This window comes from Rattus rattus, chromosome 3, assembly GCF_011064425.1.
Source record: "Rattus rattus isolate New Zealand chromosome 3, Rrattus_CSIRO_v1, whole genome shotgun sequence".
Classification (NCBI taxonomy): Eukaryota; Metazoa; Chordata; class Mammalia; order Rodentia; family Muridae; genus Rattus; species Rattus rattus.
This window is the reverse complement of record NC_046156.1, coordinates 168889007-169018400: the sequence shown is the minus strand read 5'-3', so window position 1 is coordinate 169018400 and position 129394 is coordinate 168889007. Positions and strand designations below refer to the sequence as shown.

At 41.6% G+C, this 129394-nt stretch overlaps 1 protein-coding gene, 1 long non-coding RNA gene and 1 pseudogene across 7 annotated transcripts; 1 reads left to right on the top strand and 2 right to left on the bottom strand.

Annotated features, from left to right (window-relative positions):
* Positions 1 to 12753: 12753 nt before the first annotated feature.
* LOC116895610 lies at positions 12754 to 29365 on the bottom strand. The gene is made up of 3 exons (XR_004387294.1): positions 29111 to 29365; positions 13129 to 13640; positions 12754 to 12886 (listed from the first exon to the last, which is right to left on the bottom strand). It is a non-coding gene; the product is annotated as an uncharacterized LOC116895610 (long non-coding RNA).
* A 15122-nt stretch (positions 29366 to 44487) lies between these two features.
* Positions 44488 to 106954, top strand: Zfr (zinc finger RNA binding protein). Of its 6 annotated transcripts, XM_032898764.1 has the most exons (21): positions 44627 to 44761; positions 45051 to 45150; positions 63410 to 63433; positions 64561 to 64843; positions 65662 to 65806; positions 68499 to 68717; positions 73223 to 73470; positions 76417 to 76608; positions 77059 to 77350; positions 79565 to 79761; positions 80184 to 80303; positions 82265 to 82410; positions 85770 to 85932; positions 86838 to 87043; positions 88296 to 88446; positions 92542 to 92683; positions 97109 to 97206; positions 98052 to 98147; positions 102646 to 102757; positions 102869 to 102966; positions 105461 to 106954. In XM_032898764.1, exons 1-21 carry the CDS (start codon positions 44725 to 44727, stop codon positions 105638 to 105640), a joined length of 3249 nt encoding a protein of 1082 aa, XP_032754655.1. In that variant the 5' UTR covers positions 44627 to 44724; the 3' UTR covers positions 105641 to 106954. The 6 variants fall into 6 exon arrangements, 5 of the variants coding, with proteins under 5 accessions (XP_032754657.1, XP_032754660.1, XP_032754655.1 ...); XM_032898766.1 differs by lacking the exon at positions 63410 to 63433 and having other exon boundaries at positions 44488 to 44761; XR_004387399.1 differs by lacking the exon at positions 97109 to 97206.
* On the bottom strand, positions 84420 to 84516 carry LOC116897458 (annotated as a pseudogene).
* Positions 106955 to 129394: the final 22440 nt, after the last annotated feature.

The window sequence follows — 129394 nt, the reverse complement described above, 5'->3', positions numbered from 1 at the left end:
TTGTGTGTATAAGTATGTAGATGTGTTTAGGTTTGGCTTTCCAGACAAGGTATTACTATAAAGCCCTGGATGATTTCAGCTTAAGATCTTCCTGCTGTAGCTTCCCGAGTGCTGGGATTGAAAGTGGACATCTCTAGCTCTGAGGGTTTTTTTTTTTTATTAACTGCAATTATTTACTTATTTGGGGGAAGGAGATCTGTGCACTCCACTGAGCACTCGTAGGGCTCAGAGAACAACTTTACTTTTTAAACTTTTTATTGGTTCTTTGTGAATTTCCCATCATGTACCCCGATCCCAATCATCTCCCCCTCCCCTCGTACCTACCCTCCACCCTTGCAAAGTACCTCTACAACAGAGAAAAGACCATCTCATTGTGGAAGCTGTAGGGAGTCATAGTATGTCCCACAGTATATCCTTTTGTCTACACATCTTTGCTTGCAACTGTGCATTGCAATGACTTGTTGGTCTGGTATGAGGCTCTGGCTTCTGCTACTGTATCAATACTAGAACCTCGTTGGGACTCCTCTCAAATATCCTGTTACTGCTCTGTGTCATGGAGATTATATTCTTTTGGGTCTGTGGGGCCTATAGGATCTGTAGGAACCCTTCATGCACTTCAGCAGTTCATGCATGGGGTAGATGTGGGAATGGGCCAATTCAAAGCCCTGGATCTGTACTTCAGAGGTATCTGAGCTGGTCAGCCTGCCTTTCCTGTCCTTGCACCTTGGGGTTCTCTAACCAGCAAACTCCTCACCCCCCACTGGGGCCAGTTCTACCCTGCTCCCCAGTATTGGAGCCAATGAGGAACAGGAACAGGTCTCCCACTCTCATGACCCTGGGACCAACTCTCTCGCAGGCTGCAGGGATGATGGAGGGAAGGAGGGCGTGTCCCCCTCCTCCACGCCACGCACAGCAGACAAGAAGTGGGGCTGGCTCTCCCAGTGCTGCAGCTGGTGAGACAGAAAACAATGTCTAAGGATGAGCTAGCGCCTTCTACCGTGTGGTACCTGGGGGTCAAACTCAGACCATCCATCCATCCATAAGGCTTGGTGGCAAGTACCACTGTGGAACCGTTGTCCTAGTTAGGGCTTCTATTGCCATGATAAAGCCCCATGACCAAAAGCAACTAGGGGAGAAAGGAGTGTAATTCTCAAGTCCACTCCATCACTGAGGTACACAAGCAAGACCTGAGGCAGCAGCCATGGAGTTCTGCGTACTGGCTTGCTCCTTGTGGCTTGAGCATCCAGCTTTCTCATATAACCCAGGACCACCAGGGCCATGGTTGACATCACATGCAGTGAGCTGTGCCCTTCCAAGTCAATCATTAATCAAGAAATTTGCCTATAGGACAATCTTACAGAGCCATTTTCTTTTTTACTTTTCTCTTTTTTTCGGAGCAGGGGACCGAACCCAGGACCTTGCCCTTGATCAAACCTACGCAAAGAACTACCGGCTGTTGCAGGATATTTGGTCACACTGTGAACCCCGAGATTGTGTTGTTTACTGGGAAAAAAACATTTCTAGCTGTGGTGTGGCTCAGCCCTAGCACACACCTTTAGTCCCTCCGGCTGGAGTGCAGACGTGCCCTTAGTACATACCATTAATCCCAAACAATGAAGGTAAACTTAGTTTGTAGAAGGGAGCACCAATGTTTGAAAGTGACTCTAATTGAGACAAAGTGACGAGTCAGAGAAATGACAATGACAAATAGGACATGCCCAACTCTCAGGAGAAGAGAGAGAGGCAAGGGGAGCGGCTTAAGAGAGCAGTGCAGAGGAAGGAGGGAGCTTTACCTGGACAGTTATAGAGAGACAGGTTGCAGAGAAAGAGCAAGCTAGACACAGGTGAAGACAGAACGAGCCAGGGAATGAGTAGGATGCAGACGGTTAGAACAGACTGCTGGAGTTAGGTTTTGCAGCAAAGGAGAGCAACTCAGAGTCTGAGAGACTCTGCAAGTCTCAGAGGCTGAAAATACCCTAAGCCTAGATAAGATTGTACAGGGGCTAGAAGCTTCCAGCACTAGGCCTAGGTTAGCAGATGGAGGCAGTAAACCTCTGAGATGAGAATAAAAGATACTGTTGCAGCATGCAAGGAAGGAATGCTGACAGCCAAAGAAACAGTCGTCTCCAGGGAAGAGCACGCCAACTGGCTATCCCATACCAAGTGGTCAGCCCTGAAAAACATACATATATGTAACGCAATACAGACTGAGCAAGTTATATTTAGGAGTGTGTGTGTGTATGTATGTGCATGTGTGTAAAACAGCAATAAATGAAAAAAGAATGAAGAGAATAGGGTGAGGGAGGGCTGGAGGGAGGGGAAGAAGGAAGAAACTAATATAATCATTCCATAATCTCAAAAGATAAAGTAATTTTAAAAAATCCCTCTACCCAAGTGTGTCTAGGTGTGTGTCATGGTCACAAAAACCAGCTGGCACAGCGGTCTCACTCTTTGTGCTGCTTCTTATGAGACATTTCTTTCCTTCCATAAACCTCCAGTCTCACTGCATTCTCTTCCTCCACCCTCACTCACGCTACCTTTCCTAGCTTCTGTGCCACAGGTGTTAGTGGCCAACGGGAACCCCCGTGTGAGTCTGCTCTCTAGTCTAACAAGTGCCTGAGAAAAACCAGTGTGCAGAGAGAAAAGGGTTATCCTGGTTTACAATTTTGTAAACACCATTCTATGATCTGTACCAAGGCACCATAACACGGCAGGAGACTGTGCCTGGCAGTTAGCCTCAGAGTCACAAGCCAGCTACGGTGAGGCAGAAAAGCAAGAGGCAGACCATGGTACCAAAATCTCATTCAAGGGGACGCTCCCCAAAGACCTAAACATCTGCCAATAGACCCCACCTCTCAAAGTTTCTATCAAAGCTGCCAAGCTGGTGACCAAGCCTTTAACAGGAGGACTTCTGGGGACATCTAGGTGACAACACTAACTAATTGCTCAGGGAATTGTTCACGCCTATTTGTGACATAAGGCGTTTGTGAAGGAACCAGGAAACCAGCCTGGGACTAGGAAACCAGTGGGGTAGAATCTTCTAATGATTGCCTGGCTATTAACACTGCACTCCATTTAACGTGCCTTACAGGATTCCGAGCCACATTGCAGACATCTCAGACTTACTTATTACAACTTCCAGCAGATGGTGTCTTGTTCTAATATATTAGTATGCAAATGGCAGTTTTTTAACAGATGGAATCAAAGTGCTTTGGGCAGATTTAGGTATAATTTTCTACTTTTTTTCCCCAGCATTGCAGATCAAATTCAGGCCTTTGTATGCCAGGTCAGCACTCTATCGCTGAGCTCCACTGAGGCTTAAGTGCCCCTTTATGATTAATACAATCACGTTGTACACGACAGCAGCAGCCAGGCCAGCATGCATAAAGCGGCAGAAACTCTACCACAGCTGTTCTAGAAAAACAAAGCCCTCCACCTTAAAAGATGTCTCTTCATCTGAGTGTGACTTCACTGGGATTAATATTAGTTGAAACACCCTCCAAGTCACAAAATCACTAGGAAATACACCTCTGGCTGTGGCTATGAGTATGTGCCCAGAGAAGAACACCTTGCTTATCTTTCTGTTGCTGTGATAAAATATTCTGACAGAAGTGACTTGGGAAAGAGGGGTTTTCTTTGGCACAAAGTTCAAAGTTATAATGCATCGTTGTGGAGAAATCACAGCATCGGGAGCTGGAAACAACTGGTTACATGGCATCCAAGAAGCAGAGAACAACGAACACTGGTTCTCAGCTCCTTTTCTCCTTGCCATGCAGTGCAGATCCCAAGCCAGGGGATGGTTCCGCCCAGAGTAGACAAGTCTTGCCATCTCAGTTAACCCAATCAAGATAGTTCTCAAAGGCATGACCAACAGCCCATCTCCCAGGTGATTCTAGGTCTGAGCAAACTATCAGTTGAGACTAACCATCACAGGAGGCAGGATACATACACAGATGTGAGCAGTATCATCATCCCATGGTTCCCAGAATTAACAAAAAGGAAGTCGTGAGCTGACCCCTGGTGTCATTGGCCTTCCACTCTATATTTCTGCCTTGTGCTAACAACACTCCAAGCAATAGAAGTAGCCGACCACAAAACTGAAACCTCTGAAATCAAGAGCCAAATATTCCTTCTTTAAGTTGTTATCCACAGTATTCTGTCACTGTGGTGACAAACTGATTAGCATGATTGCTAGTGTGAAATATTAAGAGTGGGCCCTGTAGAGAGGTCATTGGTCACTAGTACTCTGTCTTTATGAAATGGGCTGGCCGGTTCATAAAATTGATGGTTTGCTGGATTCATGGGTTATTTCAAGTGTGGCTTTGGTATAAGAAGGGAGCTCTCAGTGGCTTGCTAGCTCCATCTTCTATAAGCTGGTTCACCTTGGGGTTCAGAAGAACATTCCTGCCAGCCACCGCATTTTGAACTTTCCAGCCTTCAGAACAATGAGTCACACAAACCTCTATTTTTCATTAGTTATTGCCTGTGGCATTCAGTTATAGCAACATAAAACACAATATGGCAACAATCCTATGCCAAATGTTAACCACAAAGGAATCTAGCCAGAGGCTGCTGCCTGGCCCCGGTGTGCAGGAATTCATGGAAGGATTCTCTGAGAGCCAATCCACAAGGGTGACCTGGAGATTTATATCACGTCTCTGCTTTCCTGTGCTCCTGAAATTAAAAATCCTTTGATCTTCAGACAGCTCTGCAGTCCCTGTGGTGAAAATCTGGTATAGCAAGCAGGAGATAATTCTGGAATCAGCAAAAATGTGTGCATGTGTGAGTGTGCATGTATGCTGTATTCGTGAGTGTGCATGTGATGTTTGTGTGCATGTGTGCTATATGTACACATGTGTGAGCATGTGTGTTGCTGTGTGTGAGTGTATGTGTGCTGTGCATGTGTGTGTGTGTGTCTCTGTGTGTGTGTGCGTGCTGTGTTGTGATATTTTGTTGTATGACAGGTTGTCATGTAGCTCACACTGACCTAAAACTCAGTAGCAACATGGATGACTTAGAGCCCCTGATCCTCCCACCTCTACCTCCCAAGAACCGTGGGATAATGATACTCCAGGCATGCGCCACTCCCACACCAACAAAAAGTTCCTTTTTATGATTCATTATGCTTTGCAATTTACCAGGGTGCTGTGTTATATTTACAATGCCACTAAGCAGCTCATAAAGTTCTCCCTGTGTTAGTTCAGCTATACTGACGTGCGCATGGGGCTTTGCTGGGAAATCGGAGCACACACATTAATAATTAGCACCTTCGACACCTGATACTCCATCCAGACAACAGTAAAGGAAGGCGAGAGGGAAAAAGTATTAACAGCTAAGGAACTTCAGAGGCTAAAGATGTGGTACCTTTAGAAACATAGAAAGTGTCTGGGTCAGAGGGAAAACAACAGCCCTGCAGTCCTGTCCAGTGGTCGAGCTGCCCCTAAACAGCGGTGAGGTCTCCTGACCTGCAGGTTCTATCCACTCAGAGCCCTGCAGGCCACATAACCCCAGGTTCCCATCAGTTCCCTTACCTCTCAACTCTCAAGGGTGTGGCAAGAGCTGGTCAGGTCCGGATGAATCACTTTGGAATACTGAGTGTGAAACCCCCCAGCCAATGAAAGAGCCACTAACAAGCCTGTGTCTCCTTTGCCCCAGAGGAATTCTCCATCTACATCAGAGAGGTCAGACAACACAGCTGTCCTCAGATCTACTGGGGTCAATACTTCGAACTTCCAAAGTCATTTATGATAACTCTGAGAAGAGAATCTGTGGGAAAATGTGGGAGACCGTCAAACAATGGCCTCTGGACATCCCTAAGGACGACCAAGGCAGAAAGTGAGATGGAAGCATTAGGAGTTTGGGGATCGGGGCTGGGGACTTAGCTCAGTGGTAGAGCGCTTACCTAGGAAGCGCAAGGCCCTGGGTTCGGTCCCCAGCTCCGAAAAAAAAAGAACCAAAAAAAAAGAGTTTGGGGATGTTGGGTTAGTTTTGTTATTTGGAAAGGGGGCATGTCTCAACACTGCTCCAAGCCTCAGTGTAGAAGTGAGGAGTCACATGGAACCTCCCTGACCCCCCGCCTCTCAGGACCACTTAGGGGTGTGGTAGGAGAGTCGACACTGAAGACAGCAGTGTCAGACCCTGTTTCTCTTATTCAGACTTGTAACCTAACCTAACCCTATTGATTCGAAATTTGCACACGCTCTTGAATTAACCCTTTCCACTCTGGTCCATTATTTCCAGCTGGGGCTGCATTTTTGACAGGCCATGGTCAGAATCAGTGTAAGCCCAATACCATCTGTTTTCCTAATGACTAGATTAACTTAGGGGTAACAAGAGGCAGGAAACAATACAATTGGAGCTAGGGACGTACGGAACCACCTGGAAGCTAATTCCTACTGAGAGATTGAAAACCTGTCTTACACCTTGTCATGTGGCGTGACGTCATCTAGGGGTCGATCCAGGAACAGGACTGTTTCAAGTTGAAAACTGGAGGGTGAGCTCTGAGGCACATTGGAAGAATGTCAGTCTTCTTGCATCTTGAGTGTCAGGAATGAGAGAGAGAGAGAGAGAGAGAGAGAGAGAGAGAGAGAGAGAGAGAGAGAGAGAGAGAGGAACTAAATCTATGAAAGATAGAAGCATAAAGAACAATAATTCATGATGGAGACCTACTGCTAAGACTGAGGGATCTTTTAAGCCACCTGTAAGATATCCCAAATACTCCAGAGCAGGGAGCCAGCCAGCGCCAGAGAGTACAAGATGTAGAGTGGCACAGGACACATGCATAGAACAGTCTCACACCTTGTTCACGCCTTGCTGTTGATCTCGTGAAATTGTTTCTGCACAGAGCCCCACCATCTTCATTTTGTGCCGAGTTGTGTGAATTATGCAGCTGGTCCTGGTAAAAGCGTCTGTGGAACTCAGAGCACGGAAGTTCTGAGCACTTAGTTCATGCTTCACTTTAAGGTAAGTGACGTCTTTCTTTTAAAAAGGATTATCTCTATTTTATGCTCTGAGCATCTGGTTTGCACGTATGGATGTGCACCATGTGTATGACTTGTGCCCTCTGAGTTTCAAAGACCTATGGATAGCTGCATCTACTACGTGGATGCTGAGAACAGAGTCTGAGTTCTCTGCAAGGACAGTAAGAGCTCTTCACTGCACAGCCATCTCTCCAGACCCCAACTCCTTTCTTTTTTTTTTTTTTTTTTTTTTTTTTGGTTTTTTTTTTGGAGCTGGGGACCAAACCCAGGGCCTTTCGCTTGCTAGGCAAGCACTCTACCATTGAGCTAAATCCCCAACCCCCCAACTCCTTTCTTAAATGATGCTTTCCCTCACCTCAAATTATTCACACTTAGGACAGAATTAGAGAGATGTCCAGTTAGACCTGAGTGCCTGAGCCACGTGCAGAGAGAGAGAGAGAGAGAGAGATGTGTGTGTGTGTGTGTGTGTGTGTGTGTGTACATTCTTCCCTCATATAACACATCCCAGACACAGTTTCCCCTTGTCCTCTCCTCCTAGACCCTTCCCCCACCTCCCTTCTACCCCAGATCCACTGTTCTTCCATTTCCCTTCAAAATACAGCAGGCCTCCCAGAGACTTCAGCCAAATATGGCGTATTGAGTTACAATAAGACTATACACTTACTTCATATCAAGACTGTTGAGGCAACCAGTAGAAGGAAAAGTGTCCCAAAAACAGTCTAGAGTCAGAGACAATCCCCGCTCCCAATATTAGGAGTCCCACAAGAACACCAAGCTAAACAACCTTAACTTGTATACAGAGGGCCAGACCCACACAGGCTCCCTGGTTGTTAGTTCAATGTCTGTGAGCCCCTATGGGCCCTGGTGAGCTGATTCTATGGGTCATATTCTTGTGCTATCCGTGTGCCCTCTGGCTCCTACGATCCCTCCTCTCCCTCTCCCATGAGATTCCCCAAGCTCTGTCTCGAGTTTGGCAGTGGCTCTCTGCATCTGCTCCCGTCAGTTGCTGGATGGAGCCTCTCTGATGAGGATTATGCTCTACGAGTATAGCAGATATCATTAGGAATCATTTCATTGACTTCTTTTTCCAATCGTGTTTAGCTCTAGCCCAGGTCTCTGGGCTAATCATCCTTTGCTTCCTGGCCCTCCAGGCAGTGTCAAGGGTGGGCTCCCTCTCGTGGCATAGGTCTCAGGATGGACCAGTCATTGGTTGTCCACTCCCACAAGTTCTGTGCCACCTTTACCCCAGCACATCTTGCAGGCGGGACAAGTCGTAGGCCAAAGATTTTGTGGCTGGGTTAGTGTCCCAATCTCTCCTTGATTCTTACCACAGACACTACTGCTTCCCAGATAGAGCGTTGCTGGCCCCAGCTGCCTTCTCTGTGGCCTTCGGATGGAGCAATGGGGAAGTTCTGGAGAGCGAGTGCCTCCAGAAGCAAACCACTCTGGGGATGAATAAGTGGGCAGGGCCCTGAGGCTCTTTAGATAATTCTGAACCATGTTCTCCGTTATTCTCAACACTCCCTCCCAAGAGCTCCAGCTCACAGAGGAGACTTGATCTCACCAAGGGCTTTGCTGAGTTCCTTAGTTTCCTCATCTCCATTCTCCTGGGAGAGTGGTTTGATTTGTGAATATACCCCTTGCATTCAAATCCTCACTTGGGGCTGCTTCCTGGGGAACCTAAGCAGCTACAGTAAGCCATGTCCTAACATCTAGGGCAGGCAGGAGGAGCCTTTCACCACAGTGTCCCAGCCAAGAGTGTCTGAGGGTTGGAGAGAAATTATCTTCCCTCCCCCATAGCTGATAGAGCGTTCCAAGTTAGACTCACATCTACTTTCTCTCCGTCTGTGCCAGCAAACAAAGACTGCCAAGAAGTTAAGAGCATATCTGCCCTCCTCCCTGAGGGGTCATAGGTCAAGCAGCTCTGCAGCTACAGATCCAGGCCCCTAGTCAGAATGCCCACTGAGGGTATTCTGAGCTTCGTTTGTTAGAGTAGAGGTAAGCGTCCTTCCACCTGGCAGATGGTAGCCAAGGGTTGAAGATGAGAACCCACCTCCCTCAAAACAGTAAAGACTGTGGAGCTAGGGACAAAAAGAAGCAAGTGCCGGAGGAGGAAAAAAAAGAAAGTCTTTACTCGCCTGAAACGAGATGGACTCTTTCCCAACAGAGTCAACTGGCCCGAACCCTTGAGGGCTCCCTGAGCCTGAGCCAACCAAAGAGTGAGCATGGGCTGAACCTAAGCCCTGAGCATTTATGTGCAGCTTGGTCTTCATGCAGGTCCCCAACAGCTAGAGCAGGGCTGTCCCTAAATCTGTTGCCTGCCTGCGGATCCTATTCCTCTAACTGGGCTGCCATGTCTGGCCTTAGTAGGAGAGGATGCACCTGGTCTTGCAGTGACTTGATTTGCCAGGGTGGGGAGAAACGGGGTACTCCCTTCTCAAAGGAGAAAAGGGGGGTGGGAGATGTCTGTGTGAGGGAGTGACTGGAAGGAGGGAGAAGCTGTGATCAGGATATAAAGGAAATTAATTAATTAATGGGAAAAACAAAGTTGGACTTCTTCCCCCTCTTCCTCTTCTTCTTCGAGACAATCCCACTATGTAACCTTTTCTGGCCTGGAATTTGCTATGTAGACCAGGCAGACCTCAAACTCATGGAGATCTTCCTGCCTCTGCCTTTAGAGTGCTGAGATTAAAAGTATATGCTCCCATGCCAAGTAGGATGTAGACCTTTAATGACGGTTGACCTCATCCGCCAGCACGGGTATCAGAGGAAATTGAAAACAAATCCGAACCCTTTAGTTTTTCCTCCATCTATTTATCCTCACAATTCCCACCTTTCCAAGTCTAGAACTGCTTTTCTTTCTCTTGCACTTCTCTAAAGACTTCTTTGTTGTTGTTGACGACGCTAGACAAGCCAGAGTTCGAAGCTACCACCTCTTTCACCTAGGTTCTCTCACGTCATAGAGACCTTATGCATAAACACACTTGCTTGTATTTCTCTGGTTAATCTGTCTTGCATCACAGGGCTCCAACAGTGAACATGTACAAGTTGAGACTTTTAAGTCCTCCCCAGAAGTGGATGTGGCCCTCCAAACATCACTCCACTAGGCGTGACCTCCACTCTCCCAGGTCTCCTCATCCTCCAAAGTGACTGCTCATTCTCCACTTACCTCACTCATGTCCCAGACAGCAGGGAAGGGGAAGCAAAAGAGAGGGGACCACTCATGAGACCCCTTAATGGTTATTGTATATGTCTAGTGAGTCTATAATAATGGCCAGGCTCTGCTCTTACAGCTCTATCGAAGAGGGAAGAGAAGGAGGGTAGGAGGAAGGAAGGAAGGCTTCTGCATGGAAGTCTGGGAAGTGTAATGGTTACTCTGAACATGTACCCAAATTTAAATGCCATTCTACTTCTATAGAAGAAGAGAACAACATGGAGGAGCAGCTAATGGTCCTTCCCACCCGAGCCTCCAAGAGTTCCCTGTGCTCTAGTATGACCCAGGAAAAGCAGAATAATTCTTCTTGCCCTGGAGAGGGTCTGATGTGACTGTGAGAACTCCTGGTCCTTGGGACGCACTGTAAGTGGGGATGTGGGAGGCAGGCAGGTCACTGAGGCTGCACGGCTGTCTCTTCGAGGATGCCAACCTGAATGGAGGGCAAACGAGGTCCAGATGCCCTCCATGATCCTCACAAAGGGAACCCGGGGTGGGGGGAAACGGTCTGAACTGGCATAGAGCATGTTCCTGCCACCCCAGTGAGATGAGGATGCGACAGCCATTGAGGGCTGTCACCAAATGTTCTACTGCCCTGCTTTGTGTTTTCCTGCCCCACCCCCGGAAGTACAAGTGTCTGTGCGATATGTTTTGCCAGTTACGTGTAAGCGAAACTGACATGCATCCTGTGTAGGCTGAACAGGGGAGCCTGTGCTGGTCAGTTTTACCTCTTATTTTGGCTGAGCTACAGTATCCCATTTCTGATCAAACCGTGTAGATGCTTCAGCGAATTCACGTTAGATGCATCTGATATTTAGATCAGGAGGCTTCAAATAAAACGTTACCCTCCAAAATGCGGGTAGGTTCGCCTGATCCATTGACGATTGTAAGGGATGAGCGTCAAGGTCCCCCTAAGACAGAAATCCTGCCTCCAGACTCAAGCCGTAATGTTAGTTCTTCTCCGGTCTCCAGCCTCCTTGCCTTGCCTACGCTGTAGATTCCATATCTGTCAACCCCCACAAATGTGTGGGCCAGAGAAATTTTTGGTTCCGCCTTCTTCTCTATTTCTTCTTTTTTCCCAAACACACACAAACACCCCTACTGCCCACTGGTTCTGCTTCTCTGGAGAGCCCTACACAGAACCTACAGGCTGTTGATCATGTTTTCCTTTCCTGCCCTTGGAAACGTGTGGAGGTCGATCTCTTAATCCTAGATCCTTGAGAGACTACAACAAGTAGAGTCCAAGCAAGTGAGGCAAGAGAGCAGAGTAGAGAGTGGGGTGCATTAGCATCTGAGAGAAGCCAGTGGGAAGGGAGGAGGACTGGAACCCTGCTACCCTGCCTAGCGTCACGCCCATAGGTAACAGAATTTGCACAGAACATGATCCAGCTATGCAAACAACCTAAAGAGGCCTCCGTCCTTTGTGTGCCAGATGCCTACTTTTTCTCCAAGTTCCCTCCCCTGCTTCTCACAGAGCACTCCCTTGCTTCCTTTGTTTTTGTTTGTTTTATTTTGTTTATGAGACAAGGTCTCACTGTAACCCCAACTGGCCTGGAACTCACTATATAGACCAGGTTTGCCTCAAACTGATAGAAATCTACCTTTCTCTCCTTCCAGGGTCCTGTACCACCATGTCTGGCCAAGTGTGTTCGTTCTTACGAACTCTCTCTCTCCTGCTATTACTATCTACAAGCTCCTTCCTGGTTCCTTGGCCTAGGACACAAGAATCTGGACATTCCTTCAGTTGCCCAGCAAACCTTATATTCGGTGATAACGCCAGCTCCTTTGTGTTAAGCCACTGAGTTGGGGTAGGGTCTATTGTCCCACAATGTAGTCTAGCTGGCCAGAGACACAAAAGAGAAATCAGGATCCATTCAGGAACAACGCTCCCTGTCTTCTGTTCTGGAGTCTGAAAATTAAGACTCATTCCTTTTCTAGAATTCACTACTTCTTATTTCTGCAGGCCAGTGTCATGTCAGGTGTTTAAAGTCTCCTGAGACCAGAATTAGCTCTTCAACTTTGCACTCCTTCAAGTATCCCAGGAGTTAATGTTCTAGTCTCCTTCTCTCATCTGCTCCAGCTTTAAAAGTTCTAAAATCACCTCTTCCTGCCAGCTGTGCTGGTGCTCTCCGGGAATCCCAGCACTTGGGAGTCAGAAGTAGGTGAGTTCAAAGCTAACCAGGCTTCCTCAGCAGGTTCGGGTCAGCCAGCCAAGGATAAGCAGTGAGCCCCTATCAGAAAACAAAAGAGCGAAAGAAAAGAAACTCAAAAATGACCTCTTCCTCTCAACTTATGAAAATATTTCTTAGAGTGAGAGAAATCAAAACTTTATCAAAAGAAATAATAGGGGTTGGGGATTTATCTCAGTGGTAGAGCGCTCGCCTAGCAAGCGCAAGGCCCTGGGTTCAGTCCCCAGCTCCAAAAAAAGAAAAAAGAAAAAAAAAAAAGAAATAATAAACAAAGTCCTGTAATTCTCAATAAAAGCTTCATTTCCCCCCCACCAGGGCATTTGCATTTGAAAGAAAATTAAAAAACAAAACAAAATCTGACACAAGGGAAGCTGTAGGTGGGGAACAACCAGAAGGGGAAATTAGGGAAAATGCTTGCCTGCGATCTGAAAGATATTCTGGAGCAAGGGTGGTTTCCACAGGTGCTTGCAGATACAACCAGCATCCCTGGGTTTCTGGAAGCTTCTCTGTGGCACAGAGCAGAGACCACTCAGAGTCCCTCACAGAGGCACCAGTTACCCTTCTAAAGGCTCCTTATGCTGTTCACACTCTCGCTTCCAGCATCTCGCCTCCTCCTAAGCCCCTCAGGTTGGGATTCTGGTCACTTAGCTTTCACAGGGTAGCTTCCCTGAGATGTGTTCTTTGAAGCCCTATGCAAAAGTATCACCCTGAATCACATCTCCGCTCTCACGCACCCCAGGAGGTTTACCTCTTATTCCACAGGTCATGTTTATCCATAAGACATGTGAGGACTCCGTTCAAAATGCAAGCGGAGCAAGATTGGAAGTCCAGATGTTCACACTGGGATGCAGTCCAGAAAGCTCTATTTTTACATGCTCTTCTCCAGGTGGCTCAGTGCAGGCTGGAGGGAGACTATATTTGCAGAAATCGTGCCCCAGAGAGATGTAGGGTGGGGGTTATTAGCTCAGCCTCCTTTCCCTCTTGGCTTCCTCAGCTCTTTTTCCCAGTCAGCTCTGACTTCATTTGTTACTGATGTAGCCAGGCCATCTGCTCTCAACTTTAAAACAAAACAAACAAAAGCAACAAATGCAAGACGAGCCTTGCTTCTAGGAATTTCGGTGCCATTTGTGGTTCTCTTTCTGTGCGCAAACGGATCTGTCCTTCTCTGTGAGGACATCTTTAATGGCAAAGTGGAGAATGACTTGTGAATCCCTCTCACACTCGGTTTTTGCAGGCTTTGCATTGGACCAGTGATGGGGCCTGAAAGTAAATGCAAAAGAAAGCATCAGAAACCTGCTCAAAAGAGTCAAACGAAAACATCAATAACCAAGAATAAGCACATCTGTTTAATATCCTGTCTTTATAACAGTGGCCATGGCAGCATCCAAAATCAGACAGGACACATCCCACTCGGCCAATCAAAGGGTTAATTCCTATGGCCCATAAAAAGAGACTGCACAACCACATCTTCCAGCCTCACACACCTGGAAAACATTCTCTCAACCTGACTCCAGCACAGCCGTCTTTGACCAAAATCCATGCACCCCCTGGTGGTCGGGAGGTAAACTACAGTTTACAATAGGAGAATCGGAAGGTTTTTCTAGTTTTGTATTTCATGTCTCTTCTAGTCAACATCCACACGGAACTTTTCCCTGGAACAGCTTTGCAGGAACAGCCTCCTCAGACCGTATTGAGACAACTTTAAAGGTAAGATGCCACAGTTCTTACAGGCAATGGATGGTCACCTCCAGGGACAAGCCTCGGTGACAGATTACCCAATCCCAAGTGGTCAACCCTAAATGTGCATACACACAGGCAACACTCAATGAATCCACCAGGTGGCATTTGCATTTATGCACCTACGTGTTTGTGTGTGTGTGTGTGTGTGTGTGTGTGCACGCACGAGCGTGCACATGTGCGCGCGCGCGTATGAATAATTAAAGAAGAGGTCACGGATTTGAAAGGGAGTGGGGTGGAGCATAGGAGGAATTGGGGTAGAAATAATGTTAGTACAAAAATAGCAACATATCTGCTTCCTCTAAAACAAATGACCTGCTCTCTGGTTACTAATAACCTGGTAGATATGGAGATTAAAAAATGTAAAAGGAGAAATTATCCAAGTGCTGTGGGGGGGGGGAAAAACCTCTAAGCTACTCATAGCTGTCTCAAGATATTTACTACTTTTATATTTTATTTATTACTTTATGTGTATGTGCACATACACACATGTTAGTGCACTGGGTAGTGGTCAGAGGAAAATCAGTTAGATTTTCCTACAGAGATGTAGGGACTGGATTCCTGAGCACTCTAACTGCCTCCTACATATCCGTTACCTTCACTCAGAGAGTGTGAGAGTTCCTTTCCTTCTGTTGTAGTCCCCTTTCCTCTGAAGTGTATCCGTTTGTTTGTATTCTATTAATCCAGTGGTTCTCAATGTAGGTTTCCACCCCTTTAAGGTGAACAACACTTTCACTGGGGTTACCTAATACCATTGGAAAACGCAGATATTCACATTATGATTCATAGCAGTAGTAAAATTACAGTTATGAAGTAGTAACAAAATTCATTTTACAGTTGTGGGTCACCACAACATGAGGAACTGAGGAACTGGATTAAAGGCCGCAGCCTCAGGAAGGTCGAGAGCCTCTGGTTTGAATGAACGCTTAATTTTTCCTTTTTCCATTTGCCTCCTTCCTTCAACTACTTAAATCTCCAATTTGTCTGACCTGCTCTCTCTTCTAACCCCACTAAATTGTCGTCTAGTACCTTTCTGCGTCCATTTGTTGGACCGTTGGTTTTCTGAGACAAGGTCTCTCTCTATATACTCCTAAGTATCTTGGAGCTCTCTATGTAGCCCAAGCTGGTCTCAGATTTATAGACATCCCCCTGCCTCTGCCTCCTGAGTGCTAGCATTAAAAGTACCACACCTGGCTTGCATGCATTTCTAAACTCTTTTACCAAAAAGACAGAGACCCTGTGCCCCCTTCATATAGAGGGGGAGCGGGGAAGAGAAAACATTAAAGGTAAACCACACGAATGAGAAAAATCACAATACAACAAGGCCAAGATCTATCAATTATTTTCCCAATACTGTTTTTCAGACGAGTTTATATAACATATTATCCTTGCATCAGACACATTATGTAGTCAGAGATAACCTTGAACTTCTGATAGAGTCTCTTGCCTTCATCTCCTGAATCCTATAATTCTAAGCATGCCCTGTCATTCACAATTTTACTCAGCCTAGTGCTTGCCCTCAACCAACTGAATTGTACCCCAGCCTAGGCAAGGATTTTCTATTTTTAAATTCTCATTCTTACATCTATTTACACCACAATAATTTATTTACTTAATGTACACACACACACACACACACACACACACACACACACACACACACACAATGCGGCTCACTCCAGGAATTCAGAGAATAATTTCCAAAAGTCAGTTCTCTCCTTTCACCATGTGATCCTGGGAAACTGAACTCAGGTAGTCAGAGGCGGCGGCAGGCAGGTGGCCCCACTGAGCCACCTTGCCGGCCCCTGTCAAGCATTCTCAATAGGTAGCCTACACTACGGCTTGACCCCGGTTCAAATGTGTTCCTTCTATGGTCGTGCCTCAGTTTCGTGTAGTGGAGGTGTGATGTCCGTTTGCCGACGCTGAGAGATGGTAGAGGGGGTGGAGCTCCCGTTAAGGGGTGGAGCCTATCGGAAAGAAACTGAGTCATTTGGGGCATCGACTTCGGAAAGGCTTAATCTGTTCTCTTGGTATCTTAGGTAGCTCTCTCATAATGAATTGTTTATGAGCAGAACAGGACTGGCCCCTGATCCCCACTGCCACACCACCTCTGTGGCTCTGGCTCCCTGTGATTTCTTCTCCATACATTAATGCAGCTGTGATGACATCTACCAGGAGGATCTCACCAGAACCAAACAAATGTCAGCAGTACTCGCTTAAAGCTCCAGAGTTATGGGTAAATAAGTCCTTTTTTTTTCTTTATAAAGTATCTAGTCTCTAGTACTTTGATACAGCAACAGAAAATAGACTAATTCAACACCTACCCACAGAAGGTTCATTTATTGATAATGTTGTTTATTTGAAAATTCTTTCAGAAAACTCAGAACTCCCTCATTTTATGTCTTGATCTCTCGGACAAAATAGAGGATTTTGTTATAAAAACAAATGTTAGCTGGAATGTGGCTTGGTGGTAAAGTGTTTGCATAGCATGTATAAAGTCCTGGATTTTATCTCCAGTGTTGAAAAGAAAAAAAAAAAAAGTCTAGTTCTGAAGGGGGAAAGTGTGTGGTAGTAAAAAGTATTCGGTGAGCAGTACAGAAAAGACAAGAAAGACTCGATTAATTTGCAGGCTAAACTCAAAGCTTCCTGGAGGAGATGGCATTCCAGGGAGACCCAACTGTTCCAGGAAGACAGAAGAAAGTCATTCAAGACCTGAAAATCAAACACAGGTCAAAGAAAACGTGAGTCACTGAAGCAAGCCCAGGACTGGAGGGTGAGCAGATGGTGGAGGCCCAGCATTAGCTCAGTCGTCTGAGCGCGTCTCCACCAGGAGCAACAGTGAGGACCAAGGGAAGGCAGGTTTCCAGGAAGCAGGAGCAATATCTAATGAATGCTGGCAGTGAACAGGCTTTTCCTGGGTGTCTCTGCTGCGCCTCAGCCCTGCAAAGACCTGAGCACAGGATGGAAAATGTCCTTGAGGCAGGCGTGGTGTGCACGCCTGTAATCCCAGAACTTTGCAGCAGGGGACAGGATCAAGGACTTTCTCTGCTACGTAGCAGGTTTGAGGTTTGCTTGGGCTATGTCAGACAGCATCTCAGAAGGAAGGAAGGAAGGAAGGAAAGAAGGAAGGAAGGAAGGAAGGAAGGAAGGAAGGAAGGGAAAAGAAAAGGAGAGAGAGAAAGAAGGAAGTTAGGAAAGAAGGAGAAAAGAAAAGAGAAACAAACCCAAAGAAAACATAAGAGTCTATATGATAGGACAGAGCACTAAGTAGCCAGTAACACTGGAGAAAGTGAGATTTAGAAGTTTGAAGAGATGGTCCAGTGGCTTAAAGTGTTTGCTCTGTAATCATGAGGACCATAGTACCGATGCCAGCACACAGATATGGTTCCACAAATACCTGTAACCTCTGGACTGAGGCAGATGAGGGGAGGAGTGGTGGCTAGAGTTTGCTGGCTACAGACCTAGCCAAAAAGCAAGAGCTCTTGCTTCAGTGAGAGGCCCCGCCTCAAAGGAATAAGGCAGAGAGATAAAAAGAGGCCCTGTATCATTCTGGCCTCCATGAATACACAGGTACATCTACCCACACATGTGCATGTATGTACAACACACACAGGCACACACATGTGAGCACACACACACAGAGAGAGAGAGAGAGAGAGAGAGAGAGAGAGAGAGAGAGAGAGAGAGAGAAAGAGAGATCTGAGATTGAATCCCCAGCACCCACACTTTCTTTTAAAGCCAGGCCTGGCTGTGCTGTCTACAACTTCACCCCTAGGAGTTAGAGTCTGGACAGCTGGCTGGGTGGCCAGTTCAGTAAGGGACTCTGTCTTGGGAAACAAGACAGAGGATGACAGAGAGAAAAACCTGATCCCCTGTGGCCTCTGTGGGCACACACCATGGGTCACATGCACCACACATACCAAGTAAATGAATGATAAACTATGAAAAAGGAGAAAGCTGGAGCCAGGAATGAGAGTGACACGTTCATCTCAGCACTCAAGAGTCAGGGTTTCCATGAGTTCCAGGCCAGCCTAGGCTACAATATGCTGTCAAACATAACAAAATTTAATACTGGTTGGGTGGATCAGAAATGAACCAAAAATAAAATACAGTGACTTCAAGAAACAAGAGTGTCTCAAATGCTAACCCCTCAAAGAGGAGACCATTTTCTTCTATGTCTATTAATGTATGACTCTCTCTCACCTCTTAATGAAGTTATGATTTCCAGGTAGTGGGCATGGAATGACGACCTTGCTCGCCTGCTTTTTCTTTTTTGAATCGGATTTCACGGTGTAGCTATGCTGGCCTTTAATCTAAGCGGCAGGGGTGCCAGCTTGAACCACTACACTGGCTGAGTGAGCCACTCCCTAACTGGACTGGAGACAAGAGCTTTTTCTGCCTATCTTCCTCTCTTGTTTGCCACAGTCTTGGTCTCTGGTAACCACAAATTTTCTATATTACTACACATTGTGTGCTTAGAAACATTGTGAGGCAGCAGTTGGGACATCAGGGCGGTGATGGAGACAAGGTTGCATGGTAACATCATGGAGAGTTCTGTTCTGAGACTTCAATTCAAGGAAGCCAGAGTCTTGCAGGAGAGAATTTCAGGGCAAGTCGTCAGAAAGAAACCCACTTAGGAAAACAACACCCTGCACCCAGTGTGGGTGTGGGCTTCTCCAGAAAGTCAGTCATGGCTTAGGGTCCTCCGATAGCCACATCTTGAAGAGGTACTAAGGGACACACATGAGATCACGGCAGGTCCCTGAGGTGCACTGTATATGATTACAGCTGACAAGGTAAAACCATAGACCACGAAGACTTTACAATGGACTCAAAATATTTTCCCCCATAATCAAAGTTTTTAGTCTCCTTGTGGAGTTTCCAGAAGATTGCAGGTTTATGTCTGAGAAAAGAGCAAAATTACACTCAAAGATCATATACACGTAGGCCTTCACCGTGCCGATTGCTGTGTTTGAAATAGCTCTAAAGCGGATGTTGTCTCCGTGTAGGCTATCACAGCAAGTTTTGTTCATTGTGATGGAATTCCTGACTCTCGGCTGGAGAGAAACTTGAACGAGATTTTGCAGCAAAGGGCTCCTTCCTCCATTCCCCTTAATTTTCTGTCTGTCTGCCTGTCTGTCTTTTCTCAGTCATCAGAGGGAGAACGGGAGAAGCTGCTCTGAGTCCAGAGGTCAGAGAGCCTGAGGAACAATGAACTGAGATGTGCAGCGGGGAGAAGATGGCTTCTCAAGTAGAGCAAGCACAGCCCCTCCCCTGCATCTTTGTTCTCCTTAGGCATTCAGGGGTGGGAAAAGTGAATAATGCCCCTCACTCTTGAGAAGGCCGCCTGCCTTCCTCAGTTTACCAATCCAAACACTAACTTAAAAAATACTTTGGGGGCTGGAGAGGTGGCTCAGAGGTTAAGGGCACTGACCGCTCTTCCAGAGGCCCTGAGTTCAATCCCATCAACCACGTGGTGACTCACAACCATCTGTAATGGGATCTGGTGCTCTCTTCTGGTCTGAAGGTATACGTGCAGGCAGAATGCTGTATACATAATAATAGCCTTTAAAACAAACAAACAAACAAAAACCCTCACTGTGTCATCCAGAAAGACCCTTGGGCTTTTGCATAATCTCACTGCAATGACCACCGCCATCTCTAGAGTCTTCCAGGATAATGCCCCAATCTGCTAACAATCACTCTCCTCCTCCTGAACCCCAGCTTCTGCCAACACCAGCCCACCTTCCTGCCAAGATGGCGCTTGACTATTTTCCATACTTCACGTGACTGGGTGCATATATTTGTCCCTTGTGTCTGGCTCCTTTCCCCCAGGTTAATTTCATCCAGACTTGTCCTCCTTTCTAAAGCAATAAAACTCTATCATGACTTTCTTCAAAATCTAGCCCAGAGCCAGGCCCATAATCCCAGTCAGTAGGAAGGCTGATGGCTGGAAGATCGAAAGTTCAAGGCCACACAGGATATTACCAGGGAAATTGGCATTCCCTCTTTGGGTTCTTAGTTTGTCTTAATTGGGGTTTTATACCTGTGATGAAGCACCATGACCACAGTAACTCTTATAAAGGAAAACATTTGATTGGGGCTGGCTTACAGTTTAGTCAGTTGTTGTCATGGAGGGAGAGACAAGGCAGCGTGCAGGCAGACAAGTCAGAGAAGGCACTGAAAGTTCTACTATACCTTGGTCTGCAAGCAGCAGAAGGAGACTATGAGACACACTGGGCATAGCTTGAGCATAGGAGACCTCAAAGACCACCCCCACAGTGACACACTTTCCTCCAACAAGGCCACACCCATTCCAACAAGGCCACACCTCCTAATAGGCCACTCCCTATGAGCCGACCATTCACACACATGAGTCTGTGAAGGCCATGCTTATTCAAACCAGTCTAATCTAATAATAAACTAATAATAATAAATCTATTAATAATGAATTTAGAAACAGACTTGGAATGAGGACAGTTCTAATGATTTAAGAGAAAAACAAGCCAGGCAACTTGTAAATCTCAGCAGTTCCCAGAAGGAAGAAGGTGGAAAAAAGGAGAAAAAGAAAGCCATGCCTTTAAGAAAATAGACAGGTTCAGTAATGGAGCCAGCAAGCAGCTACTTGGCAGACAAGCAGCTACGTGGCAGAAAGAGAGAAGTTTCAGAAGGAAAAAAGAGTGGAAAAGCCAGAATATCCAGAAGAGCAAACCCAGGTTTTGCTTAGTATCTGGGAGAAAAGAGAAGAGATGGTAGAAAAAGGGAAAGTTTCTGAGCAGCTCAGCGAGTGGGCAAGCTCTTGTCTTAAATGACTGGAGAGTAGGATTACTAGTAAGTTTACTATCTCATTAAAGGGATGGTTACTCTACCCATCTCCTTACCATGGCCTTAGGTGAACCAGCTTTCTTAAACAGTGGTCTCCTGGATGGATGAGTGACTGGTCCAACTGGATTAACTCTTCAGGAGACAATATTCTAATCCCAACCGAACTGTATGCAGTTCCCACAAAGGCCAGAAGAGGGCACTAGGCTCATTCTCACCCCCCAGGTTGTATGGTTGCTAGTGACCATGGGGGTGTTGGACCTGGATCCTCTGGAAGAGCAGAAATGCTTTCTGTTGTTGTTGTTGTTGTTGTTGTTGTTGTTGTTCTTGTTCTTGTTCTTGTTCTTGTTCTTGTTCTTGTTCTTGTTCTTGTTGTTTTTGTTGTTCTTGTTCTTGTTCTTATTGTTCTTGTTGTTCTTGTTCTTGTTCTTGTTGTTGATGATGATGATATAAAGGGCCTTTATTTTTTAATGGATATTTTCTTTATTTACATTTCAAATGTTATCCCCTTTCCTGGTTCCCCTCCACAAACTCCCTATCCCATCCCCCTCCCCCTGCTTCTATGAGGGTGCTCCCCCACCCACCAATTCCCTCCCCTCTCCCAGCCCTGGCCTTCCACTACACTGGGGCATCTAGCCTTCACAGGACCAAGGACCTCTCCTCCCATTGATGCCAGACAATGCCATCCTCTGCTACATATGCTGCTGGAGCCATGGGTCCCTCCATGTGTGCTCTTTGGTTGGTGTTTTAGTCCCTGGGCGCTCTGATAGGTCTGGTTAGTTGATATTGTTGTTCTTCCTATGGGTTGCAAACCCCTTCAGTTCTTTCAGTCCTTTCTCTAACTCCTCCATTGGGGACCTCATTCTCAATCCAATGGTTGGCTGTGAGCATCCACTCTGTATTTGTCAGGCTCTGGCAGAGCCTCTCAGGTGACAGCTCTGTCAGGCTCCTGTCAGCGAGCACCTCTTGTCATCAGCAATAGTGACTGGGTTTGGTGTCTGTATATGGGCTGAATCCCCTGGTGGGGCAGTCTCTGGGTGCTGAGCCATCTCTCTAGCCCCAAGATTCCATTTTCTTGACCTTTCATGGGCCTAACAGAACCCTGACAGCTGTCCTCTGTTGTACAGGGCTATCAGGAGTGGGATCATCAAAACAAAACTCCTTCATTTTTTGGTTTTGTTTTTTAAATTTTTTAAATGGTTAAAATAAACAATTTTGATACTTGAAGGAGCACATTCTCTTTCAATTTTTTTATTTATTACATTCCAAATGTTGCCCCCCTCCTGGTCCCCCTTCCCTCAGTTCTTCACCCCATTCCCCCTCCGCTTTGCCTCTGAAAGGGTGCTCCCCACCACCCCTGGGCATCCCTGTTCCCTGGGCCCTCAAGTTTCTACAGGATTAGGTGCATCCTTTCCAACTGAGGCCAGACAAGGCAGTCCTCTGCTGTATATGTGCTGGGTGTCTTGGACCAGCCTGCGTATGCTCTTTGGTCAGTGGCTTAGTTGGTCTTCCTATGGGGTTGCCATCCCCTTCAGTTGAAGGAACACATTCTTAATAGCTAGAAACATCAATTATGTCCAGTGTTGATTTCCCCTACAGTATCAGGGAAAGTATTGAAATGTTTCTTACATATGAAAATAAATCACTACAGAAACAAGAGCCAAGCTTGCAAATGAAGAAAAGTGTGCTCCTCAGTTTTCTTTAACAAAAAACACCTTCAGCTGGGGGCTGCAGAAGGAGGGGTTTATTTAACTCTGAGTCTGGAAGGCTGACCAGCCAACAGCATAGCGCTGGCTTTGTAAGGGCGCCTCTGGACGCACATCGTGGTGGGTGTCTGCGTGATAAGATGAGAACACAGAGACGTGGGTGCAGGGCCGGGCTTTTTCTTTCATAGCAATCCTTTCTCAATAAAACTAGGTCCTAGAAAAATGGCACCGGTTTTTGACGGGCAGTGACTGCCTACCATGCTCAGAAAGATCCTACTGTCTTTGACGCTGCTGCTTTGGGGCCAGCTTCCACACACAGGGGGAATCTTGGGGGACACACTGAAATCCACATCCAGACCAGAACAAGGAAATGTCTTTGTCTGTAGCTTTATGAAAACCTGAAGTGTGAATATGCTTTCTCTTCTCAAGCCGAGCCCGGTCGTGTGATTTCCCCACATCAGTGTGTAGCTCTCTGGTTAGGTTAAAGCTCCTGGCTCCAGGCTCTATGTGCTCAGACCCTCCACCCTGCTTTCTGTAATTTCCTGAGACTTAAAATCAGCCTGGAGGTAAAAATCAAGGAGGTTCAAAGTTTAGGCTGGAGGGTAAAAATCAAGAGTGTGTATCAAAGCGACAGTAATAAAGGAATATCTTGAGCTCCCAGCCCTCGCAGTTCAGCCGCTCTTCCTCAATCAGGACGTCTCCATGGCAACTCACTTGTGCCTCTGAACAGTCATGAGGCGCATTGGATTACTGCTCTGCTTTGCTTAGTCCCTCCTCGCAATTGAATCAAGTATCACGGCCGTTGCCATGGGATGCTTCAGGATCTCTCTGGGGCAGGCAGAGACATTCATGATCCATTGACACTGGGCGTGGCTGCGCAATGTTTGTCAGTTGAATGGGAATAGATGCGGGTGTTTTTGAGGTGTTTGTATGGCTTGGCTGACAGCCTTGACATGGGAGATCTGTGTGGCAGCCTTGAACTGGACCCACAGCCCGGAACAGCGCCATGACAACAGATTTGAGCACTTACAGGTGGGACACATGTGCTATTAATGTCGGGAGCCCCTGAATGTTGGTGGCTTTGTCCACGGGCTCATTATGATGAAATCTGACAGTTCCAGCCCCCTCCTACGACTCATCCCAGTATTTATCATGATGTTCCCATGACATTTCAACAGTCACTCCCCAACAGACCTGCACCAAGGCTCCGGTTGCACAGGGGTACATCTGCATCCTGTGACTAATCCCATCTTCCCCGGAACACCGCCCCCACCTCTGCAGTCAGAGGCCAGGTGCCTTGGCTGCTGCTTCACTCAAATGCCTTTCGCCAAGTAAACCCTGTGAGACCACAGTGGGGCCACTCTGCTATGGCCTACTCTTCAGATGACTGACTTATAATTATAATTAGTAGTAATAAATTATTAATAATAAAAATATAATAATTGTTGTCATTCCTGTTATTACAATATAGAACTCTTGTCCCTAGGGGATTGTCTTAGTTAGGGTTTTACTGCTGTGAACACCATGACCAAGGCAACTCTTGTAAGGATGACATTTAATCGGGGCTGGCTTACAGGCTCAGGGGTTTAGTCCATCATCATCAACATGGTAGCATGACAGCGTCAGCATGGCGCAGGAGGAGCTGAGAGTTCAACATCTTGTTCTAAAGGCAAACAGGAGAAGACTGGCTTCTAGAATGAGGGTCTTGTTTTTTTTTTTTTTTTTTTAGAATGAGGGTCTTAAAGCCCACCCTAACAGTGACGCACTTCCCCCAATAAGGCCACACCTACTCCAACAAGCCCCCTTAACAGGGCCACCCCCTGGCAAAGCACATATAAACCTTCAAAGAAGGCAAAGGGACACCACCTGAGGCATCACGCAGCCTCTGTAAGGAGGAAGGGGAAGGATGCACAAAACAAAGACATCATTTTAAGTACAATTTTAAAAGATTTATTTATTATGTAGAAGTACACTGTAGCTGTCTTCAGACACACCGGAAGATGACATCAGATCCCATTACAGATGTTGTGAGCCACCATGTGGTTGCTGGGACTTGAACTCAGCACCTCTGGAAAGGCAGTCAGTGCTCCTAACCACTGAGCCATCTCTCCAGCACTTAAGGACAATTTTTTAAAACAGGCTAAATGATTGGAAGACATGGGATTCTTTACAATGCAGATAGAAAGAAGATACCTTTGAGAATCCAAGTTCCATCCCCAAGACCCACACAGTGGAAGGAGAAAACCCATTTTGCTCAAGCTGTCCTCTCATGAGTGCACATGCAGGAACACACACACACCCATACCACACCCACACATACACACTCGCACATACACATGCACATACATGCTAATAAATGTAATTCCAATCTACCCTGTGGTTTAATACACACAGAGATCACACACACACACACACACACACACACACACACACACACACACATATGAGTCACAATCTAAGATACATACATCTACTACACAATGCTTAAATCGGCAGAAAGACTATTTGGCCTAGGACACTCTGAACTCCTGTCCTTTGCTTCTGTTGTTGCTGTTGTGTTACTGTTGCTGCTGCTGCTCTTGTTGTGGTTGTTGTTGTCCAGTTTTTTGAGATAGCGTCTCAAAGTAGCCTTCAACTCAGCCCAATCTCCCTGGCCCAGCCTCCTAAGTGCATGGAGCGCCAGACCAGGATTCTCTTCTCGTTCTTCTTCTTCTTCTTCTTCTTTTTTTTTTTTTTTTTTGGACATTTTATTTATTTACATTTCAAATGTTTTCCTCTTTCCCGGTTTCCCCTCTGGAAACCCCCTATCCCATCCCCTACCCCTGCTTCCCCACTCAACCACTCCCCACCCAACCCCCACTCTCTCCTCCCTGCCCTGGCATTCTCCTACACTGGGGCATTGAGTCTTCACAGGACCAAGGGCCTCTCCTCCCATTGCTGCTAGAGAAGGCCATTCTCTGCTACATATGCACCTGGAGCCATGGGTCCCTCCATGTGTATTCTGTGGTTGGTGGTTTAGTCCCTGGGAGCTCTGAGGGTTCTGGTTGGTTGATATACTTGTTCTTCCTGTGGGGTTGCAAACCCCTTCAGCTCCTTCAGTCCTTTCTCTCTCTCCTCCATTGGGGACCCTGTGCTTAGTCCAGTGGTTGGCTGTGAGCATCCACCTCTGTATTTGTCAGGCTCTGGCAAAGCCTCTCAGGTTTTCACTCTTTATAAAGAGCATAATGAATTATGTTCTCTGCACCTCTGTTCATACCTCTGTTCATGGAGGTAGAGGCCTCAAGGGTCTGGGTGGCCTTCTAACTCGTGTGCAGGCCTGGGTGCCCCTGGCTCGTGTCTGCAGCAGGAAGAGGCTCAGCTGAGGCTGTAGCTCTGAATCCAAAAGAAGCAGCCAAACCCTGGCTGGGCCGCAGCCAGCAGGCCAGAGGAAGCTGACAATTTACTTAGTGCTGTGCATGATTTCCCACACACTCTGTGGCCAATGGTGCCAATTATGTTGAGTGGGAAGAGGAAAATGAGGACGAATATTTCATAGCATCTGAAATTTTCAGCCATCTTTTCAGTGAGGATTTAAGCTCTAAAATAACCCTTTCACTGTTGCTAAGGCAGAAATCATCACCAGGAATCTAATTGTACTGAGTGTATTAGACTTCATGTGTATGCAGGTCTCTCTCTGCAAGCCCAGTGCAACCTCCAGCATGTGACCCTGTATCTCAGCCTCCAGCATGTGACCCTGTATCTCAGCCTCCAGCATGTGACCCTGTATCTCAGCCTCCAGCATGTGACCCTGTATCTCAGCCTCCAGCATGTGACCCTGTATCTCAGCCTCCAGCATGTGACCCTGTATCTCAGCCTCCGGCCTCCCGAGTGCGGGGTACAAGCTTGCGCCACTGCCTCGCTAAATCTCTACCTCCCTCCACCTCATCCTCTCTTTTGTTTCTCTCTCCTCTGTTTTTCTTCCTCAGAGACAGGGTCTCCTGTGTCCCAGGGTGACCTCTAACTCTCTATGAAGCCAAGGATGACTTTGAACTTCTGATCCTCCTGCCTCCACTCCCAGGTGCTGGCCTTACCAAGATGGTGGGACTACACCACTCTGCCTGCTTTATATGGTGCTGATAATCAAACCCAGGATTCATACATGCTGAGCTATCAACTGAACTACATCCCAACCCTACCTCCAGTTATAAAACGTGCAGTTCATCTAGTACAAAAAAAGAAAAAAGGGTAAAAAGATGGCTCGTGGTCAGTGGCTAAAAGCATTTGCTACTTTTTCAGAGGACCCAAGTTTTGCTCTCAGCACACACATTAGGCAGCTCCCAACCACCTTTAACTCCAGTTCCAGTGGACCTGACACCCTCTCCTGGTCTCTGTGGGCAACTGCATGCACATGGCACACAAACATGCACCCAGTACACACACAGGCACACATCCACATGAAGTAAATAAGTGGGTGGATGCAGGCTAGCCTGCGTAGCTCTGCTCTCATACACAGTTCCATGTGTTACACAGTGGTTACACAGATCCATGTCAAGGTTGCTCCGTGACCGTGAGCAAGTAGACAGGGAGGAAGCAGAGGGCTCCAGCTGCCTGTCCCCTAATTGAATTCCGTTCTGAAGCTACTGACCTGGAGACAGCGCCAGATCTCACAGGTTCCAAGGCTGTACGCCGTTCCACTTCAGATCCCAGTTGTAGTTTTACCTGTGCTTCTGAACAACCAACTAAAAATAGGTCCCACAGCCCCTCCCGGAGTTCAGTTGTTTGCTTGGGTGGCTCATGGAACTCAGATGAACACTTAATTATAGAACAGGTGTATTGTACAGGCAGCTGCAAAGGATACAGCTGAGGCTGGTGGGACAGCTTAGTGAGTAATCGCTCCTGTCACCACACCTGACAACGCCCAGGACCCACATGGTGGGAGGACAGATCCTGAACGTTGGCCTCTGGCTTCTACATACACGTTATGGCATACATGTGCCAATACATATATGCATTGCCTTAGTTACTTTTCTATTGTTGTCGCAAAAGAGCATAACCAGGGCAACTTGGAAAAGAAAGCATCTAATTGAGGGCTTGCTTTACAGTTTCAGAGTCAGTCCATGACCGTTACAGTGGTGAGCACAGTGGCAGGCAGACAGGCATGGTGCTGGAACAGTAGCTGGGAGCTTACATCTTATCCAAAGACAGAGGGAGAGTGAGACGGGGTCCTGCACGGGCTTTTGAAACCTCAAAGCCCACCCATGGTGACACACATCCTCCTACAAGACCATACCTCCCAAGCCTTCCCAAACAATTCTATTAATTGGTGAACAAAGATTCAAACATATGAGACTATGGTAGACACTTGCATTCTAACCAACACACATGCTGACATACAAAATACATAAAAGTATAATTTTAAAAATTAACTGATATAAAAGGTGAGCTCTGGGATGAGAGGCAGAGGGAGCTTCCACACTCTTGCTGATTCAAGCAGCCGTGAAATCTGTCCCATGTAATCCGGATGCCAAAGGGAACTTAGGTAAAGGAAAATTTGCCATTCTCTATACCCTGTGTAAAACCTTAGCAGGGCTGGAGAGATGGCTCAGTGGTTAAGAGCACTGACTGCTCTACATGGGGTCCTGAGTTCAAATCCCAGCAACCACATGGTGGCTCACAACCATCTGTAATGGGATCTGATGCCCTCTTCTGGTGTGTCTGAAGACAGCGACGGTGTACTCATATACATAAAATAAAACAATCTTTAAGGAAAAAAACTTCTTAGCAAAGGATCAGATACTGATTTCAGTTCCTAGCTCTTTAACTCATTAATTATGTGAGCCTGGCAATGTCACTTAACTTCCCTGCTCGGTTTCTCAACAAAGCCCAGGGGCGACAGCAGTACCGTGCATGAAGCTCCAGATTCACTTCCCAGCACCAAAATAGTATCAGCAACCCCTACCTCGCAGGCTGTAAGAAACTGAACACAGCTAGAACCTCAGTGGGCTCCAGCATACAAACACTGAGTGCTTTCACAGTTTTAACACGACCCTAAGGAAATGTCGTGATGTGTTGGCACGAGATCCTCCTGCTGAACTCTTTCTGTGGCTCCTGCAGACCACCTCACCATTTCAGGAAATCGCATCATCCCTGTCCTAGTTGGCCAGTCCCTGGTCCAGGCCAGTGAGCCTGTTGTATGCCTGGAGAAGCTTACGAAAGGCACGAGCTCTGCTGTGGACAGTCTCTTCCACAGAGAATGTCCACCAAATGCTAGTATACAGGAAGACCTGTGACTTCACTAGGAAGGTTTTCCCCTCCTGACTTTTCTTTGTTCTTCAACTAAGGCAGGATATTGATTTTTAATTATAAAATTACACTTTTATTTATTTAGGTTTGTGGTGAAAGCAGGTGAACTGCTTTTCATGCAACTATGATTAATGTCTCCCAAGATGCAGTGCAGAGAAAGAGTAAGGTTTGCTTTGAGCTCACCATGTCAGGGCATCCAGTCCATCGAAGCAGCAAAGATGTGGTAGCAGGTAGTTCCATGGTGAAGGCTGCAAGAACAGAGGGTTGGGACTCCTCCAAGCTCAGCAGAACAGAAAGCAAAGAAGCCGAGCTGAATTATAAACCTCAAACCTTCTTCTGCCACAGTAATCCATTTCTTCTAGCTAGGCCCCACCTCCATAACAGGCACAACCTCCCAAAACACACCACGGGAGACCAGAATGGCCTCTACTGCTAATATTCACCTCCTACCCCACCCCCGTCTTCCAAGTATTGACTAAATTTTTATTTTAAAAAAGGCAAAATGAGGGGTTGGGGATTTAGCTCAGTGGTAGAGCGCTTGCCTAGGAAGCGCAAGGCCCCTGGGTTCGGGTCCCCAGCTCAAAAAAAAGAACCAAAAAAAAAAAAAAAAAAAAAAAAAAAAAAAAAAAAGGCAAAATGAGAAGCCAGTAAGCTGACTCAGAGGGTAACAGTGCTTGCCCAGCAAGCCTGAGCACCTGAGGTCTATCCCAGCCCCCATGGTAGAAGGAGAAAACCAACGCCAGAGAGCTGTCCTGATCCCCACATGCACACCATGGCACATGCATGACTGAATGTGCGTGCACACACACACACACACACACACACACACACACACACACACACACACACACACGAAAACAATTGGATGATGAATTGGATGAACAATTGGAAGCTGATCATGGTGGTGCACATCTGCAAAGCCAGTCCTGGGAGGTGGGGGGCAGGAGGATCAGGAGCACTAGGGGTTCGGATCAACTGGACCTACACAGTGAGACTTGAAGGAAAGAGGGAAGGGAGGCAGAGGAGAAGGGAGGGAGGGAGACAAAAGGAAAACTTTATCCACATGAGAAAGGGGGTCAGGCAGAATGTGAGAGGACCAGAGAGGGTAATAGAGGAGTATACTAAAGATACATTATAGACATGAATAACCATGTCATAATGAAACCCATTAGTATGTATAACTAACATACCTAATAACAGTTACACATGCACTGTGTAAAATTATAACTCAGAAGAGAATCAGATGTTTTAAAAATTTGTTATAATAAAAAAAAAAAGACATAGAACTGAGTTTAGTGGGTCATGCCTATAATCCCAGGATTTGGAAGCAGAGACAGGAGGATCAGGAGTTGAAAGCCATCCTTGGCTCTATAGTCAGTTCAAGGCCAGCCTGGGCTATATGAGCCTCTGTCTCAAAAAACAAACAAAAAAAAGTGAAGCAAAACAGATTTAAGGGGGTTGGGGATTTAGCTCAGTGGTAGAGCGCTTGCCTAGCAACCGCAAGGCCCTGGGTTCGGTCCCCAGCTCCAAAAAAAAAGAAAAAAAAAAAACAGATTTAAGACTGATAAAGAACCATTGTTCTGTGGAACAATTAATATTAATTATTCTTTAACAAAGTAACCCTTATGTTAAAGTAAAGGTGCAGTCAAGGATATATCAATCATGAATTAATTTAATGACTTTCTATGGAGTACACTTTTATAAATTAAAATTTTATGTTACCCATGCCCTTAATGAACTCTAAAACATTACTCAGTCCTTTCCCAATCACTTTGCACCAACTAGTTAGACTTACAACAGGGTCGGATGTTACTCATCTTTCAAACTTGATGCAAACAACAATGTAGACTGTGTACCTGTTTGGAGGTTAAAGTTACATCTCCAAGAGTCATCCACAGGGCCGTAGATCCTTCATTCGTGTTGCCAGTGGTTCTGCTGTATGAAGAGAACTTATTTGACCATTTGACTACTAGTGAACACTCGAGTAGTGTCCAACCGGGGACTGATTTGAATGGTTGTTTCTGTGGACACTCTTGGGTATATCCGTTAGTAAGTATATAAACATATTCCTGAAATATGTCTGGGCCACATGCATCACTGAACTTTAGTGAATGGATTCCAAGAAGTAGTTCTCCAAGACGAACGGAACACCTGGCATCTCCAGCAGGTTCCTGGCAGTTTTACTTGTTGCACACTCTCTTGTTTCAATATTGCATTGTTTTCTTCTAACCCCAGATCACCGAGAATGTCATCTATAGGAGTGTGAGACTTTGCTACACAAAACTAGCAGAATGCTACCGTGGCCATGCTAACATTCATGTCCCTTCTGAATGCATTCAGGGCCCAGCACCACTTAGGCGGGCAGTTGGATACACTCGGGGTGGGCCCTGCTTAGGGCCACCACTGGTAAATCTTACAAGACAGGCCACAGAGGCTCTCAGCCAAGCACAGGAGGCAGTTCTAGACCTCTTCCCACTCCATCTTGTGAAATGGATGGCTTGCTTCAGCCTCCTCCAGGTGGAGGAAGGGATTGCTCAGAGGCTCCTGGCCTCCAGCCCAGCTACTGCTGGAGTAGGAGGAGTCTGGGAAGGCAGAGGAAGGAGAAACAAGGGGGCTGCTTGACAGTTAGAAAGCAGACTTCAAGGTAGGTGGGAATGAGGAAAGCCAAGGTACAAATGACTGTATTTCAAAGATAGATGCAAATCAGTGTAGCAGAACTAAGTTTTAAATTGAAAGATTAATTTGTTATGTAGTGACAACTTTTTATAGCTACCACAAGAGCAAGTAATGAAAAAAGTACGGTCTCTCTTGCCTCTCAGATTCACCGACCTCTGGTTCCTTCTGCAAGCAGCCTGTGCCTGGGGAAGTATAGACACGGGACTCTAGTCAGTTACTCAGTTTCTCTGTTGTACTCTGTGTTTTGTAGACTCAGTAGTTCACAGTGAGTAGAAATGTATTGGCCCATGGCTTTGGAGGCCGTAATATTAAGGGGCCAGCATCTGGTAAATATCTCCCCACTGTCATTATGTGATGGAAGACGGAAGGCGAAGAACTGTGTATCCTCATATGGCAAAATAAAAAATAAAAAAATAAAAAGAACTCACTTTCGCAAGCCTTCCTTATAGTTGCTTTATTAATCACCTTTTTATTTCTGTAACAAAATACCCGACAGAATGAACATAAGAAGAAGAAAGGTTTGTTTTGGCTTTTGGTTTCAAAGTTTTAGGCCATGTCCAGTTGGCCCTGTTACTCTGAGACTGCAGCAAGCAGTCCGTTGTGAGGGGAACCTGGCAGAGGAAGCTACATACATCGCGGAAGCCAGGAAGCAAGAGAGACAAGGGAAGCAGTGACCCACACTCCTCTTTGAGGACATATGCCCGGTGACCTAAGACGCCCCACTAAGCATATCCTCTTAGGCTTCCAATGCATCCAAACGGTACAAATCTGAGCGTCTATGTCTTTCCTTTGTGGGTCTTTGGGGCACATTTTAAATCTGAATTATATCAGTGACTTTAACCTATCAGCTCTGAGCAACTCTCATTGGGTGGTATTGGGGCTCAAGCTCCCAACTTGTGAGTTTTGGGGGGAGAAAAGATCTATAAAGTATATAGCACTGGGGTTAGGACATGTGACTTGGGGTTGGGGATTTAGCTCAGTGGTAGAGCGCTTGCCTAGGAAGCGCTAGGCCCTGGGTTGGTCCCCAGCTCCGGAAAAAAAAAAAAAAAAAAAAAGGAAAAGGACATGTGACTTGAGGACAGTGCGCCCCAGCTTCCTAGTCAGTAAGACCTATTGGGGAGGGGAGAGGACACACTCGGCTTGTGCAACGCGTTTTACAACCTATGCTTGCCATCCCAAAAGCCCTGGAATGCTGGTTTAGTGAGACTAAACTGGGACTCAGGGATCTGTTCTGATAGAGGAAGCCGGAGGTGGTCCTTAGCCTCAGGAAGTTGGAGAAACATTGGATTTAGACTCTCCAACATGGAAATGTTTTTCAGTTGCCTAGAAGCACAAATGTGCCGTTGCTTTACAGAGATGAGAAGTCTGAGGCTGGCAAGATGGCTCAGCGGGTAAGAGTGCTTGCTGTCCAGCCTGAGGGCCTGAATTAGGCTCGCAGGACCCCCATGGTAGAAGGAAAGAATTGACTCTCACAAGTTCTAATCTAGTCTCCATGTGTGTGAGGTATGCACATACACGTGCACATGCACAGACACATACGCGCACAATAAATAAATTTTAAAGTAATTTTAAAGAGAAGTTTCTAAGCAAAAAGAAGAAAAGTGATTCCATGGCAACACATTATAATTAAATGTAGTATATGTATATAAATACGTATATACGTATATATGTATATACATAAACACACACACTTGGTGGGGCAGTTGGGTCGAGAACCAACTTCTTGCATGTGTCCTCTGACTGTCACAGGTATACTGTAACACATGCGTGTCCATACGCAGGTACACAAAAGAAATAAAGAAAACGTGACTTTAAAAACTAAGATTTATCCACTGGGCTGTGGTGGTTCGTGCCGCAGTAAGCTCATTTAATACCCTTCACACATGCTCCATTGGTTCCAAGGAAAGCATCTCTTCTAAACAGCAGGTCCCGATTGGCTGGCATTGCCTGCCAGCAATCCTTGGTCTCTCAGGCAGTCCTCAATTAGGTCCTCCTGCAGGAGATGCTTTTGCAGCTACTAGGACCCCAGAGGTGGCCCTACCATTCCTGATGCACTCTTCTATGTCTGTAAAGGCCTGTTTTAGTATGAATCATCATGGAAAAGCAATGAAGCAGATCCAAGTTCCGGTTCCAGTGGCTATGCCACAGGCACTGTGAGCTGAGGACACAGCAATACTGGAAATGTCTGTGGCAGACAAACATTCAGTCCTGTAGCGAGCACCAACAGCAAAATCAAGCACAAAACCCTGAAGATGTTATAGTTAGACTATGTCAATTCTGTCAGCAGCTTCTCATCCAGGTAAGAATCTACACCTGAGAAGGTTCTAGGACCTGGTAGAAACTGAACCACTGAGTAGGAAACCCTATAGCATTCATTCTTAATTCATTACTATAACAAAAAACCCGAGGCAGTTAAATTTATGAAATAAAAAATGGTTGCGTAGCTCACTGCTCTAGAGATTCAAGGGTAAGCACCAGCATCATCACGTGGTGGGTGGTGGGCAGAGTGACATTGTGCAGAGCCTTAGCAGATGAGAGTGGGCAAGGCCACACTGTGGGAAGCACATGGTTGAAAAAAAGGTCACAACTCAAAGCCAGAAGCAAGGGAATGGCATACAATTTGTACTCCTGAAACTCAGAGGGCCTGAGAGAGCTATTTCCATCTCTTCCAACTCCGTGTGAGCTAAGCAGCACCACCAGGCCCGTCCTCTTAAGGCTCCATCTCAACACTGCGTGTTCACTGAGGATCAAGCTTCTAACACATGAGCCCCCCGGAGGCACACTTAAAAGTACCCAACCCCCAGGAGACATTACGTTCCCTCAGACAATGAGAACTGCCAACCACAAATCAAAGAGAATCTGATTTCCAAACCACAAAATTAAACATGTTCAGCATTCCAAAACAGAATCCCCGGCAGACATGCAAACATACATGTGGACATATCAGGGTGGGTCAGTTCACTAGCACTAATGAGTCTATGAAAGCAAATGACCCAGAATCTCAGAGCCTGGTGGCATAGACCTGCAATGCCAGGTATTCAGGAGGCTGAGGCAGCAGGCTTATAAATGGAAGAGCTGCCAGCACTGGAGTGACCCTAAGGCCAAGTTCAGCTCTGGTAGACCCTGTCTTGAAGTATAAAAAAGGGGGAGGCAGTGTATCTCAGTGGTAGAAACCCATATGACGCTCTAGATTCAATCCTCAATACAGAAAGAAGAAAGAAAAGGGAAGGAAGGAAGGAGAGGGAGAAAGAGAGGAAAGAGAAAGAGAGGAAAGAAAGTTCCAGAATGCCATTGTAACAGATCCTTTTTCCTTGCACCCTCTCCTTGGAGCTATTTGTGTAACCCCATGAGGGTTCCCTATGAAAAAGGCAAACAAGGAAGAAATCAGGGCCTGAGTCAGTGGTCAGTCACAAGCTGGCATGAGCCAGCAGTGTCTATGACTGTTGTCCTGGTGTTCCACTTGGGGGCACTTAAGGAGACACGGTGTTCTAATTTTAGTACACATGCTGCCAAAGTGAGCACCTGAAATGCAGGGTCAAAGGCAGGGCTACAGAGTGTACTTTATCATTCACTCCCCATGGAAAGACGGTCCACGCATGGAGCTAGACTTAGAAACAAGCATGAGCAATGGGTTTGCCAGATGACCAGGTTCTGGGGTAAAATAAGGTTAAAAATTGTAACAATTCACATATCTGCATATAGTGTTCTTGTGTCTATATGCATAGTATATGAACCATACTTAATGTTCTTAACCACTGAGTCATCTGTGGAGCCCTGGAAGATATTATTCCATTTGTGTAAAAGTATACATATATAATCTAAGAAATTAGAATAAGAGAGGTTTGTGTTACTAGACTTAAACATGGCTTTGGAATATTAAAAGGAATTGAATAAAGCAAAAAAAAAAAAAAAAGACAGGAGAAAGTTATGCCAAGCAAGTCCAGATACATTACGAACCTTTCAGAAAGGTCACAGGAAGTACCTGAGGCCCTCCCCCCATAGACCAATCCACACCATTGTTCACAGCAAAGGAACTCTGAAGATATGAGTAAGGTGATCCTGAATTATCCAGAGTCAAAGATCCCAAGAGGAAGACAGGCGTATTAGAGTCAGAGAATGATTTAGAGACATTATATTACTAGCTTTGATGATACACTTATAGACTATCTCTTAAATGTTTATATATATATATATATATATATATATATGGTGTGTGTGAGAGAGAGAGAGAGAGAGAGAGAGAGAGAGAGAGAGAGAGAGAGAGAGGCGTGCATGTGTAGAGGCCGGAAGACAACCTGAGCTCACTCTCTTCCCACCGTGTGGCTCCTGGTGACAGAGCACAGGCCATCAGGCTTGGCAGCAAGCAGCAGCACCTTGTGAGCTGTCAAACCAGCCCTCATATACGGTTAAAAGAGCTCCTGGTGAGGAGAGAGCAGAAGGATGCCAAGGAATTAGGACAAAGTTATGATATCAGGACTGTGATGAAGCTCAGTGGTGGAGTACTTGCCAAGCATGCACAATAGTCCAATGCACAGCAACACACACCACACACACTCACGCCACACCCCCCACAAACACACCACGCACACAATACACATACACACACACCACACACCACACACACACACCACACACACACACCACACACACACACACCACACACACACACACACACACACACACCACACACACACACACCACACACACACACACACACCACACACACACACACACACACACACACACACACACACACACACCACACACACACACACACACACACACACACACACACACACACACACACACACACACACACACCACACACACACACCACACACACACACACACACACCACACACACACACACACACACACACACACACACACACACACCACACACACACACACCACACACACACACACACACACACACACACACCACACACACACACCACACACACACACACACACACACACACACACACACACACACACACACACACCACACACACACCACACACACACCACACACACACCACACACACCACACACACACACACACACACACACACACACCACACACACCACACACACACACACACACACACACCACACACACACAACCACACAACACACACACACACACACACACACACACACACACACCACACACACACACACACACACACACACACACACACACACCACACACACACACACACACACACACACCACACACACACACACACACACACACACACCACACACACAAAACCACACACACACACACACAAACCACACACACACACACACCACACACACCACACACACCACACACACACCACACACACACACACACACACACACACACACCACACACACACACACACACACACACACCACACACACACACACCACACACACACACACACACACACACACACCACACACACACACACACACACACCACACACACACACACACACACACCACACACATAACCACACACACACACACACCACACACACCACACACACACACACACACACACACACACACACACACACACACACACACACACACACACACACCACACACACCACACACACACCACACACACCACACACACACCCCACACACCCCACACACATACCACACACACATATACCACACACACCACACACCACACACACACACCACACACACCCCCCACACACACACACACACTCCACACTAAAGGTCATTGTCAGCTAGTACTACTGGGATTTGAACTTGGATCATCAGACTCTGCTACTATACTGTCCCATAGAGAAGTCACTAGTCACATGTAAGTCTTTAAATTTAAATTAATATAGTTTCTGCAACACTAGTTGCACTTCAAATACTCAGTATTGGTCACCATGTTGAGCAGTTAGAGAATAATTTCATATTGAAATAAAATTCTGTTGGATAGGACGGCTCTAGAGCGTGGCTCTAAATCAATATGCCTTTTGCTTATTGATATGGTTATCAGTATCTAGGTGAGAACACAGTGGCTGAGTTTCTTCCAGCTGTATTTATTTTTATAACTTAATATATTTTTAGCAGTGCTGGGGATAGAATCTATGTGCACACTAGTGCTACCAAGTTGCAGCCCAGCCCCTCCATGCCTTTAAATAGTCATTCCTCATGACTGTATTGAGTTCTTCAAGTTCTTCAAATTCTTAAGAATGTACTACCGACACAATGAAACCCTTTATAACACTAGTGTTTGGTATTGAGACTTGGCAGTGAACACCGAGAGTTAGAATATCAAGGGAGCCAGGAGGACAAAACTAGGTTGGTATTTACTTATGTGCCTGTTATCACAGTGGGTGGTGGTGGTGGAAGGTATTAAAGACATATGTCTTTAATATGTGCTGTCAAGTAAGTGCCTACTTCTAGGTGTGGTCGCAGGCATCAGAAACTCAGCGGTCAAACGTAGTTCCTGACCCAGCAGAGGAACTTATGTTCTTTCCTGAGAGGAAGAGAGATACACAGCTAGGAATAATACGTTTATGAGTGTTGGGGAATGCAAAGTATGGGAGGCTAACTAGGGAGACAATGACGAATGTTCTAGGAGTTGAGAAGTGAGAAACAGCCACAGGCACAAAGACTGGGAACAAACATAGCTGGTGACCCACTGCCAAGATCACATGTTCTTGTTTTAGAGATGTGGAAATCTTCAAGTTTTCAGACAGTTTTGAGAGTTTCCTCAGATGTGTTTTGGGGTTACAGTATATCATAAAGGGTTGGCATGATGGAGTCAATATGAAAGCCTATAAAATTTAAAATCTGCCTCTACCTAGCTCACTGTGATTTTAAAGAACCAATGGAGATGATGTGTTATAATGTATGTGGCATTTCGTAAAGTGCCACTTAAAAAAAAAAAACCTTAGATTCCTTATAGCTCTATAAAGATGGGCTTAGGGGAGCCAACCCTTATGAAAAGATCAGTAGATGCTTAAGTAGCCTTGGGCAAGGCGTGCATGAACTAGGGAAGAACTGGGGCAGGGCGATGAAGAAAAATTTAGCCACTAAAAAACAAGAAAAACCAGGGCACGATGGCACACGCTTATCATTCCAACAGTCCTGAACCTGAGGGGGGAGAATTGCTGTACATCGGATGCCACCCTAGGCTGGCTACATCATGAAGCCCTGCTTCAACCAGGTATAGCAACATTCTCCTCCTAGGTATGAATCAGCAGAAACGGGAACAGAGAACAAGAACTTCCGTGCATGTGCACCAAGCACATCCACAGTCACAGAACTTGAGAAAAAAAGACTCCAGCCTGGGCTAGAGAGAAAGACTCTCTCAAAACTCGAAAACTGGGCTTCGAAATTCTATGCTAAGTGAATAGAACTAGACCAAAAAGACACATCCTTAAAGTCTATTCCATGTGTCCAAAGTACACAAATCCATACAGATAGAAAGTACTTTTGTGGCCAGACCTGGGGTGTACACTGTGTAATCCCCACAGGAAGCTGAGGTTGGAGGATCATTGCCCGTCTTTGTTACATTGTAAGCACCAGCCTAGGCTGGGCCACATAGGGAAGAAAAATAGGGGAGGAGGGCTGGGTTGGATCCCTAAAATTTGAAAAACAAATACCCAATCAGGGGTTGGGAGAAAGTGAAAACACATGGCTGCTAATGGGTAAAGAATTGATTACTACAGTGAAGTTAGTTGTGGGAGTTCTATACCTTAGGGAATGTATTAAATGTCATTGAATTAAATACATTAAAGGAGTGATTCTCACACTATGTGAAATGCAGTCTTTCTTTTGAGAGGGTAATAGGAGATAGTCTCACTCCACAGGGCAAACTTGTCTAAAACTCACATTTTAGCAAAGGCTGGCCCCAAGTCTAGCTCTTATTCACTCTAGTTCAGAGTTGTTATTTCTGTGACAAAAACACCATGTCTCAAAGTAGCATGGGGGAAAAAGATTTGATCTTACGACTCTCAGATCACATTCTATCACTGGGGTAACTCAGGGCAGGGACTCAAGGCAGGAACCTGGGGAAACATAAACCATGGGGGAGCACTGCTTAGCACCAAGGATCACCAGCCTAGAAATGGCACCACACCCACAGTGAGCTGGGCCTCTCCACAGCAATCATTTATCAACACAGAGCCCACGGACTCGCCTACAAGAGAATGTTCTGGAGTCATTTTTTTCAACTAAGATTCTCTCTTCCCAAATATGTGTAGGTTTATGTCAAACTGACTAAAACCAACCAACACTCCTCTAGATATTCTTGATACATAGTAGCTAACGTGACCTGCTTTCTGCCTGGTGTGTCTGTATCCCACAAGGTCTTTCAGGAAACCAGGCCTCAAAGGTGCAGTTGAAGATAGGCTTTCTCAGGCTAGCTCCACCTTGTGGCTAACAGAACTGCCAATTAACATTTCCTAATTTGTCTTCGGATGCTAGTTGAGGTTCCTAATTATAACCTCAAGAACTGTGGGAATCCAGCACTGACATTCTGAATCATCAAAGCATGATTAAGTTGTGCGTCCTCTGGTTTGATGATTCTTTTTTTTTTTTTTTTGGTTCTTTTTTTTCGGAGCTGGGGGCCGAACCCAGGGCCTTGCACTTCCTAGGTAAGCGCTCTACCACTGAGCAAAATCCCCAGCCCCTGGTTTGATGATTCTTCAAGTGCTTTCTGGTGACTTGTAACTAGGCATTCGGTATTGGCGCTCTGCCCTCAGAAAGATCATAGTTTGGTGGGAGAACACCCACAGAACCATCACACAATAAAGTTGTAGCGGTGACGAGGCAACTAAGGAAAACTGCATTGCACTGAGAGCATAACAATCTGATCAATTGAAGAGGTCACAGAGGGGACATCATGGAGGGATGCGGAGGGCTGACCGCGTTGAGTTTAGGCCTCCACACAAGAGGACTATCTAAGGTAAAGCAACGATTTACCTTAGATAGCAACAATTCTAGGCAAGGAGATTGTAAGATGCCCTGTGGTAGTGGGGTGGGGATGAGGCATGAAAACAGGAGGTCAAGGTTGTTGAAATGATGAGAATATGGAGTATAGACGATGCATAAGCAGGAAGGCCAGCGTACGGAAAGGCTTTAAACTTGGAAGTCAGCTTTGTCCTGAGGAGGATGAAAAGCACGGACCTTGACCAGGTAAAATGAAGTTCTATAGCATGGGTAGCTGCCTTCAGTCAAGCATTTCTTTGTGTATTTGCCTATGTAGTTCCTATGTGTGCGCTTGTGAGGGTGTATGCATATGCATATGTGCATGTGTGTGGTGGATGTCAGATGGCTTTCTTAGTCGCTCTCCACCTCATAGTTTGAGGCTTTTTTTTTTTTTTAAACTGAAGCTGAAGTGAGCCTCTCTGGTTGGACTAGCTAGGCAGAGAGTCCAGGGATCTTCCTGTTGTATTCTAGTTCTGCCTTCTCCCCTTCCCTAGAGCTGGGGCTGCAGATGTAGGCCCCAGAAGCCTTTCCATGGGGTGCCTAGGATCCACACTCTGACCCTCAGGCTTATTCGTCATGGACTGGGTCTCTCTCTATCTCGCTCAGTTACCTATTTGATGCCAATGCTGTTTTGTTTGGAAGTAGGATCTCATGTAGCCCAGGTCAGTCTCAACTTCCTATGTAGCCAAGGATGGCCTTAAACATCTGACCCTCCTGTTTCTAGCTTTCCGGGGCTGAGATTACAGGGGTCATCAATTGTGCTCAGTTTACATGGTGATAGGGCTCAAAGCCAGAACTTCATGAATGCCAGCTTAGGCAAGCACTCTACCAACTCAGTTGCATCCTCAGCTCCAGTCAATTCTGTTTCCGGTTGTTAGCCCAGGGGATTTGTATGGTGCCCTGTTGCCTGGCTGGGTATTCTGTGACTCCTTGAGCTTGAAGCCCTAAGTTCTAGGATTGTAGGTGGATATTCTGCAAGGAGTATTTACTTACAAGAAGGTTGGTTTTAAAAAGAAATACAGCCTTGCTTGTTTGGTGTGTGTGTGTGTGTGTGTGTGTGTGTGTGTGTGTGTGTGTGTAAAAGCCAAGGACATATGCAGAGGTTAGAGGACAACCTTGTGGAGTCGGATCACTCCTCCTACCTTTCATGAGCTCCATCTTTCCTTGAGCCTCCATGACTGCACAGCAAGCACCGTAATCCCGCTGAGCCATCTCTCAGGGTCCTAGTTTTGGTTTGCTTTTGTTTTGAATAAACAGTCTAGATGCTGCTTTACATCAGTCCCATATAACCCTTACCACAGCACTCTGAAGAATACTTTTTATTACTTATTTAGCGTATGACTGTGTATACGTGTGACAGCAGAGTGAGGGTCAGAGGACATGTTTTACCTGCCTGGTGTCATCAAGCTTGACAGCAAGAGCTTTTACCTGTTGAGCCATCTCACTGGCCCACGTGAAGATGTTGATATTCCTTTTTTTTTAAAAAAGATTTATTCATTTATTATATATAAGTACACTGTAGCTGTCTTCAGATACACCAGAAGAGGGCACCAGATCTCTTTACAGATGGTTGTGAGCCACCATGTGGTTGCTGGGAATTGAACTCATGACCTCTGGAAGAGCAGTCGGGTGCTCTTAACCGCTGAGCCATCTCTCCAGCCCCTGATATTCCTATTTTAAGAGATTCCAAGGGTTGGGGATTTAGCTCAGTGGTAGAGCACTTGCCTAGCAATGCAAGGCCCTGGGTTTGGTCCCCAGCTCCGGAAAAAAAAAAAAAAAAGAAAAAAGAAAAAAGAGATTCCAAAAAGTTAAGTAACATTTAACCAGAACATTCCACTGTTAGCTCCCCCAAGACCCAGATCTTTTTTATTTCAGTCTGCTCCAAAACATCTTTCCTAAACAAGCCCAAGGTGAGGGCAAACTAAAATACTTCCTGTAGGCTAGCCTGCCTCTGAGAACAGTGCCATTGCACCCAATGTGATGTTCACCACTGCCACACCCCTAAGGCCAATCACTGCAAAGAAGCCAGTTTCTACTTGGAGTTCAGTGTTCTCTCCTTGAGAAGTTATCAACACACTCTATCCTCTCCAGACGAGGAGCCAAACAGAAAATCAGCCTCAACAGAATCTCAACAATGACCTGACTCTTCTCCTCCCAGTTAATGCAAAGAGCTTACTAGTGGTGAGACTTATGAAAGCAGCTGCAGTCTGCCTGGAGGCTTACTGTTCTGTAAAGTTCAAGGCAAGCCACTTTTTCAGTGCAGTTCTAGTAGATTTTGTCCCCCTTAGCAACACAATTGGGAAACATCAATGTTCTCAAAAACAATGACACTGATTTTTCCCAAATGCGCTACATTTTCTCTTTGAAATGAGTCAAAGGACAGATCAGGCAGGTTCTCGGAACCTGTACTGTTGTAGGAGGTGTGGGGGTTGACACCAATAAAGATTGAGGCATTGTTTCTGCTTTGAAAGAAAGGTAGAATAAAGCGCTGATTTTCATAGGTGAGTTCTGATTCACTGTGGGTATTTTAAAGTTCACATCTGACTTTAAGACAAGATAAGCAGCAGTGGCTGGTGGATGGCCATGGAGGTAAGAGGTGAGGTGGGACTCTTCTTCTTACGCCTTGGTGGAAGCAGGGTAAAAGCAAGATGACAGAATCAGTCTGGAGAGGACTGAGCCCATACACTCCAGTGGCTGGTGCAGGAAATGAAGTGCCAAGTCTTCAGACCAGCTAGCGAGACCCGCCTAAAGAATCAATAGTAAATAGGACTGTAAATGGGGGTGGGGCACAAGCAGTAGCTCAGATCAGCTCCATCCCCAGCAGTAGAGAAGAAAAGGGTGTGTGAGGTGGGGGAGGGACGACTGAAATGGACTGTGAAAATAAAGGGATAAAGGAAAGCATCTGTAATGAAGACTGAAGACAAGGTTGCAGGCAGTAGAGTACTGTTTATATTGATCCTTACCCAGAGAGATCTGGCACCTTTTGGCGCACAGGTAGGAGTGGATAGGTGGGTATTTTCTTTTTAAGACCAAGTCTCCTTCTGTAGTGTAAGCATGCCTAGAACTCTCTCAGACATCTCCTGTCCCAGCCTCCCCAATGATGGGAGTATAGGTGTGTGTCACACGCAGTAAATCTGGCACCCTCACAATGACCTTTGAACTGGTCCTTCCCTAACTGAGTTCTGGCCAGAATGATTTCCTCGATACTAATTGACTTTCCCTCCACCTGTCCTTCCTCCACTGATCTACCTGGGTGGTTTTCTCGGTTCTGTCTGGTCTCTATTCCAGGGCTCGCCCTAACCGCATGAACTCCCCCTATCTTAATTGTCCTGTCTTATTCCTAAAGCTCCAACCCCACCCACATTTTCTGTCTTTGGCTCTAGTGCCTCATAAGCCTTCCCAGAACAAAAATTCCACATGAAATGAACAGGGATTTTGTTTTGCTCCTACAACATGTCATGTTTCTAGCGTCTACAACGCCCAACACCTGGTTGGGCAGCCAACATGGCCCTGAAAGACTGAAGGAGTCTGTGAGGTAGGGCGGGGGCTTGGCAAAATGTATGACCTCTGTGACAGGCAGAGAGCTCTGGGCAGATGCTTGGTGCAGCACTTCCTCTGCTTCCCCCGCCTTCGTTCCCTCTCCCCTTTTCAAAGGCTAGTGACAAGCAACAGGAATTAGGCCAGCTCAAATGCTAATGGAAATTAAACGCGAGAGGAGGGCTGAAACAGAGAACAAACGCAGACGCAAAAGTAAAGGAAACCGGTGAAAAAGTAAGGCGGCGAAAAGGCCAGCAGACGTCACTCTCTCTGGTCACGCTCCCCACTCCCCCGCGGCCGGGCGAGGCGCTCTTCCTCCGCCTTGTAGCTGCCCCGTAGCGGGTGCGAGTCACCATCGCTTGGGATAAGGCTAGGCCAGTAGTCCCACGAGGGAACTCCACACCCGCACCCCACAAATCTGCCCCTCAGGGGCACCCTGCGCCAGCCCCGGGGTGGGGGTGGGGGTTGGCGTGGGGCGTGAGGACTACATCTCCCAGGATGCATCGCACTAGCGCGCTTGCGCTGTGCGGCCGGCGGCGGCGGTCTGTTCTCCGCTGAGGAGGAGTGGGGCAGAGGAGGGAGGCAGCGGGTGAGAGTTCAGAGTTCAGCAGCAGCAGCCCGAGCCCATGATTCCCATATGCCCTGTAGTTTCTTTCACCTATGGTGAGTCTAATGTGGCCCGTGGAGGCCTCTGCCATGCCCTCCCCCGGCCCCGGGCGGCGGGTAGGCGCGGGGGTTGGGGCCAGCTTCGGGGAGGAGGCGGCGGCCGCCACCCGGGCGTGCGAGTGAGTGAGGGAGTGCGGGGAGGGAGGCGGACGGCGGTGCGGCCGCGGCCCGGCCGGCCAGGGCGGCTTCTCACGGCCCCTTTTCTCTCCCTTGCCATCCCTCGGCGCCCCGACCCCTTCACGGCTGCCCTCCCGCCATGGGACCTGACTCTCCGTGCCCGCCGCAGTGCCCAGCCGGCTGGGGGAAGATGCCAAAATGGCGACCGGCAACTACTTTGGATTCACCCACAGCGGGGCGGCGGCGGCGGCGGCTGCGGCCCAGTATAGGTAACGGCTCCCCGCCTTCTCCCTTTTCTCTCCCTCCGCGCCTCGCGGTCGGTCTCCCGCCGACGCTCCGGCCCGCGGCCGTATCCGCCCCCGCCCCCGCCGCACCGCCCCGAGCCCGGGCCCCGCGGCAGGCGCGGTCGGGCCCCTGCACCTCCCCACACCCGCCCTTCCCTGCCCTGTCGTACTCCGCCGGGTACGGCTGGCATTAGGGAGCGGTCCCCAGAGGGGCAGAGATGGGGGAAGGAATGACTACGGAGGGTTGGGGACGTGGAGAGCCGCTGGGGCCTTCCACGGCCACTGAGGTAAAATGGCCTCCCGCGGCCTTGGAGCGGAGCCGAGCCGCCCGCAGCCGGCCCCTCGTCTTCCCGGTCCCCGCCTCCACCCTGTCAGCCCCCACCTCTTATCTTCCTTTGGCTCCGGGAATGGAGAGAGTGAGCGAAGGGGACCTCGCACCGAGTGCGGAGTCTCAGGCTCAGCGGCCTCTACGCGACGCCCCCGGAGCCCAGATAATAACGTGTCTTTGTCGGTACCTTGGCCCTGGGTCCCCCGACAGCCCCCCAGCCCCTAAAATTAACTGCCAGTTTGCCAGCGTCACTGCATCAATCCCATTCCCTTTGGTTTTCTTGCTCGGAGAGATGTTAATATGCCAACCACCTGTGAATTGTTTAGCTGTTAGACTGGAAAAGATGTGCGAAGTTCCTAGTGCAGATGATGCGTTGCCATAGTCTTTGTAACCATTGAGGATGGTTTCGGGTGGACCGGTGATTCTCCTTTGGGGTCTTTTTCCCCTGGGGAAAAGAAAAGAAGGCGAGTGGCTGTATACGGAGTCGTTGTAAGGCACGGGATGAATCCTCTGCCTGCAGATAGCTGTCAGTACTAAATAGCTGTGATTCCTTATACGTCCCATCTATCGCAGGCAGAACCGAAAGACACAACGGAATATCATTGTACTGTTTATGAATCAGTAAGACAGTCTCTTGGTTCATGCAGTAAGCTTACAGCATTATGTATGCGTCATATCGCATACCTTAGCACATTAGGTTCATCATGGTTAAATTCAGACAGGTTTTTTTTTTTTTATCTCATTTACCTTTAGGCGAGCCATGTATTTAAAGGGGGCTCATTGGAAAACAAAATTTTAGGAACACTAGCTTCGTGGTTTTTATGACATTTGGAACATAATTTTTGAGTTTCCTCTATAAAATGGGATACTGGCCAATATTTGGGGGCCGAAAATTCTAAAGGAAAAAGAAATTGCCTGATTTTGTGGACTCCTAAGATAGAATTTACTACAAGAGGTACTGCTTTATATATTACTGAAAAAGAAAAAATAATCTGTCAATTAAAATAGATGAAATGCCCCCATTGTTTTTTTAAAGAGGTGTTAAAATTGTAAATGCATTATATTGCTGGCATAGATAATTTACTGATTGTTAAAAGCCTCGATCTTAATGTGGCAGTCTGTTGAGGCCAGTGCTGAGAAAAATGACTGGAATTATATTATCAGAGCAAAATCGTAGGACATTTCAGACATTAGCATGTCATTTGTTTTACCGACTTAGATATTAAACAAGCAAAGTTTTGTGAAGGGAGAAAACATAGTCAACTTAAATAATTTCTTTTTTTTTTTTTTCTGAGAAACAAGATAGCTAATGGCCTCTGTGGCCATAAATCTGCTAATGAATAACATGTATTCTAGAAAATGCTGTTTAACCATTAAATTTTTCTATACATTTTGTACAATATTTTTTCTTAGTATTCACAGAATAACACGTTTTCATTTTAACTGTTTAGGTAGGAGTAGGAGTGTTGAGCAGTTTTTAAAGTTTTTTTTCCAAAATTCAGACGTATAGATTTTAAAATTATTTTAGTCCAATCAGTATTATGAGAATGTTTTCAATGCTAGCTTAAGCAAACTTGATAAATCCAGGCCATGGGGCTGAAGAGATGGCTCAGCGGTTAAGAGTACTGACCTCTTCTTCCTCAAGGTCCTGCGTTCAATTCCCAGCAACCACAGTGGCTCACAACCATTTGTTATGGGATCCAATGCCCTCTTCTGGTGTGTCTGAAGACAGCTACAATGTAGTCATATAAATAAAATAAATCTTTTTAAAAAAAAATAGCCTTGGTGTTAACTGCATGTATTACCAGAACTAATTATTAAGACACTGTCTTTTTACATAGGCATATATGAAAAGCTCTGGTATTTAAACACAAGAATTCATTGCAATAATGCTATGTTTGAGGAAGATGAATAAACATTAATACTAATGGTGTTGTTGATTCTGGTTAGAAACAGTTATAATGGAACTTTAAGAGGTGGAGAACCTTGGTTTGTATGCATATATGTACTGTTCCTTAATTTGAAAGATCTCAAACATGAGGACGTGTTTTAAGTCTTTTACATTTGGATAAGATGCTTCATGGTTGGGGTTGGGGATTTAGCTCAGCGGTAGAGCACTTGCCTAGCAAGCGCAAGGCCCTGGGTTCGGTCCCCAGCTCCGAAAAAAAAGAAAAAGAAAAAGAAAAAAAGATGCTTCATGGTCATTGACTCTCAATAACACAGAGTGAATGTCCAAAATCTCAATTCTGGTTCTTAGCTTTCCTAGTCATATCAATATACAATATATTTGACTAAATTTACCTTAGATTCACCTTTACTCCATTCTGGAAATGGAGTGCTAATTCTTCATGTTTGTTGGCAGTTGCTCGACCCGACCACTATCCCTAGCTTTGGTATTTGTAATGATACACTAAAGAATTAGTACGATATGTTGTAAACAAGTTCCAAATAGATTATCTTCATTTGTGATAACTCATGCTAAACATTTCTGTGTTGAGCATTTATTCAGTCTTTGTGCTTCAAAGTCCCACTTTCTATTTTACTGTTTTGTATATGTTTTTAGGGACAAAGTTAACTTAAAATGCCATTTGTTTTTTGAAGGTTTGCTTCCAATTGAAAAAAAAATTGTGAATGTTCTTTGTATGTGTTTATATATTTCTGATAAGATGCTTAGTTTATGGGTGGGGGGCACAAGACAAAACAGGTTCTCCCCTGGAAAATGGTAACCAAGGTGGGTTCATGGCAGAAAGTGAGTTTAGTTGGAGAGCTCATATGTTGAGAAGGAAAGTATACTGTCCTTTTTAGAGAGAGAGAGAGAGAGAGAGAGAACAAACGAACTTAGGGAGGACACACTCAAAAAAATAAAAAACAAAGATGTAAACTTTAGCTAACAAAGATGTTAGCTTCACATTCAACTTGAACTGTAGGCCTTTTTGTTTCCACCTTGTAGGTGTTGGGCTTTTAGGCATTGCTGTCACACTAAGCAATTTCCTTTTGTTTTTATTCATGGGGGGAGGGAGGTTCACCTGTCTCAGGCTAACCTTGAGCTTACTCTGTAGCCGAAGATAACCTGAAACTACTGATATCCCAGCCTCAACCCACAGTGTGCTTCTATTTGAGCCACACTCAGTTTAGCATAATTCTTTTATTTATTATTGTATACTGTTTCCTGTGGGGGTGTGTCCAGCAGGCCTGTGGAGATGAGACTGCAGCTTTCAGGGATCAATTCTCTCCCTCCACCACAGTCATATGGCTTGTAGGGCAAGTGCTCTTATCTACTGATCTAAGGTAATTTTTGTTGGAGGGCAGACAATCTGATGGTTTTTTTTTTGTTTGTTTGTTTGTTTGTTTGTTTTTTCCGGAGCTGGGGACCGAACCCAGGGCCTTGCGCTTCCTAGGTAAGCGCTCTACCACTGAGCTAAGTCCCCAGCCCCTCTGACGTTTTTATAATAGACTTTCTCTCACCCTCTTACTAAAAAGTGAGTTTTTCATAGTACTCAAGGGATTTTTTTTTAGAGACAAGATCTTACCATGTTGCCCTGTCTGGCCTGGAAATCACCTGCTTCTGCTTCCTGAGTGCTGGGATCAAAGGCATGTTCCGTCACTCCCAGCAGTACTTGAGCTTTCAAAGGAATTTTTTGGGGATACACAAATCTGTAATAAAAGGGTCATTTATATTCTCCAGTGAGCAGAAATAAAACCTTTTAGTGTTTAAAACAGCCATTTTCTCTTCACTTATTCTTGAGAAAAATCTCCAACATTTCTTATGATTTTCAAATTTAGTCAAATACTTATCTGTTCTCTGGATAACTTAAATCTTAAGCTGATACTTAAACTAGTTTTATTTTCCTAGCTGTAACTTTTGGTATCATTAATGTCTGAATGTTACTCTATTTAAGTAATCATTTGGAAACATTTTTACCATTCTTACCAATATTTATTTGAATCCAGAGAATGAAGATTGTATAAATGTGCAAAATAATTACTCCCCTTATTTGTATCTCTTAGAGACCTCCAGCCTCAGCCTCTTAAGTGTTAACATTCTAGTCATGAGTCCTCATACATACGTGGTGAGCATTTAAGAATCTCTAGTCAAAAGAAAGCAGCTCATCTAATGAGTTTGACATGTCTTTGGGAAATATATTTCTAAGGGCCTTAGATCACTAAAATATTTTGGGCAGGCAAATAATCACTTTGCATAAGCTGATTAGTCAGTGACTTTAGGTTTTTGCTTTTTCCTTTATATTTTGTACTTGAATGTGCAGAGTTAATAACACTATCTTAAAAGTAAAGAAAGAGGGCTGGAGAGATGGCTCAGCGGTTAAGAGCACTGACTGCTCTTCTAGAGGTCATGAGTTCAAATCCCAGCAACCACATGGTGGCTCAGAACCATCTGTAATGGGATCTGATGCCCTCTTCTGGTGTGTCTGAAGACAGTGACAGTGTACTCGTCATATATAAAATGAATAAATAAAATCTTTAAAAAAAAAAGAAAGAAAGAAAACCCAGGTGAGTGGGTTTTGAAACCAGTCATGAACATAGAACTTTACTGGCTGTTAATTTTTTTTTTTTTTTGATTATCTTGTATTAGTTTTCCCATTGCTGAATCAGAGACTTTAGGATGCATAAATTAAATGTATGAGTTTGAAATAATAAAGTTGCTACCTTACACCCCCCTACCTCAAGAAAAAGGATAGTTGCTATTAGACTTCTGGAATTTCCTATATAATTTACTAATAGCCTAGGGAGTGGGTTGAAGGGACTTGGGCATATCTGGGTAAGTATTTGCATAGCATGTCTGAGGCCTAGAGTGTAATCCTTAGTTGTAGTGTATAATGAGGAAGGGGTTTGTAGAGTAAGCCAGAATAATCATGTATAGAGTGTTGAAGTGTATGGGTAGGTATGCTTTACATTGCCTTTGTGGTAGCATGGTGTCTTAAAATGATTTGAATTGGGAATTAGTTAAACTTAAATTTGTATCTAAGCTCCATTTGCCAAGTCACTTACTTTCTAAGATTTGATTTATCTACCTTTACTTTAGGTGAAGATTAAGTACAATACTTCCTAGCCTAGAACATAGTGTGTTCTACCGATGCTATAGATTTTTAATTTCTAGATTTAATCTATAGATTCCCAATTTATGTCTGCCATATGATTACTATAAAATAGGGGTTAGTATCAGTGGTAGGTCTCAGTGTCAATTCAGTAGGGAAGAAAGAAATTTTCTTTACAGATGGTGTGATTATTCAGTTCATCACACACAAAAATGAGAACCAGTAAGTTCAGTAAATTTTCTGTAGCTAAATCATACAAAAATGAACTGAGTTGGATATGGTAGTGTACACACTACTATACCAGTACTAGAGCTACCCTGAGTAAATTCAAGGCCAGCCTGATTTACAGAGGGAGATTTTGTCTCAACTAAACAAAACAAATTCACATTTCTGTTATAGCAATGTTTTATTAAGTTAAAATTAAATTACAAATAACTCCTGTTTATATAAGCCAGTGCTCCATAACTAATCTATATCCACAGCACTGCCCTTGTTTAGATACAGCTGCAAACCTATTGGATAGAAATAAAGCTAATGAAATCTGCAAGGCTCACTAAGAAAAAGAATAGTCATAAAGAGGTTATATCAATGAAAAAAGAAATCAAAACTGTTAAATTAACTCTAGAATATACTTAATATATTTCTAGACTTGGGATTTCCGAAAATGCCCAAGTAACTTGATAAGGAGGTCTCCGTGATTGTACTGAAGCACTGATTATCCTAAAACTAGTTAGGACATCTTGTAAGAATGATTAAGAAGGACTTGGAAAAATAAAATGAGAGGATGGATAGATCATTAAAAACTTTAGAGATAGAACCATGCTTATGTAGATGAGTTAGATTGTATAGTATATGGAATGCTGAAAGGTAGTTGGTTTGTCACACAGCTGGCTACATTATTACTAAGGAATGATAGAGGGTGAAATTTATAAATGAGTCCTTAGGCTTAGAAATGCAGTAACTGGCAGTGTTAGAATTACTTACATTTTTCATCTACTTAGTAAAGATTGAAGGGTCAACACTGCCCCTATCTATAAATTGTTCATGGCACCATTCTGTTATAGCAAAAGATTAAGGTCATCTTTCAAGGATGGCATTTTTTTCATGTTTGATAAAGTCCTGTGCTTCTAATGCATAGAGATCAAATTAATAAAATAAACATTGTGCTTTTTGGATTTTTTTTTAATATTCTCTGTGTTAAAAGGCATTTGAAAAGGGTACTTCACTTGATACTGGTACTTGATTTTTGGAGTCTGCTCTGAGAGTTTTACACTTGCAATCAAAGATAGAGACAGATGTGGTTTCAAACAAATAGCTATGCTATGGTGACAGTTATTAACTTTTAAGACTTAGAGTGTGAATATGCACATTCACTGGTGTGCAGGGGCAGAGAGAGAGAGAATATGAATATGAGAGAGAATGAGCAGGTGGCCAAGGAGAGCAGATGGACCCCCTGGAACTACAGAGTGGTCATGAGCTGTATGATATGGGTGCAGAAAACCAAACCTGGATCTTCTTGAAGAGCATTAGGTGCTGTTAAATTGCTGAGCTATCTTCCAACCATCATTCTTGACTTTTTATGAAAGGCTAAAATGGGAAATTGGAAGCTATGACTAAAAGTATTACTTTATTTGGAAAGTAGTTTTATTCTGTGGTCCAGGCTGACTTGGAACTCATCATCTAGTCCAGCTACCTTCAAACTTAAGCTAATCCTGCTGTTCAGCTTGGTGTGATCCATCATACCTGGCTTTTAAAACATTTTCATGGAAGTCTACAGAACTTACTCAGCAGGTGAAACAGCACCCCTATCATCTGGCTCACAACTGCCTATAAGTCTGGTGATCCAACACGGTATTCTGGCTTCCTAAAGTATAAATAATCCAAATAGAGGATTGGAGAGATGGCTTAGCAGTTAAAAGCATTTTCTGCTCTTGCAAAGGACCTGGGTTCAGTTCCTAGAACTCACATAGTAGTGGCTTAGAACCTCCCAAACTCTAGTTCCCAGGGATCCAGTACTCTCTTCTGTCCTCCTGAGGCAACACCCATATACATAAAATCTTTTAAAATATGTCTTAAATAATAAAAATCTTTAAGAATACTTATAGATGGTGGTACACACCTTGACCAGGTGGATCTCAGAGTTCCAGGATAGCCAGGACTACATAGAGAAACATTGTCTCCAAAAAAAACTTAACAAAAACAAAACACCTATTGAAACATTGTATATGTAAAAAGAAAATTGCACACATGATAGTTTGGTAATCTGTCAAAATAAGTATACTTGCATAGCCCTCACTTTAAACAGACCGTTACCATCATCTTAGGAGGCTTCTACACTCTCTAATTAATTAAATTTTTTTTTTTGAGATTCAATATTATTTGCAAAGTAATTCACAGTTCTTATCAGTGTTAGCCATTATTCCTTAGGTGTTTGAAAATAGGGCTTAGGAAAGGAATAAGGTTTAGATGAGTAAATCTGGCTATCATCCTCATGTTTGGTGATCAATTGCTAAAGCAGAATATGTATAAAACTAGAGAAAGTGTAGTGCCTGGCGTGGGAACATGTTTTGAGTGAATAAATAACAAAAGGATGAGTTACAGACTTCTGAGACATTTGGTAGAGCCAGAGATAAAAAACAAGAGCAAACTCTCCATCATGTAGGACCTGAGAATCGAACTCAGGTGATCAGACTCCAGTGCAAGAGCCTTTACCCACTGAGCCATCTCTCCCTTACAGAGACTGTTTTTCTTTTCTGCATTTGTGTGAATAGTCCTCATTCCCTGAAGAAATGTCAGTGTTTGAGGAATGGCTTTTGGTGCATTCAGTTACAGAGCACTTTATATTACCTAACAGCTTTTAGTATTACTAATACTTTGTTTCTTTTTTGAGCTGTTCAGTTATTTATAGTAGTTTAAAGAACTTCAAATACAACTTTTGGGGCTGTTATATAGTCTGTATTGATGTTGCTGGGCACAATTGTTGTCTTCTATGATGAGTTATTTAAATTGGCTTTCTACCTTAGCAGTTAACTCATTCTTCATAAAGCCCCGCCCCCCCACCTCCCCACACACACACTCTTTGTTTTCACAGGAGTGGAAAACTCCAGTCTCAGAGCATCTTCAGTATGCTACCTTCAGGCTTCAGTAGTTTTCAGTCTATTGTTAGTTTTTCCTGTGCCTTAGAGCTCCTCATTGCTTTTGATGCTTACCATATTTTTTCCAGGTGTGTTGGTGTGAATTCTGTTGTGTTTACTTCTGCCTGTGGATTGTTAGGGCTCCTAAATCTAAACATTGTTATTGCAATAAAAAAACACTCTTTAATATTTCTTGTTTTTCTTTATATGTAATATTAAGTGGTTAAAATAACATTTTTTTTGTTCTGTCCTCCAGGATTTTTTTTTACCATCAGTGGGTTTTGTTTATTTCTTTGCTTTTATACTTTCTGGGTAATTGTAAGTATTTTCCATTTCACTAATTTTTAGCCAACTGTGTATAGTCAGTTATGTGAACCTGGGTTTCCTTTTTTTTTTTCTTTAAGATTTATTTACTTACCATATTTATATATGTACACTGTAGCTGTCTTCAGACACACCAGAAGAAGGTATCAGATCTCATTACAGATGGTTGTGAGCCACCATGTGGTTGCTGGGATTTGAACTTAGGGCCTCTGGAAGAGCAGCAAGTGCTCTTAACCACTGAGCCATTTCCCCAGCCCCTGAACCTGGGTTTCTAATTGCAGTTTTTTATATGCTGCATTTTTGACAGTTGCTTGATTCCTTTAAAAGTTCACTGGCCTTTTTTTTGTTCGTTTTTTTGAGACAGTATCTTAATGATATAGCTCCCAAGACCAGCTTTGAACTCATAATGTCCCATATTGGCCTTGAATTTGTGGCAGTCCTCTTTTCAACCACTCACATACTGAGGATTACATAGTGCAGAACCCATACCCATCTTCCTCTGTTTTGTTTTTAATTCTTTGGCTTTTTGAGACAAGGTTTCTTCATGTAGTTCTGATTGCCCTGAAGCTTGATACATACACCATACTAGTCTGGAACTCACAAGGATCCTCTTCTTTTTGCCTCCTTACTTAGTGCTGGGATTAAAGGTATGTGTCACCACACCCAGCCCTCTGATTTATTTTTTTAATGTTTTTTAATTAAGCTTAATTATTGTTTGTATATGTGTGGAGATCAGAGGGCCTTAATTGGGGGGGGGGGTCAGTTCTCCTTTTAACGTAGATCCCAGGGTTAGAACTCAAGCTGTCAGGTTTTGGTGGAAGATGGCATTGTACCATCTTACCTGGCCCACTTCATTATTTTTGGTTCATCTCTTATTCCTTGATCTTAGATTTGATTCTTTAATTTATTTAAATGTTAATAATTCAGCCAACTCCTGTTCATTATAACTAACTTCTTTTTGGGAATTGTGGTTCTTATAATTTACTTTTGAGCTTTCCTGTTGGTTGGAACCACATCTGCAACGTTTCTGGGAAGATAGCTTGTAGCTCATAAAATAATGGCAATGTAAGTAAGATTATATTCAGCTAAATTACTGGTTGTTTAGATCTTGGTCATAAGTGATTTCCCAGGAGTTGTCTTGTAGTTAAAGATTTTTTCTTTTCTTTACCCAGAGTTACCACTAAGAGGAAAAGTTTTCACATAGTTCTCCCTTAAAAAGCTGGTGGGGCACACCAATTCCAGGGCTTAGAGGAAGAGGCTGTCAGATCTTTGGGAGTTCCAGGGTAGTCTGATTTTACAAAATGGGTCCAGGCTAGTAATAAAACCTTGTCAATCACTCACACACACCCACACAACCCCCCTCTGGAGTACAGAAAATGTTATTTGTGCAACATTCACTACATACAAACAAAAATTGGATCCTACCACTTCTGAACTGCCCATTCTTTCAGAACTAGCATGCCAAAAGTATGATAGGCTTTTGTAACCACTTGTTAGCAGCTGGCAAAAGATGCTAATGCAGCTACATTGACAGACAAATGTTCAGTTTGGAGTTTTGGGTTGGGGTTTTTTTTGTTTTTTTTTTTTTTTTCCTCACCTATTTTGGGGTGTAGGTGTAGGGGGGTCTGTTTTAGCAAAATTCCCTGGAAGAAAGTAGGACATACTGTAGATCTTCACCTCCTTACAGAATGATAGCAACTTGAAGATCTACCTACGACTTTAATTTGTATGGTTTTAGACTCCAGTGGTCCAACAGACAGAGTCAGAAAAACCTAGTATGCTTATAGCTTTTAGCTGAAATTTTCTTCCACTTCTGTCCGGTGTGTTTACTTACTTGAAAAAGATAAAATTTTATAAAGTAGTTTGTTTCCATCATTATATATCTTATGTTGGAACAATTTCTAGTTTCTATAAATTTTTATAGCTGGATACTAAATACGCATTTGCTTTTGCTATTTTGAAAAATTATAACAAATTTACATTGGTGTGAATTGGTTTTATTCACTTACCATAGCGCCCTTAAAATTCATCCATGTTGCAACCATACAGTAGAATTTCCTTTTAAAAATTAAACATGGGGTTGGGGACTTAGCTCAGCGGTAGAGCGCTTGCCTAGCAAGCACAAGGCCCTGGGTTCTGTCCCCAGCTCCGAAAAATAGAAAAGAAAAAAAAATTAAACATATGCTACTCCTTCTCTTGGTGTGAACACTTTGGGTTGTGTTTACTTCTTGGCTTTTGTTAATAGTACTAAATATATAAGTAGTCACCTTGCACACTGTTCTTGATTGGGTTTCTGGATCAAATGTTTATTTTTAATTTCTTGAACTTCCATTGCTGATGATTAGTAGACTTTTTTTCCACGTTTTCATAGGCTATGTTGCTATTCACTTAATATCTATTCAAGATAAATTTATGTACTTATGTCCATTTTTTAAAAGATTTGTGTATTTTGTATTTATGTGTTTTGTCCATTTTAAAGGTTGTTTAGCTATTGGGGTTCCCTTAAGATTCATGTAAATTTTAAAATTAAAATTTTTTTTGTTCCTAAAAAAGTCATTAGAATTTTGTTGAGTATCACACTGAATTTGTAGACCACTTAGAGTAATACTTAGAACCTAACATGTTCCAACTGGAATATGTGAGATGAATTGTTTCATGATCATTTATTTTACCTTCCCTAACTCCTCCCAGATCTTCCCCACCTTCCTATCCACCCAACTTCATCTTCTCACTTCTCTCTTTTCTAATGAAAAAATAATACAGAAAATAACAAAACGTCCATAACAAAACAGGGGCTCCATTTTGTGCTGTCTAACTATGCTTGGGCATTTATCTTTTTGCATGTATGTGTGCAACAGCAAATGTTGGAGGTTAGAGGACAACTTGTAGAAGTCAGTTTTCTCCTCTGTGTGGATTGAACTGGTTTGAGGCACATGACTTAATCTGGTGAACTAACTCAACAGCCCAGTTTTGTTCTTTGTGTGTCCATGAAGGGATTGGGCAGGGTGTAATTGGGTGACAAACATGTAGAGTGTGTGGAATCAGACTGAGGTTGGTTGACACCTGGTGTCTTCCTAAATTAATACCCAATTTTTTTTTTTTTTTTTTTTTTTTTTTTGGAGCTGGGGACCGAACCCAGGGCCTTGGCGCTTCCTAGGCAAGCTCTACCACTGAGCTAAATCCCCAACCCCCCCAATTTACTTTTTGAGACAGGGTTTCTCACTGAATCTGGTATTCGGCAATGGCCAAGCAAGCCCCAGGAATCTGCCTGTCTCTGCCTATCTGGTGCTATGATACAAGCTTATGCTACTGAACCTAGATTTTTATATAAATTCTAGAATTTTGAGCTCAGGTCCTCCAGCTTGCCTGGTAGTCACTTAATCAGCTAAGCCATCTCCCTGGCCTTACGTTTATTCTTAACTATTTTAATCCTTTTGATACTACAGTTTATTTTGGCTACTACCAGCTAAGGGAAAAGGATCACAAGCTCAAAGCTGATCTGGAATATATAGTGAAACCTTGCCTCAAAAAGAAAACACTAAAGGGGTCTGGGAATATGGCTCTAGTCCCGGAGGTCTGATGCCCTCATTTGGTTTCTGTGGGCATCAGTGAATGTGGTACACAGATATAACTATAGTAAAACATTCATATGTATGAAAAATTACTTTTATCTCCTGGAAACCTACAATCTCAGTGTGTTCTACTTTATTTTGCTGTCATTTAATTTTATATTCCTAAATATATCTACTAAAGGTAATTTATCCTAATCAACTTTATGCAATTATTTTTATCTCCTGTACTCTTAGTTTTAGACATCGTATGTACTTTTCTTTTTATCCTGAATTCAGTGATAGACTGTGTAGACAGTGTACTATAATTTCTAGTTCACCTGAAGGCAATATCTCCTTTTTTTTTTAGATTTATTTATTTTATCTATGTGAGTACACACTGTTTCTGTCTTCAGACACACCAGAAGAGGGCATCGGATCCCATTACAGATGGTTGTGAGCTACCATGTGGTTGCTGGGACTTGAACTCAGGACCTCTGGAAGAGCAGTCGGTGCTCTTAACTGCTAAGCCATCTCTCCAGCCCAATATCTCATTTTCTAGGACTCTTAAAATGTGTCAGCAGAATTTGCTTAAGGAGACAGAGGCAGGAAAGATCACAAATTGGAGGCCAACCTGGTCTGCAGAGAAACCCTGCCAAGCACACCCCCTCCCCCCAAAATCTCGAACCATTCGTGCTCATTTGCGTCTCTTTTTTCCATGTACCATCCCTCCTTGCATTAGAGTTTTTACTGATACTGTGTTTTCTAGTTCTGAATTGTCTTCTGCAGTTAGGTAGATACTAAAACTTAACAAAAACAAAGCTCGTCTTATTCCGATCGTAAGAAGTAGCTACTATAGAGCCAGATACCATGCTATAATTCTAAATCCTACTAGAGACCGTTTACAGTCCTGTACCACTTAATGGAAAACCTACCCAATCTAAAGTTAAGGTGGATTTTTTTTCAGTTGTACTTTCTGTCCAACTGTAAGATTTTCTCATGGGATCATCCCTTCATTGTCATTTCTGTGGTCATCGCATGTTTATGACAAGGGTCTGAAGCTCTGGCTGGCTCCAACTTTCTGTGTAGTCAAGGATGAATTTGAACCAATTATCTTACCTCTACCTCTGTAGTACTGTGATTATAGACATGTGTCACCAGGCCTAGTGATTGTATCTTAATTCTGTTTTTTGTCTTCCTGGTTACGTAATTTGTTTGATTCTAAACCATTGGTCTTACCCTGATCTCTGGCCTGCTGCATAGCTGCTTTCATTTTTCTCCATGTTTGCAAAATCTTTTAACTTGTTTTACTTTTTGTTTAGTCTGAGTACATTTCTTGTAGCTTCTTCTGAAAAGGTATATAATGGGAAAAGTTTGACTCAGATGTCCTTTTTTTCTTTTCTTTTCTTTTCTTTTCTTTTCTTTTCTTTTCTTTTCTTTTCTTTTCTTTTCTTTTCTTTTCAGAGCTGGGGACCGAACCCAGGGCCTTGCGCTTGCTAGGCAAGCGCTCTACCACTGAGCTAAATCCCCAACCCCTCAGATGTCCTTTAAAAGTACTTATTCTCCATAGTTAAGCTGGGCATAAAATTCGACAGAGTAGCCATCTTCCCTTGAGTTTTGAAGACATTACCATATTGTCTGTGGCCCACTAGTTATCTGATTTTCTATTGATTGTAAACTATACTGTTATATTTTCCTCTCTGGAAAATTGGACTTCTTTTGTGTTTGAGAATTGGAAAATGTTTCCAAGTTTGGCTCTTTGATTCTTTTCTAGTAGGTTGGCTGATTGAATTTGAAAATATAATGTTTGCCTATAGTAGATGTATGTTTCGTAGGCTTATCTTCTGACTAGTGTAAAGTTCTTGTTTCATGACCCGAATTAGAGATTTTGAAAGTATTGTTATTTTGGGATATGTGTTTCCTGCACTGTTGGAATCACCTGCTTTGCAGGTGAGAATCTGCTTTCTTTAGATACCTGACAATGAATTGTCATCCATCCCCTCTTACATTATTTTAATGAAGAAAGCAGCAAGGCCGCCTGAAGAATTTTATATATATATATATATATATATATATATATATATATATATATATATATATATATATATATGTAGCCTCTCAACATATTCCTGTCTGACCAGGGTCTCTGTGTAGACCAGAGCAAATGTCCTCCTGCCTCTGCCTCCTAAGTGCTGGGATTTAAGGCATGTACCACTATGCTCACCTTAAGGAACTATTTCAAGGTTTCTAGCTTACTTACTTTTTGGTAAGCAGATGACGAAAGTGATCATTATCTTCCAGAGTAAATCCAAGAATGTGAAGAAGGTTTACAGTTTAACATTAGTTCTCTAGGTACTTTCTTATCTTACTTTTTAAAATCTTTTTGGGCAGGGTCTCTTGTAGTCAAGGGTATCTAGAAATTGGATTCTTACAAAATTACACTTTGGTATCTGTAGGAGGCTGGCTCCAGGTCAAGATAATATTGTTAATAATAACAGTCTGGTAATTAATAATAAGTCTAATAAGTGTATACTAACTTGCCTAGTTTTTTTTCCATGTTTTAAGTAGAGGAAAGTAGCCTCTTTTATATCTGTAACTCTGGAAGTGTTTCTTTCCTTTTTTTTTTTTTTTTTTTAATTCAATGTATTTGGGTGTTTGGCTTGTATCTGTGTACCACTTATGTGCCCAGTACCCTCCAAGGCCAGAAGAGATCCCCTGATTTACAGATAACTTTAAGCCATCAGGTAGATACTAGGAATCAAACCCAGGTCCTCTGGAAGAGCAAGCAACAAGTGCTCTCTTCACTACTGAGCCCTCTCTCCAGCCCCTTACATGTTATTACTGTTTGTACCTACTGTTATTAATGTTTGGGATTTTTTTGGTTTGTTTTTGGAGTGTTTTTGCAGTGTTGACAAGGTCTCTTTGTGTGGCCCTGGCTGTCCTAGAACTTGGCTTTGTAGACCAGACTGGTCTCAAAGTCACAGAGATCTGCTTTGTACTACCTCCTGTGGGCTGGAATTGAAAGCATGATCCACCATACCCAACGTACATACCCAGAGTACAGAAATAGTAGGAATAATTTCACTGAGACAGGAGACATAAACACGCATATGGTCTTCCTCCCTGCGTCACATGCATTCTTAAGGGTTAGGATCATGCAGTATAAGCCGAATTGCCTTCGTAGTTGATTTGTTTCAACTCTGTTCCCACCTACTTTTTATCCTTTAGAACAAGAAAATAATTTCTTGATTTTTCTATTTAGTTTCCCTCCATTTAAAACTAACTTAAAGCTGACAAGATTCTATATATTATTCACAAGAGATAATTACTCAAAAGCTCTTGTCTTTACAGATTGAAGTCAGTTAAATTTTACATTGTGTGCAGGGAGATGACACCTTTTATTTTACTACTATAAAATAGATAAATCCCTTTGATTTTTAACTTGTTATTTTGAACTTGGTGTTGACTTAACCTATCCTTTCTGCAATCAAATCCCCAGTGCTTAGGAGTCAAAATCAGAGCCTCTCTCACACTGAGCTTCACCCCTGGTCTTTGACCTGAATTTTTTTTTTTTTTTTTTTTTTTTTTTTTTGGGGTTGGGGCCGAACCCAGGGCCTTTGTTTTGTTTGGGAAGCGCTCTTCCACCGAGCTAAATCCCCAACCCTGACCTGAATTTTTAAAGTAAATTTACTGGCCTCTGTGTATTTTATTGGACTAGTATTAGCTAGTTTGGTATCTGTATCATAGCATAAGAGGTTGGGGGGTTGTGTTTGAAATTCAAGGAGAATTTTCTGATATTTAAGTTATTACAATATATAAAAGGCTTTAATTTGAACAAAAGTCACCTCAGCTACCCTTGGAATCGGGACTACATAATATATTTGATGGTTCCAGGAGCTCAATTGATAGACTGCTTGTACTGTGGGGAAAACTTGAATTGGATTCCCCACCTGGCCAAAGACTGAGGGGTTGAGGGCTTCAGCATCTTTCCTAGCTATATAGTAAGTTCAAGGTCAATCTGGAATGTAGGCACCTATCTCAAAACAGCAACAAAAGAAGTTACAGTTCCAGTCCAGATGATGAGTTATGGGACATGGATATGTGAAATTAAACTGGGTTAGGAAGCCCTGGGAATGTATATATAATAATTGTTTACTACCCTGGCATCATTTTATAAAGTACTTGGGAAAGGTGACTTTGTAATAATTCAGGCTGAGACAGTTGGAAGAATACAGAAATAATAGGAATAACTTCACTGAGACAGGAGACATAAACAAGCATATAGTCTTCCTCCCTGTGTTACATGCATTCTTGGGTTAGGATCAGGTAGTGTAAGTCAAGTTGCCTACCTACTCCACTTACTTTTTGTCCTGTATAACATTTGGAGCCAAGAAATGTGGGTAATTACAGCTGACTATGTATGTGCAGGCTCCGAGTTATGAATAAAGACCGAATGATTGTGTTTGTTTGCACTGATGAGCATTATAGGTGTTTTGTTGTCATCTGGTATTTCCTAGACTGTAGTTACTTACATGGCATTTTCATTAATGTGAACATGAGATCATATCATGTGATGATGAAACTATATGCATATGCTATTCCGTTTTAGAAACTTATGTATTTGTTTTGCTAAGGATTCTACCAAGGGCCTTTGCATGTGTCAGACATGAGGCTCTACTACTGAGCTATATTCCTAGCTCTTGAGAACTGTGCCCTTTTGTGCAAGAAATTGAGCATTATCTGACTTACTATTAATCATATTATCTTGACCTGGAGCCAGCCTCCTACAGATACCAAGTGTAATTTTATGAGAATCTGAGTCTAAATCTGAATTTTAAATTAACCAATTTTCTCTTTAGGCAACGTAGATTGTGTGTGTGTGTGTGTGTGTGTGTGTGTGTGTGTGTGTGTGTGTGTGTGTGATGTCAAATCTTACTAGTTAAATGTTTAATACAAGTTTGAGAGACTTTTTGTTTTAGTTTTTTGGACTAGTTCTTATGTAACCAAGAGTGACCTTGAATATCTGACTCCTGCCTTCAGTTCTCAAGTATTTGAATTACAGTTGTGATCTCTACACCAGTTTTATGATGCTGAATATTGAGCCTGGGTTCGTGTTTTTCTCTCTCTCTCTCTCTCTCTCTCTCTCTCTCTCTCTCTCCTCCTCCCTCCCTCCCTCCCTCCTCCTCCCTCCCCCTCCTCCCCTCCTCTTTCTCTCTCACACACACACACTTTTTTTTCTGATGGGAAGACAACACCATGAGCCATAGCATGTGGAAGTCAGGGCACAGCTTACAGGAGTCTGTTCTCTAAAGAGTATCTAGTCATAGGCAATCAGGAAGATAACATTTCAGATGACCTGGGTCAGAGACCCAGAATCCACATGAAATAAAAGAGAACCACCTCCACAAAAATCCCCCTGACTTCCACACGTGCACAGAACAAACCTCCACATAGGCATAATCTTTTCTGTTTTTTTTAAAAGACTATCAAATTGAAGCTTGGAATATAGCTCATTAGTGAAGACTTCCTCTAGCATGTATAAAGCTTTTATTTCAATTCCCAACCCTTAAAAGTAAGCAAATAAATGAGTAAAATTTAAAAATGCCATATCCATAAGAAATGAAATGTTAGTTTTAGACAGATTTCCCACTGAAAATATGAGCTTATCTTTCCTTTTCTGTAATTGCCATATATGCAAAAGTGTTGACTAGTTTTATATTAAAATATGGGAACTTCATCCAATTAGAATTTAACTTTCTTTGGACTCTAAGTTTTTTGTTTGTTTTTTGTTTTTTGTTTTCTTTTTCATATTGGACTGAAATCTGGCACCCTGTAACTTCCATCTGTTGGTTCTAGTTCTGTTCTCTGGAGCAGCATGGAGTAAGTGTCTTCATTTAGAAGGCAGCTATCACATTTTCTAGACTCTTCATTTTGATATAAAATAAAATCCTTATCTATAAGTTTCATATTCCCCTTAGTGAAATTTTAGTCGATCCGTGTTTTCCATAATACAGGTTAAATATGGTGGCCCAAATACTAGTACTTCTTATGCTGCCATGCACATCAATACAGGATACAGTGTACTTTATAACCCATGAATCATATACTTGTAATTAATCAGTGCTGTATCAGGAGTTCATACCCCCAGCTAGTCTTGACTGTTGGCTAATGCTACACCTTGTTGTCAGCCAAAACATTCCAGCTCCTGGGTGTCCCTGCTTCTGAGAAGGCATGTGTACCTTGGTAGTGTCATCTTAGCAAGGGGAATGATGAGTGTGTTGCTCAGAACCTTTAATGAAAACTAAAGTATGCTATCTTATGATAACATCTACAGATTCTTATTTTAGAAATTAAAGTAACATTCTTACAAAAAATTTTAGGTGAAAATTAACTTGATTACTGTTTTTGGAAAATGCTTTTGCCTTTTGAGGCTTAAATGGGATGACTGCAAAGCATCTGCCTTAGAGCCCTTTACAGAATTCTCTATTAAATTTTAAAAGAACTTGTGTACTGAAATGCTATGTATAAGCAGGAAAATTTATCATATTTCACTATAAGTTATATAAGGTCTTTTTGTTGAGATTTTTTTAATGTATAGAATAAAATAATGAACTTTATATATAAAAATGCTTTTCTAAATTCCTAATTGGTATAAGCTTCTCTTTTTTTTTTTTTTGTCCCAGTGCTTCATCTTTGTTTTGCTTTGTATAGTGATTCATGATAATATGTGTATATTTGAATATATATTGTGATTAAGGAATGAAAATTTAAAAAAGAGTAACAAATTAACAGTATTGACTAGAAAGTATTGAGTTCAAATACTTTGCCTTCTGTCATCAGTAATTACATTACTTGAAAATATGCCTTTTAATCGATCATTTTAAGGTGATTCTTTGATTTTTAAAAATTAAATTATATTTCTGTTTTATAATTGCTAAATAATTTTAAGATGACTGCTTGATTTTAAAATTAAATTATCGTATTTATTCTTCTACTTCACAATATAGCCAGCAGCCAGCTTCGGGTGTAGCCTATTCCCATCCAACTACAGTTGCTAGCTACACTGTCCATCAGGCTCCAGTAGCTGCTCACACAGTTACTGCTGCTTACGCACCAGCAGCCGCCACAGTTGCAGTTGCCAGGCCTGCTCCAGTTGCTGTTGCAGCTGCTGCAACAGCTGCTGCTTATGGAGGCTACCCCACTGCACACACAGCAACCGACTATGGTTACACCCAGAGGCAACAAGAAGCACCACCACCACCACCCCCAGCTACTACACAGAACTACCAGGTAAAACAACAAACACACATCTGGTTCAATAGCCTTAACATCTACATTTAATGGGTTCAGTATGATAGAAGGCCAAAGCCAGTACTTCTAAATGTACTTGCAGTGATGGAGAAAATTTCTTTGCAGTGGATTTTATATGTCAATTCTCCCTTTTCTAGTTTTATCCTTCTATGCACATTTATATGTATTTATATGTGTTTGTTTAGTTTTTTAAAAAGTTTACACAAATCATAGTTTAAATGCTTTAATTTTACCCTAAGTTTTTGGAAAAAAGAAACTACTCGGGGAATATGTTCTTTGTTTATACAAGTATTACTTGTCCAGCTGAGACGGGATAGTTCGAAGCTCATGGACATAAGAAAAATGTTTTCTTTTTGAAATTTAGCAAAGTTTCTGATCCTCTTACTAATAGTTTTATACTGTATCGCCTGGTCCCATGGAAATTCTCTCTCTAATACTATAGGATTCATTTTTAAAGACAAAAGTGAGCTTTTGAGAAAAATGGGTTATTCAGTTCAGTAATTTGAGTGTTTTGAAGTTCTGATTGAAGTCAAACATACTGCTTAAAGTGCTTTTGATTTTATTTTAAAAGTTCTTAATTAGCTACATTTGTATTAAAACTTGATTGTATGATTTAGTTTATATTTTAATAATGTTTATTATTATAATTAATAATTGATTAATTAGTTGTTTTTAAACTATATGTTTAGGCCTATATAACTTATGTTTTGTTTTTCTTTGTTATATTTTTACACAGTAAGAATTCTTTTCCTGCCACTTAAGTCAAAGTCACACTTTGTTTGATTTCTTCTCTTTAGGACTCATACTCGTATGTAAGATCCACAGCCCCTGCTGTGGCTTATGATAGTAAGCAGTACTACCAACAGCCCACAGCAACTGCTGCTGCAGTGGCTGCTGCTGCCCAGCCTCAGCCTTCGGTTGCTGAAACCTACTATCAGACAGGTGGGCTTCATGAACATAAACAGTTTCATTATAAAGTTTTGCAGTATATGATTTGCAGTAATCTAATGAAGACAAACTGCAGAGTCCATCTATAATGGTTCTGTCTGCTTCTTTGTTTTTGACTACTATAATGCCATTGAGTCACAGAGATGATTAGGAGAAAAGTTGGTATTCCTTTGTTCTAGAGGTGGCCGCTGTAGCATGGTACTCCTCTCTTGCTGTAGCAGACAGCCCTAGTAATCAATAGGTACTTTTATGAACCCATATTTTTTTTTTTTTTTCCCGGAGCTGGGGACCGAACCCAGGACCTTGTGCTTGCTAGGCAAGCGCTCTACCACTGAGCTAAATCCCCAACCCCTGAACCCATATTTTTTTTCTGTAATGACAAGTGGTTCTGTTACCGACCACTGATAATGAGTTTCCTTCCCCCACTTTGTAAAACAGTTTGTTAAACAGCCCCCACACACCTTTAACTTAGTCCACTGTTACGGTTAGAGCTTTGAACCAGCAACATTCACTGAACATCCATAATGTTGAACACGGTGCATATAATAGCTCAAATGCAGAAAGTTCTTTTATCTGTGTAGAAGCCTCCATGTTTGTAGACTTTAAAGGATGGACTTGCTGTATATAGAGGCTTGAGAAGACTTATTTTAAGAACAAAACAGCAATAAGTAAAAATATTTTTAAGGAGCTTTATTTCAAAGCTGAGGAGCTAGGAATGTAGCACAGTCGGGAGAGTGTTTGCTCTGTATGCATGGTGCGCTAGGTCAATCCACAACACCAAATATACTAGACTTGGTGGCACATGTCCGTAATCCCAGCATTCAGTAGGAGGAAGCAAAAGGATCAGGAGTTGAAGACTATCCTCAGCTACATAGCAGATTTGAGGCTCGCTAAAATTGAGCAATACCTTATTTTGAAGATGGATTAGAATATTGGATTTTAAAAAAAGATCAAACTGGTTTTACTGTTATGGGCAGAAAGTATAATCCACCCTCCATCTCTGTTCTTTGTACATAATCTACTTATACATGAAGAGGCTGCCCACATCTTTTTGGGGTCCCTGGTTTTTTGATTTTGCATGTCTTAAAAGTGATTGAAAAGGATTTTAAAGATGGTCAGATCCTAGCACTTGAGAAACTATATTGAATACAGGAGGCATGAGTTTGAGGCTAGACTAGACAATCTAGTAATAATAAGACCCTGCTTCAGAATGTATGTCTGCGTAAGCATGTTTGGGTATGAGTTTCAGTGACTGGCCTTTTTAAGATCATTTTTCTGTTTATTGGTATACATGATAATCTTTAGTGAACTTCATGCTTATTCCACGGCTCTTTTTTTTTTTTTTTTTTTTTTTTTTTTTTTAATCTTTGTTACTTCTGTACCCTTTTTCTTCAGTCAGTGGTGCATAGTGTATGCAATTTCCAAAGTTTCAGAGAAACTTTCCATTGGCCCGAGAGACTTACTTACTTATTTATTTATTTATTTATTTATTTATTTATTTTTGACATTTTTTTATTTTATTGGATATTTTTTATTTACATTTCAAATGTTATCCCCTTTCCCGGTTTCCCATTCAGAAATGCACTATCTCTCCCTGCTTCTGTAAGAGTGCTCACCCACCCACAAACTCCCACCTCCCCGCCCTGACACTGGGGCATCTAGCCTTGAAAGGACCAAGGGCCTGTCCTCCCATTGATGCCTGACAAGGCCATCCTCTGTTCATATGCAGGTGGAGCCATGGGTCTGTCCATGTGTAGTCTTTGGATGGTGGCTCTAACTCCTCCAACGGGGACCCCATTCTCAGTTTAGTGGTTGGCTACGAGCATCTGCCTCTGTATTTGTCAGGCTCTGGCAGAGCCTCTCAGGAGACAGCCATCAGGCTCCTCTTAAGAGTGCTCAGTTATGTCAGAGTCAGAAGATCTTGAATTTTAAGTTTCAACATAGACTTTTTAGTCATTTGGTTCTTGAATATTGGGTTTTTCTGTAAAATGCTATTTTAATCTATTGTTTTGATCGGGTATAGATAAGTTTTAAGATAACTGACCATCAAATAAATTTTACTGTCTAGTATTTGGGCATTTCTCTGAAATGAAATCATTAATGTGACTAATAGTAATTAATCATTGATTCGTAAGATTTTTTTGATGTTTTGTTAATGAGTATTGTCCAAGACAAGTTAATAAAACATGAATGGTACCCATTTAAGGATAGCTTTACTCAAGCTATTGAAGAATTTGATAAGTAGCAGCTTTGAGTTGAAGTTAAATTCACTGAATAAGTTGGCAAAATATGATTTACTAAACACTGACATTTTTAATTTTAATTAAATATAATGAAATACTAATTTAGCTCTTTGTTCTGTTTGCAACATTAGGCATTTCAGGTACACTGATTGATTTAAATGTATACATACATACCATTATAGAAAAACAGTCATTTATAATATTGCTATTCTGGTTGTAATTCTAATGGACTGTCAGCCAGAAATGTAGCGACATTTGGGGAAAGGTGATAGATGAATCTACTTACTTATTTATATTTGTAGTAAAAATTGTAACATTGTTTGCTCAGAAAAAATTGCTAGCACTTCTGACAGCCATGGTTGTTAGTTTTTTAAGCTTATGGTTACAATGATTTTCTGCATTGTACTTACCCTTTTATTTTTCTCATGTCTTTCTTGCTTTAGCTCCTAAAGCAGGTTATAGTCAAGGTGCAACACAGTATACTCAAGCCCAGCAAGCTCGACAAGTGACAGCCATAAAACCAGCCACCCCAAGTCCAGCTACCACTACTTTCTCCATTTATCCTGTGTCCTCCACTGTACAGCCAGTGGCAGCTGCGGCTACTGTGGTACCGTCCTATACTCAGAGTGCTACTTACAGTACCACAGCAGTTACTTATTCCGGTAAGATTGACAAACTGTATTTAGATGGATAAACAAATTGCAAAGCATTGATTAGAAACTATCGTGATTTTCTCTGGAATTTCTTCTTAACAATTGATTGTTATTAACGTAAATATTTGTACATAATTTAGCAAAAGGTCCATACTATAAGCAGTGTTGTTGGTGATGGTGGTAGAAACCCTTTGGGGGAATTCGAAAGCGAGTCATGTGTGTGTGAGCAATAACTTCTGTTGTTTAGGGGTGGAGTCCCTGTCTAAGAGGGACCAGCAAACTTTCCTCGTGCCCTATAGAGCGTGTGCAGGTCAGAAGACAACTTGCAGGACTTAGTTCTCTTCTTCTGCCCTGTGGACCACCACAGGAATTGAACTCAGACTATCAGATTTGGCTATAATCTCCACAGTTTTTTTTTGTTTTTTACTTGTTTGTGGTTTTTCAAGATTGGGTTTCCTTGGCTGTTCTGTAACTTGGTCTGTAGACCAGGCATGTACATAGTAAGCCACAATTTTAATAGTGGGAAGTCCAACACGGGCACTATCAAATATATAAATTTCTGATTAAACTTGGTGTACTTTGTTTTATAATTTATAAAACTTAAAATGAGATTGGCAGACAGTAAGATCTTAGTAATTATACTTCTTCATGTAAAGAGTCTTGTTTATTTCTTCCTAATGTAAATACTTTTTTGAATTGTCATCCAACGATCTGAGTGGTTTACTTTGAGACATGGCCTCAGTGTTCCTGATGACAGAATAGAATTAGAAATATAGCTTAGGCAGGCTTATGCTCACTATGACCTTCCTGCCTTGTTCGAGTGCTGATGGGATTATAGGTATTCACCATCAAACCCAGTATTGATATATATTTTCTTTCTTTTTTAACATTTATTTATTTGGGTAAAGGGAATGCATTTGTATTTGTTTCTTTGTATTCCAGCCAGCCTTTTAAGTAAAGAAAAGCTACTTTTGAGGGTTGTTTCTGTTTAGTTACATCAGGAGCATATAACAATAATGCCTTTATTTCTAATCCATGATACCATCATTGGTTTAGGTATTGCCTCTCAGGTATCTCCATTATAAGATAGCTTTTCTCCTTATAAGTCATCAATTTATGGGCCTGTTGTCCAACTACCTGCTGCAGGTTGTAAAGTTGTGTGTGTGTGTGGGTGTGTGTGTGTGTGTGTGTGTGTGTGTGTGTGTGTGTGTGATTTCTTTGGTGGCTGTTGGAACTTTTTTTGTGTAACATGTTGTTCAATGTGTTACAAGCGATTGGCTTATGTCTCTTTGGGATAATAATTTCATGAATTTGACCAATGGGGTCCTTTTACTCCTGAGTCTTTTGAACATTCCCAAATTAGTCAATGTGCACTTGTAAGATTTCCCTCGACTCAGCAAGCAGCCATTTCCTTAGGGATCCTTATAGTTTCTTATAAATGTGCATGTCATCTAGAACCTTTCAGTGTTTTGTAGTATTTTATTCTGTGGATAATACTGTATTTTGAAGCGAGTGGGGGAGCACTTCTAATGTTTTTATGCTGTTCTATAAATTTTTATATTTAGTGGGAGGGGCAAGCAGTGTACCTGTGTGGATGTCACAGGACAGCTTGTCCTGGGAGTTGTCAACTTGGAGGCTAGGGAGATGGCTCAGTGGTTTTAGAGCACTTGCTACTCTTGCAGAGGACCCAAATGGGGTTCCCAGCCCATGTCAGGCTGATACAGGCCTATAACCCAGCTCCAAAGAATTCCAACCCATCTGGTCTCCTCAGGTGCTTGCACTAACTTTGACACACATACCCCTCCCACATACACACACACATCAGGGTAATATACATAACTGTCGCTTCAAACACCATTCCTTTCTGTTTAAATAATCAAATACCTCTCCACTATCTTGAAATATTTTCTCTGTTATTAACCATAATCATCCTACTATATATATTGAACATTAGAAGACCTCTTATCTTACCTGTACCTGAAATTCCATACTCTGTCTATCCCATAAATACACTATTTTATGTATTATATAAATATATAAAATATACAGTAACAGTGTCAATCAAAAAGAAAACTGATGAGCTGGCATGATGTCTCAGTAAAGATGCTTGCTGCCAGGCTGTAAACTCTGTGTGTGTGTGTGTGTGTGTGTGTGTGTGTGTGTGTGTGTGTGTGTGTGTGTGTGTGTGTGTGTGTGTATTTTAATTGTGTATATACATTTGTGCCTGTTAGAGTAAGGGTAGTAATGCCTGCCTTGTAGCTATCTTCTAAAACTTTACTGTATCTGGCACACTGCCTTCCATAAGATAGACTCTCAGATTTAAACACACATCTCAAAGGTGTTTGTGATCGACTAAGTTTCACTTTTGTATTTCTGTGAGGCCTTGGGTTCCAATATTGTTTTTTTTTTCTTTTAAGATGATTTATATCAGAATTATAGTTTTAGTTAGTAATAATGTAAAAGTAACTTTTATTGGTTTGTTTTTTAGTTTCTTTTTTATATTCATTTATTTTCTAATGTTGCCGGAGCTTGCCTGAGCTCCAGAGCTCAAATGTTATCCTACCTCAGTTTCCCAAGTAGGTGAGATTCTGCATTGTATCACCATACTTGCCAGCCAAATTGATTTTAGTCAGCAGGTTTGGGGGCCAATTCTGGTTCTGGTTCTGTGTGTATGCACTTGCACACAGGTATGGTATGCACAGGTACTCTTGTCATATGTGAAGTCAGAGGATAGCACTTAGAAGTTGGTTGTCTCCTTCCCCCATGGATTCCAGGGATTGAATTCAGTTAGTTCATCAGACATGAGAAGCAAATGCAAACCTTGAGCTGTCATATATGCCTTATTGAGGCTCTTTATAGTGAAATTTAAACTGATGTTCTGTCTATAAATTTGAAAGCAACATTTGTCCTTTTTTGGTTTGGTTTGAGTTTTTTGTTTTGGTTTGATGTGTAGAAGATGATATTAATAGGACTGACTAATAAATTCATTGAACTATACAATTTTCCTTAAAAATCAATCAGTTATTCTCTTATCTGATCATGTGGTTGTCACCAGTATATCTGCCTTTTTCTTCTTTCAGGTATTTTCTTCTACCACATTTTCTTATCTTAAAATTTCATAAGCATTTTATAATCTGATAATTTGACAAAAATTTAAAAAGACGTTTCTGAAAAGGTCTTGATTTTATTTTTTTTATTTTTTTTTTTCTTTTCTTTTTTTCGGAGCTGGGGACCGAACCCAGGACCTTGCGCTTGCTAGGCAAGCGCTCTACCACTGAGCTAAATCCCCAACCCCTTTATTTTTTTTTTAAATCTTTGTTAACTGTCAGTTTAGAGATTCTTAGGATTCTGGTTACTTGTATAGCTTAGCTTTCATCTTCCAATTCATTTTATGTAGACATTTTTGAGTCAGTAGGTCAAAAGTCATTCGATTATAATCGATTAGCTTTTAAGAACAAAATGCTCTACATTCATGCTCATTCTCTTCACCTACCCCATTCCCCACCCGCTCTCTGTGCTGAGGTTCCATCTGCTGTGCCGTCTAGTGCTGAGCAGGAGTTCAGTCCCCGTTCTCTTTCATTTTGTGCTGTTTTGCCCTCTTGGTCTTCCTTCACTTCTTGCCCATCTATTAAGGAGTTAAAAGAAGTCTGAATGGTAAATAGGCAATGCACTGAATTTTAAGAAACTGGTAAGCAGCTTTTTAGTTTTTAAACATGCTCATATATAGACTAAACTTCAAACTTAAATGTCTTTATGAATATCACTTTTTTTGTATGTCAGTTGTTAGTATAATGTGTATAGATTCCCAACGTTTAAATTAGCAGACTCTCTATATTAAATCAGATAGCCATGCTGTTTTCATGTTTTGGAAGAAAGAACACTGTACTGATTCTTGTTCCATGGTTTTGCAACTTGTCCTGTTTTTAAAACTATATTATTTGCCTCCTAAACATGCTTGCTCATTTCTTGTTTTGACCATTTGTACAATTCATAAAATGGTCACTGGGACTTGAAATCCTATTCTCCTTATCTGCTATTCTCTTGTCAAATCTTACTTTATTTTTGGTTGTAAGCTTAACCTTTAATGGCTGAGCCATCTCTCCAGCCTAAATCTTACTTTATGAAGTGCTTCTGAATTTTTCCACTTGACAGTCTTCTTCAAGTCAGTGTTTTGTGAAATGTGCTCAGAGGATCAATAGGTTCTGTAACCATACAGTTGTCAAACAGGTTCCTTCAGTGAGCAGTAAGCATCTTTTAAGTGAAGGGTTCAATCATATACTTTTCTTATACACCCTTACAACACCTGATTTGTCACGTAAATATTTAAATGACTTGGTGTAGACGGCTGGTAAGTTTTGTGTGGGAGAAGGTTTCATGAGATAAGATACATACATAATTGTAAATATGCACAATTATTTACCTATTGGCATTTATTGGATTTAAATTTATAATTGACATTTAATTTGTCCTTTTATAATCATATAACATAATCTTTGTTTCATTTTATTTGTAAGGTACATCTTATTCAGGTTATGAAGCAGCCGTATATTCAGCTGCATCTTCCTACTACCAACAGCAGCAGCAGCAACAGAAGCAAGCAGCAGCAGCAGCAGCTGCTGCAGCAGCAACAGCTGCCTGGACAGGGACCACCTTTACTAAAAAAACACCATTCCAAAATAAACAACTGAAACCAAAACAGCCTCCCAAACCACCCCAGATTCATTATTGTGATGTTTGTAAGATCAGCTGTGCTGGACCACAGGTATTTATATTGTGTATTTACCATGAGTCTCAGTGGTTGTTTTTCATAATTGAGTAGAGTTGGTGTCTAACTCCTGTGCCTACAAAGCACATTCACATCTGTGTATTCTGTACTCAGCAACTCACCCATAGATCAAAAATATGCATGTGGAAAACTACATCTGTGTAGAGTACCTACACTTTTTTTTCCTATTATTTTCTAAACTATATAGTAAAACAGTTCAGTAGGATTTACAACAGGTACTATAAATAATCTATAGATCTTAATGTATGCAGGTGAAGTAGATTATATGCAAATAATTTTGCTATTTTATTTAAAGAACTTGAGTATGCTTGGATTTTGGTCAACAATTTCCTGCAGACACCGAGAGATGGCTGTATTTCACTAAACATTTCTCTAAAAGTTGTTTTTGTTGAAACACAGAAGCAATAATCAGGAAAACTGTAAAAATGGTTATAAATGTTTGAAAAATAAGGAAATCGAGCCCTCTACCCTTTCTAGGGTGCCTCCTTTGCTTTTTATATAAAACTTTAAAAGATTTTTAAAATTCCAATTAACCTATAATTTTAATGATTGTATTTCTAATGAGACTATTTTGTACATGTTTCATAGAATGTAACTTCTATAATTTTCTCCACAAGGGGACTGGGAACATTGGAAATTAGAGAAGTGTAAGGAAGATGACCTGCAGTGCTGGGGACGTGACTCAGTCAGTAAAGTGCTTGCCTCTGTATTGAGCCATAGACTCAGATCCCCACAACTACAGTCAGACATGATAGTTGCTGCATGCCTGTAATCCTAGTACTGAGAGGTAGAAACGTTCATTGTTGTCCTTGGCTATATAGTCAGTTTTAGGCCAGCTTTGGTAAGAGGCCCTATTTTCCTCTACTCACCTAAAAAAAGACCAACCTATGACAAATGTGAGTCCTTTATTGTCATTTTTATTCTCATGGTTCTACCAGATATACCTTAAAATGTGTGATTTTTAAGCATGGATCTATTAATGAATTCACCCCTTTACCTGTTTTGACTATGAGAGAGTCCTATTTTGTCAAGTATGGGGGTTGCACTTGTAATCCCAACAACTTGTACAGCAAATGTAGGAAGGTTTCTTCGCAAGGTCAGCCTAGTCTGCAAGCCTGTCTTCTTAAATGTTTTTATATCAAAATTTGCATAAGCATTGGCTAGAGGGATGGCTCAGTGGTTAAGAGCACTTGATCTTGCAAAGGACCTGGATTGGGTTTCCAGCACTATGTGCTGACTCACTTAAATACTACAGTTCCAGGAGATATGATGCCTCTTGCCTCTGAGGGTAAAGGCATGAATATTTTTTGTTTTCAAAGATTTTAGCAGCTAGGCATTCAAAAAAGCATATTTGGGGAGAGTAGATCAAATTTGACTCTTTCTATTCTACCAATATATCCCCCCTCCCCCTTTTTTGAGAGAGAGACAGACACAGGGTCTTACTATACAGTGCTTGGCCCATCTTCCCTTCTCACCCCCAATTCACTTTGTAAACCATATTGGCCTCAAACTCACAGAGATCTACCTGCCTCTCCTCCCAGGTGCTGGGATCAAAGGTGTGTGCCATTATGCCTGGCTTATATATACTTTTTAACTTACCGGATTAGTTCTGTTTTTAATACATAATTCTGCCATATTTTTGATTTTTTTTTTGTGTGTGTGTATGTGTTCTCTGAATTGTTGACACTACTTAGTATTAAAATATATGTATTCATATTCATTCTTTAGCAATATATTTAACTAGATTAAGTATCAAAATGCATTCAGATTTTCAAAATTAAATTTTATAAATATAACTTCTTATAAAGAACAACTATCAAGCAGTAGTTTCCTAATATAGGTACAGCTTCCCCCTTCAGATTAATTAATTCTGTTGTCAGACTTTTGTATAATGACTATTATATGTTATTTTCTGCCCAGTGTTATACAAAAGTAATAAAAGAAGTTCTTGAAACTACAGGCAGTTTATAAGTTCTTTGAAGTACTTTTGTAATTCAAAACTACTGGGTTAAAAATAAAGAAAAAAGCTCAGTTAATAGTGTTTTACAAACATACTTCTATAAGTTCGATTCTCAGAAGTCATGTTTAAAAAATGTCTCATGTTGCCTGAGCTTAGAATAGTAGTGTTCATTCAGAAGTCAGAGATAGTCAGATCCTGGGCACTCCCAGGGTGGTCCCAGGAAAACCTTGCCTACAAAAAGGCTGAGCTAACCTCAAACAGAAACCTAGATTGTGTTTGCCCTGTTTACTCTTCAGCACACACACCTACTCACGCATGTGTACCCATATATAGAATATTGAAGTTGGAGATGTAGTTCAGTAGTAGAATGCATGTGTGTCTACTTAAGTCCCTGAATTCAGTCCTTGGCACCAAATAGCCAAATAGTATTGTTAAATAAACTGCCGAGAATTACAGATCATCCATACAGAATCCCTCCTGTACTTAGGTGCTTTGAAAATAGCAGTTCTCATTCATGCTTTCCTCATCGTCTCCCCTTTTATTTATGTATTTTGAGATAGTGTATTGTTGCAAAGCCTGGGACAGCCTTGAACTTACGATTCTCTTTCTCAGCTTATTGAGCACTTATATTACAGGTCTGCACCACACATTTATTGGATTCTTTCTTTTGTTTTGTGCATCTGTTTGTTTGGTTTGATGGTTTTGTTTTGTTTTATATTTTGTTGTTGTTGTTGTTTTGTTTTTTTTTGGAGACAAGGTCTCACCGTGTAACTAGCTGACCTGGAACTCACCATGTAGACCAGGCTGTCCTCAAACTCAATGCAGTTCTGTTCTGCCTCCTGAGTACTAAGATTAAAGGCATGTGCCAGTCAGCTTATGATCCCATTTTTAAATGAGTGTTAGAAGTCTGAAAATTGAATAGAATGTTATAGAAAGAAATTTGTACTTTTTGTTCAAAACAGACTTATAAAGAGCACTTAGAAGGACAGAAACATAAAAAAAAGGAAGCCGCATTGAAAGCCTCTCAAAATACCAGCAGCAGCAACAACTCAACTCGTGGGACACAAAATCAGCTACGTTGCGAGCTCTGTGATGTGTCTTGTACAGGAGCAGATGCATATGCTGCCCACATTCGTGGTGCTAAGCATCAGAAAGTAGGTGTTTTGGTCCCCCCTCCCACCCACACACAGCCTTATGTCTACTCTGCTTACTTTCACTTTTCAACAGGGGTTTGAAAAAGTTGACTTCCATTTTTGAAAACTTTGAGTGTATTATAAACCTTGCTTAAATGTTAACATACATCAAGGTAACATCAATTAGTCATTGCTTAAAACAGAAACACTAGAGAACTTTAAATTAAATTAAACCACTTGGCTTTTCAATTTGGGATTATTTCATTTGTTTTGATTAACTACAGACTGATTTGCTTGTAGACAAGTCCCTTCATCAATAAACACAGATGTTAAAATGAGTTTTGTCTGTAACAAAAAAAAAAATAGCAAAGAAAATTAAGTTTTGACTTTTGTTTTATAGTCTTACTCAGACAAACTTTAAAAAAAACAACACATTTGAGTTTCCTGACAGGTGTGCTTTTTGTTTTGTAGGTGGTTAAATTACACACAAAACTTGGTAAACCTATTCCTTCAACGGAACCAAATGTTGTTAGCCAAGCTACTTCTTCAACAGCTGTATCTGCTTCAAAACCAACTGCCTCTCCTTCAAGTATTGGAGCAAGCAATTGTACTCTGAACACGTCATCAATTGCAACTACTTCAGTGAAAGGTCTTTCAACTACAGGAAACTCGTCTCTTAATAGTACATCCAACACTAAAGTGTCAGCGGTACCTACCAATATGGCTGCCAAGAAAACATCTACACCCAAAATAAACTTTGTCGGCAAGTACTAAAGATTGATTCTTTGTGTCCCTCCTAACTCTGTCAGAGTGGTTTTTCTTCTCCATTGTGTTATTGGCTATTGAACCCAGAGCCTTATAAATGCCAGGCAAACAATGTAGTACTAAGCGGCCTCTATTCTCTCTGCTTCTGTACTTCTAAACAATCTACAGTCATCTACCCTTTTCTGAAACTATTGCAAGACTCACCAGGTACCTAATTACTTAGCACCAAGTATGTCTCATACCTGTAGTATCAATACTTGGGAGGCTGAGTCAGAAGAATTTCTAAAAGTTTGAGACCAGCCTACATTTGGTTCCAGGCCAGCATAAGCTAATATGAGAAAAAACTGTCTCAGAAACATAACAAAAGAAAACAAAATAAAAAGCAAACAAACAAAAAACCCAGCTCCTGCCAGATCCATTGGTCAGTTTTGGTTTCATTCTATTGGCTGCCTTAACTTAAACTTGACACAGTTGACTTAAACCTAAAGTGAATCTTAGTTTCTAGCATATATGTCTATCCATCTTTTTGGGGGTTAGGGGGTGGTGTCCTACTGATTCTCTACCTATGTTTTTGTTAAATGGCATTCCTAAAATTATGGTTCCATGTCTCATCTGTGTGTGCAGCAGCATTCCAAGACAGTTTCATGCATTCTAGTGTACGCAACTATAAAACTCTGGCAAAACCAGAATCACAACTGAGTTTTGACAACCATATTTTGGTTGCTTGCTGATCATCTAATAGATATCCCCTTCCTATTGTTTTCCATTACAAGAATACTACAGAATACTCAGAAGATGACTAATTTTTCCCCCTTTCCCCCTTTTTTTAAGGGATAGCTTCACTAACATTTCTTTTTAGTTGCCTCTCTATTGCTATGTCCTTATCATCTATTCAGTGCCTTTACTATATTTAGTCTCTTCAACACAATCTCTCTGTTCTTGTTAGTGTGCCTTCTCTTTGAAAATCTTCACTGGCCAGCCTTTATGTGTAGGATAAAGTCTGTTTATGACTGTGTCATATAATCCTTTATAACCGACTTATACCTCCTTTCTTACCTCTACCTGGGGGGGAGTCAGCTCTATCTGGGGGAGGAGCTGATGCTAAATTACTGACTTTGTTCAGTTTACTACAGACTTTAATTCCATGTTGTTACATTCTTTTATACATGCTGTACTTTCTGTTTAGACATTATTCTCTTGTATCTTGACTCATTCCAATAGTCTCTCTCAAAGCACCATTCAAATGATACACCCTTTATGAAATCACTTCTACCAGATGAGGTAAAGGCTTCAGTTCCTACTTAGCACAGGATATTATAAATGCTATGTCTTCCTTTAACTTGTAAGCAGCTCAAACACAGTTACATTGTCTTATAACATTTAAAACAATTTTGCTAAAGTTGTTAATTTGACAATTTCCTACATTTGTATAATTTGTCTTACTCTTTCTGTAGCTACTTGAGGTTTAAGAATAGATTAATGACAGTATGTTATTTTCTTGAGTAGTGTTAAATTTAATTGGTTAAAATGAAAGCAGTAATTTGTAGAGTTTTTTTGTTTTGTTTCATTTTTGAAGTTATTCACACTTTCAAAATAGAATACAAACAAATCCAAGCTGGAGAGACCACAGTGGGTAAAAGATACTTGCCAAGCCTGATGACTCAAGTTCAGTTCCTGTTATCCGTGTGGTAGAAGAGGGAGACCTGACGTGGTTATGGCCAACCCAACTGGATATGTAGCTCCATGATACTTGCCTAGCGTGTATAAAGCCCTGGGTTCAATCTCTACTCCCACTTAAACCACTATGGTGACATACACCTATAATTCCAGCATTCGAGAGGTAGAGAACTGCCAAAATTTTAAGGCCAACCTAGCTTATATACCAGAATGTATGTAAGGCTTGTCTATAGCCTGATAATGCCTATGTCAGAGATGAAAAAGAAAAAAATGTGGAGAGGTGGGGGGTAGATAAATACTATTTATTATTAAGCACACTGTAGAGAGGACAGTATCAATATAAACATGGAATATATTTAATCCCTTTTCATGTTCCTTTTGTTTGGAAACTAAATGTTAGGAGAACCAAAATGGGGAACCTATTCTGCATAAAGTTTAGCCAGAAGTAGTAAAGATAGCTTTTAAAATTCATCTTGATGGGTTTATACATTTATACAATGATAAAATTACTTTTTTTTTTTTTTTGCTTTTCTAGGTGGAAATAAGCTACAGTCAACAGGAAATAAAGCTGAAGACTTAAAAGGAACTGACTGCATTAAAAATAATCCTGCTGCCTCTGCTGTACAGATTCCAGAAGTAAAGCAAGATGCAGTGTCAGAACCAGTCACACCTGCATCCCTTGCTGCTTTGCAGAGTGATGTGCAACCAGTGGGACATGATTATGTTGAAGAGGTATTGATCTGAGTAATCATTACTCCAAAATAAGGCAGAAGGAAAAATGTCAAGCAGTATCCAGTTATACTTTGATTTCAGTTACCTATAAAATTAAGGTTGATTTTCTAATTTACACCATTCATTTGGTTCCTTGAGCTAAATAGGACATTAATAAAGAATTAATAGAAATACTTCAAAAAGAAATCCAAATAGTTTCAGACAGATATTGAAGTAAACAATACTTTACAAAGGCAAGTATATGCAAGTATTCATTACGGTCCTAGTTTCTGTCTTTTTTTTTTTAAAAATTAGGCTGGGGCAGTCAAGAAGCAGAGATAGGTAGAGCTCTGCAGTTGAAGGCCAGCCAAGGCTGCAGTACTGAGATAGTGTTCCAAAGACTGCTTCCAATTCGATCAGAGGTTCTATTTTTCCATACCAAGGTACGAAATGATGAAGGAAAAGTCATTCGCTTCCATTGTAAATTATGTGAATGCAGCTTTAATGACCCCAATGCTAAAGAGATGCACCTAAAAGGACGAAGACATAGACTTCAGTATAAAGTAAGTATATGTTAACTATTGAACTATTGTTCTTTTTAAGTTTTTTGACATACATTTTTATTTTATGAATACGGATGTTCTTTGTGCATGTAATATCTGTGCTTCTAATGTGTTTGCCTGCTGCCCAGAGAGGCCAGAAGAAAGCATTAGATTCCCTGGAACTAGAGTTACAGACTAGAACCAGTTACAGTGCTGGGAATCAAAGTCTTCTGGAAGAACAGCCAGTGCCTCTTGGCCTCTGAACCACCTGTCTCTGCAGCTCTTGAGTTATCCTTTTGTAACAAATAGCACATTCTCTGCATCTAAACACAGTTCACCTGGTGTATGAGCCCCTGTTCTAAATTTGCATGTTGTATTGATACGCTCACTTTGATAGGATGATAGTATGACTCTAGTTGGAGTGTAACTGGCAAAAGTAGAATATAGCAAAACTAATACATTGCTTGGTTCAAGAAATCATATAATGATAGTTGATTCCTGTTAAATGTAAAAACTATCACTTCACCTGCCTCTCTCCCTCTTTGGTTTTCTGAGGCAGGATTTTTCTGGGTGGCATTGGCTATCCTAGAACTCACTCTGTAGACCAGGCTGTCATAGAACTCGAGAACCTGCTTCTGCCTCCCAAGTGCTGGACTTAAAGGTGTGCGCAGCCAGCACCTGGCTTTCACCTTTATGGTCTCCTTTATGGTGGTACATTCTCAGTGAGGTTAATTTGGAGCTAGTGCTGGGAGGTTTCTTCATCTATTTACACTAGGAGTGCATCATTGCCTACTCAGGTATTGACATGTCAAAGTTGCTAAAGTATGGACTGGTAGAGTGGGTGTGGGTTTTCTTTTAAACACAGGGTATGGTTATGTCACTCATGTAACTGGGATCACTGTCTCTGGCTCCAGCTGCATGACCTAATAAACCCTTTAAGGCATACACTTATAACCATCTATTAATAAGCAAAATGAAAAGTCCTCCAAGGATTTCATGGTTTCCTGTTAGGTCAGCACTAAGTTACATAGTTTTTTTAATATGTTCTTGAGCATGAATAATTAAGCCTATAACAGAGATGGCTGGAGAGATGGCTCAGCGGTTAAGACTGCTCTTCCAAGGGGTTGGGGATTTAGCTCAGTGGTAGGCGCTTGCCTGTGGCGCAAGGCCCTGGGTTCGGTCCCCAGGCTCCAAAAAAAAAAAAAAAAAAAAAAAAAAAAAAGAAAAAAAAAAGACTGCTCTTCTGATTTCAAATCCCAGCAGCCACATGATGACTTACTACCATCTGTAATGAGATCTGATGCCCTCTTCTGGTGTGTCTGAAGACAGCTACAGTGTATTTATATATAATAAATAAATCTTTTTTAAAAAATTAAAAAATATTTTCTCAGATTTAATCTAATTATACAGCTTGTACTCTTCAGTAGGGAATTTTAACATGTTCAAGGCCAGGTTCATACACGCACACACCAACTGAGTATATATTCAGTCTGTAGACTACTAAGCAAGCTGTCATGCTCAGGCCCTGGGTTGTATCCTAGCACTGCAAATACTGGGTCTGATAGACAGGTGTCTATAATCTCATCATTTCACTTTGGGTAGAGGCAGACAGAACAGTTTAAGGTCATCATCATTTACAAATCTATTTTGAAGTCAGCCTAGGTTACATGAGACCCTGTCTCACAAATAAAAACAAGAAACCAATACATATCTACAACACGAAATTTGTAATTCTAAACTTCTGATGAGAGACTGTAAAACTGTGATTGAGATGTTGTGGGGCAGGTAAAGGCACTTGGTGCCTCTCTGATAACCTGAAAGTCATCCCTGAGACCCACATGGTGGAAGGAGAAACTTAGCCAAGTTATCCTCTGATCTCTCCAGACATGCACAGATGATAAATTCAAAAATAAATTACTTTTAATGAATTGTTTGTTGAAGACGCCTGCTCCTTTTTAAAAATGTATTATCGGTGTTAACAGAAAAAAGTAAATCCAGATTTGCAAGTGGAAGTGAAGCCCAGTATTCGTGCAAGAAAGATTCAAGAAGAGAAAATGAGAAAGCAAATGCAGAAGGAAGAGTACTGGCGGAGACGAGAAGAGGAGGAGCGCTGGAGGATGGAAATAAGGTTTGTTTTTAACTTGCAGCTCTACAGTGAGTGGTTCTTCTGCTGCCTTAAAAACTTTATTCTGGGAATATGGACTCCACATTCAGATTTATTTATTTTATGTGCTTTTTAAGTGTTCAACTAAGATCCTGTCTAGAAAGATAGACATTAGAATGCTAAGTATATGTATATTTGATTGTTGCCCTGATAGTAAGGATTTTGTGGTGGTGACTCTCACTTTTAATCCAACAAAGGAATGTGAGTTCAGAGCCATAACAAGACTTGTCTCCATGAAAAAAGTATGGGAAGAAATTGGGGATTGTATAGGTGGCTCAGGGTTTAAGAGCATATTGCCGGGGTTGGGGATTTAGCTCAGTGGTAGAGCGCTTGCCACTCTGGGATCGGTCCCCAGCTCCGAAAAAAAAAGAACCAAAAAAAAAAAAAAAAAGAGCATATTGCCACTATTAATCTCCTTACTCCTTAGTTTGGTTTCCAACAGGTCAGGTGACTGACAACTGCCTGTAATGCCAGCTGCGGGGAATCCAGTGCCGTTTTGGATCCTGAACTCAAATGTGCACACACTCCTAATGCCTACAAACACATGTAGTCTCTGAAGAAAGGTCATACTTTGAAGACTAGAATCAGCAACAAACTCATTCAGACTGTAGAATCAGATTAACATGATGTTGGTATCTACATCCAGTTAGTTGTAAAGCAGTTGTCACTGTCAGTTTAGGGATATTTCAATACTCCTTAAAAAAAAAATCACAATCCCATTAACAATCATTCTCAATGTCTTCCATGTTTCCTGTCCCATCTCGGCATCATGGAGCAGTCTACTTGCCATCTCTAAATTGTATAGGTTTTATAAATGAAATCAGTTTTAAATAATTGAATCAGACACACAGTATCTTTTGTATCTGGCTTCTTTGAATTTCAGTGTTTCTAAGCCGGGGAGAAAAAGTGAGAGAGAGCGTGTGTGGTGTAGATAGATGTGTGTATGCAGTCAGAGGCCAGCACTCTCTGACTTACTTCCTTGAGGCAGATCTCTTACAGAACCAAGAACTAAACTTAGTGGCCAGCAAGTCTCTGTTATTCCATCTTCACAAACACCTCCCAACACTGGTATTTCAGGTGTACACATCCACAGTGCTTTTGGATTTTTTGAGAATTTTTTATGATGTGTATTGATATATGTGTATGTTTACAGAGCCCGTATGGTTTTTTGTTTGTTTGTTTGTTTTTTAATCTTCATGGCTTTTGAGATAGACTCTCAATGTATAACCCAAGTTGGCTTGTATTTTTTTATAAAGCTTCTTATTCATACTTTTATTATGTGCTATCTTTAGTTTTCAGTGGTAGGTAACATCATTTTTTATGTGTAGCATTTATTATGTATAGCATTATTATGTATAGCATTTTTATGTATAGCAAACATAAATTCTTTTTCAATTTGTGCTTTTGTAATATATTAGAAATTCTATGACTAGATTAAGTTAAGTCATCTAGTTAAGTTTCTTTTATTCATATATCAAATGGTTATCTTAAGTACCTACTCAGTACTTAGAAATGTTTTCAAATGCTGAGCATGAGTTTATAGACAATAGTTAAAATTCCTGCTCTAATGTTATGTAAACATTTTTTAGCAGTAACAAACAGAAAACTAAACGTGATTTTTCTAGATCTTTTGAGCTGTTTTTTAATTCTTTTTTTTTCTAAAGGCCTAAGTAACATTGAAAGTAATCTACTGGTCCTCAGATGACCTAAAATTAAAATATACTATTTATTCCCTACCTGAAATTTTGGTAGTTTTTGTAGTGGCAATCAATAAATACACATCTTATTTTTATTATTATTTTAGATAGATCTATTAGAATAGCCTTATTGCTACCTGGATTCCTTTGATATAGTCATTGAAATTAAAAGTAAAAATTGGGACCAAGGCGGAACAGAAATGAGTTCTGAGACTGTTAACTAGTGAAGGAGAGGCTCTGTGTTAGATAACCATCTTCTGAACTCCTTAAGTGTTGTCTTCTGTGGAATACTTCACAAGTTTGCTGTCATCCTTGCGCAACAGCCATGCTAATCTCTATCGTTCTAATTTTAGTATGTGTGCTGCCAAAGCAAGCAGTCTGAAGGGTTTTATTTAATATACAGAGTGATTTTTACTGAACCAGCAGCCATGAGGTTTCACAATTATTTGGATGTCTTTAACAATATAGCTGTTATTCCTTTTGGCTACACTTATTAGGAGAATTGAGCCACAGACATCTCAGCCAAAGATATGCTTTCTACTTTTGTTATAATTTGCCATTGCCCTTGTGTTTTCCTAACAATGAAATTGTGGGTTGCTACCCCCACAGTTCCTTTTACCACAAAGCCTTTGTAGCAGAGAAATACTTTGTACTGCCTATATCATAAATGGAGAACTTCATTTACTGTTTTAAAAAAGAAAACAACTCAGGCTGAGAAAATGGGGCTTTGAATACAGTACTTCTTATACAAATCGAATCTCCAGAACCTTTGTATAATATCTGTAATCCCATGTTTGTAGTGGGTCGTAGAGACTGGAGAATTCTCAGAAATCTGTGGGCAAGCTAGCCTGGCATGTACAGCTGCACAACACACACACACCCCAAACAACACACGATAGGATGTCTCGAGATGGAAAGGGGGACCAGTACTAAAAGCCGTCCTCTGACCTGCATATGGATACCATGGCATATGCACACACTACGTCATGCTCACAACGGGTACATGTACACACATAAAAAAAATTTTAAAACAAAAAGAAAAATATACAAGAAGTGAGTTCATTTCTTTGAGGACATGAAATAAATGCCTGAACTACTATGTCTGAAGTGGTTCTTGCATATACATCCTCAGTTATATGTATTTGGATTTACAGTCAACCTTAAATAATTAAAATAAGCTGAGGTGTCTGGTTTTTGTTACAGTTTGTTCTTGAGGTGTAAAATTTTATTCTCCTTTTCTCATTATTGTCTCTAGTTTTTACTTAGTTTACTTCTCAATGAAAATTAAATAATGGAAGTAGGGTAAAAAAAAAAAAAGGTAATACAGTGGTGATTTGGGTGGACTTTTTTAGTCATATTTTTCTATTTTGTGGTTTACGTGCCAGTGTGACCATGGTTACAGGCATATGTGCCACTATTCATGAGAGCTCAAAGGCCAACTTTCAGGGCATCTGTTCACTTCTTTCATTTTGATTCCGGGAATGGAACTCAGGTCATCAGTCTGGTGCAAGCATCTGTTTTCTGCTGGGTCATATTGCTGCATTGATGATACTTCTTAGAATAGGTTTTTATGTAGTTGTTAATGAAAGTTCATAAGCTGTGGGGTTGCTTGTTTTTATGCATCAGACGTTATGAAGAAGACATGTACTGGAGAAGAATGGAGGAAGAACAGCATCATTGGGATGATCGCCGACGGATGCCTGATGGAGGCTATCCTCATGGTCCTCCAGGCCCATTAGGTCTTTTGGGAGTCCGACCAGGCATGCCTCCCCAGCCACAGGGCCCTGCAGTGAGTATCTGCTTTGCTTAGTTATATAAGGGATGGAAATTTAAGCCTCCAACATTAGATGATGTTTTATGAGCTGATTTTTAGATTTAATGTCATCAGTTTTCCATCTTGATATTATTTTTAGTCCTTCTCTTAAAGATTCTTAAGTCTAATGTCGCTCTTGCTCTTGCCTTCTTGCTCCTGTTCTGTCCTCTCACCCTTCTCCCTTTTTCCCTACTCCATTCCCTTCTCTCTCTACTCTCCCCCTCCCCCAAATGTTCATGGCCATCTTCTACTTTTCTTCCCCGTGCCCTGATTAAACACTATTCTATACTTTAAAAAAAGGACTAATGTCTTTATACATAAGGACTTGGTCAAGTTTCCTTTGCTCTTTATTTACAAAACTTGCTAAAATCTGGGTGAAGACCTACTTTTGGTAAATATTTTAAACATAAACTTTCCTTATCTTTACTTTTCCTTTAAGGGGAAAGAGCTTTTAATGTTAAAGGTAACTCTGTTACCTATTCTTTTTCATTTGTCATTAGTGTCTGAGCAATTGTATGTAAATTACTGTTACTAAAGCAAGGTGAGTTTCAGATCACTAGAAAGCATTTACATGGAGAGAACTCATCAGTAGTAGAACACTAGCTTTTGGTAATCTACTTTTGAGAATAGCACTACAAACTTTTAAAAGCATTTTCATAGTTTTAGGTTTTATACATGTATTTATATATATACACACATATGTGTGTGTGTAACAATTTTGCTTTTTGGGACAGGTGCTTGAGCTTTCATTTTATTGAAAAAGAAAATTTAAGTGGACAGTTTGCTTAATTGCCTTTCTTATTGTAAAGCTAGCTACTATATATAATTGAAAATTTATAATTTTGTTTTATTCAGAAAAATAATCTTTTCCCTCTTTCTAGCCCTTACGTCGCCCTGACTCATCTGATGATCGTTATGTAATGACAAAGCATGCAACTATTTATCCAACGGAAGAAGAGTTACAAGCAGTTCAGAAAATTGTTTCTATCACTGAACGTGCTTTAAAGCTTGTTTCAGACAGTTTGTCTGAACATGAGAAGAGCAAGAACAAAGAGGGAGATGATAAGAAAGAGGGAGGTAAAGACAGGTGTGTTTACAAAGTACTTCTTTCCTTTCATGGACATTTTATGGTTTACCATAAATCTTTACCTAATCTTTAGATTAGGAACTGGTAAGATGGCTCAGCCCTTAAGGTTGCTTGCTGCCCTATTTCTAGAGAACCTGGGTTAATTCGGTTCCTAGCACCCACATCAAACAGGTCACAACCATTAGTAACTCTACCTCCAAGAGATCTGATGACCTCTTCTGGCCTCTGGGTACCTGAACACACGTGGCAGCCATACACATATAAATAAAAGATGGGGGAGGGGTGGAGGGGTTGGTGTTGGTCCACACATGTTAACTACACTTGTACTTTTGCTAAAATAAGTAGTGTACATTTCTACTACCACTAGTTTTTATTGTTGATTTAAAACACACTAAACGTTATTACAAAAAACATATTCAATGTTTCAAAGCAGCCCTTATGTAACTTTTCAATTTTATCTAGCTATTCTTTCCTGGTTTTAGTTATGTTCTCATCTGCCACTCATTTATCTAAATTTCAGTGACTTTTAAGAACATTGACCATGGGGTTGGGGATTTAGCTCAGTGGCCCTGGGTTCGGTCCCCAGCTCCGAAAAAAAAAAAAAAAAGACCATTGACCATAAAGCATAAATTAGCCAAGCTTAAAATATTTCATGTTGTATTTCATTATTATTTTTCTAATTTTTCTTTTTCTCCTTTGACAATATTTTTTATATTAACATTTCTCTTACAATTTTGATGTATAAAATACAAAACAAGGAGCTAGGTGTTTGGGCCCACACATAAACCTGAGCACACAGGAAGCAGAAGCAAGAGGGTAACAAGTGAGATTCTGTAAGATAGACAATATTTATTCCTCTACAAGCTTAGACCTTGATTTTTAAAAGAGATTTCTTTGTATTCGTGTCTATGTGAATATGTGCACATGTGTGTCTGTGGAGACCAGAAGAAGGCATCGGTCGCATGGAGCTGGAGTGGCAAGTGTTTGCAGAATTGCATATAGATTTCTGTGGGGATACTGGGTTTGAAACCCTATTCCTCAGAAACAATCACTGTTAACCACTGAGCCTTCTATCCACCCTTTATTCACTTATTTTCATGTATAATGTTTATTTAAATGGCATATAGTCTGTCAGTGTAGTTGAAGACAATTTTAATTATGTAAAAGTCATTTAGTTTACTATTAGGTTTGGAGGAAATTACAGTTGTAGTTGAGGAATATCATATTTTAATATAAGTTGATTTTGCTACAGAGCTCTGAAAGGGGTGTTGCGAGTAGGAGTATTGGCAAAAGGATTGCTTCTCCGAGGAGACAGAAATGTCAACCTTGTTTTGCTGTGTTCAGAAAAACCTTCCAAGTCATTATTAAGCCGTATTGCAGAAAACCTACCCAAACAGCTTGCTGTAAGTATTATGGAAATGTTAAATTTACCCTTTGTCCAGGTCAGAAGCTTTTGTCAAGACTAACTGTGCTTCAATTTAAACCTCAGCCAGCCTATTAATTTTTAGCTTGACTTTCTATAATGAAAAGGTTGGCTTGGGTTGTTTCTGTCTTTGTCCATCCGTCCCCCGTCCCCCGTCCCCCATCCCCCGTCCCCCCCATTGTGTGAACTAATGAAACTGTTTTTTGCTTCATCTTTTGGGGATCTGCAGTGCTTGTAATTTGGCAGGAAGCCATCTTGCTAATTTATTTTAAAATGGAAAATTTCAGCATATGCCCTGTTTTTCCAAAATTGGACTCATGAGAAGACATAGCAGAGAATGACTTTTTTCATACTTTATTTAGTGTGCACGCACATTTATAGTGTGTGTGCAGCAGTCTGAGGACAGTGTCTATGAGTCAGTTCCCTCTTCCCTCTGTGGGTTCCAGGGATCAAACTCAGATCATCAAACTTGGTAGGAAGTGCTTTTTACCCACTGAGCTACTTCAGCTGAAGTGGGGGAGGTGGGGAGCTAGCTCATTCCTGTATAGCAGGTTTAATTTTTCTTTTAATTCATGAATCTCTTAGTTGAATGCATGTTTTAATCTAATTAAGAGTATGTATTACTTGAATTTGCCTGGTTTTATTATTACTACAGTGAACCCTCTGTACCCTTGGAAAGATTTCTAGAGATTTCCCAAAGCCCCCAGGATGCCTGAAACCTCAGACAGTATATATGTCTTGTTTTTCCTACTCTTGCATACCTGGGATACAGTGCTAATAAATTAGGCAAATATTTATAGTTGAGCATAGTAGATTAGCAACAAATTCCCCACCATGCGTCTAAGTAGCTGCAACCTCAGCATGTTCTTACCCCAAACCCAGGAGGATATTGTCTATAAACCTAAGACCTTGTGCATTCTAAATAGATGCTATACCACCAAGCAGCAGTTCCCGCCCCATCTCTCCTCAGGCCTAGAACTTTGACATTTTCAGTAAAGTTTCTGTTTGTTGTGATTGAATGCCAGCATCACTCCTCCTGTTGTTTTCTTATCGTAATGACATACAGCAACTTACTGTGGTGCTATATCAATAACAACTCATCTAATAAGTAAATCGTGGACAAGTAGTGGGTTGAGAATGGACAATTCACAAAGCAGGCCAGAGCGAGCAGGGTCGCTCTAGATTTTAATCATGCTATTGCAAACAGCTTTCAGTTTAAGATGTATGAATTGCTTATTTGTATGCCTTTTCATTTAATATGTTCTGATTGTAATTGACCATAGACAAGTAACTAAAATTAATGAGACCATAGATAAAGAGATAACTGCTTTATTAGTTTTCTAAATATTTATAATGCTAGGAAATGCTCTTGGCAGCAAGATGGTTGAGCAGTTGAAAGTACGTTAAATCCTCGAGACAAGGTAATTCAATCCCCAGAACACTCATAAAGGTAGAAGGGAGAGCTAACTCCACAAACTTGTTCTCAGACTGTGTGTGTGTGTGGGTGTGTGTGGGTGTGTGTGTGGGTGTGTGTGTGGGTGTGTGTGTGGGTGTGTGGTTGTGTGTGTGTGTGTGTGAATAATTAAAGAAGGAGAGGTCACACAGACACAACGCTCACACACATCCTGCATACACAGCTATTTTTTTTAAGCGTCTGGTCTCCAATTAATTGTGACAGTAATAGAATACTCTCTTTTAGTTCTATAAGAACAAAGCTCTTTCTTTTTTTTTTTTTTTTTTTTTCAGAGCTGGGGACAGAACTCAGGGCCTTGCGCTTGCTAGGCAAGTGCTCTACCACTGAGCTAAATCCCCAACCCCAACAAAGCTCTTTCTAAAGATGGGATTTCGGAAGCTAATGTGGTGGTGCATGCCTGTGAGACAACACGTGGGAATATAGAGAAAAGAAGAGCATGAGTTCAGAGATGTATTTGACTACCTATAGAGTTTGAGTCCGACCTGGGCCACATGAGAACTTGTCTCAAAAATCAAAATAAAACCCACCAAATAAATATATATATATGACACATATATAAGAATGACCAAGGTTTAAAGTAATTTTTTCTTGAGTGACCTATAGTATCAGTCTTGTAAAACTACAGTTTAATTAGATATTTTAAATTTAGGGATTGATGTTTTACTGGATTCTACAGTAGTTATTCAGAATTGTACTTGACCACAGTAGAACAACACAAAACAAAAGGGACAGTGTCCTATTGCTTAAGCCATTTTGAATTTAGCATTAACACTTAATTTTTTTTTTTGTATTAACATTGTTCTCAGAATTGAAAATGAATCTTTCCAAATAGAATATTCTCACTTCTTTTTCTTTGTTAGAAATGGATAGAATAGTGAAAGCGACAAGGACAATGACAGATAGCTTTAGGGGGAAAAATTTCAGAAAATTTTAAGTAACTTGACACTAATCGGGCATGCATTTATACTTAAGGAAATAAATTCTCTATTTTTCTAAGTAGCCCTCCAGGTGGCTTTATGAGTAAAGGTGCTTGCCTTCAAAGTCTGATGACTTGAGTTTGATTTCCCAGAAGCTATATAGAGGAGAGAGTTGATCTAAAAGTTGTCTTCTGACCTTACACATGTCATGGTACATATACTCAGATCACCCTATATACTCAAGTCACACACATGGAAACACACCATAGAATAAAGTGTGTTAGTGAGGGCTCAGCAGTTATAAACATTTATTACTCTTGGCAGAGGAACTAAGTTTGAGTCCCAGGATCAACATATCTGCTTACAACCAGCCAGAACTTAAGTTGTAGGGCTCCAAAACCCTCTGACCTCACAAGCACCAGGCACATATGGGGTACAGATTTATAACCAAGCACATGCAATAAAATAACTTTCTAAAAACAAAGAATTTAAAAGTATTAATGGTTAATCAAAAACAAACTAGTTTCCAAATCACTTATTCTTACTATGTGTGTGTATAAACAGGTAAAATAAATTAATCGTTGTCATTAACATTTAGATATTACTCAAAGTCTTTAAAAAGCTAATCTAAGGGGGTGGTGAGGCTGCTCAGACTTGCTGCTTCGTCAGATGGCCTGAGCTCACAGGTCACACTCCTCAAGACCTACTTGTTGGAAAGAAAGAACTATTGCAAGATGTCCTCTGGCTCTACTCTTGCACTATATAGCATGTGTAAGCATGCATGTGCACACATAATAAATTGAAATCTTTTTCTTTTCTTTTCTTTTTTTTAAGTTTATTCTCCAGCAACCCTCTAATGTATTAAGTACAGTATCACAAGTAAAGTCAAGTACAATTTGAGACTAAAAGTATTGCTGTGTAAAATTTCACACTTCTATCTTGTTTTCAGTGGTGGGGTTGAACAGGTATTTGGGTTCAAGCCCAGAGGCTTTCCCACACCGGATGGTTTTATCAACTGAGCTGTATCTCCAACCCCTATAATGTCTGTATGGAGGCTTCATTTGTTTATGTAAACTGAAGCTAGATACATGTCTACCAAATTGCAATTGATCCTGTTTATTGACTGCTTCTGAATAAGTGATAAATATTAAAAGTCACAGAGAATGAACCATGGGAACAGTTGTTGAATTAGGCTCTTTGAGGTATACATACTTATTTTACGTCCCTTGAAAGTTTATAAATATGTAAGGTAAGTAATGGCAACAGCTGTTTTTAAAGCAGACATACATACACATATACAAATAACTCCTATTAACAGGAATGGAATGATCAGTTTAAAACCCATGGTGACTCGTAGCCATCTATAACTCCAGTTCAAGGGGATCTGAGCTCTCTTCTTCCCATGTGGGCACCAGACAAGGCACATGATTGATGCACAGGCACATGTGCAGGCAAAACACCATATACAGAAAAATAAGACAGCAAAAAGTTTAAAAAGAGTGAGAAATAATAGTTCAAAGAATTCTGAAAATAAAGAAATGCAAAAGATAAATGGTAAGGGTAATCTGGCATGTGTTTTCAGAGGATAGAGAATACAATATTTGTAGAATGACTAATAAGGGCACAATAAAACCATATTTGTTTTTTGCAGAAGATTTTCTAATTTCTTATCTTCACTATATAGGTTATAAGTCCTGAGAAGTATGACATAAAATGTGCGGTGTCTGAGGCAGCGATCATTTTGAACTCGTGTGTGGAACCCAAAATGCAAGTCACTATCACCCTGACATCTCCAATTATTCGAGAAGAGAACATGAGGGAAGGAGGTTGGAAAGCCAGTTAAACATTCTACTTTTCTGTTAACTTTTTGTTTTCCATTTACCTCCCCTTTATGATGGCATTAAGCCCTAGAAGGCAACATGCTGGCATTACATATGAATTTTATAGATTTAACTTACTCAGCAGTTAGTTTTGCTTTAGATCATTTCTAACAAAGTGAATGCTCTTCTTAGTGATGTACTATTATAGAAAACATTTATATCATGTGATTGGTTTTCTTGATATATTTTTTTTCTTTCTTTTCTTACGGACCTCAGATTTCTGGAAAAAAACTTCAAAAATTGATTTTTACATAGTTGACACAAGGAAACATTTTAAATGCTTGTTAATAATTAGGGGCCACAATTTAGCTTTTACTAAGACAACTTTGGTTTTGCGTTGTCTTGATGAAAAAGATTTCATGAATTGGCAAATATTACTTACAATCATTACATTTATAGTCATGGATCTGGCCTGTCCTGAAGTAAATATTTCTAGTTCTCTGAGGTTGCTCTTTGGTTTTGTGTAATTTCATTAAATGCAGAACATGCTGATGCACACAGATTTGGGCATTGGGCCTGCATATCATGCTAGAGCTCTTAACAAATGATGTGGATAAGTGAGTTGTAGTGCAGTACAGTTTTTGTTTGCGTTTTGGTTTGTTTTTGGTTTTTTTTTAAACTGAATTTGCATTTGTAGAACACGAAACTCTACTGGTGCCAGCAATGTTGCTTTAGGGACTACTCTGTAACATTTTCAAAGCTTCCAAAGCTTTTAAGCCAAAAGCATGATCAGTGTCTGCAGTAATGTTGGTTCTCTTGTTTTATGGGTCAGATAAAATTTACTTTGTTTCCTTTCATGTTGTTTTTATCCATCTTAAGTTGTTGAAAATAGAATTAAATTTTACACTCTTTGTAGTACATGTTGAGAGAAAAATTATCAATTACTATTATAAATTTGTTTTCTTAAAACAAAGCAATTATTTCTAAGAAAATGGGCTTTCCATGGTCCAAGAAAAGAATATTTTAGTCAAAATTTCATTGGGAGACTTGTCTGATTTTGTATATTACATATGTATACCATATTAGCATTTTTTATGTTGTATCTTAAGCTTTACATCCTGAAAAATAGGAGTTTTATGTAAAGGATCATTTGTATGAACATGAATTCATTTCAAGGTCTGGCTGTTGCTTACGGAAGTAGTTCCTGAGTCAATTTGGCCAAGTTGTATGTAGCATATGATCCTTTACTTCTGTTTTTAAAAATCTAGTATGATATATTATAAATTAATGTTGCTATGATTAATGTAAAATTATGCTCATGTAACCATTTAGCTTTATTTCAGAATGTTCGTGTATTTACCATGTTAGTTCATTCCCAAGCCATTTTGTAAGTTTGTAGTGCCATATTTGTAGTAAATACTTTAACATGCCCTTTCTAAAGGAAACAAAATTACATTTTTGTCTGACCCAGACTGAGATAGAATTACAATTCTGAATCTTATAAATAAGATCATGAGGGAAATGGTCAGCTTAAAATCGAAAGATTTTGCTTCAAGACACTGAGCTGGAAAGTTGGATACACAAAAGTATAGAAACGTTGATAAGAGTGTTCCTTGCTGCAGATGACTGCAGTAAACCCATGTTTTTAGCTTTACCATGAAGATTGCTTTTTTCTAGCTGCAGAATATCGGTATGTATTCTCTCTCACTGCAGCTCCTGATGCTCTGTGTCTTAAAATCACTTAAAGGCTATAGCTTGCTTTGGGGAGTTAGAACAGGGTGTAAGGAAGGCTTTGCCGGAAGAACTGTTGTAAATCCTGAGATTTAACTATATTTTCACATAGTGTGATAGCCTCTTTAATGTGTAGTGGTCCTGTTTAACGTGAAATCATTTAATAAAAGAAATGACTAAATTGTTGAAATAACTGTTAAACACATAACAGATCTCTTTCCTGGTACTGTGTTTGACAGTTAACATGTAGTAAACATTTAATTGAATTTAGCTTGAAATGTTCAGAATGCTCTAACCATTGCTACAGAGTCTTTTCTGCAGCAAATCAAGTATTATGTGTGTTTTTTTCTACCTGTAGCTTATCAGGCCCGGTCCAAAGCCTTCTAGCAGAAGGGATTGATTCCTGTCAGGGGTTGCTGCCAAGACATCGGAAGGATTTTTGACCAAGGTTTTCAAAAGCTCAGTGTCACATCTGCCATTTGATTAAGGGGGATTTTGGATGCAGAGTCTGGCATTTTTTGTCTTTTGTGTGGCTATTTTGTTTGTCTTTTGTCTCTTCTAGAATTGAGCAGTGTTCACACTAGTTTTTAAATAGTCGAGTGAATTATATTTTACATAACCATGTTAATTGAAATTAATATATTCCCATTAACTTTTAATCATAAAATAGTGTGGACACAGCATGTCTTCTAATTGGCGATTAACCCCTTATAATTCATGAAATAGATTCATGTAGGAAAAGAATTTGTATTTTCTTTTTATAAATTAACAGATTTTTGTTTTGACTTGTTAGGGAACAAGTATGATTTAGCACACTATATCTAAGGGGTTAATCTACTGAGAACATAAAAATGGGTACAAAAATCCACACTCGAAATTTAACAAAAATCTACTCTAGCTCTTATTTGTTTTAACTTGGAATAGGTGTTCTGTCTTCATTGAATTTGCATTGTAGATTAAAACTTACAAAGTTATGCCTTTGTACAAAAATTTCCTGCATATTGGCAGAATCTGTAAAATTCTAAGATACGGTAGTACAGAGTCGTCCTGGCTTTAACAGTACTATAAAATAAGAGCAGTAGTCAGAGATCCTTTCCCATATTCTGCATGTTTTAGAGACTGGAGGTGGGGATAGGTTCTTTTCTTTTTCAAGTTAGTTAGTTCTCCTTTCTTTGTCCTTTTTCCTTCTCATTTTTAGATGCCTTTTCATATTTCATCTCAGAATAATGACAACTTACTTCTAAATTCTTGAGCTGGAGAGATGGCTTATTGATTAAGAGCACTTGCTGTTCCTGCAGTTCAATTGACCTAGTACAATTTCCAGCACCCATGGTCAGGCAACCCACAACCAACCATACTCTTGCCCCAGGAGATCTGATGCCTTCTAGACTCTGGGCACCCACAAAAAGATGCATAAACAAAAATAAACTTTAATAAAATCATTTTCTAAATACTTTAAGACAGAATTTCAAGTGCTTTACCCAGACTTAAAATACTCTCATTATTTTTTATATTTCTTCTTTGTCCCTCTTAATTTGAAATAATCAGTTATTGCATCCTAAATGTGTCATGGTTTTTAGTCCTCTCTAGCTACTGCTTATACTCAACAGATTGCTTTTATAATTTTATTAAATTTTAAAAAAAGCACTATAAACCAAGCATGATAACTTTCAGCTTTCATATGCTGAGGGAGGACAACAAACCTTGAGTTCAAGGCCAACCTGAGCTACATGCACCTTGTTTCAAAAGCCAGAAGCTAAATATACTATAAAGTTGATGGCAACTGTGAATTAGATTGTTGAAAGTATTTGCTGCTTAGTTATATAATAGTTTGACCAGCAAACCTATATTTTATATAAACATGTAGCTGGCCTTTGGATTTTCACATTTGTGAATGACTTATTAATGTAAACTAGTCTTTATTAATGTAAACTTAATTTCTTGTCCTGATTTCCTATTTTCTCGGGCTTTCTATAACACATTTTTAACCAACTTAAAAGACCCTACATATTACCATCAAAGCATTCTGCTTATGGCTTCTTTTCTGTACTTAATGTATTTTAACTGTGCTAGTTCCTGTAGCCTTTTTCTGCTTTACTCACTGTTTCTCTCTGCTTCCTGTTTGGAACACTTTTAATGACTTTTCATTTTAGAAGCTATTTTGTGTTCCTTTACAACATGCTAATGTTCTCCAGTTGAACATTAAGAACTGAATTATCAGATAAACCTCATTTTGGTCCTTTGTTCTCTTTTTTTCCCCCTTGTAATTGTTGTATTGATCATTCCATATTAATTTAAGTTCTTTCTTATATTAGCCCCAGAATAATCTAGGAGACTTTACCAACTTGGTAGTTTATTGTACATTCCCATTTAAGGTGGATTTTTGTGTTCCCTTTTGTCTTTGTCTTCTTTGTGCTGGTGCGCTGTGTCCAATAATCTTTCCTTTAGATTTCATTTTGGTGAGTAAGGCTTCTATTTCCAGAAAATTACTGTATCACTGAAGAGTTTATCTTAATTCTCCTTTTTTTTTTTTTCTTAATATTGTGTTATGTAAATTGGTTAAAAGTTACTCCCTGGATTCATTTAACTGAAAAGCTCTCAAATGGCTCATGTGACACTGATGCTGCTTTAAGGAAGTGTCTTGCTCACCTGGTCAAACACCCATTCCTCACTGCATTTTGCCAATTCAATCCATTTTAGATGTAACCTCGGGTATGGTGAAAGACCCACCGGACGTCTTGGACAGGCAAAAATGCCTTGACGCTCTGGCTGCTCTACGCCACGCTAAGTGGTTCCAGGTTCGGAACATCATTTTACTTTTTTCTTGTAGCCTTATGAGAGAGTAGTTCAGTACAACATGTTTAACTATGCTTAAACATTTCAAACAATTGTCTAAACAACACTATTTTAAATTAAATCTCAGAAAATGTTATCATAGAAGCTGAGTATAACAATCTGCATTTTGCGGTTACTATTAATTTGACAATAAACAGGTATGGGGGTGTGTTTGTAGTCTGGGTTTTTTATTTTTAGTGGCTATATTTAAAGTTGACTTGTTTAGGAACATCACATGTTTTTTTATATACCTTATATTCCATAAGGCTGCAGATTAACTTTGCTTTAAATAATGGAATATGTGTTTAAAGCTTTGTGTATAGTTTTAAGATTTTTCCCCTTCTTTCTCTTAAGTTAATAAGTGTAGGGAATGAAAGGTGAGGAAGCAGCTGCTTGGTTTAGTGACTTTGCAGACATGCAAAGGCACAGAGAGGAAACCAAACAGATTTCCTTAACCTTTCAGTCCCTAGACAAACTTTTTAGCTCTTTACTTTTCCTTTTTATTTCTAATTTAGGCAGATTTTTTTTCAGTTTACTGTTTTGTATGAACACAGGTCAAGGTTCACAGGGGATCAAGAAATATTATTCTTGTATAATCTGTTTACTTTGACCTAAATACTAGCTTTTAAATACTAACTCTGGCATAAAATACTGCTGTAAATGGCAGCTCATTGGAACCAATTTCAATGTAATCATTTTATTTTTAGTCTGAGCTTCCATTGAACAGTGGTATTTTAACTTTTTTTCATCAAGGGATATTTTTAATATTTCTAAGATTAATTCAGTTGGTTTTTGTGTTGCCCTCAAGGCTAGAGCTAATGGCCTACAGTCCTGTGTGATTATCATACGTATTCTCCGAGACCTTTGTCAGCGAGTTCCAACATGGTCTGATTTTCCTAGCTGGGTAAGTAGCCGTGACAGACAGCAGTGTGGAAAATGAGTATTGAGAAAGTTTTTCTCTCAGATCTTTGTCCTTGGATTTCATTTGTCCTGTGTTGTCTTTTATATGTTGTGTTCTTCTGTTTGATAACAAATTTACTAATTTAAAAATTGTCCTTGGGCTGGTAGAATACCTTAGTGGGCAAAGGCATTTGCTACCAAACTTGAGTTCCATCCCTATGGTAGAAGGAAAAGAGAACTGACTTCTAAAACTCGTCCTTTGACCTTCACGTGCACACCATGGTGCACAGAGGAGTAGGGCAGCACACTTGGAGAATTGTGTGAGTGGATGAATGATAGTAAAAAAATTTCAGGATGGTTTGCTCATTTAAAAAAAAAAAAAAAACAAAAGCATTATAACGGGTTGCATAACAGCTCAGCTGCACAAGCTTGAGGGCCTATGACCCCCAGAACTCACACATAAATGATAAAACTCTGGTCTTGCTGTAGCCTTAGTCCTGTCTTGGCGAAGACAGGAAGGAGCATTGCTGTCCACTAACCTAGCTTCAGGTTCAATGAAGAGACACTTTTGATAACAAAGGTGTTGAAGTCCAGTCTCCCTGAGCTTACGAGTGTGAGAGCCTGTCTTAAACATAAAAAGACTCGCTGCCTTTCTTTAAAGGCAAACTGTTCTTTATAATAAAACTTCAGAGACTTGTTTAGAAATATAATTGAACCTGTTGATTTCAAAGTTAGGTTATTGAAAGTTAAACAGCCAATGTTATCTTTTATTTTTTTATTGTTTTGTGTTTAAGAATTACATGCTTTGGGGTTGGGGATTTAGCTCAGTGGTAGAGCGCTTGCCTAGCAAACGCAAGGCCCTGGGTTCGGTCCCCAGCTCCGAAAAATAGAAAAAAGAAAAGAAAAAAAAAAGACCATTATGGCAGAGAGAATGGTGCCAGGCAGGCAAACATCATACTAGGACAGTAGCTGAGAGCTTTCTTGTTGAGACAACAACCAACAGTCAGAGCTATACTGGGAATAGGGTGGGCTTTTAAATCCTCTAAACCCACCCCCAATGACACACCCCCTCCAATAAGGCCACACCTCCTAATCCTTTCCAGTGCATTCTATCAAAGATATTAGCCTGTATGGACCGTTCTCATTGAAACTACCACATTCCACTCCCTGCCCCCATAGAACTGTGGCCATACCACAGTGCAAAATGAATTTAGTCTAACTTCAAAAGTCCCCGGATTTCTTCAGTCTCACTGGTTTTCAAAGTTTAAAGTCTCTTTTGAAAGTGTCTTAGTTGTAACTCCTTCAAAAACAAAACTAAAAAGCAAGTTATATACTAACAAGCCATACACTAGCAAGTTATATAATAGCAAGTTGTATACTAGCAATATACCGTGGCACAAAATAAACAGTACCTTTCCAAAGGGTTGGAAAAGAGGGGCATCCTAGACCAAAAAGCAAGACCAAAACCCAGCAGTACAAATTCTAAATCCTGTAGTTCTGTGATGTCACAGGGCTTTAAGTGCGCCTTTCCAATTTGTTGACTGCCACAGACCTCTCTCTTAGCCTGGTTCCACTCCCTGTCTGCAGCCCTCCTTGGCAGACATCCTGCAGCTCTAGTAGTGCCTCCAATATCCTGGTATCTCCAACACAATCCACCCTTCACTTTCACAGCTTTCTGCAGTGTCCTTTCTGGGCCTTCATACAGGGGACTCCTTCCTCTGCCACACACCTGGACTCAGTGGCTTTCATTAGCTGAAGAAGAAGAATCCACAATCCTGTACTATTAATAGTCCTTCGTGGGGGTTGGGGATTTAGCTCAGTGGTAGAGCGCTTGCCTAGGAAGCGCAAGGCCCTGGGTTCGATCCCCAGCTCCGAAAAAAAGAACCAAAAAAAAAAAAAAAAAAATAGTCCTTCGTGGTTCTGAAACTAGAATAATGTGGCGGTGCTGCCAGGTTCTTTTGCCTTCTTGGGATGGAAACTGGTCCCCTCCTCAAATTACATTTGCTTAAAGTTTTCTTCGTTGATTCTTATTTGGAATAAGTAATTCCTTAATGCAGCTATTCTCACCCTGTGGGTTAAGATGCCTTTGGATGTCCAAATGACCCCTTTACAAAGGTTGCACGTCAGATAGCCTGCGTATCATACATTCACATTACAATTCATAATAGCGAAAGTACAGTTAGGAAGTATGAAGTAGTATGAAGTAAAGTTACAGTTAAGAATCAGTGAAAATGTTATGGTAGAGAGTCACCTATCAGCATTAGGAAGGATGAGAATCGGGCTGGGGATTTAGCTCAGCGGTAGAGCGCTTACCTAGGAAGCGCAAGGCCCTGGGTTCGGTCCCCAGCTCCGAAAAAAAAAAAAGAACCAAAAAAAAAAAAAAAAAAATCATAGGAAGGATGAGAATCACTGACTTAGACCATTTCTTTTCACAAATTACAGGATTAGCTGATAGGGTCTGACCACTCACTTAATTCCATTTCTCCTTACCTCTTTGAGCACAAACTAAGGGTCCAACATCAAATTTCCTGGTGCTCTTTTTCACTGTAGACCTGCCTAAGAGTGGTTACTAATAACCACATGACAGAAACAAAAGTATTTTGAAATCCTCCTCTGTCATTGAAATTAGTCCTTAACTCTTCAATTTAGCCTTAGGCTGATTCTTAAAACAAGAGCAAAAACCAGGCACAGATTTTGCCAAAACATCGCAGGAATTGATCTCTGGTCCAATTGCTAATAACTGTTTCCATCAAAGACCTCTTCAGCTCGGCCTCTGTAGTCCGTATGGTTCTTGGTACTAATGGCTTCCCGGCTCCTCCCAGGATGGCCTATTAAGTCCTGTTCATATCATTCTACTGCTCTGGACTCTACTGTCCAAGAGTCCTCTACAATGCTCCAAAAACAGAACGATTAGTCTTTTACACAACAATACTGGCCTTTTCTGTTGCTGTGAAGAGAGACTGTGACTCAGACAAGTGATAGAAGAATTTACTGGGAACTCATGATTTCAGGGGACTAGATTTCATGACCGTTGTAGTGGGGAGCGTGGTGGTAGGTTGGTGTTACACTGGAGCAGTACTAAGAGTTTAAATCTGATCCACAAGCAAGAGGAGAGCTAATTGGGAATGGCATGAGCCTTTGAAACCTCAGAGTCCACCCTCAGTGACCCTACCTCTTTCAACAAGGCCACACCTACTAACCCTTTTCAGTTTCACCAACTGAGGACCAAGCATTCAAATTAAGAGTCTATGAGGGCCATTTTCATTCCAACCATCACAGTTCCATAATGTTTTGGGTTTTAGCTTGGTATATAGTAAGTAGCCTTGGGATCTTCCTGTTTATCTCAACTTTGACTTCATTTTTGTTGGCTTCATGTAGTCATTGAGTTCTCTTAGAATCAATTTTAGATTGCATTATAATTCCTATAAGTTAAACTCATCCAAACAGGTATTTTCCTGTTTGGTGCAAGCTATTACATTTCTGCTCCAGAAAGAGGCTGGAGTGAAGGCTCACACTTGTAGCCCAGTACACAAGAATCAAAGCAGGCCTGCTGAGGTCAAAGCAGTTGTCCTAGGGTTAGCCTTGGGTTGCAAAGTGAGAGTCCCCAATTTTTAAAAACACAGAATTGAAATATTAGTGGAATGTTGGCCTGCTCAATCTACTAGAAACAGTATTCTGTAGGCATTAGCCTGATGTTTTTCATTTTTAGGTACAAATCTTAAAATGTAAAGTTTTGGGGTTGGGGATTTAGCTCAGTGGTAGGGCGCTTGCCTAGGAAGCGCAAGGCCCTGGGTTCGGTCCCCAGCTCCGAAAAAAAAAACCAAAAAAAAAAAAAAAAAAAAAAATGTAAAGTTTTGTGTTCCCTTAAGTTTCTGGGTTTTTTGACACTTTGTTGTGTTATATTTGCCTTAAACTTCTGACCCTACTGCCTTGAGTTTACTTGGTAGCTTCTTTTGTGATAGAGTCTATAGTTCTGTTTCTCCTGAAGCTCACTGTGTAGACTAAACTGGCCTCAAACTTGCAGAAATCCTCATACTTCTCTGTCCCAGAGGCTAGCAAGTTGTTTTGTTTGATGGGTGGCTTTGTTTTGTTTTGTAGAGGTGGTGCTATGTTGCCCAGACTAGACTCTAAACCCACTCATGGGCTCAAATAATTCTACTAAATCCTCCAAAGAGATGATAAAAGGCATGAAACCTCATGTTTTTATTTAATTTAAATATTTATATATTTTTTAGATAACTGTTTTACATTTGTGTGTGTGTGTGTGTGTGTGTGTGTGTGTAAGAATTGGAACAACTTGGAGGAGTCAGTTCTCTACTGTGGGGATCCCATCAGGGTCATCAGCTAGAGCTCCTCACTCACCTGCTTGCTGAGCCTCCTCACTGGTTTATCATAGCTTCATGATCTTTAAAACCTTAGCACTGAAGAACGTACCCATCATTCTGATGGTGTTTGAAAATGGTCTGTATGCTTTTGGACATATTTTATGTTTCTAATTTTAGGCTATGGAGTTACTGGTAGAGAAAGCAATTAGCAGTGCTTCTAGTCCTCAAAGCCCTGGAGATGCCCTGAGAAGAGTATTTGAGTGCATTTCTTCAGGGATTATTCTCAAAGGTAAGTGTTTTTATTAAGTAAAATTAAGTTTATTTCTTTATTGAGTAAGAGGTTTACTTTCCCAAGTAGATAATGCCACTAATAACTTTTATCTCTTTACAATGATTGTAGGCAGCCCTGGACTTCTGGATCCTTGTGAAAAGGATCCCTTTGATACTTTGGCAACAATGACTGACCAACAGCGTGAAGACATTACATCCAGTGCACAGGTAATTGAACTCTTGTTGGATTATTGTCCCTAAGGCCTGGGAGTTTTATAATTGTTTCTTTACGTGTAATAATTAGTCATTGTCATACTTATTTGGTAAGTAAGCCTTTAAAGAGACTATTAAAAAGATTTACTGCCGGGTGGTGGTATTAATCCCAGCACTCAGGAAGCAGAGACAGGCAGACTTCTGAGTTCCAGGATAGCCAAGGCTACACTGAAACCAAGATTTACCTTGCCAGAGGTGGTAGGGCAAACTCATTTAATCCCAATGCTCAGGAGATCAAGGCAAGTAGGTCTCTATAAGTTCAGGACAGACCAGGCCTAAACAGTGGAATCCTATCTCTAAAATCAAACAAAAAAGATTTACCTTAACCTAGAATTCACTGATAAGATTTTAAATATTGGGGCTGGGGATTTAGCTCAGCGGTAGAGCGCTTACCTAGGAAGCGCAAGGCCCTGGGTTCGGTCCCCAGCTCCGAAAAAAAGAACCAAAAAAAAAAAAAAAAAAAAAAGATTTTAAATATTTACTTATGTGAATGCATCTGATTATTGTGTAATGTTGTGTTTGTCTTTATATATCATGAAAATATTATAAACTCCTTGTTAATTACCTAATTAAGGTAATTAATTACCTTTTCAGGGTAACATTTACAAAGCTAATCTCTTCCTCCCTATCCACTCTACCCCAAAGAGGAAACATCATTCAGTGATCCTTACAAGGGTACAGATACATATAGCTCAATGGTAATGTCTTGCCTAACATACACGAAGTATGCCCTCTTCCCCAGGCTCTGTCCCAGCACTGCAAAAATAAACACTTAAGTATTTGGTGGTGTCAGTCCCAAGATTGAGGCTAGAGAGACAGCTTGGTGTTCAAGAATATTTGCTATTCCTACAGAGAGGACCCAGGTTTGCTTCCTAGCATCTGCATGGCAGTTCACATCCATTCATAAATACTTCTAAGGGATCCAATATCCTTTTTTGACTTCCTTTGGCATCAGGCAGGCACTCATACTCAGAAATCTTTTTAAAATTCCAAAAGTTTGGGAATAATTGGTGTTAATCTTCTAATTTTATTTGCTACTAATTAATACCCACTTAATATGGCAAAATTCTCTCTAATGTATCACATTAGAAATGTATCGAAACTGAGGTAGCTTGTGACTCAGTGACATGCTTGTCTAAATTAAGACCCTACATTATATACCCCAACACTGCCTGCCCAAATTGGGGAGAGATTTTATAGGAACTGTAACTGAGTAAAATCTGAACACAGTAGCACAGGAAGCTACAACTCTAGAGGAAGCTACCATTTACCATTGGGTTAGGAAATCTCTAGAAGGTTGTTTGGTTGGTTTGGGGTTTCTGTTTGGGGTGGGTTTGTTTGTTTGTTTGTTTGTTTGTTTGTTTGTTTGTTTGTTTTTGAGCCAGGGTCTCACTATGTAGCTCTTAACTGGATCTCTGTGCTTTCAAGGCCACCCTGGTCTACATTCTTGAGTTCTACACATGCCAGGACTACATAGTCATATACAGATATATTCATACTCTCTCACAGTATAATTGTGGCACATATAAGGCGTTGCAATCAAAGAACCTGATACTGGACTATTAAATATATAAGAGAATTTATATTTAATACACCTCATACTTTCAGTGAGAAAGGGCAAATCATCAACAAAATAGTTTTGAGATAGCTGACTATTATGTTAAATATTAGATACATATGTGGGGTAATGATTTTAAAAGACATATATCAAAAGACTGAGAAGTGCTCTTAACATTAAAAGATGGGCTTTGTTTTTTCTTTTAGGTTAGAGTTAAAGATAAGGATTATATATTGAAAATATTGTATAAACTCTTTAAGGCCCTTGAGTCACTAAAGAAGTGTGCTCATTTCCCCCTCATTAAAAATAAGTGATGAGTAAAAATTGGGTACTTTGCCTTTTGAGGGGGGAGATTTAAGACAAGGTTTCTCTTTACAGCTCTGGCATTCCTGGGACAGTGAACTGAGCCTAGCTCCTCTGTGGGAGCAACAAGTTGTTTTAACCACTGACATCTTTCCACCACTCCCACCACCCTTTAGTGCATAGGCTAAATTTATTTAAAGATTGATATTTTCTAGCTTAATTATTTGGAAAGCAAATAAGCACACACAAAAGCCCCTGCCCTAAAAAAATAAAATAAAAGAGTATCAGGACATAGTATATGTCCCTTCTGATTAATCAATGGTGAAACAACCCATTCAGGGTGTTTCTTCCATTGCATTGTTTTTGTTTTTGTTTTTTCTTCTCATATTGTTATATGGAATTAAAACTTAATAAGAATTGATGTGCTTCTCTGACAGTGAGATAGCAGTCTGCAGGTAAAAAGGAGAATGGCCCCAACTCATACTCTGGACGTGGCATTCATGTGCACACAAGTAAATAAATGAATAAATATAAAGTACAGATTTTAGGGTGTTTTGACTTTAAATTCTATTCTAATTCTATTTGCAGTTTGCATTGAGACTCCTTGCATTCCGTCAGATACACAAAGTTCTGGGAATGGATCCATTACCACAAATGAATCAACGCTTTAATATCCACAACAACAGGAAACGAAGAAGGGATAGTGATGGAGTGGATGGATTTGAAGCTGAGGGGAAAAAAGACAAAAAGGATTATGATAACTTTTAAAAAGTTTGTGTAAATCTTCAGTGTTACAATAGGTGCCGGTTATTGGCTGTTTTCCATTCATAATAATGTCTACTTTAAAAGTTTATCAAGAATATAAAGAGTTTCATGGAAGAACCAAGTTTTTCTATGATATTAAAAACTTATTGTACAGTGTCAGGTATTATATGGATGGAAAGACGTTGGAAAATAAATTTGACTAGGGGAAATATAGTGGTTCCCCTCCCTTTTTTCCCCCATTATTTTATTGACTGGTTGCCCTTGCCCCCTGTATTTTTGTGTCTTTTATTAACTAGTGCATTGTGTTATTAAATCTTTACTGTATTTAATGCAGGATTTGTGCTTCAGTTGCTCCGTGTATTTTGATACTTTTATTTAGAAGTTTTGTTTGCTTTGACACCAGTTGTAAGTTACTCTGTGTTCCAGGTGATATCCTTTACCCCTTACTACTTTACAGCAGTGCGTCTTTTTGTAACGTGAAACTGCAGACTTTCTTCCTTTGTTACTCTGTATGTGAAGGATTTCAATACAAAAAGCTACCCTGCCATCTAAGTGCTCAGAACTAGGTGTTTCTGCAGATCTTGTGGCATTTGTCTATCTAGTGTGATATATAAAGGTGTAATTAAGACAAATTCGTTAATCTAATCAAGTTTGCTGTTAGTTGTGCATTAGCAGTATAAAAGCTAATATATATTATATGGTCTTGCAACAGTTTTAAAGCCTCTGCATAATTGATAATAAAATGCATGACATTTTTGTTTTTAATAGACATTTAAAATAATTTTGGGTTTAACACGTAGATCTTTGTACAGTTGACTTTTTGACATAGCAAGGCCAAAAATAACTTTCTGAATACTTTTTCTTCTGTACAAGTGGAAAGGGAATTTCTCACATATAAGTGGGCTATTGTTTTCAGAAGAACTTCATCATTGTGCAACTAACAATAACTAGCCCTAATTATGTGACAGTTCCTTATTGATATGTGTGCAATTACTCTAGCAGCTTCTACAGTATAACACAGTTGAATGATCCCCATACATCCTATCACTCAGATCATTTATAGGTCTATTAACTGTGAGATTGATAAAGTATTACTGATTTAAGAAAAATAAGAGTATCTAAGGGAAAAAAAAAAAAACAGAAAATTATTTGGTGTGGCCATCCTCCATGCTTACGTCTTATACAGAGTGCTAACCCCTAGCAGTGGTGTAATGAGTTACAGCCTACTGCGATGTATGTGTGCTCTGGTGCACAGATGTCGTTTTGTTGTCACAGCACTACAGTGAGATACAGAAATAAAGACTTAAATTCATAGAATGACTTACTTGTATTATGTGGTAGGCTTGATGGTGATAACTTTTGCTTGATACTCCTTACGCTTCAGTCAAACTGTATTCATATATACTGTGTATGTATGTGTTACTCCTGACAAGTGTGTGTTGGTGGATCACATAATTCTAAAAGTTTTTAGGTTTCATCACCATATTGGTTCATTTTTCTAGGGTGGAGCCCTTACCCAAACCAAAGTATACAAGACTGGCATTTTTGCAGATCTATATAACTTCAGCAAGCCTTTATTTGTATGGTTTATATTTTTACTATGAGTTCCAGGCTCAGAATATAAGCTCTTCATCATAATGCATCACCACAAATTTTTTTAACTTTTGCATAAAATAGAAAAGGAATAAACCATACCCATCACGTTCTGTGATACCAGTATTATGACCTAAGATACCCAAAGCTGAGAAAACTAATACACATTACAAAAAATTTTCCTGATGAGTTTAGATGTAAAAATTCTCAGCAATATATTTGCAATCTGAAATTGAACTAAAAAAAGGTCATAATCAAGTTGGCTTTATTTGGTGGTACAGGGATGGTTATATATGTAAATTAAAATTGCATAAATGGGCTCAACGGCAGAAATCACATGATCAACTCCATAGAGGGAACAGAAAGGCATTTGACAAAAATCCCAATTCCTTCATGTGTAAAGTTCTGAAGGATAGTTCAGGCAATAGTGGCGCACACCTTTAATCCCAGCACTCGGGAAGGAGAGGCAGACAAATTAAAGACATACTATAGGCAACAGTTTAAATGAGAAGGAACTCAAAAGCATTTGAACTGCAATTGGGAATAAGATGATAGCTATGTTCTACACTCTTAGTCAGAACTAGATGGAATGACCCTATTGCTGAAGAAACAACAGTTTGGTGGCAGAACAGCAGATAATCAAACCACAACTGATTAGATTTCAAGTCTGCAAGGTGATATTCAGGCTTCTGAATAAGAAAAGCCACTGATGACATCACCCAGAAAGCCCTACATGTACAGTACGACACATTGTTTTCACTGATGAGCTAGTGTTAGGAATGTTTTGGGAATACTTTTAGGCTGTTTAGGACTGAACTTGAGACATGTTCCACAAAAGTGAGCACATACTTGATATATAAAATCTGACCAAATCTCATGGCTTGGGAAGTCTTAGGCCCTAGATGGGAACCTATTGCCATTGTCTAGTCACACAGACTAGTGCTGATCTCAACACTGGGGAAACAACCTCTCTGTAGTGATCAGCTGTTAATGTGAAGACTCATAACTGGTCCAAGTGCTGAGAATATGTGGTTATCGAATACTCAACCCTACACGAGACATCTGAATCTTCTGAAGACTCATGAAACACTGAGAAAGAAGAGACAAAGAAAATAGTAGGGTTATGAGGGTGGGAAGGAGTATTGTGGAATATTCTCTTCGGGCCATGACTCTCGAGCTCACTACAGCTTTATGCACAGGATCAGTCAACAAGATCAATCAACATTGTAAAAGGCAGCACAAATTACACTCAGAAAGTTATAAAAAGGGAATTGTGATTAAAGGGATATGTTGGAGTGCCTGGGAGTTGGGGGTGGGCAGTTAGGGGTGTTTATGACCAAGATTCATTGTTTACATGTAGGAAATCTAAGAGTAAAAGTATATTCTATTTCTGAAGAAGAATCAGAAGAGTAGTTATAACATGATATGCCAAAGAACTGGTATCACTCATTTAAATAAAATTCCACTAAAAACATTTTAAAAAGAACTAAGTGTGGTTAATAGTTTTGAATAAGACTCTTCCCCCATAGGCTCCTATATTTAACCTGCTTGGATATTAGAGAGTGGTATTACTTGAGAGGAATTAGGAATTGTGGACTTGTTGGAGTAGATAGGGCTTTATTGGAGGAAGTGTACCACTCAGGGTGGGCTGTCAGCCAAAGCCAGGCCCATCTCTGATGCCTGAACTGAATGTAGAACTCTTAGCTACCATGTCTGTGTGCATGCTGCTATGTTCCCTGCTGTAAGCATAAGAGACTAAACCCCTGAAACTGTAAGCAAGCCTCAATTAAATGCTTTCCTTTATAAGAGTTGCCATGGTCATGATGTCTCTTCACAGCAATAGAACACTGAGACACTTAGCTACATGTGATAGTCTGTCTCAAAATCCTGGGGAAATAGGAAATAGATTTACTACCTAGTCAAGCATAGTTACTCACTGTGCCTATAATCTAGATGTATCCATAGCCCTAAAAAAAGAAAGAAAATGTTAACTATGAGATATTTTCTGTCTTTTCTCCAAGTATTTGTGAATATGGAATACTTTGGGCTTTGGTCATCAATAACATCATGATCCCAACATTTGGGCAGCTAAACCAGGCAGATCATGGGATCTAGGCCAGCTTGAACTATACAGCAAAACCCTAGTATGTTTGAATATCCTGACAAGCTCATATTGGGAGTTGGGGGCTGTTGCAAATTGATGGAGTTTAGGGAAGTGACAGGAGGATCTGACTTCATAAGTCGATCAATTAATGAATGTAAGTTGACAGTATTGTGGGGAAGTGATGGAAACATTAGGAGGTGGGAACAGGTTTGAAGAAGTAGGTCACTGGGTCATGACCATATATCTTTTTTTCTATAACAACCCATTATCCTAGCTTGCTTTCTGTTGCCATGATAAAACACTGACCAAAACCAACATAGGAGAGGAAAGGGTTTATTTCATCTTAAAATTCCCAGATCACACTCAGAATCACTGAGGGAAGTTGGGGCAGGAACTCAAAACAACTGGAGGCAAGAGCTGATGAGGAAGCCATAGAGGAGTGCCGCACACTGGCTTTGCTCCCCAAGGCTTGCTCAACTTGCTTTTTTTTTTTTTTTAACACAGGACCACCAGCCTACGGGTATTTTCCCAGTTGAGGTGCCCTCTTCCCAAATAACTCTAATTTGGACAAGTTGACAAAAACAAACCAGTACCCCCAACTAAGGGTAGTTAGTGCTGCTCACATGTGCATGGATATGGGACTGGTGCATGGGAAACCTACCAGTGACCATACCATCAAAAAGACTTACTCTGGGTCAGGCATGGTGGTATATGCCTTTAACCCCAGCACTTGAAAGGTAGCAGCAGGTAGTTCTCTGAGTTTGAGGCCAATCTGGAGTCTATAGTTGAGTTCCAGGACAGCTGGGGCCATGTAGGGAGACCCTGGCTCAAAACAAAGAGTTATCTTTCTTTCCTCAGGAACTAACAACTGCCAATAACCTTTACGTCAGAGATGGTACCTGGAGGTCACCTCCTCCATCTGTGCTGGGATTTTGGCTTACTTGATCTTGTGTAAGTCTTTTTTTTTTTTTTTTTTTTTTTAAAGATTTATTTATTATAGATGAGTACACTGTAGCTGTCTTCAGACACGCCAGAAGAGGGCATCAGAACTCATTACAGATGGTTGTGAGCCACCGTGTGGTTGCTGGGATTTGAACTCAGGACCTCTGGAAGAGCAGTCAGTGCTCTTAGCCGCTGAGCCTTCTCTCCAGCCCCTTATGTAAGTCTTATGGAGGCGACTATAGCTGCTGTGAGGTTATGAAGGGGAGAGCCATGCCTTGACAGCGTTCCACAGTACTGCACTTCTTCCCCATTCTCTGCACTTCCGTATTTTTTGCCTCCTCTTCCACCGTGTTTCATGAGCTTTGGGTGGGGGTCGGGTTAACACAGATGTCCTATGGAGGCCTAAACACTCACTTTCTCTTTCTCAGCACCTTGACCAGTTATGCATCTCTCTGTTGACTGCTGTCCCCTGCAAAGAGAAAACCTCATACTAAAGCTGAAAAGTAGCCCATGTCTATGGGTATTAAAAAGTATTTAGAAGGCAACTTGGCAGCATGACCATTTGACAGAAATAACAATAGCAAGTTCTACACTAAGGCCCATGACCTCTGTAATGGGCTTTTGACTAGGATTACAGAACCAGGCATGAAATTCCCTCCTGTGGAAGAGGCCTCTGACAGCAACCACTATTTTACTGGAAGCCACAACTTGCCTAGTAGGTTGATATTACAGCATGCTGGATCCAGGACTGATTAAGATCATTGTCCTAGGGGTTCTCTTGCTGTGAGGAGACACCATCACCACAGCAATTCTTATAAAGGAAAACATTTAATGGGGTCTGACTTACAGTTCAGAGGTTCAGTTCATTGCTCATCACATGGGAAAGCATGGTGATGAGCAGGCAGACATGCTGCCAGAGAAGGAGCTGAGAGCTCTACATCTACATCCCCAGGCAGCAGGAAGAGAGGGGCACTGGGCCTGGCTTAAGCTTTTGAAACCTCAAAGCCCCACCCCAGTGACATACTTCCTCAAACAAGGCCTCACCTATTCTAACAAAGCCACACCTCAGCCTCTCCAAGGAACATCTCAGACCCATGTAAATGCAAAGCTTCCCCATGTGTCTGGTTCATAGGAATGGTTTTAAAACTTTCAGTTCTGTACCAAGTATGGATGCTGATGAGTGGATTGCCCTTTAGCTAAATCCAGAGTCCACAGAAAGTATCGATCTCAGTTTCCTTCTCCCACATGGTGATGGCAGCCTGAACTGCTCCCCTATAGAAGCTTCTGTCAAGTAATTGCTAACCTGGGTTGGGGATTTAGCTCAGTGGTAGAGCGCTTGCCTAGGAAGTGCAAGGCCCTGGGTTCGGTCCCCAGCTCCGAAAAAAAAGAACCAAAAAAAAAAAAAAAAGTAATTGCTAACCTGGCCTCCTCTTTGTCCCGCCGTATACAATAAACCTGGCTCCTTGTTCAGCTGTATACTCTAAACCCTCCTCTTCAACCCGTATGTATGAAATAAGAATTTTAATGTCGGGTTGGGGATTTAGCTCACGTAGAGCGCTTGCCTAGCGGCGAAGGCCCTGGGTTCGGTCCCCAGCTCTGAAAAAAAGAAAAAGAAAAAAAAAAAAGAATTTTAATGTCTAGGTTACTGCTTGTGTCTGTCCATCAGAGCACACAGCCTATCGCATACCACTTTCCTATGCATGTGTCTGTCTATTCCCACGACCCAACCACACAGGCTTCCCAGTCGGCTTGAGGCTGACTTCTCTGTACCCTGCAGCCAGCTGTGCATCTTCCAGCAACAGAATCTCACCATGCAGTTGTGGCTGACAGCTAAGGGAAATGGCCATAACCTGTATTGTTTTAGAGGTTTTTTTGGTGCCTCCCTGACCAATAATTTGGAGGATGGAATCCTGTGCTCTACCATTATCATTTAATAATCCATGTCTTCTAGGATTGACGTTGTCCACCCATGCAGGGCAATTTGGTCTGAACTCTTCGGGGGGAGGGGCTGTGTTTTGAAATTCAGTTATTAACTAGTGATATTTCATTGGCCTTTCACGGATCCTTCGCTCTGGCTAACCTACATTGTACCTCCTCTCCTTTCCCGTGCTTTTTACTTAGTGTTTTCAACTGGAGATCGTGGTTTCCACATGACCCTTCCCACCCATCCTCCTTGCCTCCTGATTTCCCCACACTCCAGCACCTCTCCCTGCCTAAGCCCTTCTGCCTATCGTGGGGGATTCACCAGAGAAGACTGCTCAGACATGGGTTTAAGCCAATAGAAAGTCTTCATTAGCTGGCTGGTCACTACACTGGGTGTTCAGGATCCCAGTGTAGCAACAAGCCTTCTTCATGGTGAGCACAATATTTATATCCTGGGTTGACATACTTCAGTGAACAAGAACAGTTAGCCAGAAGCAGAACCACAGAAGCCAAAGGCACGGCTAATACATGTAGAGACTTTTCCCAGAACTATGAACTTTGATTCAGGCTTAGACAAATAAACTAAAATTTGTTTTTGTTTTGGCTGGCGATGCTGTCTACATGCTGTGTTTTACAGCCTGAATGATATTTCCACCATGGAGTTAGTTGTGCTAGGGGTTGGGACCCTGTTTGTTATGTTGCCCCCAGCATTCCAACTCACTAACCTATAGTCTACAGTCCCACTCTCTTAGCCCCTGCCCACGAAAGGCCCCTTCGTAGTTTTCTGGCTTCCATTTATGCTCCAAGTTAAACACACAAACCAAAAGGTTTGAAGATAAGATGTGAGGGAAAACACTGCTTTTGTAGTTCTGAGCCTGAGTTACCTCACTCAGTATATTCTTTCCAGTTCCCTCCATTTACCTGTAGATGTCACAATTTCCTTTCTCCATTCAGGTGAGTAAATTTCCGTTGTGTGTATATCCTGCATTTTTCTTATCCATTCACCTGCTGATTAACATCTGAATTGAGCTCATCTCCTAGCTGTTGTACAGAGAGTCGCACTGAACACAGATGTGCAAGTCTTTCAGTAGAAGTGTGGTATAAAGTGCCGAAGTGCTATACCTGGATTAGATGGGAGTTCTATTTTTGGCTTTGTGAGAAACTCCCATACCGACTTCCCCAGTGACTGCAACAATTCACTTTCCCACCTGCATCAAATAAACACTTGGCTTTCCCTGCATCTTTGCCAATGTTTGTTATCCTTTGTTCTCTTTCCTTCTTTTTGTAAGTGAATGTTATTTATTTATTTATTTATTTATTTATTTATTTACTTCTTTACTTTTACATCCTGGCCTCAACTTTCTCTCCCTCTTCTCCTCTCAGCCTTTACCTCCTCATCTACTCATAAGTTTCTCTTCAGGAAAAGAGGAGGCCTCCAATGGAACTGGCATATCGTTAGAGGAGGCAGCCCAGTAGAAAGAAAGGGTCCCAAAGACAGGAAACTGAGGCAGAGGCATTCATCCCCTGCTCCCTCTTTTTGGAGTCCCACATGAAGACCAGGCTACACCACTGTTCGATGTGTCCTGAGGACCTAGGTCAGGTTCGTGCAGGCTCCCTGGTTGGCTGGCGCTCAGTCTCTGTGAGCCCCAATGGGCCTAGTTGATTCTGTGGGATATGTTCTTGTGATGTCCTTGACCCCTCTGGCTCCTACAGTTCTTCCTTCCCCTCTTCTGCAGGATTCATCAAGCTCTCTGCCTGATGTTGGCTGTGGGTCTCTGCATCTGTTTTGGTTTTTGGTTTGGTTTGGGGTTTTTTTGTTTTTGTTTTTGTTTTTATGTTTTGGTTTTTGTTGTTGTTGCTGATGCTGTTGGTTTTATAAGACAGGGTTTCTCTGTGTTGTTGTGGCTGTCCTTGAACTCATTCTGTAGACCAGGCTGGCCTCGAGCTCAGAGATCCACCTGCTTCTGTCTCCCAAGTGTTGGGATCAAAGGTGTGCACCACCACCCCCCTGACCATTTGCTTCTTTAATCATAATCATTTTGAATGGAGTGAGATGGAGTCTTAAAGTCACTTTAATTTGTATTTCTCTGATGGCTAAGACATCTTTTAAAATGTTCTATCCATTTGCATTTCTTCTTTTAAGAATTTTCTGGGGCCAGATATAGTAGCTCCTGCTTTTAATTCCAACACTTGGGAGGCAGAAGTCAGTAGATTTCTGTGAGTTTGAAGCTATCCTGGGTTACAAAGAGAAACCCTGTCTCAATAAAAAAAATCAGTAAGAAGGAGGAGGAGGAGAAAAGTCGGCAGAGGAGGAGGAGGAAGAGGAGGAGGAAGAAGAGGAGGAAGGGGAGGAGGAGGAAGAGGAGGAGGAGGAAGAGGAGGAGGGAGAGGAAGAGGGAGAGGAGGAGGAAGAGGCTTACCCGGTCTATGAAGCTGAAGAGTTGTCTCGGTGGTTAGGAACACTTGTTCTTGCAAAGGCCCTGAGTTTGATTCCCAGCAACCACAAGGAGGCTCGCCTCTTCCTTAGGTACCACACAAGCATGTGGTGCCTAGACACACATGCAGACAAGCATTCATACACATGAAAATATAGTGTCTGAAAAAAATCTTTTAAAAATGTTCTGTTCAGTTCCATAGCACATTCCATAATCGGGTTGCTTATTTTGGTTTTTTGTTTTTGTTTTGTTTTGTTTTTTGTAAATATATTCTAGCCATTCATCCTCTGCTAGATGAACAGCAGCTATCACTCATGGGCCACCTCTCTAGCTCAATTCTGTGTGTGTGTGTGTGTGTGTGTGTGTGTGTGTGTGAACCTTCTTCGACCTCACATGATCCTGGGAACTGAACGTGGGTGGACAGGCTTGGGGGGCAGGTGCCTTTTCCTGCCGAGCCATCTTGAGGACCCCTACTTTTTTTTCTCTTAGTCTTTACAGTCCCGTTCACAGTCTCCTGCTTCTTACTCTTTCTCAGTCTGTTTCCTATCATCCATGGGCTTCACTCAGGCCAGAGGCAGTGGAGCCCAGGACCATGGCTGAAAACACAACTCAAAACAAGTAATTCCTCCCTTTAAACTGTTTCTGCTCTATTGTTCTTCCAGAAATAAAACATTAACATAGATCCCTTCTCAAAAAAGTGTGATTAGCAAGCGTCCTCAGCTCCGGAAAAAAAAAAAAGTGTAATTAGCAATATAATGTTTATGGGTCAGATCACCATCAAAAGAAATATAAATGGTGGGGTTGGGGATTTAGCTCAGTGGTAGAGCGCTTGCCTAGGAAGCGCAAGGCCCTGGGTTCGGTCCCCAGCTCCGGAAAAAAAAAAAAGAAAGAAAGAAATATATATGGTGTATAGGAATATGAAAGCCAAACGTTTGACCTTACTAGTAATCAAACAAATGCACAAAAATGTAAAGAATAGAATGCTTATCAACTCCATTGACAAAATATGTAGAAATTGAAAACTGTAAGGTGTGAGCTTATCAATAGGAAGACAAAGTTGCAGAATCCCAACCTGTCTTCCCCACCATTGTCTCCATTGCTGTGGTCCTGACTGACTGTTATGGTTTGGACAGTCTCACTATCATGCATAACGGCAGGGAACTTGTTTGTGGCCTCAAACCTAAGACCTTCATTCCTCAGCCTTCTGAGTGCTGGCATTATCGTCATGTGCTACCATATCTGGTTTCAGTCGACATCTTAATTGTGTTTTTTCAAAAACATATACAAGGGCTAGAGAGATGGCTCAATGGTTAAGAGCACTGACTGCTCTTCCAGAGGTCCTGAGTTCAATTCCCAGCAACCACATGGTGGCTCACAACCATCTGTAATGAGATCTGATGCCCTCTTCTGGTGTATCTGAAGACAGCTACAGTGTACTCATATAAATAAAATAAATACATCTATATTTAAAAACCATACATTGGGCTGGAGAGATGGCTCAGCGGTTAAGAGCACCCGACTACTCTTCCAGAGGTCCTGAGTTCAATTCCCAGCAACCACATGGTGGCTCACAACCATCTGTAATGAGATCTGATGCCCTCTTCTGGTGTATCTGAAGACAGCTACAGTGTACTTATATATAATAAATGAATAAATCTTTAAAAACCATACATTATCAAGAGCTTTTGCCTCAGCAACTGTAGATTCAAATATATTTAATAAGTATACAAAGTTATAAATTGCTAGTGTGTGTGTGTGTCTGTATGTCTGTGTGTGTGCACGTGCACCCCCCAACTGTCCTATGTCTGTGGACATCAGAGAAGAGCTTTGTGGAGTCAGAGGTAAGGGGTTCAATAGCGATTGGCTCTTGTCTCCAACTGGGTTCTTGTCTCACCATCTCCAAGAACGAGGTGAGCAATGAAGTGTACAGCTTGGGACTAATAACCGTTAAGTGAAATAAAACCATTTAAAATAGGTTGCCATGCTGCCGATTTAAATAAAACAGGCCCAAACTCTCGGTAGCAGTGGGATGCTCTAGAGAGGCATTATAGGTGGCTAAAATGTTGCAGCTCCAGGGAGGACTCCAGGCTCTCACCAGGGCTGGGGAGTACCGGATGCCAGCCGAGGTTAGTTCCTTGCAGACAAAGTCTACACAGCTCAGCAGGGTTACAACTCTCTCACTCCCCGGCTTTCTTAGATATCTGAAGGCTTGTAGATGTGACTCCAATGCATGCACACCTCCCAGAACACCATGTGTTCAAACCCTCATGTAACCTCCAGAGCCAAATTCGTGTCATCAGCTCTCTACACATTTGCTCTTTCAGTTGGGCCTCTATGAGTTTGTGAGGTGCTTCTTTGGGGGGGGGAGGATGTAGTAGTAATTTCTTGTTCTAGCTCTCAAATAATTGACACAAAGACCTATTAAGTTTATTAACAAGCTTTAAGCACTATGACTGGACTATTCTACCCCTCTAAACAATCTATTTTCCAGCCACACGGTCTACCTTCTATCCGACTCTTACTTTGGCTTGCTCTACTCCACGTGTGTCCTCATGGCAAATCCCTTGGTGATCTGCTCATCATAACTCCTGGATCCTCTGCCTCACGGCTACCTCCACATGGTCTCCCTCCCTGGGACCCGTTGCTGGGATCAGAAGTCCTGCCTTTTCTGGCCAGTCATAGCCTGATTGGGTCTCTATTAACCAATTAGAGATGATTGGGGAACATTCTTAATACAACGTGATACAACCGGGGTTGGGGATTTAGCTCAGTGGTAGAGCGCTTGCCTAGCAGGCGCAAGGCCCTGGGTTCGGTCCCCAGCTCCGGAAAAAAAAAAAATACAACGTGATACAGGGGATGGTTCAAAGATCACGGCAATGCTGGCATCCGGGCTGTAACTAGATTTCTGGACACAGAAATCAGCAACTGAATATACAATGCATAAGACCAACCTTCAGTAAGAATTGAGGGGGGGAGGCAAAATGCCATTTTTTTTTGAACTAGGGAAGATTGAAAGGGGCCTCCTTATTGATATGAGCAGAACCAGGGAAAGCAAAACACAGAACCTTCTTTTCTACAAGCAAACAGATTACTTCCCTCATGCCATGTGGTTTCAAACTGTTTCTGTGGATATTTCTTCTCCAGCTGATTCCTCACAGGGACTGGAACATTGCTCCCTACCTCTGGGTCCCCAGCTCAGCCCGGCCGGTTCTGTTCTGATTTCCCAGGCCTGTGCGAGATATTTCAAAGTCCTACACTGCTTGCTTTACTTGGCTGCCCGGAGAATGTATTCCTGAGGCCAGGTGGATGAATGGAGAATAGACTCCAGTGTTCTGGAGCCAGGAAATGGCTGATCATTAACAGGCTTCAGCAGAAAAACCGCTGGGTTAAAACCACAGAGGTGCTGCATGGCAGCTTAGTGGCTCCCAGCGTTCTCTGTTTGCCTTTGGAAACATGCTTCCTTTCAATGGCTGATAGTTGCATTCTAAACCTTTTAAACCTCGGGTCATACGACTCTTTCTAACAGGAAATAGGGGTGTGGGTGTGTCTCAACCTCTGGCTCTTCTACGGCTCCCTGAACAATAAGCCTATCAGGTTTGCAGAAGTGGAGTAGAGAGCCAAGCCCAAAACAAGCCTGACTGCATTTTGAGCAAAGATCAAATATCTTCGTCAGGGAAACAGGTGACATTTTATTAGAGAAGGTTCCCCTGACCCTGCAGCTGCCAAAGCTTCCTGAGGTCTTTAAACTCCAAACCCCAGCCCCGCCCACTGTTCCTGGACATTTTTAAGACGTTTATCTAGCCTCAAAGCCTGAGAAGGGAAATGGATTCTCTGGGTGTCGGCTCTGTCAAATGAGAGAGGAGACAGCTGGACAGCTGGCCCCTCCCTTTTCTCTGGCCCACAGTACAACTTTGGTATCACACATGTTATTTTTATTTTGAATTCACATAGTCGGGTGACATATACAAGCTTTATATTGTGTGACTAGGAAGCCCCCTCCTCCTTCCTGGTGACCGTCTCTGAAATAGATGCAAAGTCTCGAATTCTATTATCCTAGAATAAGTCATGGGACATTTAAGTGGGGAGCCGCAAGAAGATTAGGTTTTCCTGGTTGCTGGCTTCTGCCAACTCTCCCTCTAGGCACATGCGGGTGAACTTGTATGCACGTACCACACACGCACACCAAGAGGGCGGGGCGCTGTCCCTGACACTTGCCCCCGCAGCTTTCCCCACGACCAGGGGGAGGGAGCATTTGAGAGACGAGTGGGCCTGACCCCAGCACCTCCGTGTGGGGAGTTTGTGTGGGTAGCAGAGGATTTGGAAGGGTGGCATGATTTTTTTCAGTTACTCGTTTCTTTGTCTTCTGAGTTTTCTCATGGCTCAAGTGAGCCGAGAAAGGCTGTCTGGGAAGAGAGCGGCCATCCCCTGCAAAGGAAAGGAACCACCTACTCAGGGGAAACAACGTGACCTCGGCATGTTCACAAAGCCTGTGGAACTCACAGGAACAGAAGAGAGTGACAGGAACCCCAGGAGCACCCTGAGAGCAGAGCAACTTCCCTTCTAGGGGACAGACAAGTCCAAGATCTCCTCACGATCCCACACCAGACCAGCCCTACGCTTCCATTCAATGGCGCTGGAAGGAGGAAGAAAATAGAAAACTGAACCCACACTCATACTGTCTTTGTTCAGATAGCACATTGTCTTAAACAGCTCTCCAGGTGACCCTGACTTTCAGTGTGATTCTGGGATGGTTGTTTTTATCATGTTTGTTTACCTTTTAAAACATAAATTGAGAACTACAGTATGCCTGGGAGATTTTAAGAAATTATTTCTTAGCCCAGCAATGGTAGCACATGCCTTTGATCCCAGCACTCTGGAGGCAGAAGCAGGCTGATCTCTGTGAGTTCGAGACCAGTTTGGTTTACAAAGTGGGTCCAGGACAGGCAGGGCTACACAAAGAAAAACCCTGTCTCGAAAAACAAAAAACAAATAAACAAAAATATTTATTCATGTGTCTGCATGTGCCAAAAAGGCTTTGGGAGTCTCTGTCTCTCCTCTCTCTGTGGCTGTGGCTGTGGCTGTCTGTCTGTCTGTCTGTCTGTCTTTATCTTTCTCTTTGTCTTTGTCTCTGCTCCCCCACCCCCTCTCGTTTAGAGACAAGATTTCTTTGTGTAGTCCTGGAACTCTGTAGACCAGAGATCCATCTGCCTCTTCCTCCCCAGGGCTGGGCTCAAAGGCGGGCACGGCCACCGTCTGTCTGGAATATCCCTTTCTATAAATCTCTGCCTGTTTCTTTTGCGGGAGGGAGGGTCTGTCGTGGAACCCAGGGCCCGGTTTTCTCAACTGAATTGGAAGCAGCAAGTCCCAGTCCTGTCTTCTCTGCCGTGGCCCCTTATGTAGGTGCCGGGACACGACTGCAGTTCTCACGATTGTGCGATTGTGTGACAAGTGCTCTTTACCTCTGAGCTATATCTCTTCGGCCTCTGTCTGTGAGACAAGTTCTTGTGTATGCCAAGTGGCCTCAAACCTCCAGCTAATCAAGCTGACATCTTCACACCTGCTTTATGCGGTACTGGGAATCACACACAGCCAGGATTTTGTGTGTAGACTGAGCTACATCCCCAGACTTTGTGACACCCCTCTTTGAAAGCTGCATTTGGAGACTGTTACATTCTGTAACTCCTGGAGGTTGAGGGATGTCCTGAAGCTGACCTAGGTTGAGCTTGTACTTCAAGTTTAATGTGGTTGGGGCACAGGCAGATGTATTGTGGGACAAAGGGAGCAGGGTGAGAGTGGGGGTTGACAAGCGACCCGGATCTGGTCCAGTTTATCGGACTTAACATACTACTTTTTATACATCCCTGTAGAGGGCGCAGTTTCTTCGTCCCTGAAGCACCCACAGGTCATCGTTCTGAAGGCATCCCTCGGAGTATTCAAAACACTAAAGACCTTGAAGCCCAGCAGGAGAGCAAGCCGGAAGCTGAAGCAGGAGGGTGGTCTGCAAGTTTGAGGCGAACTAGTCTGCGTGGTACATTCCAGGTCATTCAGGACTACAGGGCAAGATCTGGTTGAAGAAAAGGAGGGGTGGGGAAGGCAAGGAGAGCGAGAGGAAGGAGGAAGAAAGCAGGAGCACCCATCGACCTTGGAGAGTTCCTAGCTCACCCCTGAGAGGATGAAAGGACTTGTTCTAGATACTCTGACATATTCAGGAGGGTCAGACGAGGTGCTGGCTGTGCAGCTCAGAGGTGCTTAGAAATTCAGTCTACTTCTTCCCTGGTCTCTAAGGAAGCTGTCAAGAGTTGTTGACGCTAGGAATAGATTCATTGGATCGGATGATTAGGGAACCTATGCCAAGACAGGTAGAGGCACAAAGTGGCATTATTTGGTTGGTTAATTGGAGGGGATACTGTTTCAGGTAGTCCAGACTGGCTGGAACTCACTCTGTAGCCAAGGGACCTTGACCCTCCTGATTTTCCTACCTTAATCTCCTATGTTAATGTGTACCAAGCACAAGTGTTCACAACAAGGCTCTTGTTTTTTATTTTAATCCAAGTTATTTGAATTACTCAATACAAAATGTCCAATATTATGTGACAGCCACTCTTTTATCTTTTATTGAAAATAGGTATTTTTATACAATATATTCTGATTATGTTTTCCCCTCAAAAACAAACAAACAAACAAAAAACTACTTCCAAATCCTTTCCAACTCCCCACTCACCCAAATCTACACTCCTTTTTTGCTTTCCCCAGTTAGAAAAGAAACAAAGAAACAGGCATATTTTTTTTAAAAAAGGCTAAAACAAAAGTTTACAAATGTGAATAGGACAAAACAAGTGAATAGAGGGGGGGGAAAGCCAAAGAAAAACACAGGAAATACATACAGACATCAAGACACACATGTGCATGCACAGAAATTACATAAAAACACAAAATTGGAAACCATGATAAGCAAGAGACCTATAGGGGAAGGGGGTAAAAAGCCCAGACAAAGCATTATGAGGCAAAACCAAACAAACAAACAAGCAAAAATACCATTGATTTGTTGGCCATCCACTGCAGGGCATAGAACTACCTTTAAGTGTGGTTTATATCCCCAGTGAGACTATCACCCTTTTTAAAAGGTATGTTGAAATAGTACAATAACTTCTTAACTTAGACAATAGTCCTCATGGCTCAGAATTTAGAGTTAGAAAGAGCCATGTACAGAAAATTCTTCAAAAATGTCTCCCCAAATACAGTTTCCTTTTCTAAAAACAACCAATGCCGAGATCCCCTTTATGTCTATCCAAAAAGGTTCTATTCATATAGGAAGAGACAGGTAGAGTAGCACTCTTCTCTCCCACCACGGAAGAGGTGCAGCATGAGGATTCCATGTTCAAGCCTGAACCACACACGTTCACAGCCAGGCTGGGCTGCGCGTGCAACACTTTCTCACAGAAAGGATCACACATACAAGCTGAATTTGAAGCCAGGTTGTCTGACTCCTGAATGGTTGCCTTTCTACACCAAGCTGCATAGCTACTACCTGAGAGGTTTCCCCATTCTCTTTTTGTGGCTGTAATTTTATGGCTGCATCAAATTAAATGGCCTGTAATTTACTTGCTCTACTCCTATTAGTGAGCATTTATGATATTTCTAACTCAATGTTACATACTCCAAAAAAGAAAAAAAGCAGTTAGTGGATGGGTGTGGAGGCACAGGCTGTAATCCCAGAACTTGGGGAGTGGAGGCCAGGAGGCCAGCCCTCAGACTTGGGTTATTTGAGACCCTGTCTTAAACCAAGCAGAACATAACAAAATCTCAACCAAAAATTTGTAATTAGTAAGCATGCTTATATGTCATTTCAAACATGTGGGATTCATTTATTATTATTTATTTAAGATAAATTTTTAAAATTGAATTTCCTGAGACAATTTTTAAAAAGGTGTCTCTGTGTGTGTGTGTGTGTGTATGTGTGTGTGTGTGTTTATAGATGTCAGTGTATATGCATGTTGCATATGTGTATGCAGATGCCCATGGAAGCCAAAAGTTCTTGGAGCTGGAGTTGTACATTATTGTAAGCTGCCTGTCTTAGTCAGGATTTCTATTCCTGCACAAACATCATGACCAAGATGCAAGTTGGAGAGGAAAGGGTTTATTCAGCTTACACTTCCAAATTGCTGTTCATCACCAAAAGAAATCTGAACTGAACTCAAGCAGGTCAGGAAGCAGGAGTTGATGCAAAGGCCATGGAGGAATGTTACTTACTGGCTTGCTTCCCCTGGCTTGCTCAGCTTGCTTTTTTTTTTTTTTTTTGGTTCTTTTTTTTGGAGCTGGGGACCGAACCCAGCCTTTTGCTTCCTGGGCAAGCGCTCTACCACTGAGCTAAATCCCCAACCCTCAGCTTGCTATCTTATAGAACCTAAGACCACCAGTCCAGGGATGGCACCACCCACAGTGGGCTGGGTCCTCCCCTCTTGAACACTAATTGAGAAAATGCCTTACAGCTGAGTCTCATGGAGGCATTTTCTCAATTGAAGCTCCTATCTTTGTGATAACTTCAGCGTGTGTCAAGTTGACATGTAAAACCAGCCGGTACACTGCCCAACACAGTCATTGGAAACCAAACAATGAATGGTTCTTTACAGGAGACATGTAAGTCTTTTAATTGCTAAGCCATGTCTCCAACTTTTCAAGGTAATTAAAAAAATATGTATTTATGTACACAAATGTTCTCTGTCATACACATATACTCCTGCATGCCAGAAGAGGAGATCAAATCTAATAGATGGTTGTGAGCCCACTGTGTGGGTACTGGGAATTGAACTCGGGACTTCTGGAAGGACAGCCAGTGCTCTTAACCATTGAGCTATTTCTCCAGCCTCCTCAAGACAATATGACTGTAATTGGCATCTCCCTGCCTCTTGCATTCACCTTCACATCCGTGGCATGTGAGCATCCCCATGCCTCTGACCCTTGCTGTGGACTTGCCTAGAAGTGTAGCACTCTGGTTAGTGTTGTTCTGTTGTGAAGGAGACTGAAACTTTACTGTTCCTAAGAACCTTCTGGACTCTACAGGCTGGAGTGAGTCACCGTGGACCGCTGGACAGCCTTTATTTAATGAGTAAACCAAGCAAGCCACTGAATGGAAGAAGGCAGAATCCAAGGAGGAGGCTCACTAGGCTTCTCACCATGTGACTGGCTCAGGCTGTATATTTCGTGAGAGTAGAATTAAATAAATAAGCTGAGTGTGCTGGTCCTTGATCTCGGTATTACAGAGGCTGGTGGCTCGAGCCAAAAAGTTTGGGGCCAGCCTGGACAATAGGACACAAAACATTAAAAAATAAATAAAAATCCAGCAGGCTGGCGTTGGGGATTTAGCTCAGTGGAAGAGCGTTTGCCTAGCAAGCGCAAGGCCCTGGGTTCGGTCCCCAGCTCCAAAAAAAAAAGAAAAGAAAAAAAAAAATTCCAGCAGGCTGTCCTGTTATGATACCTCTAGAGGAAGAAGCCATGCTTCTCAGGCTATGTCTCTTTCCTGTCATCACCAGAGGAGAGCAGAAAGACTGTTGTAGCAAGAGACTAAACTCCCCTGTCGTGTGTGTGTGTGTGTGTGTGTGTGTGTGTGTGTCTGTCTGTCTGTCTGTCTGTCTGTCTCACTATGTCACACAGATGGCTTCAAATTCGCATTCTCTAGCTTCAACCTCCAGGATAAAGAAGAAGTCTGAAGACACAGACTACTTGGTACAGCTGAAGTGTGGATAGAGGCCATTAAAGAACACAGGCTCGAGGCTGGGAAGTTAGTTCAGCTAGAGAAGTTATTGCTAGGAACACATGTTTGTTTTATTTTTAAAACAAAGCAAAACAGAAAACTCAAATGAACAACAAAGCCAGGTTTTGTGGTGTGCAATTGTGGTTCCGGTGCTGAGGAGGTGGAGACAGCTAGTCTAGGTGAGCTAGCCTAGGCTACATGGCAAGCTCCATGTCAGTGACAGACACTGTCTTTAAACAAGGGGGCTAGTGCCCAGCAAATGATACCCAGGAATGACTCCTGGCCTCCACATACAAGAGTATATATAAACACACACACACACACACACACACACACACACACACACACACACCATTTTAGTCCTGAAAATTCTGTATATATAGCTTACTGATTTCTGTCTTTCATAAAAAGCGATTTCACCCACTCAAGTGCAAATATTTATTGAATCCCTACTCTGTGTGAGGCACCTGTTAGGTCAAGATGAATAAGACACCCATCTGAGGTACATTGCTAGGTAGGCTAGAATCTGTTCCTGTTCAGAATTTGCTGAGAAATTAGGACGATGTTAGCAGAAAGGGTTAGCCTCCCCCCCCCCCCGACTCAGCTAAGTTTATAATTTGTGCTTACAAAGGCAGGCAGATTCCTGAGTTCAAGTTCAGCCTGAGACAAAGCAAGGTTAGGTCCAGGTCTGGTGGGAATGGTGATCTCAGAGCAAGATCCCACCCAGCTAGCTTATCATCTGTGCTTACAAAGGCAAGCAGATCTCTAAATTCATCTGTAATGTTAAAGAAATATATGTGCTATCTTTTTTCTAAGAATCAAGGGTCTAAGGTCATAGGATGCTGATTCATGGGATAAGCAAAAGGGAGGCTGGAATAAATGACTGAATTGATATGTAAAGAAAAGACTGGGCTTTGGTCTGTGAGAGTCAAGTTGTCTGGATGAGCTGTCTGGAGAGCCAGCAGAAGCAAACACAGGCTGTCAGTTGTACCCCACAATTGACTTTGACTTATCCCTTTCGCTGCTCTCAAACACCGGTTCCTCAGGATACCCTCTTCAAGGTGAGGCTGATCCTTGGCAGAAACCCTAACAGAGTCACAAAATATAGTAGTTAATGTTGATTGTCAATTCGATAGGATCTAGTGTTGGTATCAGGAACAGCTTTCGCTTCCAGCAGCGATGTCACCTGTGCATCTGTTGCCATGGCAACCACCATACATTTCCAGCATACCTTTGGTTCAACTTCTACCTTCACCGGGGAGCAGTTACATTACATTTCAAATAAAAGGAGGACATTTTCTGCCTCCCACACCCCCGACCCTCCTCTCCCTCCCCCATCACATCCCCAGCTCCACCATTCTAATAAATCTCCTCCTCCTTGGCCTGGTGTGGTATGTCCAGACCCAAGCTTCAATTTCCATCCCAACATCAAGTCACCTAGGGAGCACATCTTGGGTATGTCTTTGAGGGAGCTTTTAGATTAAATTAATTGAGGCGACAAGATCTCCTATGCTCATGGATTTGTAGGATTAACAGTAAAAACGGCCATCCTACCAAAAGCAATCTATAGGTTCAATGCAATCTCCATAAAGATTCCAAGACAGTTCTTCAAAGACACGGAAAACAATTCTCAATTTCCTATGGAAAAACAAAAAACCCAGGATAGCAAAAACAATTCTTAACAATAAAAGAATTTCGGGGGGAATCTCCATCCCTGGCTTCAGGCTGTTCTGCAGAGCAATCGTGATAAAAACTGCATAGCACTGTTACAGAGATAGACAGGTATATCAGCGGAATAGAATTGAAGACCTAGAAATAAAACCACACATGTAGGGACACTTGAGCTTTGACAAAGAAGCCAAAAATAAACAATGGGGGGGGGGAAGCGTCTTCAATAAAAGGGTTAACCTTTTAACTCTTATATGTAAACTGAAATATTTCAAAGTCTCCAAGCTATTACCTGTGTGTTCTTTTAAAACATTTTTATGGGGTTGGGTATTTAGCTCAGTGGTAGAGCACTTGCCTAGCAAGCGCAAGGCCCTGGGTTCAGTCCTCAGCTCCGAAAAAAAATTTTTTTTTTTATTTTATATGGCTGTCTTGGTACTTATGGATACCAGACATGAGTCTGTGCTTGATGAGGCCAGAGATGGAATTGGACCCCCTAGATGGTTGTGGGATGCCTGCCGTGAAGTGCTGGAAAGAAAACCTCTGGAAGAGCGTCAAGTGCTCTTCACCGCTGAGCCACCTCTCCAGCCCCAGTGTTCACTGACAGACAGAGAATAATGTGACCTCAGTGAGGTGGCTTTTTCAGTCAGCTGGGAATGGCTCTTCATGAGATTGGACCCACATCCTAAGATCAGATCAATGCTGGTAGCTGGGAAATCAGGAGGGCAAGACAGAGACCGTTTCCCCTGTTCATTCCCTTTCTTACAATCCTTAATAAGGAAGGTGTGTAGCCAGGGTGGTGGTGGCACAGGCTTTAATCTCAGCACCGGGAGGCAGGCAGATCTCTGAGTTTGAGGTAAACCTGGTCTATGGAGTAACTTGCAGGGTAGCCAGGGCTACACAGAAAAACCTGTCTCAAAACAAAACCCCAAAACAAACAAACAAACAAAAAACCAAAACCAAAACACAACCAAAAAATGGGAAAAAAGTGTTAGATAGGGCTTTGTAGATGAGCAGAACAAATAGGACTCTAAAGGGGACCTATTATACTCTAAAGAGAATTTACTAAGGTTTACAACTTATATAGGCAGTGTAGTCTTAACAATGGCTGTTTGTATGCCTGAGAGCCTGGTAGCTGCTCAGTCAGAGAAGCTGGACGCCTTGGTAGTCCTAATGTGGTGTCGAAGGCCTAGGAGATTCCTGGAGAGTCAGACCAAGGCTGGAGTCTGACATCTGAAAGGGACAATAGTTGCAGCAATGTGGCAAGACATACGCTCCAGCCAGAACTCAGACAGGCAAAGGAGCTGCGTTGATGTTCCCTGGATCTGTTGCTATCTGGGCCACCTACTGGGAGGTGCAGCCTCCTCTTGGGGAGTGTATTCTCCCCTCTGTTAATCCTTCCTGGAAATGCTCTTGTAGACCTGCCCATAGGTGTGTCTTTAGTTCATTCCAGATTCCATCAAGTTGACAAGCAAGATCATCCAACAGGGCTGGAGTTGTGGAGTTAAGAACTCTTCCTCTTAACCTAATTTGTTTCCCAGCACCAATGTGGGGTATTACAACTGCCCGTAACTACAGCTTCAGGAAGTAAGAAATCCTCCATGGGCAAATCCTCTTCGCCCATATACAGACACACATAAAAATAAAATAAATCTTTAAAAAAGTGTTTATCAGTGAGTGAAAACGGATTCTAGAAGCATGTATGAGTAAACACCTGCTGCTGTAACAGAAGATCTTACAGTTGACAGTTTATACATCATAGAAAATTGCTTCTCACTGTTTCGGAGTCTAGGGAATTCCAGAACAAGACATCAGTAGATTCCACGTTGGGAAGGGTGGCCCATTCAATGATGACACATTCTTGCTGAGTTCTCTCATGTGGGAGGGCTAGCCAGAACCCTCTGATCTCACAAGGGCATTCCTTCAAGACTTAAGAACCTCCTCTAAGCCCACTTTTTTCTTAACAGTATCACACAGGGAGGGGCCATAGGGAGGGGTTACGGGGGAGGGGCAGGGACATATTTGGAAGGTGGCAAACCAGCTGGCTCTTGGTATTTAAAACCTTTCATTTGTTGGCTCCAATTCCTGGGAAGTGTACTGATCCAGAGACAGTGTCAAGTTTCCAGGATCATATTACAACCAGGCTTGAACAATGACAGATGTTAAAGATCAGGGTGATCTAGTAATACCTAATGCATGATGCCTGAAGAAAGGGACAATTTCTATGAAAAGCCAGTATTTCTGTTTATGGGTTGGGTCAGATGTTGGAAACAAAATAACAGAATCTGTCTGGCATATCTGAGTCAGGGGTCACGTCTCCTACCTGGGAATCAACCTGGAGGAGCTCAGTTAATTGTTTGCTAGGTTTTGAGATGGTCTTATTTGTGGTCTGGGTTGATCCTGAACTTCCTAAGTAGTCTGAGCTGGCCACAAATTGACAATCTTTTTGTCTGGCCTCCCAGGTGCTGAAATGGCAGATGTACACTACCACCCCTAGTACTTTCCGTGTCACTTAAGAGAGCTTCGTGAAGGAGTAGTACTTAGTTGGGAATTTATTTTTTTTTTAAAGGCTGTTGGTCAGACTAAGGCAGAGCAAAAGGTGCCTGACACTTGAAAAATTAACTGCAGGGGTTGGGAATTTAGCTCAGTGGTAGAGCACTTGCCTAGCAAGCGCAAGGCCCTGGGTTCGGTCCCCAGCTCTGGGAAAAAAAAAAAAAAAAAGGAAGAAAAATTAACTGCAAATGTTACTAGCTTTTCACAGAAGATGGAACTTTGAGTGAGTTGCATCCTGTCTTATTCTTCTAACACAATGCTCCAGAGGGAGAATTTAATTTGGTTTTGCTCATGTGAGGCAAGTGCCCCAAAGGTGGAATTCAAATGAATCGCGCGCGCGCGCGCGCGTGTGTTTGAATTTGCAATCTTGGCTTAATTTGAGAGGTTTGTCGATAACTTGGGAGAGTAGGTAAGTCGTAAGGGTTTTTTCTTTTTAATATATCTTACCAGTTACAAACCAAGCAACAAACAAAAGTTTGAAGTTGACACGACATTTTGTGGTCACTTCAGTCTATTACTTAGTTCCTGTCTCTTTTCATTTGTCCAAAGTCTGAACGTCGTTGGTGTGGATTTGAAGCGTCTGCGGAGGCATTCTGTTCCGCGAGCTTTCGGAAGCTGAATTTCAAAGCTGCTGACAAATAAAGGGGTAGAACGACTGGCCGCAATAACTTAGCGATGGCAGAGTCTTGGGGCAAACGGCGACATTCTCGCTATCCAATCGTAGGGCAGCCCGGAGAGAGAACGCTCTCTGCATTGGCTAAAGCAAATATCTCTAGAGCAAATATCTCTTT

Coding starts and splice junctions, on each gene's coding strand:
- Zfr (XM_032898764.1), top strand. CDS start 44,725: ATGATTCCCATATGCCCTGTAGTTTCTTTCACCTATG. Junction 64,844..65,661: donor CTACTACACAGAACTACCAG/GTAAAACAACAA, acceptor TCTTCTCTTTAG/GACTCATACTCGTATGTAAG. Junction 85,933..86,837: donor CCCAGCCACAGGGCCCTGCA/GTGAGTATCTGC, acceptor CCCTCTTTCTAG/CCCTTACGTCGCCCTGACTC.